We start from the raw sequence: 126,168 nt of genomic DNA, 5'->3' as shown, positions 1-126,168 counted from the left end.
GTTTTTAATGAAGAGAAAGTGTGACCCGTTAGTGATTTCTATGTTTTTAGTTAACTTAAAACACCTTAGAGTCACCTGGGCCAACACTTGGTAAGGCAAGTGATTTCCAACCATGGAAATGCACTAGTTTACCCCTTGCGAGCCTTTGGGAGGTGACTTGAAGGTAGGATTTTCTAGAATAGCCAACACTTAGTAAGCTTTTGGACTCCAAGGAGACATCCATTAGTTATCTCTTGCGAGCTTTTGACGGGTAATCCAAGGTTAAAGATCACCTTGAATGGCAAGTGCTAGGTGAGAGGTATGAGCCATTGCAAAGTGCATCAGTGAGAGGGATTTAGTGTTTGAACCCATTAATGGGAAGCATCTGTACAACACCGGTTGGAGAAAGAACTATATGTTAATTCTCTAATGCGAGGAAAAGAAACAAGTGACCGGAACTCTCCATTTTGTATGAGGAACGAGCCTAGTGATCTGAACTCCAAGAAACACTTTTCTTTATAAGTAAAATCAGTTACTATTTTTGGTTAGTTTAAAACCAAATTCTTTTCTTTCAAACATCTTTATGTTTTCTTTTAAAGCTAACCTTGAAATGAAAAGGCACCAATTCAGCTTTGAATTGATATCATTTGTGAAGTGAAAACCCATCCCAGTGAACGATCCTAGAGCCACTATACTATAGTAACTTTTTCTTTGCTACCCTAGTATATGGTGTTATAGGTTATAAATTTTGTTGATCACTCCCTCAATCAAGGAGCACCAGCTGGACACGAATCAGCTGAGACACCAATTGGGCATGAATCAAATGGCGCCGTTGCCGGGGATCAAACCTCGAATCAAATGGTGCATTTGCCACTGCCACTGCTAGGGACGAATCAATGGACATGGTTGGTGAGACGTTGTCCTTCCGACTACATGAAATCCCTCGCAAGGTGTTTTCAAAATATTTTCTAACATTTATTTTTTATCTAAGGATCAAGTTGATTCTATAAAACGATACTTAAATTTTTTTTATTATTTAAATATTAAAAAATATTTTTTTAAATAGCTCATAAATACATTCTTAGAATGCATTTTATAATAACTTTAAAAAATATTTTTAACCTTTTTTATACTTAAAAGATAAAAAAATTGAAGTGTTCAACGAAAAAAAAAAATTTTAATTATTATCAAATACATTTTTAAAGTATATTTGATAATAATATTGATTTTAGGAAGGTTTTTAACTTTTTTTAATACTTATAAAATAAAATTTTTGAAGTCTTAAAAAATTTATAAACACTTTATAAAATCATTATTAAACACGTTTAAGTGAAAATTAAAAACACTTTTAAAAATATTGGATTCTAAAAAGCACTTTTAAATTTTCCATAAAGTAAAAAAAATTCACCTTTTCACTTTTTAAATTTTTTTTAAAAAGTACAAGGGATTTCACTCAAAAAAAAAAAAAAAGTAGTTTCGTACTAATGCATTCGGTGGTTCCATGGGAGCAAATGCTTGACATTTTGTAGCACCTGGTTTTCTGAGCTCATTCAAACTTTTTAATTTATTCCCACTTTAGAATAGGTTTTTAAAAACATAAGATAAAGTCTAGTTTTTAAATAAGAGTTACTCCATTTTATATAGGAGTTTTTAGTTCTACAAAAAAAAAAAAAAAAAAAAAGAAAGCTAAGAAGTTTATCTAAACCCCACCTTAATAAATTCTTCTAATTATATCAAGAAAACTATGATACTTTTTTAAGTGTTTTTAATAGAATTGTTTTCTTTGAAAATATTTTAAAAAAAAAATTATTTATCAAGTGTTTCTTTATAAAACACTACAAATATTTTTTCAATACTACAAGATATTTTTAAAATTTTTAAAAATATTTCCTAAATTTTGTTAAATATTTATTTTTTTTAAATATTTTTAAAATTAAAAATATTTTTTAAAATCACTATTGAACAAAAATTTAGTCCACTCGTGGCTCTCTATATAGTATTACTACCCTACCTTTTCTTGCAAAAAATTATCAAAGATGGCATGGAGTAAATTTTTTTTTTCTTTCATTTTTTTGAAAAACGGATAAAAAAATTGTCAATATTGGCTGGCCACCAAAACCTTTCACAAAATTGACCCACTTTTGTATCACGAGAGATTATTATTGAAAGGACATGTGAATTAATTTCATGTAACATAAGTCTAGGTTAATTTGGTAACATGTTTTGACGAGAGGTTAATTAAGACCAAAACTTTTTCAAAAAATGAAGTCGTTTTCACAAATAGCTTGCAAATAATTTGAATAAATAAATAAATAAAAATATGCCACATGGAAAAAGTTGCTTTTGCAAGGCCCATAATTCCACCCCTTGATGCTTTGGAGAGGGTGTGGTTTTAGAGAAAATGTCAAAATTATTACTTAAAAATATATTATTTTTGTATTATTTCTTTAGACATTAGTGTCTTCTCAAATCCCTGATTTTTATTAGTTGAAAGTATCAATTCAAGTGAGTAGTAAATTTTTAAAATTTATTTTAAAGTTTTGCCAAATATTTAGGTCTTGTTTGTCCATCTTTTCCGAAACTTATTTTTAAGAATTCTTTCTAAGTTAAAGATGATCAAGTGAATCCATGCTTTTCTTTTATTTTTTAAAAATTGATGAAAACAAGTTTTATTTATTCTCTAAAAATTGATCTATATTTCATTTTTTTTTTTTAAAATAACAATCAAATTGTGTTAGAAATTTTTAAAAATAATTTTTTGTTTTTAAAAATAAAAAATTATTTTTAAATCGTACAGGGAAACGGGCTCTAAATTTTTTTATTTTTTTTTTAAATATATACTTCCAATATTACATAATGCTTCTAATACCTCCAAAAATGACTCAAAAAAGAAACTAAGGTACATATGTTATCATACTTCATATGGAGACTTATTATATGTGGGAAGTGTTTTGGGAATATCTAGTTAGATCATTCTAACTATAAAATAATGAAGATTTTGAACTTAAATGCTATTAAGTAAAACTAAAATTTTAATATTTAATGAATTGAATTATAAATGTTCTTGAATGGACTTAAATTAATTATTTTAAAGCTAATTAAATATGACATATTTATCATTATTATATTAAGAGTTTGTTTGAAAGTAATTTTAAAAAATATTTTTAGTTTAAAAAGTGTTTTTGAAGAAAATTAAGTGTTCGACAAAATTTAAGAAATATTTTTAAAATTTTCAAAAATCATTTATAATTAAGTGTTAAAAATATTTTTTTAAGAAAATACTTTCATTAAAAATATTTTGAGTAAAAATATTACTAAACGTAATCTAAATAACATTTTAACAAAACTAAAATAAAATGAAAAAAAGTTGAGAATCACAGTAAAGAATAATAAAAAGTCGAGAATTTTGGACTATAAAGCATCCAAATGATTAAATGATACTTGAATGAAGCAAAATGACTCCTTTTTACTTATTTTAAAAATAAATTTTAATATCAAATGATTTATTAATTATCGGATATTACTTCTTATTTTTAAAAAATAACACAAAAAGAAGGAAGTATATCAAATTAGACACTATGTTTTTAACAAACATAGGTAATAACTAAACATCCTTAATATTGATTAAATCATTAATTGCACTTTCTAAATGATCCATTAAAAACTATCTTTTTTTAAATTAAAAAAAAAGTTAAATATGTTTAACATTTAGTGATTATGTTTATGCATATTTGGTTTTAGCGAAGGATGAAAACATCTATGATATTTTCAATGTTTTCATCAAAACATTTGTAATTTAGGGACATCAATATTGAAAGAGCAAGTACTAATATTTATCGATATTTAACTATTTTTCTTTATCGAAATTATATAGAATTTTGAATATAGTACAATGAAAAACTTTAAAAAAAGAAATTCCTATTCATTATAAGTCATAAGAAGAAATCAAAATACTTATAGAGAGTTCATTTTGTAATATCGATATCAATGTTAGTTTTTTTTATTGTCCAATATTTTTATATCATACTTATATTAATTTCTTAAAAACCATTTATCCAATATATCACACTTATATCTTACATTTGCTTAATTTGATAAATTTGTCATGAATGAAGAATGAAGAGGTTTTGGGGTTTTGGATCCAATTACATTTTTACCCTTTTTATTAAGAGATTTTGAATGTAGGGAATAAAGTATAAAAACGTAAAAGATTGAAATGATAAAATGTATTTCACCCTTATTAAAAATATTTTTGTTTTTTTTATAATTTTAAATATATAATATAATCAGGTTATAAACGAGTTTGCCTATAGAATAATTACTTTGATATGATTAATTAAATAATTCTTAATATTATTATATTTTTTTAACATTTATATAAATGTCATCTTATAAATTTTTTAAATTCCACCCTTTCTTTGAAAAAAAATTATCAAATAACACCTAGATGTAAAGATTAGGTGTTGATTAGCCTACTAAAAAAATGTAATCAGAAGAAAAGTATAATTTTTTGTCGAGTTGTATATTTGTATATTTATTTATTTGCTAAAATAGCTTGTTTTAGAAAAAAGAAAAATAAATAAAATTGTCATTGGCTGGCCAACATAGCCTTATAGAAACTAACCTACTTTTTTTAATCTTGAAACCAACACGTGAATCTCATGTAACATAAGTCCAATTCAGCAATTTTACCAACTTGGTTTTGACTAAAGGGGAAAAAGCAAAAAATGAGGTAGTTTTCAACTTTTCACAAAGAGCTTGAAAATATGTTGAAAATAAGAAAAAAGGGAATGGCACGTGAAAGGAGAATAAAGTTGGTTTTGCAAAGGACATGGTTGATGAGACATTGTTCTAATAATTGCATGAATTCCCCCCAAATTTTGAATTAAGTGTCTGTTGTTTTAGATAAACTTTTGAAATATGTTTTCAAAAATAAATTTGAAAAATATTTCAAAATCAAATATTTAGTATTCGATAACTATTTTTAAGAATAATTTTTTAATTTTTAAAATAAAAAATTAAAATTTATGTTTTATAACCAAAAACTATTTTATGTTTTCTATTCTAAAATATATATAATTGTTTTAAATTGTTTTTAGAACTATTTTAAAATATAATTATATAAACATATATAATAATTAAAAATAAAATTATAAATATAAAAATTATTTTTAAAGCATTTTTAAAAATAAATTAAAAATATTTTAAATTCTCAAATAGATTTTTATTATATAAAATACTATAGAACAGTTTTAAAAAAAATTATTATTAAAAACTATTTTTTAGAACTTTTTTAAACAATAGTTATCAAATAGCCTTAATAATATTTTAAAAAGCTTTAATACGTAAATCTAACATTTTTTTTTAATTTATCTACCTTCGAAATAATTAATTTTAAATTTTAAAATATCAAATTTATCATTATTTTTCTATTTGGAAACATAAAATATGTAGAGGCTAAAATTACTTCCTTTACTACTTTTATTTATAATAATGATGATCAATTATAACATCCTTCAATCATCGTACCCTCCAATTATGATCATGTCTATCATAAACATCAACTTTATTCATTAATTATTTGATACACTTTATTTTTATCCTACAAGTCATGAAAATTAAAATAAATTAAATAATTGAAAGAAAATTTAAATTTTTTTACCCTAAAAAAAAAAAAAGACATAATCACATCAGCCATGAACAGAAGCAGATACATATTCAAAGTAAAGACTCAAAATTATTTGAAGACTTTTGAAAAACTTTATGTTACATCAATCACAAGCATGGTGGATGGTACGTATGGTGTGTGGATTACAAAGAACTTCCCTTTTTCTACCTAACAAGGATGAAAAGGTTGAAGAAAGTAAATAAAAAAAATGATGGAAGATTGAAAATAAATTAATTTCTGATAAATTCAGAAACTGCGATAGGCAAGAATTTGAATTTAGAATTAAGGGAATGATGGTGTTTTGTTGGAGCACTGGAATTAGGCAAGGCAAGGGAAGAAGAAGAGAGTGAGAACAAGGTGAAGGGTGAAATGGTGTAGTGCAGAGGGGGGGAGAGATGAACGTACATGGGGTATCATAAAAGGCCAGGCCAGTGTACTTTTTGTGGGGAAGGAAATTGCACTGAAATTTCCTTTTGACAGTGAGAGATGCAACAAAACCCATGCAAATGGCTTCATATTTCTGCCTTGTCACATTCTTTTACGTTCCAATGAAAGAAGAGTAAGATCCAAGAACCTTCCAATCCCAAATTTTTAATTCATTTCTCTTGTCATTTTGTGTGTCACTTTTTTTGTCCTCTCTCTATTTATTATTCCAAAGGGGGGCTGCCTTTTGATAAGCCAACACTGCACATATCACCAAGTGACCTTTGTATTATCTGATATCCTCATATGGGTCCTTGGAATCTTACACCCACTCATTAATTTTCTTGGGAAAAAAATGGGGATTTTCCAGTTGGGAAAATCTAATTGTGGGTTGGATTAGTTAACCCATTAGGGAGGTTGGATTTGGAGCTTAGCCCTAAAAGTTGTTTCCCTCTCTTGAAATCTAGAATGGGATTGGGCATGCATGCATGCCACATGATTTCACATAAAGAACACAGACCAAAAAGTGAATTCCCTCCGTCCAAACAAAATATATGACAACAACTAATTCCCTGACCGTTTCCATATTATTTGTGTAGAGCATGTTACTGATGCATTATTAAAGAAAAGAAAATCAAATTCTCATCTTTTACAAGATGTGTTTGGCTGCATATCTTGGATTGATTAACACAAAGCTTTCTTTTGAAATCCAAGAGAGATTCTTATTTTACAAAAGAAAAATTATGTTAGAAACCCATATTAAAAAAATAGAACCAAACAAGCCTTTTTTGTCTTCTGTATATTTGTTTTTTTTTTTTTTTTTGAAGAACCCCACTTGCTATTACCCATACCCATATCCTTTTTTGGTTAGGCAATATCATTTTTCCTTCAAATTTCCCATAAAAATTTGATAAAATTCACACTAATATTTCGAATAGTATCATTTGTAGATGAATATATGCACGAACACTGTCATTTTCATTTTTGTGGGTACTAGCTTTTTCTTTCTTTTTCTATTCTTTTGGTTGCTAGCAGTGGGTTTTAAACCCTAGTGATCACCTGATTAAAAAAGAAAAGAAAAGAAAAGAAAATTGACATTGACATCCACCATGTATGGCATATCTGCAATTATTTCTTACCCTAAGTTCATTTTGCCACATGCCATCATCTCCAGAAAAGATCCCATTGATTCCATGCAGCTTCCTAGAAGGAAGCTCACAATGAAAGGTGCAAGAAGCTCACAACCATCATAAATAATCTTGTTTATGTCTACAAATTTGTACCCTTTGATGTTCCCTCTTTCCCCTCATCCTCTTATTTAATCCCCACTTCTCTCGCTTCTCAGCATCTCGATCCCCTCTCAAACCAGCACTCCCAAGCTATCAAAATCTTGTTCCTCGAGCTCAAATTGTTGCAGAAATGGAAGTTGAGGGCGGAGTGCAGTTTGAGGACTACTTCCCATCCATGATCGAGCGGTTGGGGGCCGAGGGTTTCATAGTAGAGCTCTGCAATGGGTTTCACTTGCTGATGGACGTGGAAAAAGGGCTCATCACATTTGAGAGCTTGAGGAGGAACACCATTCTGCTAGGGTTGCAGGACATGGGAGATGATGAGCTTGTGTGCATGTTGAGCGAGGGAGACTTGGATGGAGATGGGGCTCTCAATCAGATGGAGTTTTGCATTCTCATGTTCAGATTGAGTCCTGGTTTGATGGACGGACCCAAGCAGTGGGTGGAGGAGATGTACATATGAAGCAGAAGATGGAAGCTCTAGGGTTTTAGCTTGGCTATGATGCTCATGGCTTCTTTCATATATCTTTACATTTTCATCCTCTTCGTCAAGATGCTGGGAGAATAAATGTGAGTCGATCGATATGGTGCTGTTACTGGATATCAGAATAATCATAGTAGAGTTCCTTGGCTTTTCCTTTCTTTTCTTTTCTTTTCTTTTCTTTTCTTCTCTAGCAATTATTTATTTTCAGTTGGATTGAAAAATTATTCTATGATATCAAACATATCTGTTGAATGCAACTTAAATCAAATTTGATGCAAATTGTGTCGATTCATTCAGAATTACAATGCATTTCAGTGGTAGTGCACGAATTTTCCCTTCTGGGTAATCTACTAATTCCCTCTCTAAGAATGTGTTTGGTTGTCTAGAATTGGGGGGAAACCACTAGTTTCAGCACTGGGGAAACAAGACTTCCCCATTTTAGTCCCAGCAGTGTCTCAATTTGCCATGGAATTTCTTTGAATATTCATTTTGGAATGATTTGGCAACTAGAAAATGGTAGAAAAGTATCATTGAATCAAATCATTCCCTCATGAAAGAACCCATTCATGCATATTCATGATGAAGTACTGAGTTAACTCGATCACCCAACTCAATTATCCAATCAATTCCTTCATGGAAGAAACTGTGGTAGAAAAGTGGAGTGGGTGAGGAAAAGTCTTTTTAGTTTTTCAGAAGAAAGACAGATGAGATTTCTCAATATTAAATCATGAACAATAATCTTACACATGGCTCAAACTTTAATTCAACTAATTATTTGAGATGACATGGACCATCAGCCAGCCATGGAATTTTTCTGTGGTCCAAAATAGAAAAAGAATTAGAAACAGAAAGAAAGAACAAACCCTAGTGATGACTGATGAGTACTGGGTCATGACATTCAGTAGTTGTTAATTGGGGTATGGGTATAAAGCTGACACCAATCTCCTTTAAAGCTGAGGAAAAAACAACCCATGTGCATTCATTCTTCAAGTTCCATCCACTGGTTAATACAGTTAGGGTTCTTGGAGTAACATAAACGATGAAGATTCTTTTGACAGAAGGATCTTCTGGTGTGAAGACTAAAAAGTACTTCCAAAAAGTTCTTTTATGAAAGCACTTCACTTCTGACTTTAGTAAAGATGGGTTTTAGGCTTGTGATAGAATGTAAATGCTACATAGAAAACAGTTTCTTAAAATTAGAAAGTTCTAAGCAGTCAAGGAAGCTGTGAGTTAAAGTGTTACAATTCAGAAACTTTGCAATGGGGTCACAAATGAGCCCAACCCAGGCTGGGGCTCTGTGGGCCCATTGTCAAGAAACCATAATGGAGCCAATGTACTGGACTGGACTGGACTGGACTGGACTGGGCTGCTTGCAGTACTGCAAGCCCACTTTGGAAAAGTTCCTCTAGTCTTACGACTCTTATCCAATTTTTACTTTTATTTTTTCAGAATTTTGACCATTTTTTGTCAAACATGTGAGAGAAAAATGCCAAAACTTGTCTATCCAAATATGAAAGTAAGCAGGCAATGCACTCACCCTGCAGTCCTCTTTGACCCACTGCAGCTTCCTTTTTATTTATTTATTTATTTATTTATTTAATTTGCCTTTTCTCTTCAAAGTTCAAACTCATGCTCCCTAGGCCCCAAAAAGGAAAGGAAAAAAAAAAGTAGTAATTAATTAATAACCCACTTGACATAATTTTGATATTATGATATCATTTGATTTTTTTCTCTATTTTTAAAAATAGAAAAGTATAAGTTTTTGGAGACTTACTTTAAAAATATTTCAAATTTAAAAATTGTTTTTAAAAAATTTACTATTTCAAATTTTAAAATATTTTTTTTTAATTGCATAAGATAAGTTCATGTTTTTATATAAAAATTATTATTATTATTTAAGACAGCAAAATGGAAAAGGTCTCCAAACATAGCTTCATGTTCGGGCTTCTTGGCCTACTTTTACTTAAAACCAATTTAAATATGTGATATTTGAAGCAACAACTCACCGTGAAACATTTTAATTAACATTTGTTTGGATTATATTCTGATAAAAGAACTTTGAGCTTCTACCACTTTTATTGATAAACCTTCCACCCAAAATACTTTTAGAATGTTTTTTTAATTATAAAATATTTTTATAATACTTTTGGTAATATGTCCCATAAAAATTATTTATCAAATGTTAATTAATGAAATTCTCTATATTTTTAAATATCTAGGCCTTATTTAGTAACAGTTTTCAAAACCAATTTTTGAAAACTATTATTTGATGTTTCGTTGAATAAATATCGAACTTGAAATGTCTTTTAACCTATTTTCTATATTTTTAAATATATTTTAGTGTTTTATTTTTAATCATTTTTCATATTTATATAATTATTTTTTAAAATAGTGATAAAAGAACAAGTAAAAACAATTACAAGATATTGTAAAAAAATATTTTTTATTTTTTATTTTTTATTTTTCAAACATAATTTTTTTTGTTTTTTTTCTAGATAACTAAAAATGGTTTTAAAAAATAGTTATTAAACGGATACTAATTATTTTTAAATAAAAATATTTCCAATATTATCAAAATCATTTTTAAATATCTTATAAAATTATTGTTGCAAGTGAAATATTTCAATTACCACCCATATTTAGAGGTGGATAACGATTAAAATGTAATATAATTATATGAGTAGGTATCATAGAATAGAAATTTCATGAAAATAATAATAATAATAAGAAATTGGATAATGATGGATATATATATATATATATATAATAAATAAAATAATAATAAGAAATTAGAATGTGGAGAATGGAAAATGGAGAGTGGAGATTAGGTGTGGGGCACACACCACACCAGTGTGGACATCAACTTTGAGTAGTCCCATCTTTGGAATTTGAAACCTGCCATGCCATGCACCTGTCTGGGTGCATGGAACCTAACATCTCTCCCCCTCCACACAATCCCCTCTGCCTCTCCATCTCCCACACCCACACATTCTTCATTTATTTCTCTCCCTCTCTCTCTCACGTAACCTTCCAGTTCCACCTCACCACTCCTCATGCCTACTCTCAATCACCTCCTCCCACGTAGGACTCCTTCACGTGCTTTCGCCACGTGGCTAAATTTCGCAATCCCTGGAAGATGCCCTGAACGTGGCGGTGCTGCTGCCACGACTGTCTGCCCAGCCCGCCAGCCCATGCCTGTGGAGTTTTTTATTTTTTATGGAAGGGGATAGAGTATAAAATTTGGAAAAAGGAAATGAAGATTTGAATAAAGGAATTATTGACGGCCGAAAGACGAGGTGTGGTGTGGATAACAGTAAGGGTGGGGGCCACGGGTACACGTCGGATGCTGAGTGGAGGCTCAGGTGGGTTTCACGTGGGTATCCCCCACGGTCCACCTGCTTAATTAGTAATTGGAATTTATAATAAAGTTTTTATGGGCAGGCAAAGCAGATATTGGATTGATAAAATATCAAGAGAGGAGGATTATGAGTAAAAACATGATGGAATAGTAATAATAAGGTTGTGGGAAAATGGTCATGTGCCTGGCACATGGCGTGCCCAAAATCAGGCTATTGACCCCTTTGAACAAGTAACTGACTCTGAAACAGCCGCTGAGATTTTTATTCCCAAATGGCCAGGCCATTTAATCCCTTGCATACCGCGTAATTAACCCATGTAAAATTTGGGAGAATCTAGGATATTTCTGTGAATTGAGGAAAGCCTCTTCTTTCATCTTGGAGTTACAGACGAAAGCGGATTGAGAGAGATGAAGGAGATGAAGGAGTGCGAGCTGTGTAGCTTTCCGGCGAGGATGTTCTGCGAGTCGGATCAGGCGAGGCTGTGCTGGGACTGCGACGAGAAGGTTCATGGGGCCAACTTCCTAGTGGCCAGACACTCCAGGAGCCTCCTCTGCCACGCTTGTCAAGCTCCCACTCCCTGGAAAGCCTCCGGCACCCGCCTCGCCCCCACCGTCTCTGTCTGCGAAGCCTGCGTTCTCCGTTGCGACAAAGACCGACATCGGAGCTCCGGTGAAGACCGGGAGAGTGAAGGAGGTAATACCGATGACGAGGAGGATGATGATGATGACCACGATGACGATGATGAGAACGATGGCGATGAAGGTGATGAAGATGATGATGTTGAAGAAGAGGAAGATGGAGAAAATCAAGTGGTTCCTTTGTCATCATCTGCGGCGTCTCTGCTTCTCCCTCCCGATGCCAGTTCTTCGAGCAGCGAAGATGGGGAGGCCTCGAGCAGGTTCTCTGCCAGAGGCCGCGGAGGTGTTTCGGCGCTGAAGAGGACGCGTCAGAATGCAGATCTTGATCTCGATTCCGATGTATGCTTCTCGTTTTCATCCTCTAACCAACGTTACTGCTTCTTAGATCTGTTTTAATTTTCCGATTCCAAAATGCATTTGTGGTGTTGAAGACCTTTTCCTGTCACCCCGACCCTTGGTGTCTCTTGTTTGACTCTGTTTGGTGTGCGAGAAAATACTGGCACCTGAAAGAAAATGAATTTCTGTATCTTAAGACTTCATTTTCTAGAATATGACTAGAGAAAACGAAAGCTGTTAGGCTCAGCTGAGTTGGCTATTTCTTTAATTTTGTAGAGACGGAGACAAAATTTTCTTCTCTTTTCTCAAGCTTTCTCGGGAACCAAACTGAGTACTCTTCAACACCTAACAGTCAGTTTGTTCTTTGACTAAAGCAGGATGACATTGGCTGCTGCTCCTGGCAACACAACCACAAAGCTTCGAGAACAGCGTACGACGAAGAAGATACTTCTTTGAGCTCCCGGAGGCCATGTTACGAACGGCAACCTACAGAGCTGAACCGATCGCTAAAGCTCGAAGACCAAGGCGAAACAGAGTCAACATCGACGGCGATCGTAGGCTCGATCAAGAGGTTCCAGAAGAGCATTATCTCCGGCGACGAAGCGCCGGCCATGATTCTCGGAATCTGCAAGTTGAGCAAAGATCCCAGGGCCGTTGATCTTCGTCCTACCGCTAACCCGACAATTCCTTCCCGTACAGTTTGAGGTTGCTTTTTTTCTTTTTCTTTTTCTTTTCTTTTTTTTTATAAAAAAAATAGGCTAATTTATCTGTTAATTTTTATCCCTAATTAAAGTTGATATACCTCTGTAACACTTTCTAAATCATTTGTTTGTTCTGAAATGGTTAATGTCTGTAATCGTTTGCCTTGTATCCAAAATTTCTCCCTTCTAAACCCCTAATAAATTTTTATTTAAATTAAAAAATTCCACCCAGCTTTCGCCTACAACAACCCTCTGACAGACTTATTAACTTCCGTGTTATGATGTGTAATGAGTAATTCCAAGAAAATTGATTGCAAAATAGGAAAAAGGAGGGTAGGCATCTGACATGGGCCACAACGCAAGGTGGCAAAACCTGGGCCGTCTATGCAGAACAAAAATGGGGTCAGGCGCAGGAGTGGTGGGGTGGGTGCAGTGGTGGGTGTGCCAAACGTCGCACAAGGGCTGGAACCCGGGATCTCTCTCCTAATCTCCCACGCAGCAAGAGAGGCCCACAATCCCCACAACCCAAGCAGCAAATTGCAATGTCGTTTTGAATTTTAAGCGTCATCATTATTGCACTTGCACCCAAGCTTCCTGGTTGGTTCATGGCTGGGAACTGCAGGATGGTGTCTGGTGTCCACCCTACGCTACTGGTAATGTGAGGTTCAGGAAAAGGGGAAAATAAAAACCCAAAATTGTGTGGCTCACACTCCTCCACTTGAATATGAATAAACAATGAGTAGAAATCAATTTAATTAAGTTTAATCATGGGTCCTTGTGAATCTTGTGATCAGGCTTTTTTTTGGCTTAGTCGCGAGATATTTTATGGGTTTTTTTAATAAGGTAAATATCTCGGGATTGGGTTGATCGTCTCCATCCCAATACGCAGGCTAGATAAGATTGAGCAACAGTTCGGTGTTGTCTACCATGGGTTTTATGCTTTTATTCTAATAAGAATATTATATTAAAGGGGTTTGGTTGTGTGGTCAGCAATCACATCAGGTGGAATTCACAAAGGTCCATGTTCCTCCCCCCTTTTTTTATGACTCTCCACCGTCCTATCTTAACCGACCATTACATTTAGTACCAAGGACATCTCAGTAGCTTAATGCAATGAGTATAATTAGTACTCCAATTTCCTTAAATTTGGTTGTACGACTGAATGCTGAGTTCAGAGCTTGAAAGGGATTAGAAATTGATCTGAAGTAGATGTGAGGGAGTGCGTGGTAATTGTCTTTGAATAGGGAAGGACAGTGGCGATGGGTCCAAAGAGAAGTTGGCGGAGGCGTCTACAAGAAGTCCATGGGGGAACAAACTTTGCCCAAATGCCTCATGAGCGGTGGGCAGGTTCAAAAAATGGTAGATTCTCATTCATTTGGGAAATGTTTTCCACATTTCGCCCTCTTTAATCAGAAGACCCATTCGCGTTGAAATTTATGGCAATGCCTCACATGGTGGTCCCTTCCATAACCTACTCTTTGCAACTCCATGTCCTGTTTTAAAAAAAAAAAAATTCATTCGAATCTATACCAAGTACTGCAAGAATGTGGATTGGGAAAGATATTTGTTGACCCATTTCATTCCAATGTATAATCTCAGGAACCTTCTCAGAACAAGCAGCCCCATTATTTGTCACATTTCTTTACGTTTGGAAGCGAACACGTTTTGAATCAAGTGGGGGAAAACACTAAACATCATCATTGGGCCATGACGCGTACATAGAAAAGAAGACAATGAAGCTTTTGGATTAGCATGGACAAATAATTGTACAATTTTGAATTAAGCATCTAAAACACGTTCTCTTCTCTGACAGTTCTCCTCGTACCAAAATGGAAGCCATCCCTCCAATGGGTCGAACTTAAAACATGGGCGACCTCAGTTCTCAGAAGAGACCAAGGAACAGTAACTGAACAGTGTAGCATGAAGCAGAGGAAACCAAAAGACAATTCAAATCTTTAGATATTAGCATCTTTCATTGGACTATTTAGACGGTGGGGCACAGCCAATGCGGTGAAGCCACTACCTAGGTCTCATTGTCGACCAATTAAGAGAAGTCACATGTACATTGAAGGCAGGTCTCATTGTTGTGTACTAAGTCGTGCATCTAGGTCTCATTATTGTACAACCAATTACGTGAAGTCACATGTGCATTTAAGTCTCATTGTTGTGTGTCGAGTTTGATCTTATCGGTTTTAGCTAATTCCGTTCTTTTCTACCTTGGTCCCATTATTTATATGAAGAACATAAAACAACTTGATTTATGAGTTCAAAAATGTGATGAAGAGAAGCATGATTCTACAAGATAAATGACTAGAGTGATGATCTTTCAAGTTTTCATCCTTTCTTCCATTGACCCTCTCGAGTAACATCAATGGGAAAAAGCTTGAGCTTGGGACACACTTGAACCTTCATCAGTTTCAAAAAGGGCATTGCCCCTTTTATCATAGGCCATTCCTCATCCAGTTCATCCAGATCATCCATTTCACATTCTGGGTGTCCCAGAAAATGGGGTTCAAGTGCACAAGTCTCTCCGAGAAAACAATTGAAAGATGTCGCAAGTTGGGAAGGGAAGTTGGATTGAGCCATGTTGGAGTGGTAACTCCTTGTAAACCATAAAGCCTCAATTTTTCCAGCTGTTGGAGGGAAGAAAACCAACCATTAATCTTACCAGCCAATCCACTGCTTCCATTACTGGCTCTAATCTTCAAGTCTTGCAGTTGTGATAATACGTTCAACTCGCCTTCTACAATTTGATCCTCTGACTTTATTTCAATGAAAAGAGTTTTGAGTTGATTGAGATGCCTCAGCTCTGCAACCCGGCATCCATCTTTGTGTCTCCAACTTGCAGGTGTAAATCCCCACAGAGTTTGAAGGTTATGGAGGTTACTGAACCCCTTTGGCATGCATTCCAATGAATCACAACCAAATATCTGCATTATGTTCAGTTGTTCCAAAGTAGTAACGCTCGGTGGGAGTCTTCTCAAATTAGGCCAATTGTACAGGTGTAGAATTTGAAGCTTGCGAAGATTTGTGATTGAATTTGGGAGCTTTTTCATTCTATTTTGAGACTTGTAACGACCCGCACCCAACCATGTAGATATTGTCCGCTTTGGGTCCAAGGGGGCCCTCACGGCTTTAAAACGCGTCTACTTGGTTAAGAGGAGTCTCTACATATATAGCGCCAGGAACTTCCTCCCCTATCCGATGTGGGACATTACAAACACCCCCCCATGCAGACACAACGTCCTCGTTGTGTCCCATGAGATTGCGGGGCCAAACAAACGAACACCCCTTACGAGGCCAAACAAACCCCCACACCGGGGTCGGGGATCGGCTCTGATACCATTTGTAACGACCCGCACCCAACCATGTAGATATTGTCCGCTTTGGGTCCAAGGGGGCCCTCACGGCTTTAAAAAATCAGATGCTGCAGCAACCCAATCCTGCTTAAAACATTCTCATCAATAAGATCAGCATCAGATGTTGCTGAGAGTAAAAGGTCTAAAACCCTCAACCTCTTCAGTTGGGACATGTTTTGACCCATAGTTTTGAGGACAGAGGGCTCTATGTGCATTCCAACCGAAGTCCTGAGCGACTTGGAATTGACCTCAAAGCTCTCCAAATTTATGCTCCTCAATATGCCTCCTCGGTGTGATTGAACACATAACGAAGGTCGTCCTTTGTCATCCAGGCACATGAAATTTTCTTCTCTTGCAATTTTTATGACCATGTCTCTTACCATGTCATGCAATCTGCAGTTAAAGAAATTAGTTTCAAATATAGTTTTGGATGAGCCTAGTAATAGACATCTGCAGAACAGTTCATTAATGCATTCTTCTCCAATCTCATATGCTGTCTTTCCATCCCTTTCCCTAATGAAGCCCTCACCAATGTATCATTGTATGCACAAAAATTTCAGTGTCCTCAGGAAACATGGCAAAGGACAGAAAGCAAGGTTTCAAATGTGTAGGCAACTCCTCATAGCTCAAACTAAGTGTGGAGAAAATCACCTTATTTTTATTATGAGTAGCCAACTCTTGTTTTAGATGCTTTGATATTTGACTCCATTTGTGGGCACTTTTTTCTTTACCCACCATCATTCCCCCAGCAATCTTAATTGCCAGGGGAAGACCCCTGCATTGGGAAACTATCTCCTTTCCAATAACCTCCAAATCCATATTTGGGCATTGACCCCCATCTCTTTCAAAGACCACTTTAGAGAACAGTGACCAGCCATTCTCCTCTGAGAGGAGTCTGAGATGATGTATGCATCTGTGGGTGGCACCCATTGATCTAGCTACTTCCTCATCCCTTGTCGTGACAATGACACAGCTACCAGCTCTGTGAGGAAAACCTGACTTCAAGCTTTCCCACCACAACCCTTCATCGGCTCCCCAAACATCGTCCAATATAATCAAGTATTTCTTGTCCAGCTTGCTATTCAATGTCCTTAACAGATCAGCAGTATCTCCTCTCATTCAATTTTCTTAGCACAGTCCTGATGAGCTCTTTTAGTTCAAAACTTTGGGAGACAGTAAGGAAGATTATGTATCCATATTGTTCTTTCAAGCTCCTATCATTGTAAATTTGTTGTGCAAGGGTGGTTTTCCCTATTCCACCCATTCCAGCAATTCCAATCACTATCAAATGGCCACTTGCTTCCAGCAAACACTCTCTAATCTTCCATTGGTCCTCTGCTAGCCCAACTGTTCCAGCTTCATCAACTAGTATTGGGTTTCTTAACGATTGCCTTCCCCATTCTGGCCATTGACTTGGGAGGGCTAGAGCCGTCCCCAAGTATGGGGTCATTCTTCCTCTAGCTTTGGTCATTCTTTCTCTCACCATCCGCAACCTCTTTCCTATTTCAAAAATAGAACTTCATTGAGGACAATGAAGAATAGCCCATGCAGTGCAGCTTATATCCTCCATGGCATTTTAAGCGGTGAAGCTCAAAGTCTTCCATTATGTCTTCAACATCATACACCATCTCCCTCAAGTCTTGCATAATGGTTCTCAGCATTTCCATCTGATTCACCTGCTTGACCTTCTCAGCATCTTCGAGAAAGCTGTTGATGTATAGAAGCTCAGTCCTCACTTCCTCAAACTCCCTATCAAATTTGATGAACTGAAGGCCTTGGCTTGTGAGCACTTGCAGTAAACGATCCAAAGCTACTGCAACAACAGCATCCACCATTCTCTGCACAACTCAAATCATGAGATCATTCCAGAAGAAATGAAAGAGTGGAAAATCAAAATCCATTTTCATAATCTGAAAGTCCACACTATTTTCAAACAACAATCTAAGAGAAGCAAGAAAAATGGTGTTGAAACATACTGTTCTGAGTATTTCCAAAATTTTCCAAAGGATCAAATACCTTCCCAATATATGATTCACTGAATCACTAGGCTCAAAACATTTTCATGAAATTAAGGGGAATATCTACTTGAAAATCTATCACATCTCCTCAGATAGCTTCAGCAACAATAATAAACATTTTCATATCTACAATTTAACTTTCCCCCATTACAAAATTTTCCTGGAAAAACTTGTCATTTGATGTATGTATACACATATATGCTGTGGAATTCAATTACAGCAAGCACTTAAAACAGACATTAAAGGGCAACACCATCAGATAAGTTCTCAAAATCAAGTAAAATGAAGCAGAAATCACCAAACTGTACAAGAAAATATACCCAGAAAACTACATAGGAAAAACAACTTGCTCTTCACTCACCTTCAAATAAGCCAATCATATGAAGTTTATGCTTGTACGTAACCCATCAAATGACCAATCTGCAACGACCCAAATCCTCAAGTCGTTTGAGAGAATGGTATGATATTAAAAGAATAGAAGAAAGAAGGGAAAAAATGGGTAAAGTGAATTTTAATTTGAATAGGAGATAAAGGTTGACTTCTGTATTTTTGTTGAGGCAGTCTACGTTTCACTTCATATAGTAATGGTAGCTCAGTCCTTCTTTGCAGTTTCGAAGAAATTACGGAATATGTAAATATCTTTAAATTTTGAATATATATATATATATATATATATATATATATATATATATATATATGATATTTTTAATTTTTATTAGTATTATTTTTCTTTTTTATCTTTCTTTTCTCTCCCCTCTCTCTTTCCCACTTACCCCCACCTACTCCCATTCTCTCCCCTCCCATACCTCACCCAAAATCCCCAAGACCACCTCCCAACTCCTTTCCCCAACTTTTCTATTTTTACTTTATTTTATTTTTTCTTCTTGAAGCTACCTACTTCTCTTCTTTTTTTGCCCACAGATTTTCTTCCCTTTCCTTCCTCACCCATACTTCCTCCACCCACACGACCTCTTCCTTCTCTCCCCGATTTTCTCCCATTCTCCATCCACCCACTTGCAGAGAGACACCTCACAGGGACACCACCCTTCCTTTTTCTCCACCCCTCTTCTCCCATTTTCCTCCTCCCATTTTTTCATTATTTTTTTTATTTTGTTTTTTGTTTTTTCAAAAAGCGATCAACTCTTACTATACAGAACCATCAACCAGTCATTGTCGACGAGTCATTGTTGGCGAGCGATCCCTTTCTCTCTTCTCGCATTCTCTCCTCCCCTCACTTTCCCATTTCACCCATTTTCCATTAGTATTATTATTATTATCATTATTTTATTCATCTTTCTTTTTCCAATTCTACTGGCAATTTTTCTCACCGATGCATTCATGGTCTCAAAAAACGTGTGGATTTATTTTATGTATTTTTTTATTTTATTTCATTTTTTATTTAGATTTAACAATAATTGTTGTGTTTATGATTTAGATTATTAAATTAATATGAAATTTATGTTTTGGAATTTTGGTTAATTTATATGGAATTTTGATTAATTTATTATTGGTAAATTAATATGAAATTTTAGCTCAGTTATTGTTAGTGAATTAATTTAGAATTTATTCATTTGGACTAGATTAGTTGATAATTTATACGATCGATGGAATTATTTAATTTGAATATGACATAACATTGTAGTATATTTTTGTTACATTTGAGTTATATACGTTAAATTGGGTTGATTTTTATTATAGATTTGAGTTTGTTTATTAAATTGGGCTTGAATGATGAAATATTAAGTTTAAGCTTAATGGAATTTATTTTAGTTTATCATATTTTAGGTTTAATTAATTAAGTTTATATTTTGGTTATTAATTAGGACTCATTTTGATTGATGAAATTTATTGCACTAATTTAAAATTTGAATTTGAGCTTGAATATTTGTTTTACATTTTGTATATTCACACTTGGACTATTTTTGTTTTGACATGAACTCATTCTATAATTTTGAAGCACGAAATTTTATAAAAGAAAGTAAAACTCGAAAAGTTGTAGGAAGATATTAAACTTGTTGTTAACTTATTGGTAAATACGTTTTATTTCCCAATACTATTTGGTTTATTTTTATTACTTTCTGTAAAGGACTGAATAAGTAGTCAAGTATTCATTTATTATTATCATGTAATAATAAGATTATTTTTAAATGGTTAAATAAGTAGTTCAAGCGGAATATCCCCAAATATTTAATTTTTTTATAAGGGTTTTAATTATTTTAATAATTATAATGATTGTGATTACAAGTTGATACTCTCATATAAAAATAAAATTAATCACATAAATGAACTTTGGATTTAATATGAAAAAATTATCTGTTGGACTTCTCATAAACTCCGTAAATGTAAAAAACCATACAAACTTAAACCATCGCAAGTAAATCCACTAAATATGTACAATTTTATTTGATTTGTTGCACTTACTCCTTGAGATCTTATACCAAACAAAACTTTCATTAATCTTTCACATTCTTGATGCAGCACCTCCACTCCATGTTGAAGCTAGTCGACAGAACACCTTATTTTCATCACTCAAGAGTTCTTTCGAAATCTTTTTTGAAATGTTAAGAGAGGGAATACTATAAAGACCAAGAAATAGCTAGCTATGCTAGTTTTCTTTTTATTTTGACTAGAAAACAATCATATTTATACTAAAAACCTATGTTATAGTTTTTACAGAGCAATTCTAATTTAAATTTTACAAAAATACACTTGAAAATATGAAAAACAAGCTTAAAACGCATAACATAGGCTCAATTATATGAATTTGGAGGGTCAAGCATTTGAACGAGGAAATGTCCAAATGCTAGGGAAAACATTTAGATATTCTTTTATAAGAAATTGCCCAACCAATCGAGATTGCCAACACTGCTACTAGAATTCATGTATCAACCTAATAAACCATAGATCGAGCCCAACCATCTAGCGTAGGGGTAGAGTTAGTGGCCTGGGTCTTGAGGGGCAAGTGCCCCCCTGAAATTTAAAAAAGAAAAAAAAATCTCCACTTCTTAAAATGGGGGACTCACCTAACTCTTGAAAAGGGAAAATTCCACTCCTTATGATAAGGACTTGAATCCAAGACAACTTCTAAGGCAATCGTTGGAGAGGTATAGTTACACCTTGGAATAGGTAGTTAGAGGCAATCCACCTTGGTACGGGTACTTAGACGTAGGGATGACAACGAGACGGGTTTGGGATGGGTCACCTCCATCCCAATCCCGCCCATTTATTCAAAATAATTCACATTTACGACCTATTTTAAAAATTAAATGGGACGGGGTGGGATGGGTATGATAAATTCTCATACCTGCCCCGTCCCATCCCGTTTAACTTTTTTTTGAATTTTAATTTTTTTAAAAAAAATTACTTTTAAAATTTTAAATTACATTAAAATAAATATATTTTATAAATAATTAAATTATTATATTTTTATAACTTATTTTATTAAAAATATTTTTTTATTATCTATATATTAAAAATAGTAAAATAAAAATTAAATTAAATTAATTTTGAAATTTATATTAAATTAATTTTATATATAATCGGGACGGGACAAAGCGGGATAGGGGCAATACCTGAACCCATCCTGGGTTTTAAAAAAAATTTCAAACCCGTCCCAAACTCATTTATTAAAATTGAATCTCGTCCCATTAGAGGCAGGGCGGGGCGGATACCAGAAAAAACCCCATTGTCATCCCTACTTTGACGCAATAGAAGTATCAATTAGTCCCTATGCAAGGCTATACACCTTAGTATGGGCACTTAGAGGTAATAGGAGTAGCAACCAATCACCATCCAATATTGTTGGATCAAATTAGAAAAGGACATTGTCGACGAGTCCTTGCACCAACAATAATAAAGAGATATATTTTCTCTTTTATTTTTTTCATCATTCTCTTAATTGAAATAATTAAGCTAAAAGCTCATGAAGAATTTATGTTGAATTTTAAGCTTCTATTCATTACGTGTAGGGTTCTTTGGAATAAAATAATTTCGAAACTTATAAAAACAAAAAATAAAAAAAATTATGCCACAAAAATATGTATCGAAATTTTGTATCCTAGTCATGGTGATCTTATTCTTACCCTAATCACTTTATGCTTATCATTTGAATCAATGCTCAAAAAACCAAAGCGTAGCTCTTTCATTCAGTTAAAAAGAGGAAGCTCAATGACTTTTGAAAACAAATTAGAATGAGTACAGCATTCGGTTTGGACATTTCCTTTTTAAAAACTTTTAGATTAATAATCTCTGAGAAGCCCCCCAACACAAAAGTGGACGTGCCGGAGTGGTTATCGGGCATGACTAGAAATCATGTGGGCTCTGCCCGCGCAGGTTCGAATCCTGCCGTCCACGTCTTTTTGACGCTGTATTCCCACAGTTCCACGAACTTATGAGCCTGTTCCAAAACAGGCTTCCTATATTAGCTTTTTTGCATGATGAACAGATTTTTCATGGCTCAGTCTGTTGATCACTTTTTTCTTGACAATCAGGCTTCAGCATTTTCAAGGCTGATTCTGTTGATCACATTTTCCTTGTCACTATGAATAATGAGTTTGAATCTGCATTTTTCTCGGTAATATTAATTTTGTTTGCATGATAAACAGGCTTTTCATGGCTGATTCTGTTTTCACTTTTTTCTTGACAAACAAGCTTCATAAATTAACTTTTTGCATGATAAACAGCATTTTCATGGCTGATTCTGCAGCTCGCTTTTTTCTTAGCGCTATGAATAATGAGGTTGAATCTGCATTCATCACCCAAAACGGCTGAAGGAGCAACACCCACATGAAAATGCCATAGCCATGTCTGTAAAAGAAATGGAGGAATGAAAAAGCTGATCACTGGTGTGCTGGTCATGAGTCTGGTGACTGAACCTCCAATCAGAAGGGAATACAAAAGGGGCTTCCAAACACCGGCCATACTTCCACTGAGAGATTACAGACTAGCAGTCTCATGCATATTCACATACCCGATCCAGAATGTGCTGTTGGGGTTTGTGCTGGTGTGCCCGGAATCAGCCTCATCCACTGACTCATCATATAAACACCACCCTAAGAAGGTTATAACTTATAACCCACTCTCCTCCTCTTCTACTTTTCTCCTTGTTTTTCCTCTCTATCTGCTTTCACTTTTTTCAAAGCATTCCAGAAGGATTTATTCACTCCCATAAACAGAAATGTAGAGATGGGCTCCTTGCGTTTCAGAACTTAGAAAGATTAAAATCAAACTCTAAAACAGCAAACCCTACCAATCCCAGAAACAGCAAGACAGTGTTTCTTACTAGGGTTTTGAACTTTGTAGTAAAAGTTTCTTTCTTCTATCTAAACCATGGAAGTCAGCTGTGGGTTTATTGACATATCTCAAAGAAAAACTTCTTACTAATCTCCATTAGAAATCACTTCAAAGAGCTGAATTTACTCCAGGGTGGTCTTCTGTCCAATCTGCATAACAGTTTATCAGTTCTAGCTAGGCTTGACCTCTTTTCCAAATTGGGATTTATCAAACTTAACCCACCCATCTTTGTTTATAAACACATAAATTTAATGGACATATAAGAATCTAAAAAACTGTTTCCATCTCTGAAGAAACCTGCAGGCTCCTTGCTTTATATTAATTAAGTACAGAGGTTCCGCCTAAGTGACTGCAGACAGATAATGAAGCACCCAAGAAAGGGAAACTGAAGCAAGGGGGAAAATCATAATGAGGTTTGCTAACTCATTCAACATCAGTTGGTATCATACAATGATGAATGTTATGCCATGAAAATACTGCCTACTTCATGGAGACAAGCCATTAAGGTTATTACTAAAAGCAAGTATAAGCAATCAACAAACAAATGATCAAACAACATTAACACATTAATTTTATGTGACATAAAAGTGGTTGGAATTATGGTACATACCTATCCAGAGCCATAACAGATTCAAAAGAACAATATGGATTAAATGAGAAATAAAGGCAAGATCATAAAAGGCCTACTCACTGACACAATCAGAGAGAGAGAGAGAGAGAGAGAGAGAGAGAGAGAGAGAGAGAGAGAGATTTTGCCAAGAATCAGAATATGTATTGGTCAATTTGGGTAGGGGTATTAGCTTTTCACAAGAAAAGGGTAATGAGAAAGCTGTGAGGTTGGGTTCTGGATCACATGCATTACACACAAAAATGAAAACATGATAAAACACAAAAGCAAAAACAACAAAAACAGATCCTTCTTTTGGCTTCTAATATGAAAGCTTGAGGGACAAATCAACAACATTAGAAGCATTCCTACTACTAGTGGTAGTAGCAGCTTCAGCAGTTGGTATTGCAAGAGAAGCTTCACCACCACCACCAACCACTGAAGTTGAAGCTTCTCCTTTCCCCGGAAAAAACTCATACTCCATAAAAATTCTTCCATTCACAGAGTTTCCCTTCCTATGAACTGCAACAACCTCCGCATCCTACAGCACCAATCACACATACCCTATTCAAAATTCATGATAAACAGATGAAGCAATCAAGAAGGAATTACCCATAAAAGATAAGCAATCAAATTCTTGAAAACTTTCTAAACAAGCTTCAATGAAAGCCATTCAATGATTCACCTCGCTGTGGTTGTAACAAGCGTAAGTAGCAGTCATGGGTGATCGTCTACGGCTTAAATCTCGGTTCTCGTCATTGGCCATGTCCAATCCCAGAAAATCAAAGCTGTTGATGGGTGGTGTCTCTGCATACTTCTCTCTTCCTCCACTAAACCCTAAATTGTCAGCATTCATTCTCTTCTTCTGCAAAAGAATAACAAAACCTTAACTAAAGAAAAAATAAATATGGGAATATAAGGAAGAGGAAATGCCTTAAACCCCAATTCTCTTGCTTGGTTGCTGAGAAAATGTAGGACACTTGGGATCTTAAACTTTTGAGTATTTAGACTTAAAACCCAAGAAAAATCGAAAACTCAATTAAGCCTAGACCAACTTTTTGCCTGAGCTGTGTTTTCTCCGTTTTGCTTTTTCTCCTCAAACCCAAACAATATCATAAAATATAAGATTGAAAAGATCATTTTCCTTGCTTTTCCGCGTTTTCTCGGCAGCCAAACTTAGGTATTAACTACCAGCACTGAGAAAAGAACTCATCACCTTAAAGCAGACATCACAGCGATCAAAAACACAATCCATCTTTGGCATTGAAGAGAGCTCTCTCGAGGCCTCCGTTAAAGCCCCCACAGCTCCATCATTTCTGTACGGATCCACCACCCTGAACCCACCACCGCCACTAAACCCATGAAACCCACCACCCCCAAACCTTGGAACCCACCCCGGCGAGCCCAACCCCGGCTGCACCGGACCACTGGCCGGCGCCGGAGGCGGCTCCGCAAACTGGTAGGGAATCTGATACCGAAAATGACCGGGAAGACTCATTGGTTGGAGATGGGTGATCCCAGTCATCTTCTTCCACTCTTCTACCCTCAACCTCTCCAACTGGGCCACACCCATTCCTCTCTGGGGCTGCTTCTTCTGCGCTGAAGCGGTCTTTCTTGCCCGCGATGTTGAAGAACGGTTGGGCATGGTGGGTTCTGTAGAAGCCATGAGAAGTAATGAAGTGGCCAGTGCTTCCTGTGGGTTTTGTATAGAGAGAAAAGTAGAGTTGATTTGGTATTTATACAGGAAGATAGAGGTCCCAGTTGCCATTGATGCACACCTTTTTCTTCCCAGGTTTTTCCTTCCCTTTTTTTTTTCAAAACAAATAAATTATATTTTCGAAAAATTCCCCTTTGTCCACAACACCCCGGACACAAGTATCTTAGAAGAAAAAAGAAAAGCTGTTCATGATGAGATGTGATTCGATACTGGCGGTGATCAAGTGGTGTGATCATTGGGGGTATGATTGTTATGGTGGGGTGCGCAACATTTGAGAAAAGTCTGTTGCAATCATATATACTAAGATTTAGTCATGAAGATGTGATTCCCCCTATCCTATAGGTCTGTAATCAATAATCAGTTTCTGAATACAAGCCAAAACCTTCAACCTCATGCGCCACCTTCCATTTTCGGAATAATTTCAAAAAAAAAAAAAAAAAAAAGCTCATAAATTTTAAATTTCCTCCCTTACTCATTGGTTTTGTGTGGGAAATAATTTTAAATGTTTTGACTATTTGTGAGAGAGTTGGTACTCCATGTGTTTAAATAGAGATTTTTTTCCTAAAATATCAATGTTTGAATTTGTTTCATATTTAATTAGAAACCAAATAGCTCTAAAAAGTAAAAATAAATAAATAAATAAATAAATTCATTTTTGTATTAAGAAAAAATATCAAAAAATAAAACTTAAATATTCTTGTTGATCTGTTTCACTAAATTTTTATGATTTTGTTTCCTTTATAAATTGAATCTTTCAATAATCATATGAGATATGAACATGTGAACATAACTTATTTGTTACATAAATGATACCACATTGAGAAAAAGGGCTAAGTTGGATTATGTATGAGTTGATCAAATAACCCGTTAATATGATTCTAACCGATTAAACTCATTAGGATAATTTTAATCCATTAAACCTATTAAACAAATATAATATCTAAAAATGCTTTTTAGTTGCTTTATCAAGTTTAATTTTTATTATATTATGTTTGTAATATAAAAAGTAAATTAAAATTTTAGTTTTCATTTGTTTATTAGTTTATTTAATGTTTTAATTATAATATATATATATATATATATATATATATATATATATATATATATATATATATATATATATATATATGTAATTAGTTATGGCCAATTTCAGATGATTAATAAACAAGACTCAAAATTTAGACATTTATGAGTAATGAAATACTCGTTGAAATATTAGAATTTTGAAAAGTGGACTAGGGCATAATTAAAACATAAAAAATAAAATTCTAAATAGGAAAATAAATCAATTCAAATACCACTATAATTGCATGGCTAAAAAGCTAATTCTAAGATGGTAACAACTCCAATAAAAAACCACTACATTAGTAAGCAGAGTAGTCAAGGTCATCGAAGCCAAAAGATTTTGAGAAAAATCCAAACCACATGAACAACCAAAGTGTGGGGTCTTTGCATCCATCTACCATGGCATTTCCTATGCAATGTGCATCCTTACCCGTATAAGAAATTGGACGACGAAAAACAACCTGAGCACCATTTATTGCTATTTGGCGGATATTAAATACTGAATCTCTAAATATTATAACCATTAAATCGTGGGGCTAAATGTATGATGTTAAAGATACTGTTATGCACAATCCCATTATTGGCATTAAAAACAATTAACGCACATGGGAAATGTTACAACTTGACTAAGATAAATAGAAATTAAACATTAGAATCCAGGTATGCACCAAGTTCCCAAAAAAAAATTTGCCCGTCTCTTCCCTATACTTAACTTAAGCTTTGAAAGGTGTGCCCGAAAAAACCATCTAAGCACTCTTTGTTGTAGGTACATTTGTCATTCACTCAGAGGACACTAGTCAGACATAACATTGTTGGTCATGCACCAACACAACACATTTTGTTGATATACACCGTACAACTCAACAAGAAACAATGTCGTTTTCAGGGTTAGAAATGAATCTAAATGTAATTAAGTTTTGTGGGGCGAGTGGACTGTAATATGAACAATATGGTGGAGGTGGTTGTACGAAGAAGGTGGAGAAAGGCGGTTGGGTAAGAGTGACATTAAGCAGAATGGCAGACGAATGGTGAGAAGACACATGGGAGACAGGAGGAGTTGGTTTAGGGCACATGGTGGATTTTGGGGTTTTTTAAGAACAAGATATGTCACTACTTAGAATGATTAGGGGCGACTCTATTTTGGGCCCCACTTTACACATGCCCTTCTTTGAAATTAGAAAAATATTTTCTAATTTTACTTTTTAAAAGTTAAAACTTGAAATTTAAAAACCCTTCAAACAATGCCATTATTCTTTTAGTGCGTTTGTCAACAATTTTAGGAAATGTTTTTAATTTTTTTAACATTTAAAAATTTTTCATCTTTTAAATAATAGAAAAACTAAAAACACTTGCTAAACAAGATTCAAAATTTAGATGTTTATGAGTAATGAAATATTGGTTTTTAATATCGCTATTATTGCATGACTAAAGGCTAATTCTAAGATGGTAACAACCCCAATGAAAAATAGTCATGTTAGTAAGGAGTCCAGTCAAGGTTGTAGAAGCCAAAAGATTTTGAGAAAAATCCAAACCACATGAACAACCAAAGCATTTTGTTGATACACATTGGACAACTCAACAAGGACCGATGTCGTTATTGGTATTGGAAAGGAAACTGGATGCAATTGAGTTTTGTAAGGTGAGAGGACCATAATGAGGACGGTGTGGTGGAGGTAGTCACATGAGATAAAAACAACATTAAGGAGGATGGCAAACGAATAGTGGGAAGACACATGGAAAATAGAGGGTGTTGGTTTAAGGTAGACATGTTGGATTCTAGGGTTTTCTGAGAACAAGATATGGCCCTACTTGGAATGATTGAGAGACGGCTCTATTCCAAGCCCTACTTTACATGTGCCCTTCAAATAATGTCATTATTCTTTATCCATTTCCTTGGTTGAAACAGTTTTAACTTCGACAATTAGAGATGTTTTTTAATATATATTTTATAAAATTTAATTTAAAAATAAAATGATTGATTTTTATTTTTATTTTTTTACCAAATTCTTCAATTAGGTTAATGGATTTTTTTTTTTTTTTTTTTGTGATTTGTATATATTATGAAACCTTCTTAGAGGACTGGTTTTAGCTTGTAATAATTGACAACCCACAACCCAAACTAGTGAATCACATTGCATTTGGAGGATAACATCAATAATGAATTCCAAACTAAAGCCAAATAAATAAATAAATGAAAATTTTGGGAAGATAGTGGGGAATAGGGAATGGGTTACCGAAAGAAAAGTAGAGGATAGAGTAACCGTAAGATCTGCCTTTATGCAACTAGTGTACAACTCATTTCCAATTTGGATCAAATATATCAAGATTCCCCTACTTCATCTATTTCTTAGCCTTTTCCCATATTTCTTATAATTGAAACCAATGTTTTCAGAACCGGACCGGTCATTGAACCGGAAAAGTTACCGGTTCACGGTTCACCGGTCGAACCGGTGGTCGAACCGCGGTCGAACCGGTGACGTCATAAATATGTAATTTATATATTATTAAAATTAAAAATAATTATAAAAAATTTAAAATATATATGAATAAATTAAAAATCAATAATATTATTTTATATATTTGATATTATCAAATTAAATGAAATGTATACAATATTTAAATGTGAATATATTAAAAATGAAAAATTTAACTAATTTTATAATTTTTAAAAATATTATATTATTTTTATTTAATATTATAAAAAAAATTAAAATCCAATATATATTGTTTTGTTTGGCATATCAAATAACAAAACGTTGGTAGCCGAGTGGTGTCTTAGCTTACTTACAAAACCTAAGGTCCCAGCTTCAAATCCTCTTGTTGCATTTGTTAAACCTTTTTGGCTTTTTCATTGATATTATCATATGCAATCCCACATCGGTTTGTGAGAGAAATAAGGGTGCAAAGGATGCCTATAAAAGGTATCCTCCTCAGTGAAAGCTACACGCCCACCTTGTGGGCTCAAGATCGAGCCTCCTTAAAGGGTTTGGGTGTGGGCTTTGTCAAGCTAAGACATGGCCCAGTATGGTTTTTTGCCTGCAGCTTTTAATTTTTATACATTGGGCTTGGTTTTTGGCCTGCAGCTTTTAATTTTTATACATTGGGCTTGTAAAATTATGGGCCAATATGGACTGTTCGGTTCGTTTAGAACCGTCCGGTTCTACCGGTTCACCGGTTCGACCGCTGGTTCAGGCGGTTCGTAATCGGTTCAATGGTTAAACGGTTTAATAGGGTGGACCGGACCGGAAATGCGACCGGTCGACGGTTGAACCGGTTGGACCGGCCGGTCCGGTCCGGTTTTTAAAACATTGATTGAAACAACCAAAGAGACCTAGAATCACCCTCTGAAAGAGGCCTAATAATTAAGATATGAGTCCAAAACTCAGAGATACTCTCCAATCTCTCTATTTTTCTCTCTCATCTTTTATTTATCATTTTGCCCTCTTACCAAAACACTAGGACAACTAAATCTAAACCATCTAAAAAGGTCAAATTTGCCCAAAATCCAAATATATGCTTTTAGGTGTTTAATGAAATATTCATTGAAATATTAGAATTTAGGAAAGTGGATTGAGGTATAATTAAAACATAAAAAAAAAAAAAACAATCAATTTAAATATCGCTATAATTGCATGGCTAAAAGACCGATTCTAAGATGGTAACAACCCCAATGGAAAGTAACCACATCACTAGGGATTCCAATTCAAACCGTCGAAGCCAAATGATTTTGAGAAAAATCCAAACTGCATGAATAACCAAAGTGTGGGGTCCTTGCATCCGTCTAGCATGGTCTTTCCCGTGCAATGTGCATCCTTACCCATCTATGAAATTGGACGGAGAAACACTATTTGGGCACCATTTATTGCTATATGGTGGACAATAAATACTAAAACTCTTAATGTTGTAACCATGAAATCATGGGGCTATTCATTAGCATAAATGTCTGATCTTAAAGAAACTATTATGCACAAGCCAATTATTAGCATTAAAGATGGTTAAGGCATATGGGGAGCGTTACAACTTGACTAAGATAAATAGTCATCAGACATCAAAATCCAAGTATGTACCAAGTTCCTAAAAAATTTCTACCCATATCTTCGTTAAACTAATTTAAGCTTCAAAGGGGCATGCTCGGAAAAACCATTTGAACACTCCTTGTTGCAGGTGCATGCGTTGTTCACTCAAAAAAGGCTAGTTGAATAGAACATTGTTGGTCGTGCACCAACACAATGCATTCTATTGATATATGTCATACAACTTAGCAAGGAACGACGTCATTTTCGAGATTAGAAAAGAATCTGAATGTAATTGAGTTTTGTGAAGCGAGAAGACCGTAACAGGGACGCTATGGTGAAGTGGTCATACGAAGAAAGTGAATAGAGGCGATTGGGTAACAACAATAAGGAAAAGGATAGCAGATGAATGGTAAGGGGTGGAAAGAGAGAAGTGTTGGTTTAGGCCACACATGGTGGATTTTGGGGTTTTTTTAAAACAAGATATAGCCCCACTTTGAATGATTGGGGGTAGCTTTACTCTAGGCCCCATTTTACATGTGCTCTTATTTGAAATTACAAAAATATTTTCTAATTTTACTTTAAAAGTTAAAACTTAAAACTTAAAACTCAAAAACCTTTCAAACAATGTCATTATCCTTCGAGTGCATTTGTTAGTGATTTTAGAAAGTGTTTTTAATCTTTTTAACAATTAAAAAAATTATCTTTTAAATAATAGAAAAACTAAAAACACTTGCTAAACAAAATTCAAAATTCAGATGATTATGGGTAATGAAATATTGGTTTTTAACACACTGTTATATAACAATCCCGATGAAAAACAATCACGTCAATAGGGAGTCCGATTAAGGTCGTAGAAGCTAAAAGATTTTGAAAAAAATCCAAACGAATAACCAAAGCATTCTATTGATACACGTCGAACAACTCAATAAGGAATGACGTCGTTTTCAAGATTGGAAAGAAAACTGAATGCAATTGAGTTTTGTGGGGCAAGATGACCACAATGAGGACAATGTAATGGAGGTAACCGTACCAGGTAAAACAATATTAAGGAATATGGCAGGCAAATGGTAGGAAGACATGTGGAAGACGAGGGATGCTGGTTTAAGGCAAACATGGTGGAATTTGGGGTTTTCTGAGAACAAAATATGGCCCTACTTGGAATGATTAAAGGGTAGCTCTACTCCGAGCCCCACTTTACCTGTGCCCTTCAAATAATGTCATTATTCTTCATTTCTTTTCTTGGTTGAAACAGTTTTAACTTTTACAATTAAAGATATTTTTTTATATATTTTATAAAATTTAATTTAAAAATAAAATGATTGATTTTTTTTTTTTTTTTTTTACCAAATTCTTGAATTGGGTTAGTAGATTTTTTTTTTTTTGTGATTTTTATATATTATGAAACCTTGTCAAAAGACTAGTTTTAGCTTGTAATAGTCGACAGTCCACAACCCAAACTAGTGAATCACACAACATTTTGAGAATAACACCAACAATGAATTCCAAATTAAAGCCAAATAAAAAAAGATTGAAATTTTGGGAAGGTAATGGGAAGTCAGGAGTGAGTTACCAAAAGGAATGAAAGGACAGAGTAATTGTAAGGTCTGCCTTTATGCAACTAGTATACAACCTATTTCCAATTTGGGTCAAATATATCAAAATCCCCTTCCTCTAACCAAAACACTAGGACAACTAAATCTAAACCATCCAAAAGGGTCAAATCTGCCCAAAAGCCAAATATATGTGTTTGGGTGTTTAATGAAATACTCGTTGAAATATTAGAATTTAGAAAAGCGGATTGAAGCATAATTAAAACATAAAAAATAAAATTCAAAATAGGAAAAACAATCAATTTAAATACCACTATAATTGCATGGCTAAAAGGTTTATTCTAAGATGATAACAACCCCAATGAAAAACAACCACATCAGTAAGAAGTCTGGTCAAGATTGTCGAAGCCAAAAGATTTTGAGAAAAATCCAAAACACATGAACAACCAAAGTGTGGGGTCCTTGCATCCATCTAGCATAGACTTTCTTGTGCAATGTGCAGTCTTACCTGTCTAAGAAACTGGATGACGAAACACTATCCATGCACCATTTATTACTATCAAACATTAAATGCTAAAGCTTTGAATGTTGTAACCGTTAAATCGTGGGGCTATTCATGAGCATAAATGCCCAATCTTAAAGAAATTGCTATGCACAAGCCAATTAGTGGCATTAAAGATAGTTAAGGCATATGGGAAATGTTACAACTTGATTAAGATAAATAGCCATCAAGCATCAAAATCCAAGTACACACCAAGTTCCCAAAAAATTTATGTTCGTCTCTTCCCTAGATTAACTTAAGCTACGAATGGGCATACCTGAAAAAACCATCCGGACACTCCTTGTTGCAGGTGCATTCATCATTCACTCAGATAAGGCTAGTCAGACATAACATTGTTGGATGTGCACCAACACAATGCATTCTATTGATATACGTCGTATAGCTTAGTAAGAAACAATGTCATTTTTTGGATTATAAAGTAATTTGAATGTAATTAAGTTTTGTGGGGCGAGGGAACTATAATGAGGACGGTATGGTGGAGGTGGTCATACAAAGAATGTGGATAAAGGCGTATGGGTAAAAATGGCATTGAGAAAGATGGCAGACAAATGGTGAAAAAACACGTGGGAGACAAGGGGTGTTGCTTTAGGGCACACATGGTGGATTCTAGGGTTTTTTTAGAATAAGATATGACCCTACTTGAAATGATTGGGGGTGGCTCTACTTTGGGCCCCACTTTACACTTTCCATTCTTCGAAATTACAAAAATATTTTCTAATTTTACTTTTTAAAAGTTAAAACTTAAAATTTTAAAACCCTTCAAACAATGTCATTATTCTTCAAGTACATTTGTTAGTGATTTTAGGGAGTGGTTTAAAATTTTTAAATACTTAAAAAAATTTATCTTTTAAATAATTGAACGACTAAAAACACTTACTAAACAAGATTCAAAATTTAGATGTTTATGAGTAAGGAAATATTGGTTTTTAATACCGCTATAATTGCATGACTAAAAGGCTCATTCTAAGATGGTAACAACCCCAATGAAAAACAATCATGTCAGTAGAGAGTCTAATCAAGGCAGTAGAAGTCAAAAGATTTTTAAAAAATCCAAAATGTGTGAACAACCAAAGCATTTTGTCGATACATCGTACAACTCAACAAGGAACGATGTTAGTTTTAGGATTGGAAAGGAAACTAAATGCAATTGAGTTTTGTGGTGCGAAGGGATCGCAATGAGGATGGCATGGTGGAAGTAGTCATACGAGGTAAAAACGAGATAAGTGAGATTAAGGAGGATGGCAGACGAATGGTGGGGAGACGCATGGAAGATGGGAGGTGTTGGTTTTGGGCAAGCATGATGGATTTTGGGGGTTTATGAGAACAAGATATGACCCTGCTTGGAATGATTGAGAGGCAGCTCTACTCCAAGCCCCACTTTACACATGCCCTTCAAATAATGTCATTATTCATCTCTTTCCTTAGTTGAAAGGATTTTAACTTTTACAATTAGAAATGTTTTTTTTATATATTTTATAAAATTTAATTTAAAAATAAAATGATTGATTTTTTTCTTCTTTTTTTTACCAAATTCTTCAATTGGGTTAATGGATTTTTTTTATTTTTTTTTTGTGATTTGTATATATTATGAAACCTTAGCTTGTAATAGTTGACGGTCCACAACCCAAACTAGTGAATCATACTGCATTTGGAGAATAACACAGACAATGAAGTCCAAATTAAAGCCAAATAAAATAAATAAATAAACTAATAAAAGGAAATGAAAATTTTGGGAAGGTAGTGGGGAGTAGGGGGTGGGTTACCAAAAGGGAAGTAGGGGATAGAGTAACGGTATGGTCTTACTTTATGCAACTAGTGTACAACCCATTTCCAATTTGGATCAAATATATCAAGATTCCCTACTTCCTTTATTTCTCAGCCTTTTCCCATGTCTTACAACCAAAAGGACCTAGGACCACCCTCAGGAAGAGGCCTAATAATTAAGATATGAGTCAAGGACGCGGATACTCTCCGGTCTTTCTCTCATCTTTTATTTACCATTTTGCCCTCCTACCAAAACACTAGGACGACTAAATCTAAACCATCCAAAAGGGTCAAATCTACCCAAAAGCCAAATATGTACGTTTGGGTGTTTTATGCTTTACATAGCCATCCTGCTTCTCTCTTTCTTTTCTTTTTTTCTTTTTCCTTTTCTTTCCACTTAAAGACAAACCCAAAAAAATTTGTACAACTTTTCTGTAACTAGGCCTAATGAGGGCCTGTACATTCCCATTTGTACAACAAGCATTATTATTTAATTGTCAAGTATAAAAATAAGGAACAATAATGAAGTCAATTAATTTGATTGGCAAACCAGATTATGGAACAAAGCTCTAGTTTATGATTCCCCTAATTCTAAATCTAATCTACTTACATATATAACACTGCTTTTGCAAATACCACACTCTTGGGGAGGATGAATGATGCCCGCAACATCCATTTTCCTGGTGCAACCAGTCGAACCCTGTGCATTTCTACATCAACTGCAACCTCTGAAAGCGCAATTCTTATCCGCTGCATTAACATCATTGAAGAGAAAAGACAATGAATCATTAAGTGAAGAAAATATATAAGAAGTAAAGGTGTATTCTCCCTAGTTAACCACTGTGTGCCACAAGGTCTTCATTTTTTGTGAGACTTCTCAGAACCAAACCTGATGGAAATCAAATTCTGGATCTTGAGCTTTAGAGAACCCATAAACATGGATCATTGGTAATTTCAGTTGTTTATCCCTGGACTTCTTTCTGAATATTCCCCTGAAGGCATCTGGCAAGTGATAAGAGAGTCAAAATTTAGAAGATTGCAATAGTTCTGACAATATTGAGTGAAACCTGGGCAGTTCTGCACTTTCTATTTCAAATAGAAGTGAAGAACAAGTTGTCCCGGAGAGTAACAACCCACCTAGAAACTCGGCAGCATCATTAGGCAAATTCATAACAACTTGTGTGATAGACTCAGCCTTATCACTAGTAAACATGGCATTGATGAACCTCCTTCCATCCATGTTAAATACCTAGAAAGCAACAGAGAAAAGTGATTTTCCATCAAGAAGGAAACTCTCTAAAACCCTAATATTACAACTTTAAGTTCACAGTTTGATGTACATGCATATTAAGAACTCAAGAATATTCCACCACATTCCAGTGACACAACTATTCCTTTTTCATATTTTTGTCCATGATGCTTGAACTCAAACAAACTCATGATGCACAATGCTTCTCAGTTATCAAAATTTTAAAAATTAGCATTTCGGTAGAAGCCAATCCCCACTAGTGTTGAATGTTCCAGAGGACTTATGCCGATTAAAAAAATGTTTTGAAAAAGGAGTTATGTTCATGCCACCATCTCCATTATTCAGGCACCACAAGAACTTCGCCCTACTAAAAATTTGATGATGGTAATCACGGAAAAATAAATGGACTTAGTTTGTTCTTATTATTCTTCTTTCAACTAACAGAATAGAAAATAGATACTAGGGAATGGCCCTTGCAAGAAAATGAACATATTCATACCTTGATCTTCCTCTCAAGTTTGTTGAGAACACTATTGCTTTCCAGGTATTCAATTGCATAAGGGTTTAAGTCATTAGCATACACACGCTTTACTTTCTTTGCTGCTGAGATAGCTATTGGGCCAACCCCAGAGAAGACGTCACCTGTTGATTGCACAAAACAAACGACCACACATGTAAAAGCACCTCAATATTGATATTATTTAACATTCTTGGCCACAGAAATCAAATATTTTGAAAAATTAGAAGCTGGCAAAAGTAGCTGATGAAAGATCCAATATGAAGACATTACCCCTATTAAAATAAAACCAGCTTTCAGAGTCAAGTATCTGAAATTCAAACAATTCTCAGAAACCCAACAGTTCCCACCAGCAAGTCATTATTCATGAAAACTAACATTGAGAACAAAGTAAATCACTGGGTAATAACTGAACCACCACAAGGTCCACAAAACCCCAGTTCCCAATTGAAAATGTCAATCAAAAGGAAATCCTTCCTGTAATGGAAAATCGAAAGCATAATCAATAAAGAATGGGGCTGCAACTTGATTCAGGCCCATCTCTCAACACTCATATCCACTTGTCAGCATGCACCTCTTTTGAGTATTTTTTAAATGCGACCGATACCTCAGATTTCTCTCAACTTTTTGTGTGGGTTACTGCATAAGTTTATGGAAATTACCCTTGAACTTTAATTAAATAATCATAAATGATGCCATCAACAAATAAAAAAATGGGGGATACGCAACTTTGATCAAAATCCAAAAGCATAAACACAATAATTATTATAGAACAGATAGAAGAGTAAAAGATTAAAAATCGGCAGACGTGATTTAACTGATGCCAAGAGAAAAGCAAACAAGCAATCATTGCACATAAAGCAATTCAGGAGCAGAGTATAAAATTGATATCTGCAGCAATATGATTGACAGAGACCAAAATCTAAACATACAAACAACATCATTGCGCGTAAAGCAGTTCAGGAGCCTTTGTCTTTCAGTTGCAAGCCTTGAATTCCAATACCTGCATAAAAGATTAAGAATATAACATTAAATCCTTGTTGACTCTATTTTTTTCCTTTTCCCTTTTTCTTAAACATTACTCTAAAGTTGAAAACTCAAATTATATGGTTCATTGTGAAGAATAAATTTTCATGTGTAGACTTGTGAGGCCTGGCTTCGGTGGCAAGGGGATGGGATGGGGATGAGGGAGGTTCTGGTTCAAATTCCATTGGGAACAAAACTATAAGAGGGGAAAAAAAGTACCAACCAAAAAAATAAATTTTATATATATCCACATAGAAGTGGTAGAAAGCTCCAACTTATGAAGCCATCTATCAGCTAAAAGAATCAAGGGAACTCATAATCAAATAGCATAAGAGGATAATTTAAAAGGGTGAAAGAGACTTAAATGTCCCTAGAAGAATAACCAAAAACAAACACAATCAACAATCTAGTAATCAGAGAGGCTAAATTGTAATGTAAATTAGCTGATATAAGTCAGAACTGCAGCATTTTCACCAGGACAGGAAATGACTTCCTCAAAGTGTTGAGAAAGGAAATGACTCCCTCAATCAAAGTGTTAAAAGTCATCCCTTTTAATGTCTTGCTGCTTGATGAACTTGGAATATGAAAATGAAGGTATGTCTTCTACACTTAACCAGACTTTTTAGCAGGCTACCCCTTAACAACAAAGTATATTCTGCTTCTGATCAATGCTTTTGAACCACTACTATGCCTTATGTGATCCAAGATGTATCTACTTTATAAATATTTCCCACCCACAAGACAACTCTGCCCTTGAATTTTGCTGCTAATAATGCTTAAGACCAACTTTGGTTTTCGGCTCCTTGATTAAGCCTGCAATGAGGCCACTCATAGATGAAATATAGCCTATGACAACTCCTCAAGGCATAGCTACTATTTGCTGCAGCCAAGAATTCCTTTACCATATGATATTGACAGAACTGCTGATATTTATTGTTTGTTCACCTAAGGCAAACTACAGTTGGTACTTAAACTTCCAAATGGCATGACCTAAGCAGATCAGGTGTATGCTGCTAACCATGCCTATCAGCAAAACTAAGATAAAGGATAAATTTCCTAGGGAAACATAAAAATATGGATGACAAGGGTTTGGATACGTCCTTGTTGTTAGGTATAAGCATCCACTTATAAATATTGTAACTCACTTGAAGAGGCCTCCTACAGGTAGAACCAGTATTATGTTGAGATCATTTTTCATTTTTTAATATACATGGGAATTAATAAAAGCAACAATTGGGGTGGAAACCATGTCAAACAGAAAATATACTTGGGACCATGCCAAGTGAGGTTGTATATAGAGAAGGCAAAAAAAAAAAAAAAAAAAAGGAAAAAGACCTTTAATCAAAAGTACAACCCAGATTGATGACAACATCCACAAGGCAATGCCTCAACTACCCACTGTCCAGGACTACTGAGAATGATACTCCTGAACTAATTTTGAGAGACAATTGAAGTTATTTGTAGGGTGTATTGATTGCTGATCAGTGAAGGTCTGGAAAATTTTCTGGGCTATAATGTTATAGACTCATGCTACCACCGCCATGGATATGCAAAATCCTCAAAAAGTCTTGCATGAGAAGTTCCTATGACACTGTCAATCCAATTCAGCAGACAGAGGCTGCAACAGGGAAAAATATGAAAATGGGAGTATCCTTGCTATACAGCTATACTAAATTAATGGAAAGAGAATGGCTTTTGGTCACTGGTCAAAAAAGAGAATGACCTTCTAAGTTATGATTTGACAATTTTCCACAATTGAGAGTAAAACTGCCACTAAGTTTAATTGAAATCTCCACTAACTTGTAACAAAGGGAGAACATACACTGTTGCTAAATCAACCTGAAAACGCATTCCATTCTCAATTACTGTAGTCACAAGGGAACGGTTTCCAGCCAAAACCTCAAGCTGCATTGTTCTGTAGTCATTGTGGATGGCATCAGTCTTATTGACAACTGTTTGTATCTTTGGCTTGTTTTTATCCAAAACTACCTGAAAGGAAAGGAACCTTTTTCTGTTACAAGTTCATTTCTGCAATAACTAATCAAAGGGTAATAACCTTTCTATAACTACACACCTTTGCAATGAGCTTCTTGTATGGTAGATGCTCATCTCTGAGGTTCAGGTGTGCAATATGCCCAACCATTTCAAAGGCTGAAGGAACAATCATACCTTCAGGCAGCAAGGCCTCTAAGATCTGCAAGAAACATACAAAACCTTTTCATTGTTTTACAAATTTCTCAAGCCAATTTTCAGAATAGCAAGTCCCTATAATCTAAGGGCATGATTGATAAATTCATTTAAAAAGCCTCGGCTATTATGAGCAATCTGTGACATTTAAATGTTTAGGATGTACTAGGAAATATAAAAAGCCGTATCCTCACTTTAGATATATTAAAACAGCCTAACAACATAAAAATAGAATGGTGCTTCACTTGAGCCTTTATCTTTTCCTTTTGGGGGTAATGCCGAGGTCCTGGGAAGGTTGGTGGTACCATAAATTTTTGAACCTCAAATGCTCATTCTCTAGCTAATTAAACAAAAAGTATTCAACTTTGACTCACTTAAAGCAAGAGGAAAAACATAAGCCCTCCTCCCTCTCCCACAACCTGCCCCATTCTCCTTTCGCCACCAGTAGTCATGCCACTATCATTTCTGATGTGCAAAACTTGAATTGATATTCTTTCATGCATAAACATCAGGAAGAAGTACCGGAAATTTAATGGCTAGATTTGTACACAAATTTCCAGCAAACTTTCTCCTTTTGCTTGTTATAATAAAAGTTGTCTTGCTTCTCCTGTGTACTTGGGTTTGCACTCCTTTTTTTTGTTAGGTGACTCCTAATACACACTCTCTCTCTTCAATTTACCTATCAAATACACACTCTTTTTTTTGTTAGGTGACTCCTAGCACTTTCATACTACTACCCAAATAATTAAATAAGTTAGGAATTATTTAGGTAGTCAATAATTTTCAAGCTAGACTCAATTATTCCAGAAATAAAATGTTTTTCCTCAATTTTATCTAACTCAAATTTTCTTCAAAATTATAACAATTTTTCATTCCAATGCCTTCTTAACTTTTTCCATGATGTTGTTCCATTAAATTTAAATTTCAAAATTATTCTAGGATCTAAATCATCCACAAATCCCAAAATTTTCAAAGTTGCGTTAAAGATGCAATACAACATAAATTTTTCAAAGTCAACTATGGTTTAGGGAGAAAATGAGAAGAAATGATCAGGGTGGATGGCAAAGAAGAAAAACCAAAAAAACTAAATTTAGAAAGTCAAGACATCTATTTAGGAACATCCCAGGTCTCACTAAGGGTTTTGGTGTTGTAGAAGCTAAAGATTGAAAAGAGAAAAAGTTGCTTTTTCCATCAAAGAAAAAGTAAAAAAATTTCACTTTTCCCATTAAGACAAAATTCTCTCACAAAAAGTAACAAGTTACAAACAAATAGCAATAAAATGTCTTAAAGTCTGAGAGCAATTTCCTTTCATACTTGAGAAAACAAACAAGGCTCAACTCTTTCTTCCAAAAGGTAGTAAAACATCATATCTGAAATCTGCTTGAATTTAAGTTCATCATCACTAATTACAAAAAACAGAAACAAAAATAGTTCATGGAAAAAGACAGCTGGAAGAATAACTTTGCAGTAAATGTGTAAAACTAGGCATGAGAACAGATAGAGAGAAGGAAGACACTTAAGAATAGCATCTTGTGCGGAGCACCTCATTCATCTGCCAGTAATTATAAAACAAGGTCAGCTTGCATTTCACAAGCTCAAAAGTTGATGTCATGCTTTGGCCAGTATCTTCTTTTAACACTGCCTGAAGAACACATTTAGCATATTAGATGTAATATCAATGACAAACTAAAAAGTAGGACAAAAACAACTCACAATAAATATATTTATAAGCAAAAGGACAACTTTTAGACAAGCATTAGAACATATGAAACTTTCATTTCAAAATAAGACAACACAGATACAAATGCAGCAACAAGCTAATGCAGTACCAATGGAGACAAGGCAACTCCATCCATGTCCTGGAGAGCTAACAAAAAGTTTTAAGCAGCAGTTCCAGTATACAGTCCAAACAAAATTCCACTTGAAGCACCAAGGAATAAATTTTCAGCTTACATGCTGCATCCCAGTGTATCAGCAAATTTCCACATGTGTATGGGCCCTATCCATGTGGAATGCCTGCAGCATTAAAGGAATATTGGACTACCAGCAAGGAACTTTTCCCATGACAAAATCCTCGTCCAGCAGTGATATAATATCATAAACAATAAAATTAATTTAAAAAATCCAAGCACACGAACATCTACCTAATAAATGGGCTAGTCAAATTCCATTACCAATACACTGCAAGAGAACTCAGAAAATTTGGTAATAGTCAATTTCTCCCTAAGAAAATGGTTCAAGCAATGATATATAAACTTAAAACTTATACTAAATGCCCATGCTAGCAAAGTAACTTTGCCCCTTCCATTTTAAATCAAATTCACAGGAGCACTCCTGTTGTCAAAAGGGCCCATCCCACTAGAATAGACTTTTAGTAACAATTGTTTACCAAAAACAAATCATTTCCAAATTAGTTCCAAATAACCTGTGCACTAGCTATTTCCAAGGATGCTTAGGCGAAAGATGTGTGGAGTGCCACTGAGGGAGGGGGGAGTTGGAGCCCGTTTTTCTCTAGACCTTTCAATGATTAGGAGGTGGATGAGGTGTATAGGTTTTTATTAAGCCTCAATGGGAAGAGCGTTCAGCGGGATGTGGAAGATAGGGAGCTTTGGATAGAGACTAAATGTGGGAAGTTTTCCATTAAGTCTCTCTACAAAGCATTGGGTTCTGGCCCTTCAGTCTCTTTCCCTTCGAATGTTATATGGAAAACTTGTGTGCAGCCTAAAGTGAGTTTTTTTTTGTGGGAAGCAACGTGGGGAAAAGCTCTTACTTTGGATCAACTCCAGAAAAAAGGATGGCATTTAGCGAATAGATGCTACCTTTGTCAAATGCATGAAGAATCAATAGATCACATCCTCCTCCATTGTGCCAAGACAAGGACTTTATAGGCATTGTTTTTTTCTCTCTTTGGGGTGCAGTGGGTGATACCAGCCATTGTTAAGGAGACGTTGTTGAGCTAGAACGGGTCTTTTGTGGGAAAAAAGAGAAAGGAAGTTCGGAGAACAGATCCCTTATGTATTTTTTGGACGGTTTGGAAGGCAATGAATAGTATTGCATTTGAAGGCTTTGGTCAGAGACAAAATTGTTTATAAAAAATGGTCCTTCAACTTTAGTTGGTTTCATTGATTGGGTGGATTCTCGTTGAGGGTGGGGTTTTTCTTGCTCCTCTATGTTTGATGGGGGAGGTGTATCTTCTTTGTATACTTTGAGTAGCTGTTTTGGCAGCTCTTTTCAATACAATTTTATCTCTCTTACCAAAAAGAAAAAAGATCAGTTTCACACCCATGGTTCAAATGTAATCAAGAACAATGCTTCCACGTTTTATATGGACATGATGCCACCGATTTGCTCATATGGTTTATTCATCCCTTATTTGTCCACTAGAAAGAGAGCATAACAGGAAAGAAATAAGTGACCAGCAGGGGTATCGTGTATCCAGAAGAACAAAATGAGAGGCACAGCTCTAGCAGTCCCAATTATCCTAAATAGCAATCAAACCTACAAACTTGAATGCAATACAAAATGAATGCAAAAATCTAACCAACTCACAGAGCATCACCAAAATATTGGAACAGCCACCTTAATTGCCTCGGGCAACTCTTCCACGCCTTTATCCGCATACCGCTCATCCAGAAGCAACAACCTTGTTGAGCCTCTCCACCTCTTCCTTTTAAATTCCTCCCCCAGCAACCCTCTCAAATCTTCCCCCTCCTCCCCGTCTTCAACCACTTCCACCATTGCAAACTCATTCTTCCCAGTGCGTTTCTTCCCCTCACTCCTCTCCTCCTCCTTCCTCCTCTTCTTCTTCTTTGGCCTAGACAACTTTGCAAGATTCCTAAAATTCGCAAAACCCTGGGAATCAAATGTCTTGGCAAGCGTATCCCTGTACAAAACTGGACTCAAGATTTCGCCATCTCCTTCCGCTTTCCCGTAAATTCTCCTATTCAGTGAATCAAAATCCCCTTCACTCTCACTCCCGTCACTACTATTCCTTTTCTCTCCCAACAATTTCACCAGCCCATCTTCCACCTCATCCCCTGGAACTCTAGCAACGTTCCGGATTCGAGGCCAGTTCAGAAGGTGCCCTCGGAGGCGGTTTTCGAGGGCGAAACAGTCCTTTGAAGGTACTCTAATGGCTGTAAGGTTGAAAACCCTAGTGAAGGCTTCTTTATCAAAAACACACTCTTCTTCTCCTGGAGTTGCTGCAATTAATTGGTGATTTTGGTGATTTAATGGTTTTGTGCCTTTGTGGAGAGACGGCCCATAGGAGAGGTTCGGGTCTAGTGTCTGGGTTAAGGTCAGGATTGGGGTGGTTGCGGTGGTGGAGAGGAGACAGAGAGTAATAGGTTTAGAGAGAGAGGTCTTCGGGAACAAGTGGATTCCAGAGAGAAGTGTGAAGGAGAGAGAGTGAGGTCTGAGGAAGAGCTTGGTGACCATGGTGACCGAGATTCCCAACTCTCGGAAATGGTAGGGTTTTAGCTGGTTAACAGCGAATGTTAATTTTGCCGCGAAAATGCATCTCTTGATAACTGAAACTCATTTTCCAGAGGGTTATTTGGATAAAGGGTGAAAATAACCCCCATATTTGCCAGAATAACCCATCCTTTAAAATATAAAAAAAAGTTAAAAACATATATATATATATATATATATATATCGATTTACACAAAAATACCCTTTTTTTTTTTCTTACAATAAACTTTTACTTTTCCCTCTATTTTATAAATTAAATTTTTATTTTTTTATTTGATCATCCAGTTACTCTTTCTCTTTATTTTCTTATAAAAAAACTTTAAATTCTTATCATTATTTCATCTATTTTTTATTCTTGATCACTTAAAAATATAAATAATTAATCATTTTTTAATATTATTATATTATTTTTTTCTGTTTCCTAAAAATTTAAAACCTCACTTCATAATAATTGGACGAACAATGGTAATTATTTGACATTATAATGTCCTAAAATCAATGATTTTGTATCCATTATGATGCTGCCAGCCTGCCACTCTTTTCCAAAAACCTTCAAATTTAGGAATCTTGGAATAGACGCTACAAAGTTTTTTTGAAATAAAATATTGACTAGTCGTAAATCATTAGTTGAAGAGTATATAGTTGTATTAACTTAAAAAAAATATACTAATGTATGAACAAAAATTATATGAGATGAGTCAGCTCAAAAGGGCATCACACATTGTTCCCATCGTGCCATCTCCCTCAAACACAACAAAATTTTGTAAGATTTCATTTTCATTTCTTCAAAGAAACACGTGGATGAAAGGAGAATCTCTTTCATCTCCTCCCAAATGCGACAAGGAATCAGCCATGTAGTAGCCAATTGAACCTCTCACCCGGTAAGAAAAAGGAAAACTAAAATAACCACCCGACTGCTTACAAACAAAAACATGATAAAATAAATATGTACACGATAATTTGAGAAAAAATCACATCAAAATTTGGTGGGCCAAAACGACGCCGTATGAGTGTTCCGCGTTACGGTTCCACTCCAGCAATCCTCCCATGACCACCTTATTCTTATGCCTCACAGAGTCAACATCCGGCGACTCGTAGTGCTCCGGCAACTCGCAGATCCGGCGACTCGCAGTGATCCGGGGCCTCGCAGTGATCCGGGGCCTCGTAGTGATCCGGCAACCAGATTCCGCGATTATAATGCGGTACCAAGAACAGCCACGTTGACGCACAGAAGATAGCGCAAATCTTACCCCAAAATACCAAAGCGAAGAGACTCACTAGAATCAAACACAAACAAGTGTACGAAGCGCGTTTTTGAGTCAACTCGGCCGTGTTATGTCGAACCGACGCACTCTTCAGAGACGGAGCGCTTTTCCGAGGCAAAGCGCTCGGCTTTGATGTTAGAGACAAGGAACAGTTCGGGCGCATTGATGCTGAGGACAGATGGTCCGCACTTGCGGAACGCCGAGGTGTATGCGAGGTGGACTTCGTTCTCCGATCATCGGTTCCGTACTGAAATTCCAACGGTTCTCGCTCCGACAAATTATCGCGAACGAGGTTAGAAAAATTCTCGTTTTTTGCAGAGTTAACTGACCGGAATGAGCATTTTCGTGATTTCCGGCTTCGGATCCTCTTCACCTGCTAACAAAACAGAGCATCGATCAAAACAAAACGAAAAGAATGAGATTGAAACCGAATATTCGAGTGTAATCGACCATCAGATGAGATGAAAATGACCAGCGATGTATCGAACAAAACGGCCTTGAGAACCCTAGAAAAGTGACGAGTGAAGCCTCGTTTATTCCGGCGAGTAGTGTTGAACTCTCGGCCGGAGGCCTTGTAATTGTCATCGGGCAAGGTTGAGATGATGGCCGGAACAACGACGCCGCGGTGGTCCTTATCGCTGACGGCTATATAAGCCAGAACCTGATCAGTGGAATGGTGCTGAGATTGGTCGGGCTTGAGAGAACCGGCCATGGGGAGCGGTCTGAAACATAGCAGGAACCTGTTGCTTCGGCCGCGGTGGTGAAGAGACTCCATTCAGGCACGCAGGCTAGGGTTTTGTAAGGGCGGTTGGTGGCCTGCGGTTTCCGTGAATTTAGGTGTGATGTTAGTTAATATCTAGGAAAACGAAGGTCTGGTTTTGTTTTTTGGGTGGCGCTTCGGATTTGCAGGCCGGCAATGCCGGACTTAGTCTGTTATACCATTATTTAATATAAAAAAAGTGGGGTATTTCCTCGGGTGACTTTTGTTGTCTCAAGGCCAATCACTATTCAGGGGCACGCATGCGAGAAAAGCAAAAAGTAATAAATAAGAGGGCAATTTTTAGGTTTTACATTTTCAAAATGCATAATTTCAGGAGCCTGATATTACAAAAAAAATTTATTGATAAAAAATGTATTCAATAAATTTATTTTATTTATTTAAATAAATAAATAAATAAATAAAATTGATGTTACTAATATTCCAAATACGTATTTTGAGATGAACAAATGGGAGAGAGGCCGCAGTTAGACAGGCGGTGAAAATACGGGTGGTGATTGCGTAATGGAAGACGTTAATGAGGGAGGCTGGCAGTGGTGATGACGCCCGTGACAGTCAGTTGAGACGCCTTTAATATCTGTGAGAACTGAGAAGAAGAAGCCCTTTTCGCTTTACGTGTACGCCCGGAGACTGGATAGTCTACAAATTGAAGATTGTTTTAATTTTTTGTTGACGCTTTTTTATTTTTATTTTTGACTTTTGACTCCGACGAAGACTTGGACCTGTGCTCGTCACGTAGCCCACACGCCACTCGGGAGCACCCCTTTGCCGGTTTTTTTCGGGGGAAAAAAAAACCGTTAATAGGGAATCCGCATGGGGCAGAGTAAGAAGCAAGAAGCACTCATTTTCTAAAATATGTCGAATAAAAAAAAGAAAAAAAATATGTATTAATAATAATGAATTAATCGTATTAGATTTTTCTATGAAAAATATGAAAAAAAAAAAATCAAACATAATTAAAATTTATTATAAACTTACACATTTTTAAATTTTTTAATTTTTATATAGAAAAATTTAAGTATTATATAAAAATAATTTATCGACTTTTATTCTAAATACTTTTGAAATATCTTTGACACTTCGTATGTAGAACACTTATCTAAGATATGAGAAATGTCAAGTTCTTGGTGATAATTATGATAAATAATTATGTAAAATATTATATTTTTTAGTAGTGTAAATAGAGGAAAAAAGAATGCTACAACAATTTTTTCAACCTTCAAATTTTTCCATGTTTTTCTCTTTGAAATATTCTTTTATTTATTTCGATTATTATTTTTCATTTTTCTTTAAATTTTAGTCATGGTATCAAAACCACATGAGACTAGCGTCACGACTCCCATCATATCCATCGTTGTAATTTCTACTACAATCAGGGATCTAACAATTACTTCATCCTCTTTTGTTAGCCTTGTTCTAACTATTCCAATTTTACTTCCCCAATCAAGTTGGAGAGAGGTAATTACTTGGATCACAAATCCTTCATGCTCTCAAAGATGATGGTATTGATGGTTTTGCCAGTGAAGTGAAACCTTGCCTAAATAAGTTCATCAATGTTAATGGTATTGATGCTCGATATTAATAAAATGCTAAATCCATAATAACCTTATTTTCAAAGACTAAAAATACATTTAGAAGTGATTCTATAAAACATTTATAAGAGTCTGTTTGACAGTGATTTTAGGAAGTGTTTCTAACATTTTTAACTCTTAATAATTTATATCATTCAAATGTTAAAAATACTAGAAACGTTTTTTAAAATCACTACTAAACGCACTCTAATATTTTTAACACTTGTATAATAAAAAATTTAAAGTATTAAAAATATTAAAAATGTTTTCTAAAGTCACTATCAAATGGGTTTTAAATCAATTAATCTTTCGTTGAATGATTGTCTCAATGCTTAAATGTGGTGTTGGTCATATCATAGTATGTGCCACTTCAAGAAAAGTTTGGAAGCAAATAAATGGTAAAATTTGTTTGGAAAATAAATTTAATTTGTTGTAATCATATTTTAATTATAAATTAAAGTTATTTTTGGTTTTAAGTTTTTTAATTTAATTATCTTTTAAAGGAAGAAACAACATACTTACTTGTCTAATTTGCTTTAATTAATAAAATCAAAAATTATTTTGAAATAATAATAAATAGGTTAATGAATTCGGGATGGGCTTATTTGTGCACTTTGAGCACACTAATTGATTAGACTTTAGAAGAATAAGAATAATTAGAGCATGCTAATTAATTGAAGTATATAAGTGTGCATTGGGAATAATGTTTAGTCACTTTAATTTTGACTTCAAACTTGCTAGTGATTATAAAAAACAAAAATTACAACAAAATTACAATGCATGTTGTTGTATAGTTATCAACCCGACATATCATTTCTTTCTTAGATGCATGTAAGTGAATTAAATTTATGTGTTATTTTAAACTCGTTTCATTTTTTAAATTATTTCATATAAACATTAAATAATTTAAAAATGCATAAGGTTCTTATTAATTTTAATTTGTATTTTCATAGTAAAACCAAATATACCAAAATCAATTTTTTTAATATTTTGTATTTCCTTGATATTTTTATGGAACCAAATATAATAAATAATTATCTATTTCAAAAAATTTTAACATTACAAACAGTGACCCATGAATTTTCACAATAACTTCTCAAATTTTGAATATATCTTTTTATTTTCATTCATTTTAGCCCTTATTTTGCATTTCTCTAAAACCATAAAATATTAAATTGTAGCCTTGTTATTATTGTGGTATTTTTGTTTTTATTTTTTTACATTTAGACTTGGTTTGGTTCTTGGAAAATGCATGGGAAAATATGAAAGAAAGGAAAAGTATAAGAAAAGAAAAAGTGAACGAAAATAGAAAATAAATTTAAAGTTAATATATTATTATTATATATTGTTTTTAACTCATTTTACTTATTTTATTTTATTTATATAAATATTAAATAATTTAAAAATATAAAATTTCTAAATGATTTTAATTTTATTTGGTTTTAATGACATTTTCTTTAATAAAATTAAATATGCGAAATCATTTTTCTTAATATTTTTTTTCTTTGTTATTTTTGGGGAATCAAATACCACCTTAGTAATTTATAAGCTTTATATTCACATTTTCTCCTTTAAAAAAATTATCACATTTTCAAATGATACACGTGGAATAATTTAAAGAGAGAATTACCCTTAAAGGTAGGTTGAAAAAAAAATTATTGAAAAGGGCGGGTAGATTTGATAATTCTTATGAAGGCTTAACATTTTTATTAGACCAATTTATCCTGAATTTCTTATGTCCATTTACCAATTGAGAAGTACATATTTTTTACTGACAATTAATACAAATGCAATATAGTTACAATTAAAAAATATTAACATTATGATACATTACAATATACAAAAATGACAAAATATTGAATTCATTTTTTTACTGAATTAGTATTTCTAGACTATTATGTTGTATTCCTATCATAAAACATCATTACAAGCCAAAATTATAAAAAGACAACAAAAATACACTATTATAATTTCAATACATGAAGTTGTTGATGGTAATTCAATGATGTATTAAAATATATATATATAAAATTAATTTTTTTATATAAAAATATAAATGTACAATAAAAATACACTACAATTACAATATAAATTACAATAACATTACGATACATTACGATAAGGTAAAATTTTGAAACTTTCAAATTTCTTATAAAACTGGGCAATTGTGGGGGGTTTTTTTTATATAAAAATATAAACGTACAATAAAAATACACTACAATTACAGATACAATAACATTACGATAAGGTAAAATTTTGAAAATTTCAAATTTCTTATGAAATCGGGGAGTTGTGGGTTTTTTTATATAAAAATATAAATGTACAATAAAAATATACTATAATTACAATATAAATATATTAACATTACGATACATTATGATAAAGTAAAATTTTGAAAATTTCAAATTTCTTATGAAACTGGGCAGTTGTGGGTTTTTTGACATATACATGTCTAATATACAACAAATATTATTTTTTATTATATAAAATATGTCTCAATTGATTATAATTTTTAGTTTTCAATGAAAATCCAAATATGTTCATAAATACCCAAACAAAGTGGTTCCAAACAAGCATGAAACAACTGAATTTTTTTTTTCTACCATGTCAAGAAATTGGGCAGTTGTGGGTTTTTTGACATATACATGTCTAATATACAACAAATATTATTTTTTATTATATAAAATATGTCTCAATTGATTATAATTTTTAGTTTTCAATGAAAATCCAAATATGTTCATAAATACCCAAACAAAGTGGTTCCAAACAAGCATGAAACAACTGATTTTTTTTTTTCTTTCTACCATGTCAAACAAATCTCAATAAAAAAAACTAAAGAACAAACATTTTCAATGGAAATCAATAATAATCATATCAAACAACCCACCCAAATAAACACACATCTTCAATATGACCAAAATAATATAAAAAAAAAATTCAAAAATAAAAAAATAAATAACATTTTACACAAAAAAAAGTGTAATTTCTTTCTTAAAACCCCCTTCAATATTTCAAATCTACATTGTTAAAATTATTTACATTTCGTTCCTTCAATCCAAAATTTAAATTATTTATTTATTTATTTGCATAAACTAACTTTTTTTTTTATTATTTTAAAAATCTTACCTTTAATGGATTTCTTGCTAGATTCACATAAAAATACAAGCTTTGTGGAGACCGTTTCAGATCATAACCTGAAGTGCTGGAGTTTTTTCCTCTTTCCTTTTTTTTTTCTTTAATATTGACATAAGGAAACCAATGATACTAGAAGGCATTTTAATGTTTACCAAATGAACAAAAAATTTAGAGATGTGGTCTGCAAATTTTGCACAGGAGCTTTAGCCATCTAGGCTAAGTTGTGGTTGGTTTAGGGGTCCTGCGACGAGGGTTGTGGTCGGTGGGATCATTCAAAACGTGCCAGCTGCGACAACATTGGGTGGGATCATCATTTCGGCGTTTCCGACGGCCATATGGGTACAAGTCCTTGTGAGGCCAAGTTGCAGCTGGGTTAGAGAATATTTTTGTTTTCTTTTTTTTTTGCTGTTACTTTTCACTTATTAAGGGTAGTCTTGACATTTAAACAAAATAAGACATTTAGAAGAATTATTATAATTTCACCTTACTCTTCAGAATAATTATTATATATACCCACTCTTTAGAATAATTATTATATATACCCATCATTCTCGGTCATATGTTTCTCTAGCCTACCCTAAAGGGTAATTCTCCCTAATTTAAATGTATAAATGAACTAAGTTGCTTGAATTTAAAAAACTTTATAAGATTGAAAAAAATGTGAGTTTGAAATATTAGTTTTAAAGGGACCAGAGAAGGGTAATTATGTCTTTTTGTAAATTTAATTATGTGTTAACAAATCACAAATATAAAAATGTCTCATTTTTTTTTCATGTCTTGAAATATGAGCAATTTAAGCATGAAAAATAATGGAAGTGTAAATTTATTAGCTCTTCTGAATTATAAAATAAGCATTCAATATATTTGTTAATTTTCAATTACAAATTTTAAAAATAAAAACTTTTAATTTAATGAAGGGTACAATATTTTTAGAATCAAATTCATCATTGAATCAATCGGTTCACAGTTTATTGATCGAACTATGATGAAATTGATGATATCATAAATATATAATTTAATATATTATATATAATTAAATTAAATTATAAGAAATTAGGAATATAAGAAATTAGGCTCGCTTCTCACTGACCCGCCCGGTTCTAACTGTGAACCGCCCGGTTCAGGCCAGTTCACATCCGGTCTGACTTGTGATCGGGTTAATAACGTGAATTGAACCGAAAAACTCTTCGATCGACCGGTTGAATCGATGGGCCTGATCCGATATTCAAAACAGTGAAAACACTGAAAGGGTTACGCAGAAAAGATTGGGTACCGTACAAGTATAAAAAGGGCTAAGGGACCTTCGTTGGGACACCCAGGCTTCTTTGAAACACACCGAAAGCACACCAAAAGCGTGACTTGCTATTCACTCTCACTCTCCAAACATTTTCTCGCACTTTCTTTCGGCGCAAACACACTTTGCTATAGCTTAGGGCAAAGAACCTATTCTCCTCCCCTCCTCTTTATCTCTTTGAAACGCGGCGTCTTGTCCAGAGAATGTTGGACCCCATGGACCTCCTTCGATCCAACCTCTCTCGTGTCCGAATTCCTGAGCCCACTAATCGCATCTACAAGCAAGAATGCTGCGTTTCGTTTGCTACTCCGGTAATTCTTCTGTTTTTTTTTTTTGGTCATTCGTTTCCTCTGTTCGGTTGCTGAAAAAGTGCGGGGAAATAGGAAGTATCGCAATTGTTTGGATAGTTGGATGGTCGTAAATCGTGAGATTCGGGATTTTTATTTTTGTTTAGTTTATTTTTTATTTTTATTTTTTATTTTAATTTTTATTTTGAGCTGGAAAACATAGAGGGAAAATGTTTTTGCCCTGGAGTTGTGTTTATTGGAGATTTTTTGTTCTTGTCTTGTTATTTTGATGGTTTTCTATAATTTGTTATCCGATTGACTGCCGACGAAGTGTGGGAAAATGAAATTTGTTGCAATTATTTGGTTTAGTTAAACAGTTTGTGACTCAGTCTGGATTTTGGTTTTATTTTATTTTCCGTTGCTTTTCTCAGCTGCCAAACTTAGAGGATCGCTGAAAGAACTGTGTTCTCGTAGATTTTGTGTTTGTTTTAAATTTGTTATCTATTTGGCTCCTGAGAATTCTCCAAGTCCTGATAGTAATGATATTATTATCTTTTTGATATTTCTGTTCAGTTCTTGAGAAAACATAGCGTAATAGACGAAAATAATAAGAACATTTGATATAGATAAGGAGAGATTTCCATTGTTTTCTTTTTCTTTTCGTATTTAGGAAATTAGAACGGCATCAAACATAAGATTTAGCCTATTCTTTTCTACTTCTTCTAGTAAGTTTTCCCCTAACCAAGAGCAAATATTTTGCGCGTGGAAGCTCTTATCATTTGAACGTTATGTGTTATGATAGTGTTATGCTGCTTTTACCAGGCTTGGCTGATTAGGCAATTTCATTTTCTTGTGATCCAAATAATGAAAAATCTGAGATTCAGGATTCTATTTTCTCTATGTTTTCTTAAGATTTTTAGCTAAATTAACAGAGGGTTAATGCTATCAATTGGGTAAGTCTTCATTTTTCAAAGACTTTGTTTGTTGCTAGTGTTACTAATCAATAGGGTTGCTGATTATTTGTTTGTTGAACAGATAAATGCTGTCAATGGTTTAACTCAGCATTTCTCAAAGATTTTGTTTGTTGATTGTGTTGCTGATTATTTCAGAAATCCGAAGGTGGATTGTTCATTGACATGAGTACGTTTCTTGCGTTTGGGAAGGACTGTGTGGACTGGAACTATGAGAAGACTGGAAATCCTGTTTATTTGCATATAAAGCAGACCAAGAAATTAGTTCCTGAAGATCGGCCTTTGAAGAAACCGACACTTTTGGCTATAGGTATGTAATCGTTGATGGTTTATACTCATGTTGTGAATGAGCTTATCTACTATTGTTTTAGCTGTTTAATACCTACTCGTGGAGCTTGAAGTGTGTTACATTGTGAGGTATTTTCAATTTCTGCCACTGGGACCTCTATTAGAGATTTTCGATAACAGGAACCTTTCCACTTTGTGGTTTTCTTCTCTTCCCTCTGTTACTTGGTTGTGCTGCTGCCATGTAAATTGAATCATTTATTCCTTTTGCAACACATCTTGACAACATTTTTTTATGGTGTTTATGATGAGTTTAGTTCATTTTATATTTTATGTTCTTTTCTAGGTCACTTCTGGATGTCCAGTGGAAAGTGAATGGCTTCACTGTGTTTTACATAGAATTTGAAGCGTAATCCACTATCTAGAATTGGCCCATGTAAAAATTGGGGTCTTGCACCAGAACCGATAGCCCAGGAATTAATGTTAGAATTCCATAAATAACACAATTTTACTTTTGCACTATCATTTGGAATCTTGGATGATGGCTGCCTTGTATAATTGCAATGATCGGTTTGTACAACACATAATATGGAAATTGTAAGACAGAAATCCAGTTTTCAATGTATCTTCTGTGCCTTTATGATCGCAGGAAAGAGTATTTTTGGTGGTGATTTCAATGTTGTGCCAACACTTATCTTTTTAGTAATTGCTTGATTCTAAAGGATATATTTGTGTTGTTAAATAGAAAACTAATGGAATGCAATGTTTTCATAGTTCAAATCAAGTGTTCACACAAGCTTCTTGCTTCAGTTCACATATGTTCACCATACTGTTACAGATGTGCATTTTGATTTTGCATTGTTTACATTTATCTCAAATCTGTAACTACTATCATGGCAAATTATTGTCATGATAGCCACTCAGATTTTTAGATTCTCGATTGTTAATTTGTGGGAATTCTGTAGTGGAGAAGCATATTTATAGCTACCTGGTTTGAGTTCCAGGTGTTGACGGGGGATTTGACAATAATGAACCTGAATATGAAGAAGCTCATAATATAGTCATATTGCCTAGTTACGTATCTCTTCCATTTCCATCTGTGGAGTTGCCGGAGAAGGTTTGTGTAGTTTATTTCTTAAGTGATGATATAGTAATAGATCCACTGTTTCTAATAGAATTTAGTTTGATGCAAGCTTTGATTTCACATTGATCAAACCTGCAGGTAAGGTTGGCAGTTGATGCCATCTTAATGGCTGAGGGTGCTGAGAGAAAAGAGCAACTTGCCTTGTGGACAGCTGATAAGAAGGAAATCAGTGCTTATGCCATGAGTCTGCAGCAGATTGACAATGGTGTCATTATTCCTCGATCAGGGTGGAAATGTTCCAAGTGTGATAAAACTGAGAATCTTTGGTTAAATTTGACTGATGGAATGATCCTTTGTGGGAGGAAAAATTGGGATGGAACTGGTGGCAACAACCATGCCATTGAGCATTACAAGGAGACAGGCTACCCTCTTGCTGTGAAGCTTGGTACGATAACTGCTGATCTGGAAGGAGCAGGTAATGCTGTCTTTCATCTGTAGGAGGGGGCATTTAGTTCAAAATATTACACATCATTATTAATAATGTGTTTTCTAGTGGTTATGACTAAAGCTATTTCATAATTGAATGGACATGAATATTTTTTTAACAAAATAGTTTTGTTCAGTGTTGTAATAATCAATTATGCCGGACTGTTGATTGCCTCTTTGCTTTAAAGAATATATAGGAGAGGAAATAATGTTTCTCCAAAAAATCTTGCATAAAGTCTAATGAGCTAACTGTTCATAGTGAGGAGGCTAAAGAAGTTTAAAATAATATAGATTTTTTCATGAAGATTGCATTTTAAGTGGCTGAGAAGTGTAAGTGGTTGAACCTTCAAGACTGTCTGTGGAGATGGAACCAATTGAAGAGCTGTTTTTACACTTTGTTTCTAACGAGTGCAAAGAGCCATTTTTGTCTTTACTTTTTTTTGCTTATCTCTAATTTCCGACATGGCTGTTGGGCGTCAAAAAGTCACTAAAGAAACAATTATTGGGGCGGCCTAGACAGCATGAATCAACCATATGAGTCCTTTTCTTGAAACTCAAATTCTTTTTGTTTGGCTAAGAAAAAAAATCTTATTTGGTTGGTCCAAAAGATTTATATATTTTTGTATCTATTAAATGTAAAGAGCCATGTTTGTCTTATAAAAATTATCTCTCATTTTTCCTATATTTTTTTAAGTAAGCAAGGAAATAATAAATACAGTACAGGAAAAAGAAGTTGTGCACCAAGGTACAAAGGCTGCATACAATCAGGACCAAAAGACTTAGCCAAAGAGTGAGAGGGAGAGCACAAAAATAATTAATCCCTCCGTTAGCTAGATCCCATCCAATCTACAAAGATTTGACAGAGAAGACGTCATTCCTAGAATCCATCTATACCACTCTGTCAATCTCTTCCCTCTTCATGGACCTTCCTTATAGCCTTGAGAGAAAAGCTTCTATGTTATCTAGCTTTCAATCATTCAAGTGTCTAGTGAAACAAGCATTCTAATGGCACCCCTCCCCCCTCCCCCCTCCCCCACCTGGATCATCCTTGACATCTACCACCCAAGCCTCTTTTGATGATGCTAAGGCATACAAGGAGGGGAAAGACATATATGAGGGTTGGTCCCTGCACACCTATCCTTCTAAAACTTTAACCTCCTCCATTTCCCACCTCAAAGGATATTCTAGTGTCAATTAGATCCCATCCTTTTTTGATGTTTTTTCATATCCAAACCCCATATCCTTCCCTCACTTTGCAAGGTGCCAAGGACACCAACCCCCGTTATCCTCTCCATACTTTCCTCGAATGACCTTTTTCTAATAGGGCTTCTTCATTTGAAGCATATCTCCAACACCATTTTCCCTTCATGAAATTGGATTGTACACCCCAAAGAAAACCCAAACAAAGCCATCTTTGATACTCCCGAAATGTTGAAATCGAAACCTCCTCCCACCTCCATGCCTTTAGGCTCCAAAAGCCTCTTATCCTAGAAGACTACCACTCCTCTGACTGCACCTCTAGCTTCTAAATTCCCAATCTTAAAAACTTCCCACACCTAAGCTCCTCAATATCTCCATTGACATATTCTGAATTTCTATTTCTTGTAAACACACCAAAGTCTGTCCTCTGTGATCGAATGGGAACTTTGTAACGTTCCTTTGTCTTTGTCGTTTGCCCCTCCAACATTCCAAGAAAGAATTCTTAACTTCATTGGCAAATTATAGCCAGTTCCCACCCTTTCTTTCCATTCTCACTCCCTTCAGCTTTTCCTGTCTTGTAAGTCATGGAAAATTCCAACCTCCTACTTCCCTTTCAAATCAGAAAGAACAGTTTTTCTTCTTCCGCTTCTCACTGATATGGGCCTTTAATTCCTTTCTCTCCTTCATCTTTTTAAGAAGAGCCAAAATTTCTGGTTCAAATGCTTTTGTCTACAAGCCCAAGAAATTGTTGAAATGCTTTTCCATCACCTGAATGAAATATTACCTCCCCTTATCCTTCCACCATCTAGAAGAACCGGAGGAAGTTACTGTGAATTTAGATGAAAAACGATGGAGATGAGGAAGAAAATATTTGATTCTTCTGCTATCTAGCAAATGAAGTCTTTGAAATTGATAATGAATTCTATTAATCTGACTTGGTCCTATTGTGAATATCCAAAAAGCTTTTGATGGAACAAGATTGTGTTTTTACTGATAAAATGAGATATAGGAAAGAGGAATGGGAGGTCCCTGCTTTATAGTGGGGAATGGGAGGAAGGTCAAATTTTGGAAGGATTTGTGGTGTGAGGACCAAGCTTTGAAGGATGCCTTCCCTAACTTATTTAGATTGGCGGTCAATAAGGATCAATGGGTATGCGATGCTTGGGAGGAGGAAGGAGAGGTGGGAAGCTAGAATCCTATGTTCTCAAGACGCTTTAATGATTGGGAAATGGAAGAGGTGGAGGGCTTGCTCCGAAAAATACACCCTTTGGTTTTGCATAGTGATGTGGAGGATGTTTTAAGCTGGAAGATTAGTAAGAATGACTCCTTCTCTGTTAGATCTCTCTACCGATCCCTCACATTTACTTCTAGTGAACCTTTTCCTTGAAGCATTATTTGGAGATCTTGGGCTCCTATGAGAGTTAGTTTTTTTGCTTGGGAAGCGTCTTGGAATAGAATTTTGACCACTGATCAGCTTAAAAGAAGGGGCTGGATTCTACCAAATAGATGTTACTTGTGTAAAATGGAAGAGGAAACTAGTGACCACTTGCTCCTTTTCTGTAAGAAGGCTACAATGTTATGGAGCTTGCTTTTCTCCCTTTTTGATGTGCAGTGGGTCCTGCACTCCTCAATCAAAAGGAATTTGATAGCTTGGCATGGTGCTTCTGTGAGTAAGAGAAAGGAAAAAGCTTGGAGGGCTGCTTCCCTTTGTTTAATGTGGACATTATGGAAGGAAAGAAATGAAAGAGTGTTCAATGACAATGAACGTACCGACCAAGCTCTAAAACTCTCTTTTTTGTACACTTTTGTGAATTGGGGTAGGGTATATTTAGAGATTCATTCTTTGTCCTTGTTTGACTTTATAGAATGGCTTTTGTCTAGATAGAAGAAAGGTTTTTCTTTTTGGCCTAGCTCCTTGGGCGTTGCTTGTATACTTCGTGTGTACTCTTTTCGCCTTTTCTAGGCTTTTCTAATACATTCTATTATTTGCCTATAAAAAAAAAATAGGAAAGAGGAAAACCTATAAACTGATGAAAATACTAAGTCGTGGAGGACTGGTTGTTTGAGAAAAGAGCCAAGGAGACATGGAAGTTTGATGTCTTTCATAACAAGTGATTCTCTTTATGCATCATGGGAACTTGGGTTGGAGGGAAGCTGGCTTGAATCAACATTTGACTGCAACATAAGAATAATATTTTAAATTTGGAGGAAGGAGTTTGAGAGAGAGAGGCTGGTTTAGGGATGGTTGGTTATAGGGTAGGGTTAAGTTAAGGACACCATAAGATTTGGGAGGAAATTTGTTAGGAGATATGCCACCTTCAGTTGACTACTTGATGTCCTTGGTTGGGCATTATGAAAACTCTGCAGCTGAACCAAGTCATAGAAGATTCAGTTGAGGTTGTATAGAACCATATCTGTAGATACAGTGATTTCATTGAAAAGGTAATGTACGTGTTTATTGTTTGGAGCTTCCTGATAACTGTTGAGTTATGATTAGTTATTGGATGTGAGGTCTTTGGTTTGGAGTATATTCCTTGTACTGATATTTTGATAAGCTTGCTACTTAGAAGATGAGTTTTTTGGGATAAATTGTGGGGAGGCTGGTCCTTGTGAAGTATATTGACTTGTTTGATGGTTCTTCACAAGATTTTGATTGTCAATTTGTAGGATAGATGTTAGGGCTGGATGTTTGTAGGTCTCTTCTCCTGACTTTGTTGAGGAGCGAGGAGTTGAGTGGTTGAATTGTTTTTTATTTTTGTTTTGATTAGAGTTGAATTCCTTTTTGTTTGTTTCAGGTTGTTCCAACAGTTTTTGTGTATAAATGATTTAATGAGCATTTATCCTTAAAAGCTCTTATTTTTTTCAAAAGAAGTGTTTCTAATCTTTACCCAGCTATCACAACTGATTTTTAGGATCTTGCTATTTAAAAGTGCCTCCTAGAGCTGAATAAGTGCTCTGATAATCTGAAGTAATTGATGCCTAGTGTAGTCTTCGAAGTTTGATCAAGCATGCAATTGATTTTGAAAATTTTATTTTATTTCTGTGGTAATCTGAATGGTATATTGTGGCAGCTCAGATGTTTTCTCTTATCCGGAGGATGATAGTGTTTTGGACCCCCTTCTAGCACAGCATTTGGCATTTTTTGGTATTGATTTTTCATCATTACAGAAGGTTAGTCTTTCTTTTGATCTGCATTTATCCTTACAACTTTTATATACATGGAGTTGCCTTCGTCAATACATATTTAAAATTCAATTGTGACCTCTTTGTAACAAAATATTCTTAAGAGCCTGGAAAAACTAGATGTGAGAAATATACCAAACATACCCTAAGAAAAAATCTTGCATGCAAAAAACCATCCAAGTACTATTGGATATGAGAAGCTCAAAAAAAAAAAAAAAAAAATCTTTTATATCATACGCCCAACCATTTAAGCATTGTTAATCACTATGTTAAAGGAGCCTATGAAAAAATTGTTAGTCCATGGGCCCATGCTAAAAGAAGAAATTTCTGAACATGGTTGCCCTCACTTAAGAGGATTGCCTTTCAGAGGCTTAACAAACAACCTCTGTTAAAGTGGCCAAAAGGGGCAACCCTGGCAGATAAGAGAAGTATACATAGGATCACTAAAAATCATCAACCAACACTTAGAAGGATCCCTCACTCAAACTTATCAACAAAATAAAGAGGAGACATTCCTCCTTCTCCCAATGCATCCAAAGGTCATGTTACTATGACTAGCAAACAATTATATCTTTAAGCTTTAAGGCAGAGAGCTCAATCTCTTAAAGAACTCTTTGATTCCTCTCTTTCTCTGAACATCGGAAAATGCACTAAGGAGACATCCTCCAAACTTTATTCCCTTTTCCTTGATAGCTGAACATAAAAATGAATTTCTAATTCTCATTACTGCAATGTACACATGATCTACTATCATATTTATATATACAATGGTCTACATTTATTTAAGGGAATGACCTATTTACAAGAATATGGATAATAGTTTCCAATTTTCAGCTGTGAATCCCCTAATTCTCAGCAGTGAATCTAAACCGATCCACACCCCCTCAAGTTGGCTCGAAAATATCATTCATACCTAGCTTGAAAGTTATGCTATTGAACTGGCCCTTGCGTAGCCCCTTAGTAAAAACATCTACCAATTGCTAGATTGTAGGAATATAAGGCATGCAGATAAGTCCACCATCTAAATTCTCTTTGATAAAGTGTCGGTCAACTTCTAGGTGTTTGGTTTTATCATGTTGAACCGGATTATGTGCTATATTGTCACAATAGAGCTTTATAAGCATAGGACTTGTCACTTTGAGGTCTTCAAGTAACTTTTTCAGCCATAAAAGTTTGCAAATCCCATGAGATGTTGCTTTAAATTAAGCCTTCGCACTACTTCTAGCTACCATAGTTTGCTTCTTACTTCTTCAAGTCACTAGGTTGCATCCAATCTATGTATAGTAGCCTGATGTAGATTGTCAATTTGTTATGCTTCCTTCCTAATAACATCTGTTTAAGCTTTGATTCGTGAGTGGCCATGATTCTCGAACATTAAACCCCTTCCAAGTTTCCCTTTTAAATACTTGAGAATTCAATTGGCTGCTTCAAAACGTTTTTCACTTGGTGAGTGCATAAATTGACTCACTAAAGTTCAAAGTTCTCCAGATTTCTCCAGAGTGGGTGAAAATCTCTGGAGTCAATGATGGCTGCCTTCTCGGAGGGAGAAGGAGCTCCGAAGGGGGGCAAGTGCTGGTTTGCTGTGGAATCAAAGACTTTTGAGATCTCTATTGAAGAGACTCGAGGCAAACTGAGGGGGATTATTCTGGAGAGAAGCAAAGGCTTATCTTCCTGGATAAAATTTGGAGAAAAGAGCCTCAGTTCTCTGTTGGAAGGAGTGGAAGAGTGGTGCAGAGAAGAATCAAGTTCAAGGAGCCTTAGAGCTTGGGAAGAAGGAGGAAGGAAATATAGGTTGGAGTGTCGTTCAAATGCTGCAGGTAGGTATCTGCTATGTTCAGTGAGGGACTCGGAGGCAAAGAGGTTTTGTCTGGTTTTCCCAGAAGGTAAGGGCTTAGTAGGTGGTTGGTTCATGCTGGCTCAGAAGCTAAGAGCCCTTGGAATAACTTCTCAACCCATGAAGAAGTTTGATCTGGGTAATTCCACCTCTGTAAAGGAAGATTATAGAGGTAAAGGAAAAGAGAAAGGGAAAGGAGTTATTCCAGATGCTGAAAGAGTGGAGAAAGGAGATTTAGGGGAAGCTTTATGGGTGGATGTTGGTGAGCGAGACTTGACCAGAAGGGAAGTGCAGCTTAGCCGCTGTTTGGTAGGATGTTTTGGTGATAGTGTGGAGGATGTTCCGCCTTTGTCCTTTTTGGAAGAATGGGCGTATGATAGCTGGTCTCTCAAGGGAGGTTTAAAAATCTCCCGGTTGGGAGGAGCCTTAGTGTTGTTCGAATTTGAAGACAAAGTGGATGCGGAATGGGTGCTATTAAGGGGTAGTAGAAGGCTCCAGAGGAGAGAGTTTTTCTTGCAGAAATGGGGACCTGAAGTGGGTTGTTGCAGAAATGGAAGCCACCCAAAGGATGTGTGGGTGAAAGTAGTCGGACTACCACTTCATCTTTGGAGTAGAGAAGTGTTCAAGAGTATAGGAGAGAGATGCGGGGGATTCATAGCTGTGGATGAGGATACAACCTTTTTCTCCGAGCTACAGTGGGCTCGCATTTTGGTGAAAGCTCCGGGAAAGATCAAACAGGGTACACTACAGGTGATAGCCGGAAAATGCTGCTGGACGGTGAGTCTTTGGTGGGAAAATCCCCCATGGTTCTCGGAGGTGGTAGAGAGGCGGGAGGTCAGGGATGAGGGTAGGGGAGAATCACGCGCCAGTGGTAGCGTGAGAGGTTTTCAAAATGGCAAAAGTGGTCTGCAGGTTCAGGCGTCAGGGATTCAGGTTGAGTGTGGCAGAGGGCAAGGTGAGGCGGCAGTTGCAGGGGTGGATGAGGGAAGGAGGCCCTTCGCAGGTGATCTGGGCCATTTAAACAACGGGTTTGGGCCCAGTAAAGAGAAGGGACAGGCATATAAAGGCATGAGTGTCTTGGGCTTAAGTGAGGACAGGTTTTGGGCCAAAAGCCCACTACCCGCTAGTTTTAAAAAGAAGGGCTGGGGGTGGGCTTCTAAGCCCACTTCTGGAATGGAGTTGGAGGTGCGGTCCTCCTCGGCTAGGGCTTCCTCTGTTCCCGCGGAGACTGAAGAGGGGTTGGATCCAGAGCTCAGGGTGTTCCAAGCTGAAAATGCCGTCGGGTCGACGCCGCGTGGATGGAGAGGCACCGACGAGGCTCTAATGGAGGAGGCCTCCAGGTACGATGCTGGTCCTTCTCCTCTTTCTCAGCTGGGGCATCGGGGACACTCCCACCTTTCTTCTTCTTCTTTTGGGGGCATCGCCGAGGCCGTCGGGACTTCGGAGGGGGTGATTGTTGGTGCGGAAGGGGAGTTGGACTGTTATGAGATAAGTTTGGGGAGAATCAATGCCGCGTCGGCTTGCGGGGATGGGAGTGGACTTTTTCGGGACTCGGGTGATGCCGAAAAAGAAAATGAGCTAGCTCTGGTACCAGTTGGGGAGTTTGTTATGAGTCTTTGTGAGGAAGAGGAAGCATGTCACAGAGAAGAAGGGGAAAGTGGGGAAGGATGGAGTACTAGTAGCCTTGCGAGATTCAGCCACTGTTTGGGGATGCCAACGGAAGGCTTCGAAGAGGAAATCTTATATCTCTTAAGAAGAATGAAGGGGAGAATGGAGCAAAAGGGCAGGGAAGGGGTGACTAGGAAGAAGAGCCTAAAATCTTCAAAATCCAGTAGGGAACTCAAGAAGCTGGAGTGGACGGTTAGTTACAAAAAGGCGAAAATGGGATCTAGCACGGGGTTTTCTGGAGGGGCTTCAGGATCAGGGTGTAAATGAAGATAAGAATTCTGTCATGGAATGTTAGAGGGGCTAATGATAGGGATAAAAGGAGGATCATCAAGTCAGTTATTAAATCCCAGAGAGTGGACGTGGTGTGTTTACAGGAAACTAAAATTAAAGAAATGTCTACGGGGCTTGTTCGAAGTTTGGGGGTGGGAAGAAATATAGAGTGGAGAGCAGTCAACTCTAGGGGAGCAGCTGGGGGTATTTTGGTGTTCTGGGACAACAGGGTGGTGGAGCTGGTGGGATGGGAACAAGGAGTGTTCTCAATTTCGTGCCGGTTCAAAAATTGTGTGGATGGTGTTGTATGGGTGTTCACTGGGGTGTATGGGCCGGTTTGCAGTGGTGATAGAGAGGAGTTTTGGGAGGAACTTGGTTCAGTTAAAGGACTATGGAGGGACCCTTGGTGTGTGGGAGGGGATTTCAACTTGGTAAGGTTTCCAGAGGAGCGTAGCAGACGAGGTGGTCTTACAGCTTCTATGAGGAGATTCTCAGAAGTGGTTGAGGATCTGGAGCTCAGGGACTATCCATTGCGGGGGGGTCCGTTTACTTGGAGAGGGGGTTTGAACAACCGGGTCCAGTCTAGGCTGGATAGGTTCTTAGTGACGGATAATTGGGATAACATGTTTAATGGTGCTGTACAGGGCATTCTCCCGAGACCTGTCTCGGATCACTTCCCCATTCTCTTGGAAGGAGGAGGTTTGAAGAGGGGTCCTTCCCCTTTCAGGTTTGAGAACATGTGGTTGGAGGAGGGGGGTTTTAAAGACAAGTTGAAGACGTGGTGGGGGAGTTTAAAGTTTACTGGGTCAGCCAGCTACATTTTAGATGCTAAATTGAGGGCCCTTAAAAACATTTTGAAGATTTGGAATAAGGAGGAGTTTGGGTTAGTTGAGGATAAAAAGGGTGAAGCTCTTAAACAAGTTGAGTACTGGGATGAAAAGGAGAAATATGATGTTTTAAATATGGAAGATTGTGAAGCAAGAAATGGAGCAAGGGAGGCCTACAAGTCTTGGGTGATAAAAGAAGAGATTTTCTGGAGACAGAAGTCTAGGGAGTTGTGGTTGAAGGAGGGGGATAATAATACCAGATTCTTTCATAGGATGGCGAATGCTCATTGTAGAAGAAACTGGCTGTCCAAGTTGAAAGTTAATGGTTGTTGGCATTCAGAGGAAAATAACTTAAGAAACAGTGTGGTGGGGGCGTTTCAAGAGCTGTACCAGGAAGAAGAGGGGTGGCGTCCTAGTGTTGACGGGATCTCTTTTATGAGGTTAGATATCAGTGAGGCTGAGGGGTTGGAGATCCCTTTCGTGGAGGAAGAGGTGTTAGCAGCTCTTACGGACCTAGGCAAAGACAAAGCCCCGGGGCCGGATGGCTTTACAATGGCGTTCTGGCTTTATGGGTGGGATGTGGTGAAGTTTGAAATTATGGGATTTTTTAGAGAATTCCATGAAAGGGGCAGATTTGTAAAATCCCTAAATGCAACCTTCTTGGTTTTAGTCCCTAAGAAGGGAGGGGCAGAAGATTTGAAAGATTTTAGACCGATTAGCCTTGTGGGAAGCCTGTACAAGTTGTTGGCCAAGGTATTGGCAAATAGACTCAAGAAGGTTATGGGAAAAGTGATTTCGGAACCCCAAAATGCCTTTGTGGAGGGTAGGCAAATTCTTGATGCAGTTTTGATTGCTAATGAGGCTGTGGACTCCAGATTGAAAAGCAATCAAGGGGGCGTAATGTGCAAATTGGATATAGAGAAGGCTTTTGATCATGTTGGCTGGAAGTTCTTGTTGACTGTGTTAAAGCAAATGGGATTTGGGCAGAGATGGATTATGTGGATAGAGTGGTGTATCTCAACTGTTAGATACTCCGTTCTGATAAATGGCTCTCCTTCCGGATTCTTCCAAAGCTCAAGGGGTCTGAGGCAAGGGGACCCCCTATCCCCTTACCTGTTCGTGATAGCTATGGAGGTGTTTAGTTGCTTAATGAGAAGGGCCATCAGTGGGGGCTTTCTATCTGGATGGAGGATTAGAGGCAGGGGTGGAGAAGGGATTATGATATCCCATTTGCTCTTTGCGGACGACACCTTGGTGTTTTGTGAGGAGTCCCAGGATCAGTTGACGTATCTAAGTTGGCTTCTCATGTGGTTTGAGGCTTGCTCAGGTTTGAAAGTTAACTTGGAGAAGAGTGAGCTTATTCCGGTGGGGAGGGTGACTGATATAGAGGATTTGGCTCTGGAGTTGGGTTGTAAGGTGGGGGGTCTGCCTTCCAGGTATTTGGGTTTGCCTTTGGGGGCACCTTTCAAATCAGAGGTGGTATGGGATTGTGTTGAAGAGAGGTTTAGGAAAAGGTTGGCTATGTGGAAGAGACAGTATATTTCCAAGGGGGGAAGGCTCACCCTTATTCGGAGCACTCTTTCCAGTTTGCCGGTTTACTTCATGTCTCTTTTCCTTTTGCCCAGAAAAGTTAGGATGCGGTTGGAGAAGATTCAGAGGGACTTCCTGTGGGGGGGAGGTGCTCTTGAACAGAGGCCTCATCTGGTTAGGTGGACTCTGGTTTGCTTGGAAAAGAAGAAAGGTGGTTTGGGGGTAAGAAACTTAGCGTTGATGAATAAAGCTCTCTTAGGCAAGTGGAATTGGCGTTTTGCCACTGAAAGAGAGGTGCTGTGGAAGAAAGTGATCAGTCACAAACATGGTGTAGAGGAGGGGGGTTGGTGTACTCGGGCCGAAAGAGGGAGGCATGGTGTTGGGCTGTGGAAAGCTATTAGAAAGGAATGGTTGGGTATGTATAGCAGTTTAGCCTTCCGTGTGGGCAATGGTCGAAGAGTGAGATTCTGGAAGGATAAGTGGTGCGGAGATGAGCCTCTCTACGAATCCTTCCCCTCTCTTTTTGCCATTTCTCAGGCTAAAGACGCGTGGGTTTCGGAAGTGTGGAACCCAGATGGTGTAGGCGATGGTTGGACCCCTTTGTTCTCAAGGGCGCTTAATGATTGGGAAATTGAGATGATGGAACAGTTTATGCTTAAAATCCAAGCTTTTAGGGTGCAAAGGGTGAACGAGGACAAGATAGTGTGGACAACATCTAAAAGTGGTGTTTTCTCAGTCAAGTCGCTCTACGCTATTTTGGAGCCTGGTGGTTCAGCTATGTTCCCTTATGTTGGTATTTGGAAAGCGAGTGTGCCGCCAAAGGTTGCTTTTTTCGCGTGGGAAGCATCTTGGGGCAAAATCTTAACTCTAGACCAACTTCAGAGGAGGGGCTATTCTTTGGCAAATAGGTGTTTTCTTTGTCTTGCTGAAGCAGAAACGGTGGATCATCTTTTACTCCATTGTGTTATGACGAGGACATTGTGGAATCTTCTTTTTTCTCTCTTTGGTGTGGAGTGGGTTCTCTCTGGTACAGTTAAGGATACTCTCCTGGGGTGGCATGGAGCGTTTGTGGGGAAAATCCGTAAAAAGGCGTGGCAAATGGCCCCCTTATGTATATTTTGGTCAGTGTGGAAGGAAAGAAATTCGTTGGCTTTTGGGAACGAGGTGTTGTCAATCCAAAGGTTGAAACATTCTTTTGTATGTAATTTGTGGTCATGGGTGAGGATGTTTATAGTTTTGAGCCCGCGGTCTCTGGTTAGCTTTATTGAGTGGCTAGGCTTTTGTTATAGGTAGGGGTTTTGGCTCGCTTCCTTGGTGTAGTGTCGAGGGGCTGCTTTTGTATACTCTTTGTATACCTAGAGGACACTAGTTTGGTGTTTCCTCTTTCATTTTAATATACTTCACTTTACTTATCAAAAAAAATAAATTGACTCACTACTACACTCATTGCAAACGCTATGTCTAGTCGGGTATGAGATGGATAAATGAGTCTTCCAACTAACCTTTGAAATTGCTCCCGATTTACCATCTTATTTGCACTTTGTGGTTGTAGCCTAAGATTGGGCTCCATTAGGGTTTCTACTTGTCTGCAACCAAATAAATTGGTCTCCTCAAGTAAGTCAAGTACATGCTTTCTTTATGATACAATATTCATTCTTAGACCTTGCAAACTCCATGCCTAAAAAGTATCTTAGAGCCACAAGGTCTTTAATCTCAAATTCTCTTTCAAGGAACTTCTTTATGACCTCTAGCTCCATTATGTCATCATCGGTAAGGATAATGTCATCCACATATACAATGAATATGACTATCTTACAAGTAGTTGAGTGTTTGTAGAACAACGTGTGATTGACTTGACTTTGTTGATGTCCATACCTTTTGACAACCTTGGTGAATCAATCAAACTTACTGAGGTGACTAGGTCTATAATGTTTACTATGGGGGTTCCAAAGTACTTTTGGGATGAGGTTTTTCCCACAACATTTTACTTAATTAATATGATGCCCACCAAAGTCTTGAAATTTGCCATCCTCTAAATAGATTACTAGCCATTTTCCCACATATTTGCATTTTTACTTCTCTACATCTGAAAATCTTTGGTTGCACTACATTTGTCCACATCCACAAACAAAACTGTTCTAAACTCGATCCTCAATCAGAAAAGTGTGTATTTGTTGATTATTCTACTTGAACAAAAAAGGTACAAGTGCTATAATCCTATTTCAAAAAAGGTACACATTACTTGTGACTTCTTTAACTTACATACTTTTCTAGCTCCAAGCATGCTTTTAAAACCTGGTGGTAGGTCCATGAAGACCTCCTCCTCTAGCTCTCCATTTAGAAAAGTATTCTTCACATCGAGTTGAGGCATCGATTGACTCAAATTTGCAGCAAGGATAGTAGTACGCATATCGAATCAGCTTCTGCAATAGGGGCAAAAGTCTCCTGATAGTCAATTTCATAAGTTTAGGTGAATCCTTTGGCTATAAGCGTTGCCTTGTACTTATCAATGCTTCTATCTGCTTGCTATTTAATCACAAATACCCATTTACAACCCACAATTCTTTTATCTCTTGGTAGTTCAACAATTGTCTAGGTACCATTCTTCTTAAGAGCATTCATCTCTTCCATGATTGTCATCCTTCATTAGTGTGACCCAAGGCTTCCTATATAGTTTTAGGTAGTGAAACACTAGAGAGATTAGAAGTAAAGGCTCTATATAGTTCTGAGAAAGTTTATAGGATGAGACATACTTTGTGATAGGATGCATAGTGCAAGAACATGTGTCCTTTCTAAGTGCAATGGGAACATTGAATTCATGTGAAGCAATGTCTAGATGACTAGATTTAGGAGTTGAACATAGGTTTGGCAAAGAGATACCTGTTTCGTTCAAAGGGCCACCATTTGGAGGAGTTGTTTGGCTTCTATTCAACTGTGACTCTCCATTTTGATTATTTTTCCTTTGAGAGTAGACACATAACTCAGTTTGAGTTTGTTTTTGTAGTGGTTCTCCCCTTGGATTTGAATCCATAATGCTTGGTCCATTAGGGAAAGGTTGGATAATGGGTAAAGGTTCGGTGGGTAATGTTTCTGAGTGGTATTTTTGTGGGTCACTCGATAATGACATGGGTAAGGTCCCATCACTTCGCAAAAAGGATCTTCTCTCTCAATGCTCCCCCTCTGAAGATGATTTTTGGTGAAGTAGGGTTGGTTTTCAAAAAATATCACATCCATAGTTACAACAAGTTTATTTTTTTTTTTGATAAGTAAAGGATATGCATAAAAAGGCAAAACGCCACAAAGTATACAGGGAGTATACAAGGCAGCTAAGGCCTCAAAAAACAAAGACAAAAAGAATTACCTCCCTTTAGGTGGATGCTATCCACTCTAGGAAGCCTATAAGGGAGAACGCCTCCTCACCTACATACAATTTGGCCCAACTCCACAAATTACAGATAAAAAAATTCTTTAACTTCTGAACGTTCAACCACCCCCCCCCTCCCCTAAAAGCTAATCTATTCCTCTCATTCCACACCGTCCAAAAAATACACAACGGAATGGCGTCCCAGATCTTTTTCCTTTTCTTTCCCACAAACGAGCCCCTCCAGCTAGCTAAAACCTCCTTTACAGTTTCTGGAAAAACCCATTTCACATCAACTAAACCAAAAACAATATCCCATAAAGCTCTAACCACTGTACAATGTATAAGGATATGATTTACATTTTCTTCTTCACATCCACACAAGAAACAACAATTTGGAAGTTGCAGTCCTCTTCTTTGAAGTCTATCCAAAGTAAGCACCTTCCCCCACGTCGCCTCTCACGAGAAAAATGCAACTTTAGTTGGCATCCTTGCCACCCAAATGCTTCTTGAGGGAAAGCCTGTGTCATCAGACTTTGCCAACAAACTATAAGCTTCCTTGACCTTGAACTGACCACTTCTTCCTTTCCTCCACAGGACTGAGTCTTCCTCCAATGAGGGTTTGTGACCCCTCAATATATGGAGAAAATCCCCAACCAAATCCAACTCCCAATCATTGAAATCCCTCAAAAAATTTAGGTTCCAATTTCCTTGACCCGAACTTTGATCTTCCTTTGAACAGCCATACCAAAGAGGTGAGGAAAAACAGTGGGACAACGCTGACTCTGAACACCACACATTTGTCCAAAATTTGATCGTGTTGCCCTTTCCTACTCGGAATATCATGTTGCCCCAACACCACTCTGATTCTTTCCAAATCTCCTTCCAAACCCCTACTCCAACCGCCCCATTAGCCTTCTTTGGCCTCCAACCAAGACCCTCCTGCCCATACTTCACCTTGATCACTTGTTTCCAAAGATTATCTTTGTCACAAGCATACCTCCATATCCACTTGCCAAGTAAAGCTTTGTTCAACATAGCTAGCTTCCTAAGACCTAGCCCACCTTTATCCTTGTCTGTACATACCACCTCCCATTTAACCAGGTGAATTTTCCCCTCCATATTTCCCCCTCCCCACAAAAAGTCCCTTTGCACTTTCTCAAGCCTTCTAGCAACGACCTTGGGCATTCTGAAAATAGACATTTGGTAGATTGACATGCTAGCCAAAGTACTTTTTATTAAAGTGACTCTTCCCCTTTTAGAAATATATTGCCGTTTCCAAAGAGCTAGTCTCCTCCTAACCCTCTCTTCCACCCCATCCCACGTTTATGGCGCTCTATTGGGGGCCCCTAAAGGAAGACCCAAGTACTGAGAAGGTAAAGACCCCACCCTGCAGCTTAGCTCAACAGCCAACACCTCCATCTCCACCACCTCTCCAACTGGAATGATCTCACTCTTGGCTAAATTGATCCTTAGGCCTGAAGCCGCTTCAAACCAGAATAAAATCCAACTTAAGTGAGTTAGATGATCCTTTCTGGCTTCACAGAATATAATTGTGTCGTCAGCAAAGAACAAATGAGAGATGTTCAAAGGGAGTCCACTACCACCCCTTATGTTACACCCTGATAAAAAACCCCCCTCCACAGCTCTCCTAATAAGAACATCTAACACTTCCATTCCCATAGCAAAGAGATAAGGAGACAAGGGATCTCCTTGTCTAAGGCCTTTAGTGCTAGGGAAGAAGCTTGCAGGCACTCCATTAACTAACACTGAAAATTTAGCCGAGGATAGGTAGCTCCACATCCACCCCACCCACTTAGACCCAAAACCCATATTTTGCACACCTTCAGCAAAAACTTCCAATTGATACTGTCATAAGCTTTTTCTATATCTAATTTGCAAATAAGGCCCTTTTCTTTTCGTTTCTGCCACAAGTCTATCACTTCATTTGCAATTAAGGAAGCGTCAAAAATTTGTCTTCCCCTCACAAAGGCATTCTGAGAAGTAGAGACCACCTTTCCAACTACTTTCTTTAGTCTGTTAGCTAGCACTTTAGCCAATAACTTGTAAAGCTCCCCTACCTTTTTTTGTTTTAGAGAATAATCAACAAATACACACTTTTTTGATTGAGGATCGAGTTTAGAACTGTTTTGTTTGTAGATGTGGAAAAATGTAGTCTAACCAAAGATTTTTAGATGTAGAGAAGTAAAAATGCAATTATGTGGGAAGATGGGTAGTAATCTATTTAGAGGATGCCAAATTTCAAGATTCTGGAGGGCATCATATTGATTAAGTAAGATGTCGTGGGGAAAACCTCACCCCACAAGTATTTTGGGATCCCCATAGTGAAGATTATAGGCCTAGTCACCTCAAGTAAATGACGGTTTTTTCTCTTAGTTGTACCATTTTGTTGTGGAGTATCAAAGCATGTGGATTAGTGGATCATTCCCTTTTCTTTAAAGTATCTACTAAGAATAGAGTGGAAGTATTCCTTTCCACTGTCAATTCAAAAGACTAGTATTCGAATGCAGAACTGGGTTTCAATCACGGAATAAAACTCTTTAAACACTTCCTCGACATCGGATTTTTCTTTTAAGAGCTATGCCAAATAGGCGTTGGTATGATCATCAATGAATTTAGTAAACCACTTGGTTTTGGTTATGCTTGTGACTCAAGAAGGTCCCCATACATCACTGTGAATTAGGTAAAATGTTTTGGATTCTTGGATAAGGATGAGGCAAAGAATGAACATGGTGACGTTTAGATAACTGGCAAACTTCTCATTGAAATATTAAAGGATTCAAATTTTTGAATAGAGTTGGAAATAATTGTTTCAAATAAGAAAAATTAGGATGACGTAACCTATTCTGCCATACCATTATTTTGTCTTTAACAGGAATAGAAGTCACACTATTACTTGCAGCTTGAGCTTGTCCACCTTTGAGAAAGATGTTATCAAAATAATTTTTTTGATCAATAAGTATATAATTGTATTGCAAAGAGGTGCTAAAATAGCGACCCACCAAATTACAGTATAAAGGAACTTACCCCCTTACAAAAGGGCCCATACAACAAGGGAAAAAACAAAAAAAAAATCCTCTCCCTTAACGCATACACACCTACTCTATAAAATCTATTAAGGTCGAAGGACCATCTTTTATCCACAATTTGGTTTCCGACTACAATAAATACACAAAAGATACTTTCAGCTTTTGAATGGACAGCCCGCAATCCTCGAAAGCAATTGAATTTCTGGCCTTCCATATAACCCAAAACAAACATAACGGTCCCAATTGCCACGCCACCTTCCTCTTCTTTCCTACAAAAGAGCCCCTCCAACCTAAAAGGGTTTCCTTGACTGAAAGAGGAAAAACCCAAGAAACTCCAAAAAAAGAAAGGAACAACATCCACACTTCCCTTGTTTTTTCACAATGAATGAGAAGGTGGTCAATTGACTCTTCACACGTATGACATAAAAAACATCTATTTGCCATAACCCAACCTCTCTTTTGCAGACAATCCAAGGTTAGAACTCTCCCCCAAGAAGCCTCCCATGCAAAAAAGCTTAGTTTGGGCTGCACACAAGAGTTCCAAATAATCTTCGAAGGGAAAGAAGCAAGAGACCTCGACTACATAGTCCTATACAAGGATTTTACCGAGAAAACCCCATCCTTTGTTTCCATCCACTTCACCCTATCCTCCTCATCCACCCTAACCTTCTTCCCCTCCAAGCAACAAAACAGCCTTTCCACTTCTTCCAACTCCCAATCGTTGAAAGGTCTATTGAAACAAGGGTTCCAACTTCCCCCCCTTTCTCCCTTGGCTGTCCACACTTCATTTACCCAAGCCTCTTTGTTCGAAGCTAAAGCATATAAAGAAAGAAAAGCCTCGCACAAAGAGATGGTTTCGCACCACTTGTCTTTCCAAAACCTCACCTTCTCACCATCCCCCACCACAAAGCCAAAAAAAGGGGTTACTAGATGTCCCATTTTACTTATTGCCTTCCACAACTCGCTTCCCTAGTCTCACAAGATCTCCACCCTCCTCTTTCCTCCCCGTATTTCCCTCTAATCACTTGGTTCCAAAGTGCTTTTCTTTCATTTGCAAAGTGCCACACCCATTTGCCAAGGAGAGCCCTATTGAAAGCCCCAAGACTCTTGACCCCCAACCCTCCACTTCTTTTGTCTAAACACACAATTGGCCACCTTACTAAGTACGGTTTTTGCTCAAGAGCCCCACCACCCCACAAAAAGTCCCTTTGGATCTTCTCCAATCCGATTCTAACCACCCTAGGCATCTGGAAAATAGACATAAAATAAATCGGCAGATTGGACAAGGTACTTCACACTAAAGTAATCTTCCCCCCTTTTGAAATGTACTGACGTTTCCACATAGCCAATTTCTTTCTGAATCTTTCTTCTATTCCATCCCACGTTGCAACACATTTAAACGGAGCACCTAACAGCATTCCTAGGTAAGTGGAAGGCAATTTTCCCACCTTATAACCGAACTCATCGGCCAACTCATCCACATTCTCAACTCTATCAACCGGAATCAGCTCACTTTTCTCCAAATTTGCTTTTAACCTTGAAATTGCCTCAAACCACATTAACAACCAGCACAAGTACAACAACCGATCCTCCTTTGCTTCACAAAATATCAACGTATCATCAACAAACAACAAATGTGATACCTGGACCCCTTCGCCTCTTCTTCCCCGAATCAAACAAGGCGACGAAAAACCCCTAGCCACTGCTCTCTTTAGCAAACAACTAAAGGCCTCCATCACAACTACAAATAAGTAAGGCGACAGGGGGTCTCCTTGCCTTAACCCCCTTGAGCTTTGGAAAAAACCAATAGGGTTTCCATTCACCATAACTGAATACCTAACAGTGGATAAGCATCACTTTATCCACCTGCACCATCTTTCCCCAAACCCCATCTTTCCCCAAACCCCATCTTCTCCAACACCGCTAAAAGAAACGCCCAGTCCACATGATCATAGGCTTTCTCAATGTCTAATTTGCAGAGAATCGCCCCTCTATTGCTTTTCACAATGGAGTCAATTGCTTCATTAGCATCCAACACTGCATCCATGATTTGCCGCCCCTCCACAAAAGCATTTTGGGACATTGAGATAATCTTAGCTGTTATCAAAATAATAGAGTCCATCAGTCATCCTAGACTTGCCAATCATCCTCCTTGCATTTTTACAAAACAGTTAGAATCTTTGTTTAATTTGCTAATTGACAAAAGATTGCTAGAAAGATTGGGAACATGGAGGATGTATTTGAGAATTAGATTTTCACAAATAATTATAGAACATAGGGAATAAGTGGTAAATAATTATGATTGATTGGTCATGTGATCAGATGCACTAGAATCAATGATCCATGGTATTTGAATTTAGGGAACTAGTAAATGCATTACTTGTTGGAGCCAAAGAGCCAGAGGGTACACTTGAAAGTTGGACATGATTCATCATTTTGGAGAAATACTCTAGTTGTTCTTTGCTAAAAGAATCTCGATTTCTGCTATAGCTTGCATTTCACTGCCAATCTTTTCTCTAGGTTTTCTTTCCTTTTAATTTTTTGGTTTTCCATTCAATTTCCAACACTTCTCTCTAGTGTGCCAAGGCTTGTTGCAATAATCATACCAAACCATGGGCTTTTCATCAGGATTCTTTGATATCTGGGTTGCAGGTCTTTGATTGTATGTTGCTGTAGCAGTTTTATTGGCTAGTGTAGTAGGTATTAAGTAATGAATTCTCACTGTTGAACAAATTTTTTCCCATCATCACTCCCCTGTGACTTTCTTCTCATCTAACCTCAGAGAATGCTTTACTGATTGAGGGCAGTGACTCTTTTCCCAGAACACGACCTCTCACTTCATCCAAATCCATGTTCAGGCTGACTAAAAATTCCATAACATGGTCCTTCTCTACAGTCCTTTGATATTGAGCACTGTCTTTAGCACATGCCCATTCAGGGCCATAAAACTAGTCAAGTTCTTGCCATAAACTTTTCAACATATAATAAAACTTGTTACAGACATATTCCCTGACATTGCATTCCTGATCTTCGCTTTCAACTCATAAACTTGTGAGGAATTGCCCAAATCTGAGCATGTCTCACTTACTGCATCCCATAGTTGTTTGGCAGTGTCAAGATGCATATATGTTTGGCCGATCTCTGGTTCCATAGGGCTAACGAGCCATTATAAAATCATAAAATTCTTTGCATCTCAGACATGGTATGTAGGATCACTAGATTTTGGGGCATGTTTTATACCAGTCAAATAATTGATCTTACCCCTTCCTCTCATGAATGACTTCACGGATTGTGACCACTGCAAGAAATTATGATCATTCGGTCAAGGTGTAGTGATATGTAGGATTGGGCTTTTAGTAGCCCAAATTAATGAAATCTGACCATTCTAAGAAGTCTAAATGTTAGAGGAATCTACAAGGTTTCATCAGAAGATACCCCAGATATTGTAGAGAAATAGTTTAAGGAAGAGAAGAACTAAAGATGAATATATTGCTTCTGCAAATCTGGTTAATGAACCAGATTGAGAAATAAACGAGAAATCTGGAATATAAACCATATCAAGAAAATAGAAAAAAATCTGGTAGAGGATCCGGATAAATGCTGATTTTTTTTGTGAGTGGTTAGCTTGATGCTCAAAAGCCTGTCCTAGGGTTTAGGGCGGATTTGATACCATGAACACAAAGATGAATTGAGAATTAATTTCTGATTCTTATTACTGCAGTGTACACAGGATCTACAATCATATTTATAGATACAATGATCAAAATCTATTCAAGGGAGCAACCTATTCACAGGAAATAATTAAAATTCAAATTTAAAGAATAAAATATACTAAAATATTCTAAATATGGATAATATTTCCTAATTTTCAGCGGTGGATCTCCTAATTTTTAGCAATGAATCTGAACCAATCTTTCAGCAATAACCTCTTCATGACACCATAGACCTTTAATAGAGCCAAACATAGTAAAAAAACTAAAGCCCAAATGCATCTTGCTATTTCACAGTCAAGGAGAATGTGATTTGCTGATTTTACCTCCTGCTCTGTTTTTTAATTTTTCTTTTTTTTGGCTGTGGGGGGTGGTGTTGGGTGGTTTATAAAGTACAACAGTTCACCGTAATGAAGCCCCTACTTCTCAATTGTTCTAATATAAAGTGTCTTTCTTAAACTGTTTTGCATAAAAAAAACTTTACCTTGGATGATGTACAAGAACACTATATGGTTGACACTGGAAACCTTACTAAGATCAAAGGTAAAAGGGCTTTAAAGAAAGAGGAGAGTGAAAACTCTTCTTTGGTGGGTTCCAAACATGTGTATCAGTCTTCTCCTTACTAGCATGCTTCATGTAAATGAGCATGGGAGAACTCTCCATCTCATTTAGTGCCAATCTGGAAACTTGTGATAAAAAACTTGTATTTCAATGACCGATGTTGCCTTCCTCACACAAGTAATTACTTACTCAAGCCTCTTTGTTAATTCTCTGAAGATATTTCCTCTTTCTGATTGTAAAATACTAGCATATCTCAATCATATTTGTGCCAGAGTAGTACCTGTATTGCACACTTTTTTGATGTTTTTAAATAAATTTTTCATTTGCTTATATATAAATTAATATTTAAGGAGGTTTATCTGATTTAAAAAAATATATTTAAGGAGGTTTGCATGATAGATTTGATAGCAAGAGTATAAGAGGTGTATGGAAGTTAGTTTCCTTATATTTTATGTGAATTATTGGGAATGAGGAGAAATGGAGGATGTTCTATTTTTATTTTTATTTTTTATTATTTCTTTATTTATTTATAAATATTAATAAAACAATAGGTTATGAGTTGAGGACTTCCTTAAAGGGGGTGCTGGACAGCATGGAGCTTAAGCTCTTGTTCCTGGACACTATGCTGTCTTTGGACTTCTGTTTCATTATGTCAGTGAATCATGTAGTGGTTCTTAATGCGGTTCTCTCAAAGTTCAAATTAAGCATATTCTGAGTTGTAGCATGTTTTTGATTGATTGCACCCATGCTGTTCATGACTTCCCTTTTTTATTTTATATTTTATTCTATTTTTAATTTTTGAATTTTTTAACAAATATAGATTGTAAGTCTAACCTACACAGTTTGTATTATTTCATTTGGTTGTGATAGTTTTTTTTTTTTTTTTGATAAATGATAGTTGTTGCTTGAGAATCAACATTGTTTACTTACATTTCATTAAACCTTAAGCTCAATATACATTTTCTTGTTTCCAGACTGAAATGACTACTGCTGAAAGGGAACTTGACCAGAATACCAATTTTGATTGGAACCGAATTCAAGAAAGTGGACAAGAAGTTGAACCACTATTTGGACCTGGCTATACAGGACTTGTCAATCTTGGAAACAGGTAATAGGTCCTTGGGATGTTGCTGGGCCCAATATTGTCATTTCTTGTTTCTTGCTCCTGAGGCCCAGCTTAGGTGGCAAGAAATTGGATGGGGATGTTGAGGCGCAAGGTTTAACTCAATGTTAACAAAAATACCTATAAAAATATTGTTCTTCTTTGCTCATTTAATTTCTTGCAGTTGTTACTTGGCATCAACCATGCAAGTTGTGTTCTCAACACAGTCCTTCCATTCACGGTCAGTTTATTTTATATAACCCATACGAATTAATCTTATGCTTTTGGTTTTGGAGTTATTAATATTATTATTATTATTATTTTTAAGTTTTTATGTCCTGTTTCTTATTTTTGATTTTTTCTGGTGTATTCATTTTATTAGATATTACTTGAGCCAAAGTTTGAAAGCAGCTTTTGAGACTGCTCCTGCTGATCCAACTGTAGATCTGAACATGCAATTGTAAGTAACCTGCATGTCTTTTTTATCAATAGAAAATTTCTATACTTTGTCAAGTTCACTACTCATTGAAAGGTGTTAAAGATGGGCTTGCTTCTTAATCAATTCATTTGTTTATCTATGATATTGTTTATTATTATTCTGATAGAACACTTTAATATTTTCTTTTTTGGTTTGTTAAATGTTTGCTAATTGGCCTTTCATGACGGAACATCTAACAAATGGAGGAAAAAAAGAATTGTTTATTATTATACTGATAATAATGAACAATTCTGTTTTTAATAGAGGTTGAGAAAGTAGAACGCCACATGATTATTTTATTATACTCTTTAGGCTAGATTAAATAGGATCGAATCTTCCAATTATGTTTTGCTTTAAAAGCTACTCTTTTGCATGTTATTGCTGTCTGTCATTACCTTCCAATATTCCAGTTATGTTTTGCTTTAAAAACTACTCTTTTGCATGTTATGGCTGTCTGTTGTTACTTTCCCTCTTGGATGTTACAGTTGCCTGAATTCAACAGCTTTTTTTTTTTTTTGATCAGAAACAAAGAAGAATATATTAATAGAAGAAAAGATACAGGAGAAAGAAAAGTTACAAAAGAAAGAGAAGAAACCAAGGGAAGGATGAGAGGTCCTTCCTACACAAACTGAACAAAGGAGAAAACTCCCAACAATAGAACTCTAAAAACAAAGAGAAACCCCAACAATCTTCAAACTTTTGAAGCGCAAACCGCAATCCAACAATAGAATTCAACAGCTTTTTGCAGCATTTCTTTGATGGAAACAAAAAAAATGCTTTCCCAGCTTTTGATTGCTTAATCTATGTTTCTCACTTTCCTGCAATTCATTTGTTCTGTCATATGGTCGAACATCCAACTGCTTGTAAAGAAGTAAATACGATGGATTTCAAAATAGTAACTATGTGACATGCTATAATCTTTATTTGAGTGAGATGGAAATTTTGACAGGGTCATCAGGTCCAGACCGGTCATTGTTGTGTTTTGATGGCTGGGTTACTTTCAACCAGTTGGACTGTAAGTTACATGGTGGACATGGTCCAGGTTGCAAAATAGATAAACAGTAAAAGCCTGAAAATTTATACACAATCTCATGCTAGCCTATCACCTGGAAATTCAATTTAATTGTTAAAGACACAAGTTTTGATTTTCATTATGCGCATCATCATTATGTACAAAAAAATATGTAATTCCCATCTTATGATATGACCTGGACCAGTTGTCAGGCCAGATTGCTGGCTTGCTGCTCAGCCTAGTTTACTCATCTGGGTTTGACAACAATCCTTTTAACACTTTTAAGTTGTATGGCAGGACAAAATTGGCTCATGGTATGCTATCTGGTAAATACTCATTTCCAGCATCAGAGGTATGTGGACTATAGAAATACACCGTCTTTGTTATTTTGTTTCTTCATTTGGTGAAATAATGTCTTCTTATTTGTCATCCAGAAAATTGATATTGCAAATGCTGCAGCCCCCATGTCAAGTTCTGTAAGCTTTCTTGCAACCTTTGCCTATTTTATGAGTTGGTTTGATCATGGCATTTTTCAATTTATACCATAATACCTGCTAATGCCCGTTGGTACAAGTTTGCTTTGCATGATTCTGTCATCACCTTGATGATACTACAAGTAAAATGCTCTCTGATGCAACTTATCTGTGTTCTGTTTTGCTTCCTCAACCTGTAACTCACCAACTCTCGAGCAAGTGATGGGCCGTTCTGCCAGTTGTTCATATTTTTACTTAGTTGTTTAGTTATACATGGTCTAAAGTTACAAAAAATTTGTAGTCATCATAGCCATATAATTTGGTCCTATTGATTTGATCCTGCATCTCTTTGTCATTGCTGATGATTTTATCTTCTGACACATCTCCTTTGAATTTTCCTTTGTTAATCCTATTCTCTCCATCTTTCAGAAACAAGAAGGCATACCCCCTCGTATGTTCAAGGCAGTTATTGCTGCCAGCCATCCTGAATTTTCTAGTATGAGACAGCAGGTATGTACACCTTGCTTCTAGTTATATCTTGATAAAACACGCTTTTGACTTGCTTCATTGTGGTCGAGACTTATTTTGATGACCTCATTTACTCTCCTTCCTTTGATGGATGTGCCACCAATCTAGAGTTGGATTGGTGGCTTCTGAGAGCTGGGTTAATATTGCATTTAAACCTCAAAATTTAATTTAATGTATGTGGATCTGGTTTTTCTCCCATCTTTAAGGGAAGAAACATCTGGTTTCAATGAGAAATATTTCCTTTCTTTTTCTAGATAAATTGCAAATAAGAATGGTACCCCTTTTTTCTGACATTTACATGGTATCCATTTTGGATATGCACCCATGTTTTTGTTGCCAGTTATATTGTAAACTTTTTGAATTCATATGCCATGCTGTTACCCCCCTTTTTTTTTTTTTTTGATAAATAAGAAGACAAATATTATAAATAAAAAAAAAGAGCCATGTCTTCATTAACATTGACATGTTAGAAACCCCATTTCCATTTTGGATACTAGTACCCTTAGTTACCTGGACTCATCAATTTACTTGTGTTGACATGATATCATATGGTATGAATATGGGTATGGGATCTTGCATAGATACACTATTTTTCTTCATTTATGGTATTTGATTTTTAATTGATTTCTTTTTAACTTTCAACTTCCTTAATGGGTGGTAATATTGAAGATAGAGAAGAGTTTGTTGGAATGTGCACTTCTATGTTTGTATTTAGGGATGGGAGAGAAAAGATAGATATAGAGAAAAAAAAGGGGGAAAAGGTGGAGACTAACTAAGATTGACAATTTTTCAATCAAATCCTTATATAGTTTGGTTGAGCTAGGGTGAGCAAGCTTTTTTTTTTTTTCCTTGCTCAGGATGTTTGGGTCTCACTGGCACCTTGTAGAGTCAATTTCTATGCTTGGGAAGTGGTGTGGGAGAAAATTCGTTAGGTGAACTTATGAAAAGAGTTTTCAGTCATTAGTGATTTGGGTTTTCCTTTGCAAGAAAGGTTTAGAGTTGGCTAATCATATTTTAATTCATTGTAGGGTAATTCACAATTTATGGTTTTTACCCATTAAAAATTCACAATTTATGGTTCTTGTGTTTTCTTTATTTTGGTCTCATGAGTGCTTCCTTGTTCACTTAAGGAGTTATTTTTTGGATGGCACAAGCACCATGCCAGGAAGGGGAGAAATAGGTTTTGTCAGATGGCTTTTCTGGTTCATTTAAAGGGAATGTAATAGGCGGTGTTTTGACAACATGGAGTGCTTGGAAGTGTTATTGGAGAATCTCTTTGCAAATGCTTTGTTCTCTTGGTCTACTGTAGAGTCAGATGTTAATGTTGGTTCCATTCTTGACTTCTTTGATTGTGTTGGTAGCTCCTAAGATATGGTTAGTTGCATGGGTTGTGCCCCACTTTCTTAGGTGCTTTTTTTTTTATGTATTTAATCTTTGCCTAAAATAGAGAGAGCAAGAATGAGAGAGATAGAGTTCTTATCAAGGATATCTTTGCTTTTTGGTTGATTTCTAACTGATTATTCGTTCTCTCTGTTTTAGCATATTAGTCTACACGTCGAGACGAGTTATTAAGAACGCAATCCTATGCAACGTAGCTTGCATCCATGTCCTTGTGACATAGTTGATTTTAGCACATTATCAAATCTAAACGTTGGAAACCAACAATACAAAGCCTTTGTTCCACAGTGAAGTGTCTTCCCAGAAGAAATTAGGGTCATCATCATCATCCAATACCACCCCCTACTAAATGTCTTTTTTATAAGCACAATAATATAAAAGGGTCCAAGCCCAAAGCGAGGACAACATGCCCGGGAAAGCTAATCAATCTATTTGGTGAAATTAATGTATCATCAAATGATTGTTCATCTTCCAATTGCCAGTTCCATTGGATTCTTGAAATTATTTAACAATAGTGCCTGGAAAGTTCTCTGACTTAAGAATCGCAGTCCGGTCTGTGGTTGTACAATATTCTTGCTGAGAACTATCTAGTCATGAGGTTGCAGACTATTATTGTGAGGCATGTCTACACAGAGTTGTTCAGTATCCATGCTGGCTGGTGACATCTCTAGGCACATGTTTTATTGCTGATCAGCTTTTCCCTTGGTACCATTGATTTAAAATACCTACCAAAGGTCTAATGTGGGCTGCAGCTGGTCTAATTCAGGGTCCCTTTGGTACAAACTATTGGAAGGAGAGCTTTTGCCTCTGGATCTTCTGTTAGAATTTTTAAAGAAGTACTGTTATTAAAATGCTTTTTTTTTTTTATAGGTAAATGCAGATTGTATTAATATTTAAAAAGTATACACGACGTATACATAACAATAATAAAAAAAGAAGGCATGACTACACAAAAACCAGCAACCGCCTCCTACAAAGAGCCCCAGTCCACAAAATCTAACAAAGTAGATCCATCCCAATGTACAATCTGACCCAACCCCAATAGTTATACAAAAAGGAACTTTTAATTGTTTGGTGTTTGGCTAACCCAATCCCACTGTTATAAAAATGCTGTTAGGTGTTTGGCTATCAGTTAAATTAGTGCTCTTAAGATTGAATAGATCGTTTGGCAGCACATAACAATAAAAGTGCTTTTAGTAGTGCTTGATTATTAGCAAATACATGCAATAGATTTTTCATGCATAAATATTTGATGATATATTAATTGTTTCATAAATATGTTGCTTACTATGTTTAATATAAATTATTTTTAAATATAGTTTTATCTTAAAAATGTATGGCATATTTGGGACATTGTGAACAAAACAAAAATTTAGTACATAAAACAGGGAAAATACTTGTTAATTTAACAAACTAAAAAAAAAAAAATTATATAACAAAATATTGATTGTTTATTTGTTTATTCATTTATTTTTTTGATAGGTAAAACAAAGAGTATATATTATAAGGAAATGACTAAACAACATCCCAAATTATACAAGAAGTATATATTGACTGCCAAAATGCTTAACCAAGTGGGGGAGGGAGAGAACAAAAAACTTCACTTGCCTTCATTTAGAACCTTGCCAATTGATAAAGCTAATAAGAGAAGTAGGGCCCACATCTACAAACACCCTAGTCCAAGACCACAAATTACAAACAAAAGAGTTTTTTAATCTTTGGACCAATAACTCCACATTATCAAAAGCAAGCATGTTCCTTTCGATCCCAACATTCCAAAAGATACATAAAGGGGTAGCCTTTGAAGGCATTTTGTGACCTTTACTGAAAAAGGACCCATGCCATCCAAGGAGTGTCTCTTTAACTGAAGAGGAAAGAACCCAAGACTCTCCATAGAGAGTAAAAAGCAGCTGTCAAAGAATCCCTGCTTTTGCACAATGGAGAAGAATGTGATCAATGATTTCTTCTTCAGAGTGGCAAAGAAAATATCTATTTTCCAAAGAAAACCCCCTCCTCTGGACATGATCCAAAGTTAAAGGCTTTTCCTTAAGTCACCTCCCAAGCAAAAAAAGCCACCTTGGGTAGCATGCAAGAACTCCAAATGATGCTCCCCGGGAACAATAACGCTGGGCTCCAAAACTAAATAGAGGAATTTGATCGAAAACTTTCCACTCTTTGAAACCATCCGAATCGCCCTATCTTCCTCATCTTTATACACCCTTTTTGCTTGAAGGTTCAATAGAAAGTGTTCCACACTTTCCACCTCCTAATCATTAAACGACCTAGAGAAGCGAGTGCCACCCCCTTTGACTGTTGAGCTCCACATGTCCGCCAACCATGCATCCTTAGAAATGGCTAGGGCAAATCCGGCGGGAAAGGAGACAAAAAATGGCTCGTCTCTATACCACTTATCCTTCCAAAATCTCACTAATGATAGGTGAAAGGAGAGGCATGATGAACACATGCTGTATTTGGGGTTTGTTTTGAAATGCATATAAGGGATTTAAGAAATTAGTTAAAGGTGATAAATAAAAATTAAAAAATTATTAATGCACATCTAGAGTGTTCCGCTTAAGCTCAAATTTCGGACTTCTCAAAGTCTGAAATTTGAGCTTCTCAAAGAAGCTCAAAATAGCTTCTTAAATTGTACAAACACACTTATTTAACTCTGCAAACAGTTACTTCTCTTTTTAAAAAGAGGTTTGGATCCTTGAGAAGAGCTGTTTGGTAACAAAAAGCCCATACCAACCAGAGGCTTAGCTGGTGGCTGCATAGGTACAGCCGCTTACCTAGGCTTAATGCAAGGCCATATGTGGTCTGGCTTAGTGAAGGACAATCCAGGTGACACTTTTACATATAACTGTTACCAATCTACTCCAGTTCTATTATTATTATTGCCTTTGTTCTTGTTATTCATCTTTTATATCTTACATAAATACTTGACACCAACTTATCTCTAGGATGCCTTAGAATTCTTTCTGCATTTGCTTGACCAAGTTGAACGAGTTAATGCTGGGCACCCTGAATTGGATCCCTCAAGGAGCTTCAAGTTTGGTATTGAGGAGCGACTTTTTTGTCCATCCGGAAAGGTTGCTTATAATAGAAGGGGGGATTATATTCTTTCTCTAAATATTCCACTGCATGAAGCTACTAATAAAGGTAAGTTTTTGCAATTTTCAATGTTGGTTCACATGTCTAGCATTATTTTCTGATGATTCTAATGTTTGAGAATCCAGATCAGCTAGAAGCCTTTAACAAACTGAAGGCAGAAAAGAAAGCAGAGGGGAAAGAAGTGTGAGTTCAGATGGGCTCAAGTTTTTGTTTCTATTATTTACACTTCTTATTAAGCACATCTAGTTCTATTTTTTATTTTTATTTTTTGATAAATAAGCAAAAGAATTGTATTATGAAGAGGCGCTAAAATAGCGACCCAAAGAAGCACATCTAGAGGCACTAAAATAAGCACATCTAGTTCTATTACACATTTATTGCTAAGCATATCTAGTTCTAGCAGATCTGGTGATGAAATCGTTCGTCCAAGGGTGCCTCTTGAAGCTTGCCTAGCAAGCTTTTCAGCTCCAGAGGAGGTTCATGGTTTTTACAGCACTGCCTTGAAGACTAAAACAACCGCAGTCAAGTACGTTTTTATGATGTTTCTATATTTTGAATTTTAATTTCATGTTCTACACATATCTGCAACTGTTTTTCATTTTTCATTTTTTTTTATTGATAGATATATTGGTGTCTCTTCTTCTTCCTTTTTCTTCTTCTCCTTCGTTTTTATTTTTAAATTTATTAAAAAACGAACATGGACAGAACTGACTTACTTATTAGGCCTGAATAGGGATTGTTTCACCAACTTGTCTAATATCAGCTCTCAAGTTGGTGGCTCACCTGTTATGCTGGCCATTGTTGGAAAGATTTGAGAAAAATTAAGCTATAATTGAATGGATTTTTTTTTTGAGGAACTTAATAGTACTCTTAATTTCTCAATGATGGTGTTGGAAATTAAATGCTCATTTTTAACACCACTGCCCAACCCCACTCCACCCCCAGTGTGATTTTGGTTGGTTTTTCTATTATTACCAATTTTTTTTTTTTTTAAAATTTTCTCCATGCAGGACTGCTGGTCTAACTTCATTTCCTGATTATTTGGTGTTGCACATGCGGAAATTTGTTATGGAGGAAGGCTGGGTGCCAAAAAAGCTTGGTATCTTTCATGTGCCTTTATTTGCCTCCTTGCAAAGCAATTTTTTTAACATTATTACTTTTGTTTTACTTGAAATGTGCAATTATTAATTATTACTACGTTTTTATCATATTTGACTGTCCAGATGTCTACATAGATGTTCCTGATATCATTGATATTAGTCACATGCGTAGCAGGGGCATTCAGCCTGGGGAAGAGCTATTACCAGAGGCTGGTATGTCTTATTGTCTACTATTGCCAAATTCCTAACTAAATCCAGTTCACATAAAACATCATATGTGCATTTGCTTTTCCATAACATAGATTATGTATTTTTTTTAATTTTCCTAGTTGGTATGTGTAAACCTTGTAAATTGTGCCAAATTAGTAATTTTGATTGCTGAAGAACCTTATGCAATAACTGGAGTTCGAAAATGTAGTAGTTAGATGCAGGGCTTTTATTTTTTCCCATTTGATGAATACTCTTTCTTCTTTTCTGTCTTTTGTGTTTTGCTCTCTCTCTCTCTCTCTCTCTCTCTATCTTCTTTTTTTTTTGTTTTTTGTTTTTTGGGTACATGTAAACCTGGTCCTCTCTTATATGCATCACAAACTCTTTCTGCCCAAGCCATACCTCAGGCCATCTAGATAATACTGTGAATTATTGGTTATACTTGTCTATGATTAACCTTGATAAACATTTTTTATCACTCTGACCAGAGTACTGAGAGACTTGCACTTGTCTGTGACTCTTGCTTCTGGACCCAATATAAAGAAAATAATGTGGTTTTTTTAATCTTTGAAATTGATGAATTAGTTTAATTGCATCCGTAACATATGTCATCTATGAGTCTTGCTAATGGGTCTGATATAAAGCAACTAATCTGGTTTTTCTTAATCATTCAAATGATGAATGAGTTGATAGTAACAAGTGTCTAAGCCATAATTTGGATGATTCTTGAGCAACTTTTCAAAAAAAAAATTCTCGTCATAAATACTCTTCCCTGCTTTCTCTATTTTTACTTCTATATTCTCTCTGGGAAATGTGATTACTGTTCATGTTAACAGTTGACGTTTTAGGCCAGTACTTCTATGGATAAGGTAAACTGGGATTTGGTGCTAGAGGTAGTAGATATTAGATAATGGACCAAGTGCAAGGAATAGAGTGTGCCTCTTAGGAGGGAAAATCTCAATTAACATAAGCGGCCTACCAAGTTTGTCTGCATACTTTATTTCATCATACAATCCTGATGCCTTCTTAGTTTGCCCTTGGAGCAAAGTGGGATTTGGGGTTAAGACCACTGGTGAAATTGAATCAATCTCTTTTCAATGCTAAGTGTTATGGAGATTTGCAGCTGGACGAGAGTGTTTGCATATGGATGCAGTAGCTTGGAACTTGGAAACTTAGGCTGGCAAGGGGTAGGTAAAGGACTAATGAAGTGAGGAGATCTCCTCTGGGGTAGGTGTTGGGAAGGATATCGGAGGCAGGATTGACAATTTTGGCAAATGAATTGGGTTCATGGTAGGAGATGGGGGTAGAGAAGGAATTTTTCTTTCTTTTTTTAGGGATTTCTCATCCCTTATCCATTTGTACAGATCCTTACTTTTATCTAATACAAGACAAAGTATAATTTCTTTGTAATAAATACCAAATAAATAAAGTTCATGTTATGGAACTGATGTATGTGGTTAAGTTGATCCTGGAATTTTTCCGGAATACTTGCAAACTATTCTGCTTCCAGCGCAATAAAATTGTTACTTTGTCCATAAAAGATTCTAGATTTCTGAGAATTGAGGAAATGGAGTTCATTTATTTAGTGTAGAACTGCTTTATGGGACATTGGCTGATTAATATTATGTAAATTGTGCTTCATGGTCCATTTTCGATTTCATTGATTGGTTGGGTTGTAAGTAAGGGTTTTTTTGTTTTTTCTCTCCCTTTGGCCTAGTTGCCTTGTATACTCCGTGTATACTGTTAGGTGTACTTCAGGCTTTCTTTATATAATTGCTTTTACTTATCAAAAAAACAAAAAAAAAAAAAAAATATTATGTCTTTAAAATAATTGTTTTGCTACAGATATCTCAATAACTATGAGACTTGCCTCATCTGCCTCTGTTGCATCTTGATAATTCTGACACTATCCCATGGTTGTATATTGGAAAATTGTGATTGACGATTAATACTACGCTTATTATTTGGCATTTGTTATTTTTTCTGTGCAGTTGATGAGGGTAAGGTGGAGTCAGAAAAGCTCTTGGCCAATGAGGAGATAGTTGCTCAACTTGTGTCAATGGGATTTAACCATCTTCATTGCCAGAAAGCTGCTATTAACACGTCTAATGCTGGAGTGGAAGAGGCGATGAATTGGTTGCTATCACACATGGATGATCCAGGTATTGCAAATCAAACAGTTGCAACAGATATTTGCTTTAGCAGAAGGCAAATACTTAGGAAGCTCGTGCCTCGAAGATTGTGAATAACTTGATTTGTTTATGGTAGACTGAGGGGAATGATACTGACGGACACTTTTTTTTTTTCCAGATATAGATTTTCCCATTTCTCAAGAGGCAGAAAATGCTGAGGCCTTGTCATTTGTGGACCAATCAAAAGTTGATACTCTGATTTCATTTGGTTTTCAGGAAGACATTTCTCGGAGGGCATTGAGAGCATCGGTAAAATTTCAGTACCTTAGTTTCTTTTGGGGATATGAACGTCATGTGTCAATTTTCTTGTGGTAGGTTATGGGATTTGCCTGACTTTTGGGGATTGGCAGGGTGGTGATATTGAGAAAGCAACTGATTGGATATTTAGCAATCCTGATGCTGCTAGTTCATCAGATATGGATGCTACAACAAGCAGTACTCCTACTGCTGATGCTGGATTGCCTGATGGAGGAGGAAGTTAGTTTCTTATATACCCTTCTGTTATTGTTTTGTTTCATACATGTACATGCGTTTGATGATTTTACAACTACATGGTAATGCAGCTGCATTTAGCTTCTTGTTTATCGATGTGGAAGAGGTAAAAAAAGAAAAGTCAAGAATCAAATATGGTAGCAGGAACATTCTATTTTTTAGGATTTCCTTGAATCTAGCTGTTTATATCATGTGGAAATGATGTTCACCCTGGCCTGATATTAAATTTTTGGTTGTTGATTTGGTTTTTCTCAGTTTTTTGTTGTTAGTCATTGATGTGTGGTGATATGAATATAGTCATCATTGAGAGGATTAAATTTTAGTGAACCTTGGAGGATGTGATTATAGTCCTCAGAGGAGACCATTTCACTGAAACTTTTATTTGTTTTTATTTTTTCAAAATATTGTTGTGATAATATCTATTCTTCCACACTATGTTGGTAAAATTATGATAATTTCTTACTTGGATATCCACTTTAGACCCATCCATGACAAATTGGCTTATGTTGTGGCATTACTGAATTCGTCTTTTCTTTTACTTCTGATTTAATTTAATAAATTCAATTTTATATTTTGATTTGGAAGAAATAATTTATGAAGACAGTTTTAATGCATGTTTCTTCAGTTATGAATGATATAATTGCTATTATGATTCTGAAATACTGTTAATAAGGGGCTGTATGACATGATGGCATAGAGATATTTCAATATTTCATAGAAAAGAGCCTATTAAAATTATGTTCTTGTTTTCACCCAACCTATTATAATCCAATTGCTATGCTTTCCTATGCAGGATACCGACTTATTGGGCTAGTGAGCCACATTGGAACCTCAACCCAGTGTGGTCACTATGTTGCTCATATATACAAGGATGGAAGGTGGGTTATTTTCAACGATGACAAGGTTGGGGCTTCTATTAATCCCCCCAAGGATATGGGATATTTATATTTCTTTGAGAGACTGAGCAGTTGAGTGACATGAAAGATTGTCGACATTTGCAAGATGCTGTGAGTTTCTGGAATCTCAGTGGTACTTGCTTATGGTTGTTGCCTGTAGAATGACTGAAGACAGCACTGGCCGGGTGGTGTGATAAAACTCTTTACCCTTTGCTTTGCAGTACTTATGAGTTTCTTAAAATGCAGTTCTCTGGAAATAGGGTCATGGTTTTTTGGGCTTATGACTATTTCTGAATTCTTTTTTAATTAAATTGTGGGAATAACAACTTAAAAAAGGCCGGAATGTCATTCATGAAAAATTTTGTACCCATTACTTGTTTCTGTCTGACCAGATTTGATCAACATTTTGCCGGATCATCAATTGAAATGGTATATTGTAAAGTGGGAGCAAATATTGCATAAATGTTGATAACTGAGTGTCCTGGTTGGTGTCTACTCAAAGGCAGTATCTAGGTTTCAAAATCATCCGGGACTGGAATGTGCTACATGTGTTGAAAATTACTTTCCTTGGGTGACAATTTTCGTAGTTTTTTGAATCTAAAATATGAACATTAGGCCACTTATTTGTTTGGGTGCATAGAAAACGGGGACTTATGAGCTCAAGTGGTTTTCAGTTGCTTATGATTGAATGAATGTTTTCCAGACAGCACTGTGATTGAAACTCTGAATCTTTAATTTCAATTTGCAGTTCAGCCTGGTCCTAGAGTATGTATACTATTCGTGTAAACCTTGACCACGGTTTATTTCAAGATTTACTGACGCTGAATATATGGGTAATTTTTTTTATTGTATTTAGTTTCTATACATTCATGTACACAGTTATTCAAAAGAAATAAGAAGGAATTGTTTTCCTACACAAGTCTGACCATGCTATATATTCAATCATTTCATCTAAAAACAAAGTCCACTGTAAAAGGGGGTTTGAAACATTGACGAGTAACAAGCAGTCTAGAGTATGCAGCAGCCCGGCTCCTTAGGAATGGGAAAGCAGCCTTTATCTCCCTCGCTTGATGAACTCTGTGTGACAGAGCTTGATGTTCCTTCACTCCCTCCCGTTGTCTCTGAGCTTAATGCTCCTTGACTCTCTCCTTTTGTCCCTGAGCTTGATGCTCCGCCACTGTTTGGTGCAGTTGATTTTGGTGGATAATATGGTGGTGGCTTTTCCCCAATGTATAGTGTTGGTAGAGGTGTAGTCATACAAATAATAGGATAAGGTGGAGATCTAGGCGGAGGGGGAAGATGAATAGCTGGAGGTAGCGGCGGAAGATCTGGTGGTGGTGCCCCAGGACCACCAGGATTACGGGGTGGTCTAAGCGGAAGACCAAGTCGTGAGGGACCAGAACCACCACGTCTATGTGGAAAACCAAGTGGACGACCATGTGGTCTAGGCATAAGATTACCGGGTGTTGCTGCACTAGTACGACGAGGTGGTCTTGGAGGAAGACCAAGTGGTGGTGAACCGGGACTACCAGGTGGTGGTGCAGCGCTCCCAGGAGGATCAGTTGGTGGTGCGCTGCCATGGGGATCAGTTGATGGTCCGCTGACAGCAGGACTAAGTGGCGGTGTGGTTCCAGGAGGACTGGGTGGTGGTGTGCTGCCAACAGGACTAGGTGGTGGTGCACTTCCAGGAGGACCAGGTGGTGGTGCACTTCCAGGAGGACCAGGTGGTGGTGCACTGCCAGGGGGATCCGTTGCTGGTCCGATGACAGCAGGACTAGGGGGTGGTGCGCTTCCAGGAGGACCGGGTGGTGGTGCGCTGCCAGCAGGACGACTAGGTGGTGGTGTACTGCCAAGAGGACCAGGTGGTCTGTCTGGTTTTTGTGCTTCTGGGCCCATAACCACCTCCCCTTTATACTTTGCCACTAGCTCCTTCATGCATTGATGTCCACCCTCCTGCAATGTCCATTTGGTTACTGAGAAAAGAAAAGAAACCTAAAGATTATATTTTCTTGGTTTGCAACCCAGAAAGCAAAGGTTTGGGCACCACGAAGCAGTGATGGTGTTACTTTGGATGGCCTGAACATACTGAACTCCATATCTGCCACTATAATCAAACTCTTTATTGATTAAAAAATGTAGGGCACAAAAAAAAATCTCAAACCTTAAAATCTAATTAAAACCCAACTTTTCTCCATTTTCTCTGCAAGATCATGGAAAAGAAAAGTGGGAAGAAAAACTATAGACGAATAAAGAGACTAATTACTGGTTTAATTTCCGAGTAACTTATCAGAATTTGTAGAATTAATCTTACCAAAAAGGTGTTGTCCCTCATCCTTGGAAGCAATATTTTTCAGACAGCAGATAGCAAAAGGTTTGAGATTTCCTTTCACAATATTGTCCAGCTTTCTCTGTACAAAGAAGTGAAAGAACATAAAAAATCAAACAAGAATATTACTGAGAACAGAATTTTTCACCTCCTCTATTTGATTCCACAGAAAACGAAGAAAAAACAGAACCAAACAAGTAATCTTATTCTTGAGGAACCCCCAAAATTTGAGACCATGCCGTGTTCAAAGATTTTGGTTCCTTCCATTTCCCAACACTTTCTCTCCAACCAAACAAGACCCTTTAGCCTTGTGACATACTGGGTGGAGTGTCAACCGTCCACATGAAGCTATCATAGTTATTCATGGCAAGATAACGCACAAATGGACTGATTTTCTCGCAATTTGAGGGATGGATGAATAAAGCAGTATACCAAGAAACCAAGAAATGCATGCATTCATAATTAAAAAGATTATTGAAAAGGAACAGAAAAAACAGAAAAGTAAAGACTGTTCATCTTATTGGCGTAACCTTTATGATTGCATTGACGTGATGATCTGCCAGTTGGAAATTGCGATTCTCCTGGTGGTTTTCAATGGGCATGCATTCAGCTAATACCTGGTTGAAATGTTCGTGGACAGCATGAGCTTTCTGTGGGAGTGGTGATCGGTACAAAACGATCTGTAAATCTATGGCCACTTTTTGTCACTTTGAAAAGTATTTATTAAAGAGAGATTTTTTATATTTTTCATATCAATGATACATGTTAAAAAAAATAAAATTGAATTTACACTAAAAACACGTTTCAACTTATATTGCTTTTTGGCATATTGTTTTTAATAATAAAAAATAAAAAATAAAAAATGTATTTAGATAAATGAATTTTAAAATAATTTTTCTATTTTAATTTTATAAAAGGATTATCAGTTCAATTTATATAATATTAATTAAATTTAGTGCCAATATTATTAAAAATAAAAAATAGTTTTGTAATTTAAAAATAAATAATTTTTAATAAAATATGAATAATAATATTATAATAAAATAATAAATTATATATATAATAGTACTATTTAGTATATGTTAGAAATATATGAATATTAACATCTTTTGTAATTTTTTTTTCTTAAAAATGTAATAATTTAAAACATATCAATTATTAATAATATTTTATTTAAAATGAATACCAAATCAAATTCAATTTTTTTAAAGAAGTCAAAATTTCATTGTATGTACACATTTAATAATCAATTACGAACATAATATTTTAAAATATTTTGATTTAATTATAATTAAATGGATCAGTTTTTTTAATTTGAATTCTAAATTATTTTTAAAAATTAAAATATCCATTAAATAATTTAAACTATAAATTAAGTAAAACATAATTTATAATCTACTTACCTAGTGACAAAATTGAAAAAATATCATTGTGAAAGAAAAAAAATTCATAAACCAATAAATTACTACATGAAGATTAATATAAAAGTAAATTATTATAAGAAGGATGATACCTCAAAACAAATCTTCTAAAATTCTCAAATTAGAAGCTTAATCATGTTACCATTATATAAAATTTTGGTATGACATTTGATGCTATAAAATTTTTCTCTTATAAAAATCACTAACTTCTACTCCTACTAAAAGCATGAATTTTATTAAAAAAAATATTTAATTTTAATTTATTCATAATTACAAATCTATTTTTATTTTTAATAATATTTGAATTAAATTAATTAATATTATATAAATTAAATTTACAATGTTTTTATAAAATCAAAATAGAAAAATTATTTTAAAAATAATTTATCTAAATAATTTATTTATTTTTATTGTTAAAAACAACTGGTGAAATAATTTTAGATGTTGTTTAGTTGTTTTCAAGAACTTTTTTTTTTTCTTGAAAATAAAAAATACTAAAAAACACATTTGACAAAAGGAGTTATTTTTGTTATCAATATTCTTTTCAGAGAACACAAAAACTTGTTTTCCTTGTTTTTTCAATTGTTTAGAGAACAAAAACAACAATCTTGCTCTCCATGTTTTCCAGCTGTTGTTCTCCCTGTTCTCACTTTCCCTATTCTGTTCTCACTTTCCGTTCTCAGTGCTTCCCATTCCAACAGCACGAGACGAAGGTCAGCTCCACGAAATTCATATATATTGAAGTTTTCTTTTTTTGGTAGATCCGAGAAATTTGTTGGGGAAACGTGATTACCATATCTATATGAGAACTTTTGAATTTATGGAAGTAGAGCTCTCTCTCTCTCTCTCTCTATAACAAGAGAAATGGAGAAGATTCATAAATCATGCTAATGGCTTGGGGTGAAGCAATGGATGGGCAGATGGGTCTAAGTTTTGGTTGATCGACATTGAATTTATGCTCCGGCCTAAAGCATGTATGCAGTGCCTAGTTTTATTTTTGTGTGTGGTTTGTCCTTTTGTCTTTTGATTTACCTTATTCTTTTTATGTATATTTATTGCGTTAGATCCTTCATTGTCTTCTAAAGATTAGCAACGAGAGGTGATTCAAGGCCTTTGTGCAAAGGGGTTGACAAAATAACCATTTATATATCTAGGTTGCTGCATGTAAGTTGTAACACATTGCCTTAGAGAAAAGAATATCGGAGATGATGGGTGCTTGGGGTGAAGGAGAAGAGAGACTTGAATGGAGAATATAAATCAATGGCAACATACTGTACTAGTATTATGATGGGTAGATCTTTGAGCTTGTTTTTACCATCTAGGTGTAGGGTAGTGGTCATAAAATGAGATTATTGGAGAATTGAGCAATGGGTTCCAATCCATTTTGTACGGAGACATTGAGATTTAAGGAAACCCACAATGGATGAATTCACATGCAAAAGTATATGATCAGAAAATGTCATGATGCCAAAGGAATGGAGAACATAAAAAATTTGGGTGTTGATTGTGAACGAACCAAAATAATTAATACATTACATTGTTCAAACATGTTTTTTGTTTTCCTTATTCTAAAAAACTTTTTTTCTTAACTCAACCAAAAATGTTATTTATTTATTTTTTGTTTTGAAGAACAAAAACTATTTTTCAAAATTCAGTTTCTAAAGGCAATTTTATTTTTGAAAACACTAAAAACTATTCTTAAAAGTTATTTTTAAAAGCTATTTTCTAGAACAATTTTTAAAAATAGCAACCAAACTTGCCCTTATTTTTATAAAACACCAAAACATTAATGTTTTCTGTTTTTAAAATTAAAAATAGTATTTAAGAACAATGAGAAGAAAACACAGTCAAACAGCCCAAAGTTTTTTCATATATATTTTGCTAAGAAGCAGAGCTATACACTTTGATACACTTTGTGACATGTATAATTTGATCAAATAATTTGACATGTATAATTTGGTTACTCACCAGATAGAAGCCAGACTGAGGTGAATTTCCCGCCGACTTGGCCGTCTATATATTTAGAATGATTTTCAACCGTAAGTTTTCTTGAGAACCAAATACCAAGATCAAGATCACCGAAGAGATGGACTTGCGCCCATCGCCACTGACACAGAAAGATCAAGCTGTCAACTAACATTGCAACACGGTTTCAGAAGAATATATGGCCGTTGAAAACAGGTGAATCTCAAATTTCCAACTTGATGATCTTCACGTCCATTAACCTATAAGAAGAACAATCTTTACTCTTCTTGTTTTTTCTTTTCTTTTTTAATAATCTTTTTAATTCTGATCACATGCATTTACGTTTCAAACCATCTAGCTTTCCCTGTACAAAGAAGTGGAAGAACATCAAAAATCAAACAAGAACATTACTGAGAACAGCAATTTTCTCACTCCTCTATTTCGTTCCATACAAAACCAAGAAAAAACAGAACCAAACAAGTTATCTTATTCTTGAAGAACCCCAAAATTTGAGACCATGCAGTGTTCAAAGATTTTGGTTCCTTCCATTTCCCTACACTTTCTCCCCAACCAAACAAGACCCTTTAGCCTTGTAAGATACTGGGTGGAGTGTCAACCGTCCACATGAAGCTATCATAGTTATTCATGGCAAGATACCGCACAAATGGACTGTTTTTCTCGTAATTTGAGGGTTGGATGAATAAAGCAGTATGCAAAGAAACCAAGAAACCAAAAGATGCATGCCAGAATCTTTGTGATTATTAAGAACGAAAATAAAAAAGAGAAAAGTGAAGCCTTTATGATTGCATGGACGTGAAGGGAATCAAGCTGGAAACTCCGATTCTCCCGGTGGTTTTCAATGGCCATGCATTCATCTGGCACCAGGTTGAAGCACTCGTCGAGAGCTTGATCTCTTTGTGGCAGTGACTGGTGCAAGTCCCGTTGGGCATGCGGAAGCATTCGTGGTCAACATGTATTTCCAATAGGAGGACGACCTAAACCTTGAGGTCCTGCTCTATCACTGAATATATGCAATAAAGAAGAAAATTAGGTTATAGTTAGTTGAAGATAAGATAGGATAAAGAAGAATATTAGGTTATGGTTAGTTGAAGATAAGATAGGATATGATATATATATATCCATACATATCCTATTAATATAATATTTTAAAGTAGCATAGATAATGAGATATTTTATGTTATATTATACTTATATGTGATTTATAAAATAAATAAAAAATAATATGAAATATATATTTTTTGAATGTTTAAAATAAAAATTTCTATCACATTATGATATTTTCTATTTTTAAATATTAAAATTTTTGTTATATTTAACAATATTCATGATTAAAATATTTAAATTTTATAAATAAATTTTTTATATTATGCTATTCAATATATAAAAATAATTTATATATCGTATATTAATATCATTTTATAAATATTTTTTTAGTTTTTTTTTGTTTTAATCACAAATTTAATTTATAATAAATAAATTTATTTTACAAAATGAGTATATAAAAAAATAAATTTATAACTACAAGGATATGCATATACTATATCTTAGTATAAGAATAAAATATCCCATGTAAAAGAGTAGAATGGATAAAAAAAATGAGTGGAAAATTATAAATATTTTCTAATGTTTAAATACAAAGTTTTACCAAATTCTAGAACTTCAACCGTTTGTCTAGTACCTTTTGAACTTTAGTTTTACATGATTATTGTCATATCATGCACTCATCCACATTTGGAAGAGAATGACTTAAATATTAAGATAAACCCTATGTGATGATCATTTAAAAAATGTAAAAATTTGTGTTTAAGTATTGAAAGTTGATCAATTGATATATCAATTTAAAACTATTTTGGATGTAGATGATTTATCTACCCTCGATGAGAATGATAAAATATTTTGCTAATTTGATTAATTTAAAATTATTCTTAAATACCATTTTAATTAAAAAAATACAGAAATTTTAAAAAGTAGATGATCAATTTTTGCACTCATCCACAATATCAAAACTGTTATATAAAATAGAAAAAAGAAATAAAGCAAATTAAATGTTAGAACCACTTATAATACCATTTTAAATTTACTTTAATACATTTTGTCATATACAATTTTGATTAAAAAAAAGATTGTGGACGTGGCAATATTTGGTTGGTCACTGCAATCTTCAACAGAAGACTCACAAGTACAGAGAAGCCAAATTCAGGATAACTAGTGAGAGAGAGAGAAGATGAATTTCCATCCTTTGCACCAATCCCCACGAACACTTCATGGTGGTAGCGGCTGAATGCATGGCCATTAAAGACAACTTGAAGTATCGCAATTTCCAACTTCAACCTCTTCAGGCCCATGCAATCGTAAGGGTTACGCAAATAAGAAGAATCTTCAGTTCTTTCTTGATTTTTCTTTTCTTTTCTTTCTTCGTAATCTTTTTGATACTGAATGCATGCCTTTCTTGGTTTGTTGGTATACTGCTTTATTCACCCATCTCTCAAGTTGGGAGAAAATCCATCCTTTTGTACGGTATCTCACCATGAATAACAATCAACAAGTTACAAGGCTAGGGTCGTGTTTGGTTGGTAAGAAAGAGTAGGGAATCGGGGGGAACCAAATGTTTGAATACAGCTGCATGGTCTCAAATTTTGGGGTTCAAGAAAAAGAAAACTTGTTTGGTTTTGTTTTCTTTGTTTCTCAGCAACCAAATAGGGGAGGGTGAAAATTGTTGTTCTCATGAATCTTCTTGTTTGATTCTTTTTTTCCCACTTCTTTCTTCAGAGAAAGGGTTCAAGATGACTTGAAAGAACATGTCAAACCTTTTGTTAACTACTGTTGCTTCAAGGATGAGGGACGATACCTTCTTGGCCCATGGATTCTTGGTAAGATTAATCCTACAAATTGTTGTGTCAAATACCTCCTTGGACTTCTTTTGTTTTGAGGGTTGCAAACCAAGAAAATATACCCTGTAATTTTTCTTTTATTTATTTTTCGTTTCTTAGCAACCAAATGGACATCGCAGGAGGGTCGACTTCAATGCATGAAGGAGCCAACGGCAAAGTACGAAGGGGAGGTGACCATGAGCTCAAAAGCAACATAGCCAATCCGTTAGTACAAGTCCTGGTGCAACACCACCGTACCAGGTGTTCCACCAGCACCTCCATCTATTCATCCTCCTTATCCTATTATTGGTATGTCTAAACCTGCGGCAACACCATACACTGGGGGAAAGCCACAACCATATTATCCTCCTTTTGTGTGTAGGAAAACAATTTCTCATTTCGTTTAGGCTTTATCCGGTTCACATAAAGCTTGAGGGAACATGGGAAAATATATTTTATATTCTACATCAAGCTTATTTCACTTTTTTAACTCTTCTACGTAAAGACTAAATAATAAAATTATATAATTTTTTTACTAATTTTAATTATATATATATTTACTCTTTTTTATAGTAAAATCAAACCTTAAAAAATAATATTTTAAAATAGTTTTTTTCTTATTTCTTAATTTTCGGGAGCCAAATATAACTTAAAGTTATATGGAAAATAAGAAAGAAAGCGGTCTAGGATTCATCCGGATGGATGATATGGTGGTGGCATAGACTTTCCCCTAGTTTATGGTCTAGGTGGAGGTCTAGACATATGACTAGGTGGTGGTGCACCCAAACCAGTAGGTGGTGTGCTCATGGTCATGTTGCTTCTGAGTTCATAGCCTGCTCCCATTTGTATTGTTGGGAAGTTAAAGACGAATCTAGAGAATTATCTTGTACAGGTAAAAAGATTTCTTCGCAATAATAATCTCTCAATAATAGTAACAACCTTTCAACAGTAATAAAATTTCAGTAAGAACAAACAATGATAATCTAATAACATTCAACCAAAAAAGGACATCAAATATAACGTGAAAAACCCTCTTAAGCGAAAGTAAAAAGACAAGGAAAATTTTTTTTCCACTTCAATTAAATGGGGATACAAAAAATTAAGTCTTCATTAGTTTCTTTATCTTGAAACTTATATAAATATATATCAATGCTTAAAGTTAGAATCCATCACCCCATAAAACAATGAACATAAAATGGTTATAAAGAAATCATACCATATGGACTTCTTTAAAAGGTTAATGAAATGGGTTTTGTCATATGGCTTTTCTGGTTCATTTAGAGGGAATGTAATAGGCGGTGTTTTGACAATGTGGAGTGCTTGGAAGTGTTATTGGACTTCTTTGATTGTGTTGGTAGCTCCTAAGATATGGTTAGTTGCATGGGTTGTGCCCCACTTTCTTAGGTGCATTTTTTTTTATTTTATGTATTTAATCTTTGCCTAAAATAGAGAGAGCGAGAATGAGAGAGATAGAGTTCTTATCAAGGATATCTTTGCTTTTTGGTTGATTTCTAACTGATTATTCCTTCTCTCTGTTTTAGCATGTTAGTCTACATGCCGAGACCAGTTACTAAGAACGCAATCCTATGCAACGTAGCTTGTATCCGCTTCCTTGTGACAGTTGATTTTAGCACATTATCAAATCTAAACGTTGGAAACCAACAATACAAAGCCTTCGTTCCACAATGAAGTGTCTTCCCAGAAGAAATTAGGGTCATCATCATCATCCAATACCACCCCCTACTAAATGTCTTTTCTGTAAGCAAAATAATATAGAAGGGTCCAAGCCCAAAGCGAGGACAACATGCCCGGGAAAGCTAATCAATCTATTTGGTGAAATTAATGTATCATCAAATGATTGTTCATCTTCCAATTGCCAGTTCCGTTGGATTCTTGAAAGTATTTAACATTAGTGCCTGGAAAGTTCTGTGACTTAAGAATCACAGTCCGGTCTGTGCTTGTACAATATTCTTGCTGAGGACTATCAAGTCATGAGGTTGCAGACTATTATTGCGTGGCATGTCTAGACGGAGTTCAGTATCCATGCAGGCTGGTGACATCTCTAGGCACATGTTCTATTGCTGATCAGCTTTTCCCTTGGTACCATTGATTTAAATACCTAACAAAGGTCTAATGTGGGCTGCAGCTGGTCTAATTTAGGGTCCCCTTGGTACAAACTATTGGAAGGAGAGCTTTTGCCTCTGGATCTTCTGTTAGAATTTTTAAAGTACTGTTATTAAAATGGTTTTTTTTTTTTTTTTGATAGCTAAATGCCGATTGTATTAATATTTAAAAAGTATACACGAAGTATACATAACAATAATAAGAAAAAGAAGAAGGCGTGACTATACAAAAACCAGCAACCGCCTCCTACAAAGAGCCTAACCAGTCCACAAAATCTAACGATGTAGATCCATCCCAATGTACAATCCGACCCAATCCCAATAGTTATACAAAAAGGAACTTTTAATTGTTTGGTGTTTGGCTAACCCGATCCCACTCTTTTAAAAATGCTGTTAGGTGTTTGGCTATCAGTTAAATTAGTGCTCTTAAGATTGAATAGATCGTTTGGCAGCACATAACAATAAAAGTGCTTTTCGTAGTGCTTGATTATTAGCAAATACGTGTAATAGATGATAAAGGAAACTCTGATAAAGGAAACTCCAACTCAGCCAGCTGCAGCTGATAACGCAATCTGCCTCTCCATAGCCAGCTGATAACGCAATCTTCCTCTCCATATTTGTACTGTGGAAAATCAGCCAGCTGATAACGCAATCTGCCTCTCCATATTTGTAATGTGGAAAATCAAGGCTGGAAGGAAATCTTACTTACCTATTCTGTGTAATATTCCATTTTCTGTGTAAAGAAAGTATGTATTGTTTATTTATTCTTTAGAAAACAATCAATAAAGCGTGGTGAAATTCAACCTTTCAAAAATAGTTTTTGTTCTTCAATAGATTTTTCATGCATAAATATTTGATGATATATTAATTGTTTCATAAATATGTTGCTTACTATGTTTAATGTAGATTATTTTTAGATATGGTTTTATCTTAAAAATGTATGGCATATTCGGGACATTGTGAACAAAACAAAAATTTAGTACATAAAACAAGGAAAATACTTGCTAATTTTAAAAACTAAAAAAAAAATTATATAACAAAATATTGATTGTTTATTTGTTTATTCATTTATTTTTTTGATGGGAAAAACAAAGAGTATGTATTATAAGGAAATGACTAAACAGTCAACAACATCCCAAATTATACGAGAAGTATATATTGGCCACCAAAATGCTTAACCAAGTGGGGGAGGGAGAGAACAAAAACCTTCACTTGCCTTCATTTAGAACCTTGCCAATTGATAAAGCTAATAAGAGAAGTAGGGCCCACATCTACAAACACCCTAGTCCAATACCACAAATTACAAACAAAAGAGTTTTTTAATCTTTGGACCGATAACTCCACATATCAAAAGCAAGCATGTTCCTTTTTATCCCAACATTCCAAAAGATTCATAAAGGGGCAGCCTTCCAAGGCTTTTTGTGACCTTTACTAAAAAAGGACCCATGCCATCAAAGGAGTGTCTCTTTAATTGAAGATTAAAGAACCCAAGACTCTCCAAAGAGAGTAAAATGCAGCTATCAAAGAATCCCTGCTTTTGCACAATGGAGAAGAATGTGATCAATGATTTCTTCTTCAAAGTGGCAAAGAAAATATCTATTTGCCAAAGAAAACCCCCTCCTCTGGACATGATCCAAAGTTAAAGTCTTTTCCTTAAGTCGCCTCCTAAGCAAAAAAAGCCACTTTGGGTAGCATGGAAGAACTCCAAATGATGCTGCCTAGGAACAATAACGCCGGGCTCCAAAACTGAATAGAGGAATTTGATCGAAAACTTTCCACTCTTTGAAACTGTCCGAATTGCCCTATCTTCCTCATCTTTATACATGCTTCTTGCTTGAAGTTTCAATAGAAAGTGCTCCACACTTTCCACCTCCTAATCATTAAACAACCTAGAGAAGCGAGTTCCACCCCCTTTGACTGTTGAGCTCCACATGTCTGCCAACCACGCATCCTTAGAAATGGCTAGGGCAAATAAGGAGGGAAAGGAGACAAAAAAACGGATCGTTTCCATACCACTCATCCTTCCAAAATCTCACTAATGATAGGTGAAAGGAGAGGCATGCTGAACACATGTTGTATTTGGGATTTGTTTTGAAATGCATATAAGGGATTCAAGAAATTAGTTAAAGGTGATAAATAAAAATTAAAAAATTATTAATGCACATCTAGAGTGTTCCGCTTAAGCTCAAATTTCGGGCTTCTCAAAGAAGCCCAAAATAGCTTCTTAAATTGTACAAAAACACTTATTTAACTCTGCAAACAGTTACTTCTCTTTTTAAAAAGAGGTTTGGATCCTTGAGAAGAGCTGTTTGGTAACAAAAAGCCCATACCAACCAGAGGCTTAGCTGGTGGCTGCATAGGTACAGCCGCTTACCTAGGCTTAATGCAAGGCCATATGTGGTCTGGCTTGGTGAAGGACAATCCAGGTGACACTTTTACATATAACTATTACCAATCTACTCCAGTTCTATTATTATTATTGCCTTTGTTCTTGTTATTCATCTTTTATATCTTACATAAATACTTGACACCAACTTATCTCTAGGATGCCTTAGAATTCTTTCTGCATTTGCTTGACCAAGTTGAACGAGTTAATGCTGGGCACCCTGAATTGGATCCCTCAAGGAGCTTCAAGTTTGGTATTGAGGAGCGACATTTTTGTCCATCCGGAAAGGTTGCTTATAATAGAAGGGGGGATTATATTCTTTCTCTAAATATTCCACTGCATGAAGCTGCTAATAAAGTTAAGTTTTTGCAATTTTCAATGTTGGTTTACATGTCTAGCATTATTTTCTGATGATTCTAATGTTTGAGAATCCAGGTCAGCTAGAAGCCTTTAACAAACTGAAGGCAGAAAAGAAAGCAGAGGGGAAAGAAGTGTGAGTTCAGATGGGCTCAAGTTTTTGTTTCTTTTATTTACACCTCTTATTAAGCACATCAAGTTCTATTACACATTTATTGCTAAGCATATCTAGTTCTAGCAGATCTGGTGATGAAATCTTTCGTCCAAGGGTGCCTCTTGAAGCTTGCCTAGCAAGCTTTTCAGCTCCAGAGGAGGTTCATGGTTTTTACAGCACTGCCTTGAAGACTAAAACAACCGCAGTCAAGTGCGTTTTTATGACGTTTCTATTTTTTGAACTCTAATTTCATGTTCTACACATATCTGCAACTGTTTTGCATTTTTTATTTTTTTTTACTGATAGATATATTGGTGTATCTTCTTCTCCTTTGTTTTTATTTTTAAATTTATTAAAAAACGAACATGGACAGAACTGACTTACTTATCAGGCCTTATTTTTAAATTTGTCTAATATCAGCTCTCAAGTCGGTGGCTCACCTGTTATGCTGGCCATTGTTGGAAAGATTTGAGAAAATTTAAGCTATAATTGAATGTAATTTTTTTTTTGAGGAACTTAATAGTACTCTTCATTTCTCATTGATGGTGTTGGAAATTAAATGCTCATTTTTAACACCACTGCCCAACCCCACTCCACCCCCAGTGTGATTTTGGTTGGTTTTTCCATTATTACCATTTTTTTTTTTTGAATTTTCTCCATACCGGACTGCTGGTCTAACTTCATTTCCTGATTAATTGGTGTTGCGCATGCGGAAATTTGTTATGGAGAAAGGCTGGGTGCCAAAAAAAGCTTGGTATCTTTCATGTGCTTTATTTGCCTCCTTGCAAAGCAAATTTTTTAACATTATTACTTTTGTTTTACTTGAAATGTGCAATTATTAATTATTACCACGTTTTTATCATATTTGACTGTCCAGATGTCTACATAGATGTTCCTGATATCATTGATATTAGTCACATGCGTAGCAGGGGCATTCAGCCTGGGGAAGAGCTATTACCAGAGGCTGGTATGTCTTATTGTCTACTATTGCCCAATTCCTATCTAAATCCAGTTCACATAAAACATCATATGTGCATTTGCTTTTCCATAACATAATTTATGTATTTTTTATTTATTTTCCTAGTTGGTATGTGTAAACCTTGTAAATTGTGCCAAATTTGTAATTTTGACTGCTGAAGAACCTTATGCAATAACTGGAGTTCGAAAATGTAGTAGTTAGATGCAGGGCTTTTATTTTTTCCCATATGATGAATACTCTTTCTTCTTTTCTGTCTTTTGTGTTTTGCTCTCTCTCTCTCTCTCTCTCTCTCTCTCTCTCTCTCTCTCTCTCTCTATCTCCTTTTTTTTTGTTTTTTGTTTTTTGGGTACATGTAAACCTGGTCCTCTCTTATATGCATTGCAAACTCTTTCTTCCCAAGCCATGCCTCAGGCCATCTAGATAATACTGTGAATTATTGCTTATGCTTGTCTATGATTAACCAGAGTACTGAGAGACTTGCACTTGTCTGTGACTCTTGCTACTGGACCCAATATAAAGAAAATAATGTGGTTTTTTTTAATCTTTGAAATTGATGAATTAGTTTAATTGCATTCGTAACATATGTCATCTATGAGTCTTGCTAATGAGTCTGATATAAAGCAACTAATCTGGTTTTTCTTAATCATTCAAATGATGAATGAGTTGATAGTAACAAGTGTCTAAGCAATAATTTGGATTATTCTTGAGCAACTTTTCAAAAAAAATATTCTCGTCATAAATACTCTTCCCTGCTTTCTCTATTTTTACTTCCATATTCTCTCTCTGGGAGATGTGATTACTGTTCATGTTAACAGTTCACGTTTTAGGCCAGTACTTCTATGGATAAGGTAAACTGGGATTTGGTGCTAGAGGTAGTAGATAATAGATAATGGACCAAGTGCAAGGAATAGAGTGCACCTCTTAGGAGGGAGAATCTCAATTAACATAAGCGGCCTACCAAGTTTGTCTGCATACTTTATTTCATCATACAATCCTGATGCCTTCTAAGTTCTAAGTTTGCCCTTGGAGCAAAGTGGGATTTGGGCTTAAGACCACTGGTGAAATTGAATCAATCTCTTTTCAATGCTAAGTGTTATGGAGATTTGCAGCTGGACGAGAGTGTTTGCATATGGATCCAGTAGCTTGGAACTTGGAAACTTAGGCTGGCAAGGGGTAGGTAAAGGACTAATGAAGTGAGGAGATCTCCTCTGGGGTAGGTGTTGGGAAGGATATCGGGGGCAGGATTGACAATTTTGGCAAATGAATTGAGTTCATGGTAGGAGATGGGGGTAGAGAAGGAATTTTTCTTTCTTTTTTTAGGGATTTCTCATCCTTTATCCCTTTGTACAAATCCTTACTTTTAGCTAATACAAGACAAAGTATAATTTCTTTGTAATAAATACCAAATAAATAAAGTTCATGTTATGGAACTGATGTATGTGGTTAAGTTGATCTTGGAAATTTTCCAGAATACTTGCAAACTATCCTGCTTCCAGCGCAATAAAATTGTTACTTTGTCCATAAAAGATTCTAGATTTCTGAGAATTGAGGAAATGCAGTTCATTTATTTAGTGTAGAACTGCTTTATGGGACATTGGCTGATTAATATTATGTCTTATATCTCAATAACTATGAGACTTGCCTCATCTGCCTCTGTTGCATCTTGATAATTCTGACACTATCCCATGCTTGTATATTGTAAAATTGTGATTGACAATTAATACTACGCTTATTATTTGGCATTTGTTATTTTTTCTGTGCAGTTGATGAGGGTAAGGTGGAGTCAGAAAAGCTCTTGGCCAATGAGGAGATAGTTGCTCAACTTGTGTCAATGGGATTTAACCATCTTCATTGCCAGAAAGCTGCTATTAACACGTCTAATGCTGGAGTGGAAGAGGCGATAATTGGTTGCTATCACACATGGATGATCCAGGTATCGCAAATCAAACAGTCGCAACAGATATTTGCTTTAGCAGAAGGCAAATACTTAGAAAGCTCCTACCTCGAAGATTGTGAATAACTTGATGTGTTTATGGTAGACTGAGGGGAATGATATGATTACTACCAAAAAGTGCTATTTTGTAGACCTAATTATAATGGTTTTAAGCACCTTTGAGTAGTAATCATATTCATTTAACCCAATTAATTCATTAAGGTCCTTAGTAATTGGTTTTAACTATTTTGTGGCAAGTTTACATGTTTTTATCAGCTTATGAATCAATTCAAGCATGCCAAATGATGGATGAGCTATTTGGAATTCATGGCAAAGCTTTTGGAAGCTCAAATTCATGAAGAAACCAAGCTTTGGAGCTCCATATCCCTTTGCCAAAGTCGTTCAAAGTATGCAAGGAGAGAAGCAAGGAGAAAGGAAAAACAGAGTGAAGAAAACAGAGGACAAGCAGCTGCAGTCTTCATGCGCACTTTTGGAGCACTTCCCGAAGTCCATTTTCTACATTCTATATACCATTTCAAAGATCAGGAAGTCAAGAATCCAATGCTTCAAACGGTACGCGATTCGGAGTTGAAACGAAGGAGTTACAGCCATTGCAAGCAGATCACTCCAAAGTGTTGCGAAATCAGCCTTTTGTTGCGAGAATTTCGCAGCCTTTTTGTACAGTGCTATGGAATTCCTCCTGAAGCTACCCGATACATGCCGCAAGCTGGAACGCTGAGAACCTCAAGGTGGAAGCCAATTTCGCAGCCCTGCGAGGATAGCTTGTTGCTGCGAAGTGATTTCGCAGCCCTCCTTGAATGTCTGCGAAATCTCGCAGACACCATTTTCTCCTGCGAAATGGTTCCTGGAGCTTCCCGATATTTTCCACCGACTCTTTTGGATATTTTTCTTCAGATATTTTTGTATAAATTTCCATTTTCTCCTTGTATTCAGCCACTCATGTAATTCCTTAGCTAGGAAGTGTCCAAGGAAGGGTAAATTACCTTCCTATATAAACTCTCTTGCATCCACTGTAAAGGGACGCTTAATCATATATATCATATATAGAATATACAGAGCCTTGCTCTGTTTTTCCTTCTCTTTCATTTTTCATTTCTTTTTCTTTCTAGCCAACCAAACTCTGAGGATTTTTCCACAGAGGATGAGAGGCTAAGCTTTTTGTCTCTTGGAGTGAGGAAAGCCGGGTAAGTTTCCACATGCATAAATTGGAAGTTTTGTTGTTTTAGTTTTTAATGAAGAGAAAGTGTGACCCGTTAATGGTTTTTATCTTTTTAGTTAACTTAAAACGCCTTTAATTCACCTGGGCCAACACTTGGTAAGGCAAGTGATTTTCAACCATGGAGATGCACTAGTTTACCCCTTGCGAGCCTTTGGGAGGTGACTTGAAGGTAGGATTTTCTAGAATAGCCAACACTTGGTAAGCTTTTGGACTCCAAGGAGACATCCATTAGTTATCTCTTGCGAGCTTTTGAAGGGAAGTCCAAGGTTAAAGATCATCTTGAATGGTAAGTGCTCGTGAGAGGCATGAACCATTGCAAGTTGCATCAGTGAGAGGGATTTAGTGTTTGAACCCATTGATGGGAAGCATCTGTACAACACCGGTTGGAGAAGGAACTATATGTTAATTCTCTAATGCGAGGAAAAGAAACAAGTGACCGGAATTCCCATTTTGTATGAGGAACGAGCCTAGTGATCTGAACTCCAAGAAACACTTTTCTTTGTAAGTAAAATCAGTTACTATTTTTGGTTAGCTTAAAACCAATCCTTTTCCATTTAAACAAGTTTATGTTTTCTTTTAAAGCTAACCTTGAAATGAAAAGACACCAATTCAGCTTTGAATTAATATCATTTGCAAAGTGAAAACCCATCCCAGTGAACGATCCTAGAGCCACTATACTATAGTAGCTTTGTCTTTGCTACCCTAGTATATAGTGTAATAGGTTATAAATTTTGTTGATTACTCCCTCAATCAAGGAGCACCAGCTGGACACGAATCAGCTGAGACACCAATTGGGCACGAATCAAATGGCGCCGTTGCCGGGGATCGAACCCCGAATCAAATGGTGCCATTGCCACTGCCACTGCTAGGGACGAATCATGATACTGACGGACACTTTTTTTTTTTTTCCAGATATAGATGTTCCCATTTCTCAAGAGGCAGAAAATGCTGAGGCTTTGCATTTGTGGACCAATCAAAAGTGGATACTCTGATTTCATTTGGTTTTCAGGAAGACATTTCTCGGAAGGCATTGAGAGCATCGGTAAAATTTCAGTACCTTAGTTTCTTTTGGGGATATGAACGTCATGTGTCAATTTTCTTGTGGTAGGTTATGGGATTTGCCTGACTTTTGGGGATTGGCAGGGTGGTGATATTGAGAATATTAGTGATAACGATAATTATAATGATCATTCAAATATTCAAGAAAACTCAAGTTAGTGAGCTGTTTTTCCGTCAAACCAGTGAGCTGCGTTTCCGAGTTTATCTCCAATGACTCTATCCTATATTTGAATGTTTGTAATCTATGTTTAGACGTTTATCTCTTGTAACAACCTTAGATTTTTTGAGGTTTGAACTGATCCGAATGTAATTACTCTATTATAAATATATGTATAGACTCTGTATCTGGCAAGTTTTTCCAGAACAGTTTTGGTTTTTTTCATGGTATCAGAGCCTCTATAAGCTCACGTTTTGCTCGATCCTATGGATGTTTCATCTAATGCTTCTGCTACCTTTAACCTTCCAACAAAAGTTATTTCCATCAAGTTTGATGGTACTAACTTTCTTGCTTGGAGTGCCCAATTAATTCCACTTTTTCGGAGCTATGTCTTTGATGGGGACTGTTGATGGTTCCAATCCCTGCCTTCCTCAACATTCTAGTGGTGAGCTTTGCGACCAAGGTGTTCTTAACTTTGCCTATGTAGTTTGGCAATATAAGGATCAAATCGTGCTTGGTTGGATTGTCTCATCCCTTTCTCGTTCAATTGTTTCCACTATTTATGGTCTTGAAACATCTTGGCTTGCTTGGCAGGCCCTCAATTCGCGTTTTGCTGGACCTTCCACTTCTTGAATTTCTCTCATCAAGAGAAAACTTCAATCTTTTCAGCAAGGCTCCATGTTGTGCCAAAGTTTTCTGGATGAAGTCAAATCTCTCTCAGATGAATTATCAGCAGTTGGCAAACCTATAGAGGATTCTGACTTGATTTTATCCGTGCTTAATGGACTCAACCCCTTCTTTCATTCCTTTGTCACAACATACATGCTGCTTGCAAAGGAAAAATCCATGCCTTTTTTTTACTTTCATGCTGAGCTGCTCAACTATGATCTCATGCAGAAATTTCACAATCACACCATTCAACCCGAGATTGGTTTCTATGCTCTTTACTCCCATAAAAATAGTTCTAAACTAGGAGCATGCAGTAACAATATCAATCGGTCTCGCTTTTCAAGTATGTCCAAATTTCCTGGCTCAGTTCCATCTTCTTCACCATTTTGGCAGCCTCTACCCCACTTTCCATCTTCATCTTCTCCACCAGTGTCCCATGATTCTCGGTCTCGATCACCTTGTCAAATCTGTAAAAGAGAAAATCACCAGGCATTAGATTGTTACAACCGAATGAACTATGCCTTTCAAGGGAAGCATCCTCCAACAGAGTTGGCTGCTATGGTTGCTGAGGCCAATACCACCTACCTGAATCAACATCAATGGTACGCTGATAGTGGTGCGAATATTCATGTTACTTTTGATGCGGCTAATTTGGCAATTTCTTAGCCTTATGAAGGCACTAATACCGTGGGCGTACGTAATGGGGTAGGTTTGATAGCTCATTGGACAGCAGCCAAGTGTGTCCTACGTTATCTGAAAAATACTATGGACTTTGGCCTCTTTTACAAACCTGGTTCTTTTGCCATTAACGCATACTGTGACTCGGATTGGGATGGTGACCCTGATGACAGACGTTCAACGTGTGGTTATGGAATGTTTGTGGGTCCCAATCTTATCTCTTGGTCGGTAAAGAAACAACCAGTGGTCTCTAAATCAAGCACTAAGGCCGAATATAGATGTCTGGCTCTAGTTACCGTTGAAGTATATTGGTTGCGTATGCTGTTATGTGAACTGAAAATTTCTCTTGATTCTCCTCCTGTTATCTGGTGTGATAACATTAGTGCTCTTGCACTTGCCTCTAATCCTGTTTTTCATGCCCGTTCTAAGCATATCGAAGTGGATTATCATTTTGTGCATGAGAAAGTAGCACATCGAGACATCATTTTGGAGCACATTTCGACTTCTATTTAGCCTACAGATAAGATTTTGTTTCCTTCGTGACAAACTGGCTATCTACGATCTTCCCGCCAGTTTGATGATCATTCAAATATTCAAGAAAACTCAAGTCAGTGAGCTGTGTTTCCGAGTTTATCTCTAACGACTCTATCCTATATTTGAATGTTTGTAATCTATGTTTGTCTGTTTATCTCTTGTAACAACCTTAGATTTTCTGAGGTTTGATCCGATCCGAATGTAATTACTCTGTTATAAATATACGTATAGACTTTGTATCTGGCAAGTTTTTCCAGAACAGTTTTGGTTTCTTTCAAAGGAAGCAACTAATTGGATATTTAGCAATCCTGATGCTGCTAATTCATCAGATATGGATGCTACAACAAGCAGTACTCCTACTGCTGATGTTGGATTGCCTGATGGAGGAGGAAGTTAGTTTCTTATATACCCTTCTGTTATTGTTTTGTTTCATACATGTACATGCGTTTGATGATTTTACAACTACATGGTAATGCAGCTGCATTTAGCTTCTTGTTTATCGATGTGGAAGAGGTAAGAAAAGAAAAGTCAAGAATCAAATATGGTAGCAGGAACATTCTATTTTTTAGGATTTCCTTGAATCTAGCTGTTTATATCATGTGGAAATGATGTTCACCCTGGCCTGATATTAAATTTTTGGTTGTTGATTTGGTTTTTCTCAGTTTTTTGTTGTTAGTCATTGATGTGTGGTGATATGAATATAGTCATCATTCAGAGGATTAAATTTTAGTGAACCTTGGAGGATGTGATTATAGTCATCAGAGGAGAGCATTTCACTGAAACTTTTATTTGTTTTTATTTTTTCAAAATATTGTTGTGATAATATCTATTCTCCCACACTATGTTGGTAAAATTATGATAATTTCTTACTTGGATATCCACTTTAGACCCATCCATGACAAATTGGCTTATGTTGTGGCATTACTGAATTCGTCTTTTCTTTTACTTCTGATTTAATTTAATAAATTCAATTTTATATTTTGATTTGGAAGAAATAATTTATGAAGACAGTTTTAATGCATGTTTCTTCAGTTATGAATGATATAATTGCTATTATGATTCTGAAATACTGTTAATAAGGGGCTGTATGACATGATGGCATAGAGATATTTCAATATTTCATAGAAAACAGCCTATTAAAATTATGTTCTTGTTTTCACCCAACCTATTATAATCCGATTGGTATGCTTTCCTATGCAGGATACCGACTTATTGGGCTAGTGAGCCACATTGGAACCTCAACCCAGTGTGGTCACTATGTTGCTCATATATACAAGGATGGAAGGTGGGTTATTTTCAACGATGACAAGGTTGGGGCTTCTATTAATCCCCCCAAGGATATGGGATATTTATATTTCTTTGAGAGACTGAGCAGTTGAGTGACATGAAAGATTGTCGACATTTGCAAGATGCTGTGAGTTTCTGGAATCTCAGTGGTACTTGCTTATGGTTGTTGCCTGTAGAATGACTGAAGACAGCACTGGCCGGGTGGTGTGATAAAACTCTTTACCCTTTGCTTTGCAGTACTTATGAGTTTCTTCATATGCAGTTCTCTGGAAATAGGGTCATGGTTTTTTGGGCTTATGACTATTTCTGAATTCTTTTTTAATTAAATTGTGGGAATAACAACTTAAAAAAGGCCGGAATGTCATTCATGAAAAATTTTGTACCCATTACTTGTTTCTGTCTGACCAGATTTGATCAACATTTTGCCGGATCATCAATTGAAATGGTATATTGTAAAGTGGGAGCAAATATTGCATAAATGTTGATAACTGAGTGTCCTGGTTGGTGTCTACTCAAAGGCAGTATCTAGGTTTCAAAATCATCCGGGACTGGAATGTGCTACATGTGTTGAAAATTACTTTCCTTGGGTGACAATTTTCGTAGTTTTTTGAATCTAAAATATGAACATTAGGCCACTTATTTGTTTGGGTGCATAGAAAACGGGGACTTATGAGCTCAAGTGGTTTTCAGTTGCTTATGATTGAATGAATGTTTTCCAGACAGCACTGTGATTGAAACTCTGAATCTTTAATTTCAATTTGCAGTTCAGCCTGGTCCTAGAGTATGTATACTATTCGTGTAAACCTTGACCACGGTTTATTTCAAGATTTACTGACGCTGAATATATGGGTAATTTTTTTTATTGTATTTAGTTTCTATACATTCATGTGCACAGTTATTCAAAAGAAATAAGAAGGAATTGTTTTCCTACACAAGTCTGACCATGCTATATATTCAATCATTTCATCTAAAAACAAAGTCCACTGTAAAAGGGGGTTTGAAACATTGACGAGTAACAAGCAGTCTAGAGTATGCAGCAGCCCGGCTCCTTAGGAATGGGAAAGCAGCCTTTATCTCCCTCGCTTGATGAACTCTGTGTGACAGAGCTTGATGTTCCTTCACTCCCTCCCGTTGTCTCTGAGCTTAATGCTCCTTGACTCTCTCCTTTTGTCCCTGAGCTTGATGCTCCGCCACTGTTTGGTGCAGTTGATTTTGGTGGATAATATGGTGGTGGCTTTTCCCCAATGTATAGTGTTGGTAGAGGTGTAGTCATACAAATAATAGGATAAGGTGGAGATCTAGGCGGAGGGGGAAGATGAATAGCTGGAGGTAGCGGCGGAAGATCTGGTGGTGGTGCCCCAGGACCACCAGGATTACGGGGTGGTCTAAGCGGAAGACCAAGTCGTGAGGGACCAGAACCACCACGTCTATGTGGAAAACCAAGTGGACGACCATGTGGTCTAGGCATAAGATTACCGGGTGTTGCTGCACTAGTACGACGAGGTGGTCTTGGAGGAAGACCAAGTGGTGGTGAACCGGGACTACCAGGTGGTGGTGCGCCTCCAGGAGGACCAGATGGTGGTGCGCTGCCATGGGGATCAGTTGATGGTCCGCTGACAGCAGGACTAAGTGGCGGTGTGGTTCCAGGAGGACGGGGTGGTGGTGTGCTGCCAACAGGACTAGGTGATGGTGCATTTCCAGGAGGACCAGGTGGTGGTGCACTGCCAGGGGGATCCGTTGCTGGTCCGATGACAGCAGGACTAGGGGGTGGTGCGCTTCCAGGAGGACCGGGTGGTGGTGCGCTGCCAGCAGGACGACTAGGTGGTGGTGTACTGCCAAGAGGACCAGGTGGTCTGTCTGGTTTTGGTGCTTCTGGGCTCATAACCACCTCCCCTTTGTACTTTGCCAGTAGCTCCTTCATGCATTGATGTCCACCCTCCTGCAATGTCCATTTGGTTGCTGAGAAAAGAAAAGAAACCTAAAGATTATATTTTCTTGGTTTGCAACCCAAAAAGCAAAGGTTTGGGCAGCACGAAGCAGTGATGGTGTTACTTTGGATGGCCTGAACATACTGAACTCCATATCTGCCACTATAATCAAACTCTTTATTGATAAAAAAATGTAGGGGACAAAAAAAAAATCTCAAACCTTAAAATCTAATTAAAACCCAACTTTTCTCCATTTTCTCTGCAAGATCATTGGAAAAGAAAAGTGGGAAGAAAAACTATAGACGAATAAAGAGACTAATTACTGGTTTAATTTCCGAGTAACTTATCAGAATTTGTAGAATTAATCTTACCAAAAAGGTGTTGTCCCTCATCCTTGGAAGCAATATTTTTCAGACAGCAGATAGCAAAAGGTTTGAGATTTCCTTTCACAATATTGTCCAGCTTTCTCTGTACAAAGAAGTGAAAGAACATAAAAAATCAAACAAGAATGTTACTGAGAACAGAATTTTTCACCTCCTCTATTTGATTCCACAGAAAACGAAGAAAAAACAGAACCAAACAAGTTATCTTATTCTTGAGGAACCCCCAAAATTTGAGACCATGCCGTGTTCAAAGATTTTGGTTCCTTCCATTTCCCAACACTTTCTCTCCAACCAAACAAGACCCTTTAGCCTTGTGACATACTGGGTGGAGTGTCAACCGTCCACATGAAGCTATCATAGTTATTCATGGCAAGATAACGCACAAATGGACTGATTTTCTCGCAATTTGAGGGATGGATGAATAAAGCAGTATACCAAGAAACCAAGAAATGCATGCATTCATAATTAAAAAGATTATTGAAAAGGAACAGAAAAAAACAGAAAAGTAAAGACTGTTCATCTTATTGGCGTAACCTTTATGATTGCATTGACGTGATGATCTGCAAGTTGGAAATTGCGATTCTCCTGGTGGTTTTCAATGGGCATGCATTCAGCTGATACCTGGTTGAAATGTTCGTGGACAGCATGAGCTTTCTGTGGGAGTGGTGATCGGTACAAAACGATCTGTAAATCTATGGACACTTTTTGTCACTTTGAAAAGTATTTATTAAAGAGATACTTTTATATTTTTCATATCAATGTTAAAAAAATTAAAATTGAATTTACACTAAAAACACGTTTCAACTTATATTGCTTTTTGGCATATTGTTTTTAATAATAAAAAATAAAAAATTTATTTATAAATAAAATTTAAAATAATTTTTCTATTTTGATTTTATAAAAGGATTATCAGTTTAATTTATATAATATTAATTAAATTTAGTGCCAATATTATTAAAAATAAAAAATAGTTTTGTAATTTAAAAATACATAGTTTTTAATAAAATATGAATAACAATATTATAATAAAATCATAAATTATATATATATATATATATATATATATATATATATATATATATATATATATATATAATACTATTTAGTATATGTTAGAAATATATGGATATTCACATCTTTGTAATTTTTCTTTTCTTAAAAATGTAATAATATAAAACATATCAATTATTAATAATATTTTATTTAAAATGAATACCAAATCAAATTCAACTTTTTTAAACAAGTCAAATTTTCATTGTATTTACACATTTAATAATCATTTACGAACATAACATTTTAAAATATTTTGATTTAATTATAATTAAATAGGTCGGTTTTTTAATTTGAATTCTAAATTATTTTTAAAAATTAAAATATCCATTAAATAATTTAAACTATAAATTAATAAAACATAATTTATAATCTACTTATCTAGTGACAAAATTGAAAAAATATCGTTTGAAAGAAAAAAATTTCATAAACCAATAAATTACTATATGAAGATTAATATAAAAGTAAATTATTATAAGAAGGATGATACCTCAAAACAAATCTTTTAAAATTCTCAAATTAGAAGCTTAATCGTGTTACCATTATATAAAATTTTGGTATGACATTTGATGCTGTAAGATTTTTCTCGAAAAAAAACCACCATTTTCTACTCCTACTAAAAGCATGAATTTTATTAAAAATTATTTATTTTTTAATTTATTCATAATTTCAAATCTATTTTTATTTTTAATAATATTTGAATTAAATTAAATTAATATTATATAAATTGAATTTACAATGTTTTTATAAAATCAAAATAAAAAAATTATTTTAAAAATAATTTATCTAAATAATTTTTTATTTTTATTTTTTGTTGTTAAAACCAACTTGTGAAATAATCTTAGATGCTGTTTAGTTGTTTTCAAGAACTATTTTTTTTTTCTTGAAAATGAAAAATACTAAAAAACACATTTGACAAAATGAGTTATTTCTGTTATCAATATTCTTTTCAGAGAACAAAAAAACTTGTTTTCCTTGTTTTTTCAATTGTTTAGAGAACAAAAATAGCAATCTTGCTCTCCATGTTTTGCCGTTGTTGTTCTCCCTATTCTTACTTTCCCTATTCTGTTCTACTCCAACAGAACGAGACATTGAAGTTTTCTTTTTTTGCTAGATCCGATAAGATTTTTTTGGTAGATCCGAGAAATTTGTTGGGGAAACATGATTACCATTTCTATATGAGAACTTTTGAATTTGTGGAAGTAGAGGTCTCTCTCTCTGTGTATAACAAGAGAGATGGAGAAGATTCATAAATCATGCTAATGGCTTGGGGTGAAGCAATGGATGGGCAGATGGATCTAAGTTTTGGTGGATCGACATTGAATTTATGCTCTGGCCTAAAGCATGTATGCAGTGCCTAGTTTTATTTTTGTGTGGTTTGTCCTTTTGTCTTTTGATTTATCTTATTCTTTTTATGTATATTTATTGCGTTAGATCCTTCATTGTCTTCTAAAGATTAGCAACGAGAGGTGATTCAAGGCCTTTGTGTAAATGAGACGGTTGTTGATTAATTGATTAATTGCATGTCATTATACCTAATTCCTGTTTGGCTAACATACCTTGAATTTTCTTTGCATTTCTGTTGTTTATACGAGGCATGTGCCTTAATATCAATCTTGATGGCAGCCAACTCAAGAATTTACTTCCATACCATCCATCACTTTCCATTAACTGTATATGAACCATAGAACTAATTACATGGATTCTGTTAGCCTCTGACCGAATCCTCTAGACAGCAATTTCAACACCTCTGATCCTGAAATTCCTGCAAAAAGGCGTGCTCGGATATGTTTCAAGCAGACCTCTTCAAGATCAATTCAGATTATATATTTGACAGATTTTTAATTTGGGGAGAGATTTTCATACTTGTTTTCTCTATCATTGAATTTTGCAACTTTCACGTGGTTTTATGACCCCTTTAAGTCACATTTACTCCTTAGCATGACCCTAGCTATTAATGATGTGCAAGGGACCACCGGTTAAAGCTGCTTTTAAACTTCATTGGTTTGCTCCAAGAAGCTTTGCCTTAACAAGCAAACTCTACTCGGGGCAAGATACCGATCCGATAGGCTCATTGCCCTGGTGCCCACATTATCCAAAATTCAAAGTCATAATACAAGTACGTAATAATACTTCACCTGCATACATTTGTGTAATATATTAAAATTGGTAATTTTGTTTCATTAATGCACATGTAAAAGTTCATTTGAGAAGCGTACATCGGGCATTATGTAAAAGTTCATATATGATTGAAAAATTAGAATATATATCACTTGAACTACCAATTCAATGCCCCCAATATCTTTGTACGTAATTAGGATCCAACTTTCATTTTAAGAAAATTTACCTAATATGCATTGGACATGGTGTAACTCTTCACACAAAATGTATATTTGTCCGAGAAGAGAAAGTTACAACCACAAACAAAGCCTTAAAAGGAAATACTAGCTAACTAGGGCCGAACCCTAATTTATTGGTGGGGTGATGCAGCGAGTTAAGACGCTGGCTTGTTGGTTCATTTATTTATGGTCTCTGTGTGGCGTCTTTCTTCCTTATATAGGGTTGCCACGGTTGTGGTAGATGAATGATCCCTTGACCACCGCCACCTCCACGAATTTGATTTGATATCGGGCGCTAGCTACTGAGTATGGAGAACCGAGAACAGGAGCATACACTGATTGAGTTGGGGGTTGTTGAAGCCCGCCAAGAACTGTTAAATGGAGGAGGAAGACAGCTTTACTTGAACAAGCTCTCGTCGCGAGAAATGGAGTCCCTCGTTGCCATCAGTGACACCTTCTTGCCGTCTGTCGAGGCCCCTCACAACGCCGCCCATGCATACGTTGACAAGTTCTACCGGACTTCTGCTTCCATGGCTGGAACTCCACATATAGTAAGTGACACACAGATACTATTATTCAAATTAGTATCTTGATTTTGAATTTATGGTTCATTTTAATTTTGGTGGGTTGGAGGGTTGATAAGTGAGAGGCTGGAACACCCAAAGTTATGGATGATTAGAGTGGTGTTATGGCTGCTGTCGACATGGTTTGGAACCTTCATAATATGTGGGTTGGCAAGCATGTCAAGCCATTTTCCATACTTCCAAAGCTTCCCTCAGGTGTCTCCCCATAAACGCCATGAAATAGTGTTGTCCTGGTCCCTCAGCTACTTCTCCCTCATCAGGATGCTCTTCAGATCCTTGAAGCTTGTCACTCTCCTTGTATTTTTCACCCAGGTTGGTAAACCATTAATTTTGTGTGTGCATATCACTGATCATATATATCTATCTAAGAAGCAATCATCATGTAAAAGACTTTTACAACCAAAAACAAATAGAGAAAAACTGCTATAAAAAATATGCAGAAACTAAAACTGTGCCATAAATGTAGAAATAGTTGATTCATTTCTGGGTGATGAGCAGGGGGCCTTTATGATGGGGGGGGGGGGGGGGGGCGGAGGTGCGGGGGGTGTCCTTTTTGTCATTTATGTCAGCTGCCGTCTCATTTACACATTTGCAACTTGCATGCACATCCAAACAAAAACCTCACTACCACATGGAGTTCAAACCAGTTCTTGAAAACAAACAGATTTATAAATTGAATCTATATATATATCTAGATTGGTGCATGTAAGTTGTAACACATTGCCTTAGAGAAAAGAATATCGGAGATGATGGGTGCTTGGGGTGAAGGAGAAGAGAGACTTGAATGGAGAATATAAATCAATGGCAACATACTGTACTAGTATTATGATGGGTAGATCTTTGAGCTTGTTTTTACCATCTAGGTGTAGGGTAGTGGTCATAAAATGAGATTATTGGAGAATTGAGCAATGGGTTCCAATCCATTTTTGTACGGAGACATTGAGATTTCAGGAAACCCACCATGGATGAATTCACATGCAAAAGTATATTATCAGAAAATATCATGATGCCAAAGGAATGGAGAACATAAAAAATTTGGGTGTTGATTGTGAACGAACCAAAGTAATTAATACATACATTGTTCAAACATGTTTTAAACAACAATAACTTACAAACATGTTTTTCCTTGTTCTAAAAAGCTTTTTTTTTCTTAACTCAACCAAAAATGTTATTTATTTATTTATTGTTTTGAAGAACAAAAATTATTTTTCAAAATTCAGTTTCTAAACGCAATTTTATTTTTGAAAACATTAAAAATTGTTCTTAAAACCTATTTTTAAAAGCTATTTTCTAGAACAATTTTAAAAAATAACAACCAAACTTGCCCTTATTTTTATAAAACACCAAAACATTGTTTTCTGTTTCTTAAATTAAAAATAGTATTTAAAAACAATGAGAAGAAAACACAGTGAAACAGCCCAAAGTTTTTTCATATATATATTTTGCTAAGAAGCACATCTATACACTTTGATACACTTTGTGACATGTATAATTTGATTAAAAACTTATGGAATAACCAATTTTGCTTATGATTGGCAGTATTTGGTTACTCACCAGATAGAAGCCAGACTGAGGTGAATTTCCCGCCGACTTGGCCACCGTAAGTTTTCTTGAGAACCAAATACCAAGATCAAGATCACCGAAGAGAGACTTGCGCCCATCGCCACTGACACAGAAAGATCAAGCTGTCAACGAACATTGCAACATGGTTTCAGGTGAATCGCAAATTTCCAACTTGATGATCTTCACGTCCATTAACCTATAAGAAGAACAATCTTTACTCTTCTTGTTTTTCCTTTTCTTTTTTAATTATCTTTTAATTCTGATCACACGCATTTACGTTTCAAACCATCTAGCTTTCCCTGTACAAAGAAGTGGAAGAACATCAAAAATCAAAAACTATATATCCATATATAGTTAGTTGAAGATAAGATAGGATATATATCCATATATATATTTGAAATTCAAGGGCCAAGGTTGCTCTCTCTTCTCTTATCCTAATTAGGAAAAAAAATGGTTTAATAATTAAGGTAAACTCTATCTAAACTCTATCTAATGATCATTTGAAAAATGTAAATTTGTGTTTTAGCATGATTAATTCAAAATTACTCTTAAGCTTCAAATACCATTTCAATAAAAACATTATAGAAAATTTAAAACTTATATGAACAATATCAAAAACTATTATCATAATATATATATATATAGAGTAAAAATTCTTTTAAATTACAAGAGATGGTACAAAGTATCAAAATTAGAAATTTGCAATGAAAAATTTGTTTTCAGAATTACAACAATATAAAAAGTGCAATTTTTATTCAAAAATAATAATGAAAGGTTATTATTATTATTGAGAGGTTATTATTGCGAAGAAATTTTTATACCTGAACAAGATAATTCTCTAGATTTGCCTTTAACTTTCCAACAATACAAATGGGAGTAGACTATGAACTCAAAAGCAACATGACCAAGAACACACCACCTAGTGGTTTGGGTGCACCACCACCTAGTCATATGTCTAGACCTCCACCTAGACCATAAACTAGGGGAAAGTCTATGCCACCACCATACCATCCATTGATGAATCCTAGACCACTTTCTTTCTTATTTTCCATATAACTTTAAGTTATATTTGGCTCCCGAAAATTAAGAAATAGGAAAAAAAAATATTTTTTAAGGTTTGATTTTATTATAAAAAAGTAATAAATAAATAAATAAATAAAATTAAAATTAGTAAAAAAATTATATAATTTTAAATTATTTAGTGTTTATGTAGAAGACTTAAAAAAGTGAAATAAGTTTGATGTAGAATATAAAAATATATTTTCCCTTAAGCTTTATGTGAACCGGATAAGCCTAAACGAAATGAGGAATTGTTTTCCTACACAGAAAAGGAGGATAATATGGTGGTGGCTTTCCCCCAGTGTATGGTGTTGCTGCAGGTTTAGACATACCAATAATAGGATAAGGAGGATGAATAGATGGAGGTGCTGGTGGAAGACCTGGTACAGTGGCGTTGCACCAGGACTTGTACTACCGGATTGGCTATGTTTGGCTATGTTGTTTTTGAGCTCATGGCCACCTCCCTTTCGTACTTTGCCGCTAGCTCCTTCATGCATTGAAGTCGACCCTCCTGCGATGTCCATTTGGTTGCTGAGAAACGAAAAATAAATAAAAGAAAATTACAGGGTATATTTTCTTGGTTTGCAATCGTCACTGTCAAAGAAAGATCAAGCTGTCAACGAACATTGCAACACGGTTTCGGATGAATATATGGCCATTGAAAACCGGGTGAATCGCAAATTTCCAACTTGATGATCTTCACGTCCATTAACCTATAAGAAGAACAATCTTTACTCTTCTTGTTTTTTCTTTTCTTTTTTAATAATCTTTTTAATTCTGATCACATGCATTTACGTTTCAAACCATCTAGCTTTCCCTGTACAAAGAAGTGGAAGAACATCAAAAATCAAACCAGAACATTACTGAGAACAGCAATTTTCTCACTCCTCTATTTGGTTCCATACAAAACCAAGAAAAAACAGAACCAGACAAGTTATCTTATTCTTGAAGAACCCCAAAATTTGAGACCATGCAGTGTTCAAAGATTTTGGTTCCTTCCATTTCCCTACACTTTCTCCCCAACCAAACAAGATCCTTTAGCCTTGTAACATACTGGGTGGAGTGTCAACCGTCCACATGAAGCTATCATAGTTCTCATGGCAAGATACCGCACAAATGGGCTGTTTTTCTCGTAATTTGAGGGTTGGATGAATAAAGCAGTATGCAAAGAAACCAAGAAACCAAAAGATGCATGTCAGAATCTTTGTGATTATTAGGAACGAAAAGAAAAAACAAGCCGTTATGATTGCATGGACGTGAAGGGAATCAAGCTGGAAATTCCGATTCTCCCAGTGGTTTTCAATCGCCATGCATTCATCTGGCACCAGGTTGAAGCACAGAGCTTGATCTTTTTGTGGCAGTGACTGGTGCAAGTCCAGTTGGGTATGCGGAAGCATTCGTGGTCAACATGTATTTCCAATAGGAGGACGACCTAAACCTTGAGGTCCTGCTCTATCGCTGAATATATGCAATAAAGAAAGAAAATTAGGTTATAGTTAGTTGAAGATAAGATTGGATAAAGAAGAAAATTAGGTTATAGTTAGTTGAAGATAGGATAGGATATCCATACATATCCTATTAATATAATATTTTAAAGTAGCATAGATGATGAGATATTTTATGTTATATTATACTTATATTTAATTTATGAAATAAATAAAAAATAATATGAAATATATATTATTTTGAATATTTAAAATAAAAATTTCTATCACATTCTAATATTTTCTAATTTTTAAAAAATGAAAATTTTGTTATATTTAACAATATTCATTATTAAAATATTTAAATTTTATAAATAAATATTTTGTATTATGCTATTCAATATATAAAAATAATTTATATATCATATATTAATATCATTTTATAAATTTTTTTTTAGTTTTTTGGTTTTAACTATAAATTTAATTTATAATAAAAAAATTTCTTTTACAAAATTAGTATATAAAAAAATAAATTTATACTACAAGAATATGCATATACTATATCTTAGTATAAAATTAAAATATCCCATGTAGAATAGTAAAATAGATTAAAAAAAAATAGTGGAAAATATATCTTATCACTTATCTTATCCCATATTTGGTTGAACATAGGATGAGATAAGTGATGAGATAACTTATCTTATCTCATCATCAACCAAAATATAAGATAAGATATATATATATATATATATATATATATATATATATATTTTATCCTATCCCATTCTATCAAATTTGGTTGACATATATGGTACGATAGAGTATTTATATTTTAGGATATTATATCCCATTAGATAGGATATGCATATTCTATATTTGATTTCTAATGGGATAATATCCCATGGACATTTTAAAATAGTATATCAATGAGATATGCTATATTATATTATATTTATATTTAATTTATGAAATAAATAAAAAATAATAGCAAATATATATTATTTTCAATGTTTAAAATAAAAATTACGTCACATTTTTCTTAAAAGATGAAGTTTTTGTTATATTTAACAATATTCATGATTAAAATATTTAAACTCTATAAATAATTTTTTATATTATGGTATTTAATATATAAAAATAATTTATATATCATACTGTGGACTCCGCATTTCGGCTCATGCGTTTCCCACTCGATGGCGAGCTCGATTTTTTTTTTTAAATGATTTTATTTATTAGAAAATGATTTGGAGTCGCCATTTATTTTTGTTTTATTTTTAAAAGGGTAAACAAAATAAGAATTAAAACCCTAAGTGTGACTCCTTATTTGGAAAAGGTGGTATGTGAAAAACCGGATCAGGCTTGAGGGTCAGGTTACTTATCGGGAAGGTACGGTAAAGACCGTAACACCCCTCTAAGTCCCTAAAATCGGGTCTTTACTAATAAAATGAAGCTGACGTGACAATCAATAGGAAAATCAATGGATACTCAAATCAATCATGCACAAATAAGAATCAAAACATGCATAGAGAATGACCAGAATGGGAGTGGATGCGTACCTGGGCCATGAACGAGCAATGCGCATCACCAAACAGAAATTAAAACTGTTCGAGGGAAACTGGATTTTTGAAATTTATTTGAAAATTGGAGTCTTAGAGATTATTTGAAAATTGGAGTTTTAGAGATTATTTAAAAATTGGATTTTTAGAAATAAAATGTAAGAATGAGAATTTTAGAAATTAAATTTGAAAGAAATTGGAAATTTGAAAATTATTTGAGTAATTGGGATTTAAAAAAAATATTAAATTACAAAAATTGGGACTTTGGAAATTAAATTTTGAAACAAATCAGAATTGAAAATTATTTGAGAAGTAGAAACTATGAAAATTGTAAAAATTGGAAACCTTGGAAATCATTCGAAGACGGAATTTTTAGAAATGAATAAAATGATAATGATAATAATAAATGAGTAACAGAATTTTGAAGAATTATTTAAAGACGGAATTTTAAATAAATGAATGAGTGAATAAATAAATGGATGGAATAATAATAATGACGAAATAATAATGATCAGATAAATAATAGCGAAAGTTAGAATTTTGGAAATTGGAAATTGAACTTAGGGATTGGAAATTTAAAGAATTATTTAGAGATGAAATTTTAAATAAACGAACAAATGAATAGAATAACGAAATAATAACAATTGGATAAATAATTGTGAAAGTTAGAATTTTAGAAATTGGAAATTGAACTTAGGGATTGGAAATTTAAAGAATTATTTAGGGATGAAATTTTAAATAAATGAACAAGTTAATAAGTAAATGAATGGAATAATAATAATAACGAAAATAATCGTTAAACAAATGAACATGAATAGTGAAATTTTTGAGATTGGAAATTAGATTTGGAAGTAATAACGAAAATAATACTTAAACGAATGAATATGAATAGTGAAATTTTTTATATTGAAAATTAAAATTGGAAAACGGAATTTTGAAAAATTGAACTTTAATAATTGGAATTTTTAAAGGAAATAAACAAATAAATAAATGAAATAATGATAATAATAACGAAAATAATATTTAAACGAATGAACGTGAATAATGGAATTTTTTAGATTGAAAATTAAATTTGGAAGTTAGATTTTTGAAGAATTGAACTTTAATGATTGGGATTTAAAAAAAAAAAAATGGAATTATAATAATAATAAGGAAAATAATATTTAAACGAATCAACGTGAATAGTGAAATTTTTTAGATTGAAAATTAAATTTGGAAGTCAGAATTGAACTTTAGTGATTGAGATTTTTAAAATAAATAAATAAATAAATAAATATAGAATTATAATAATAATAACGAAAATAATATTTAAACGAATCAACGTGAATAGTGAAATTTTTTAGATTGAAAATTAAATTTGAAAGTCAGAATTGAACTTTAATAATTGAGATTTAAAAAATAAATAAATAAATAAATATGGAATTATAATAATAATAATGAAAATAATATTTAAATGAATCAACGTGAATAGTGAAATTTTTTAGATTGAAAATTAAATTTGAGAATCGGAATTTTAAGAATTACTTAAAAATAGAATTTTAAAAGTAAATAAATAAAATAATAATAATAACAAAAAGAATAAGGATTAAATAAATAAATACGGAAATGGGAATTCCGGAAGACTATTCTAAAATGAAAGCTTTAAAAATTATTTGAGAAGTGGAAGGAATTTTGGAGACCTAGAGTTAGGAAAATTGTTAAAATAATAAGAAGATAGATAAACAGTCAAAAGCTTACTGGGGCCATATGCCAAAGTGACCACACTTAAAGGTGGCCAAGGTGGGAATTTTCAAATGATGTTTGAACATCCTAGCAGCCCAAAGAAAAATAAAGCAAAGTCTTGCAACGTGCACATCATGAATTTACATCTGGGCCCACCATCAACCACAAGATATTTTCAATTGTAATGCCTTAGATACTTTCTAGCATGGCTGCAACTGCTCTCTTGGCCTTCCTATTATTATATTCCTCTTTTCTTTTTGAACCACGACCCCTCTTTTTTACTTTAACAATTTCACTCCCTTTCTCCTATGGAATCCAATTTTTTTTTTTTTTCAATAAAAACTCTAAGTACAGCTGGGTCTATGTTAGAAGCTCATCCAATTTAGTGAACTGGCTGTCATTCAAGTGGGGGGCCTCCTGAGATACTACTTGTTCTGCATCCTCTTCCTTCACCCGTTCTTTCATCAGCATCGCTTCTTCCTTTGACACGGTTCTGGATATAAGAGAAGAATCTCCACTTTTTGCATCGAGGGGAAGAAGTATGTCATCCTCCATCTTAACTTTAATTTTCTCCTCACAAATACCCTCATCCTCCAGGACTGAAGTCGGAGAATCTACAGAGGCGTCATCCTTTACTTCGTTACCAGGTTCCATTTTCTAACCCTAACAATCTCGAGAGTTGCGGTGTTGGTGGGATGAGTATATACATGCATGTGGCGTGCATGGAATGGGTACAATGTGGCCATGCATGGCCATGCCAAGATGGGAAGAGATGGGTTTAGC

General features: G+C 35.5%; 9 protein-coding genes, 2 long non-coding RNA genes and 1 other non-coding gene across 13 annotated transcripts; 6 read left to right on the top strand and 6 right to left on the bottom strand.

The window, feature by feature from the left end:
* Nucleotides 1–7,274: 7,274 nt before the first annotated feature.
* On the top strand, nt 7,275–8,122 carry LOC100252031 (calcium-binding protein PBP1). The gene has a single exon (XM_002284232.4). The coding sequence runs from the start codon at nt 7,490–7,492 to the stop codon at nt 7,820–7,822; it is 333 nt and encodes a 110-aa protein (XP_002284268.1). The 5' UTR covers nt 7,275–7,489; the 3' UTR covers nt 7,823–8,122.
* Nucleotides 8,123–11,283: 3,161 nt separating this feature from the next.
* Nucleotides 11,284–13,099, top strand: LOC100246896 (zinc finger protein CONSTANS-LIKE 4). Of its 2 annotated transcripts, none has more exons than XM_002284238.5 (2): nt 11,284–12,179; nt 12,554–13,099. In XM_002284238.5, the coding sequence occupies exons 1-2, from the start codon at nt 11,610–11,612 to the stop codon at nt 12,878–12,880; spliced, it is 897 nt and encodes a 298-aa protein (XP_002284274.1). In that variant the 5' UTR covers nt 11,284–11,609; the 3' UTR covers nt 12,881–13,099. The 2 variants fall into 2 exon arrangements, with proteins under 2 accessions (XP_002284274.1, XP_010644270.1); XM_010645968.3 differs by having other exon boundaries at nt 11,304–12,179; nt 12,551–13,099.
* Nucleotides 13,100–15,196: 2,097 nt separating this feature from the next.
* Nucleotides 15,197–18,815, bottom strand: LOC104877530 (uncharacterized). Its single transcript, XR_009465262.1, has 2 exons — nt 18,616–18,815; nt 15,197–18,074 (listed from the first exon to the last, which is right to left on the bottom strand). It is a non-coding gene; the product is annotated as an uncharacterized LOC104877530 (long non-coding RNA).
* Nucleotides 18,816–22,525: 3,710 nt separating this feature from the next.
* TRNAS-AGA (transfer RNA serine (anticodon AGA)) lies at nt 22,526–22,607 on the top strand. The gene has a single exon. It is a non-coding gene; the product is annotated as a tRNA-Ser (tRNA).
* Nucleotides 22,608–24,091: 1,484 nt separating this feature from the next.
* LOC100262412 (protein SPOROCYTELESS) lies at nt 24,092–26,089 on the bottom strand. Its single transcript, XM_002281374.4, has 3 exons — nt 25,370–26,089; nt 24,839–25,018; nt 24,092–24,694 (listed from the first exon to the last, which is right to left on the bottom strand). Exons 1-3 carry the CDS (start codon nt 25,919–25,921, stop codon nt 24,476–24,478), a joined length of 951 nt encoding a protein of 316 aa, XP_002281410.1. The 5' UTR covers nt 25,922–26,089; the 3' UTR covers nt 24,092–24,475.
* Nucleotides 26,090–35,316: 9,227 nt separating this feature from the next.
* On the bottom strand, nt 35,317–44,324 carry LOC100241770 (tRNA (guanine(37)-N1)-methyltransferase 1-like). The gene is made up of 9 exons (NM_001397858.1): nt 43,386–44,324; nt 41,350–41,448; nt 39,694–39,813; nt 39,442–39,608; nt 37,526–37,596; nt 36,576–36,718; nt 35,965–36,076; nt 35,717–35,829; nt 35,317–35,577 (listed from the first exon to the last, which is right to left on the bottom strand). The coding sequence occupies exons 1-9, from the start codon at nt 44,241–44,243 to the stop codon at nt 35,434–35,436; spliced, it is 1,827 nt and encodes a 608-aa protein (NP_001384787.1). The 5' UTR covers nt 44,244–44,324; the 3' UTR covers nt 35,317–35,433.
* Nucleotides 44,325–45,026: 702 nt separating this feature from the next.
* Nucleotides 45,027–46,566, bottom strand: LOC100257297 (uncharacterized protein At5g23160). Its single transcript, XM_010645967.3, has 2 exons — nt 46,017–46,566; nt 45,027–45,917 (listed from the first exon to the last, which is right to left on the bottom strand). The coding sequence occupies exons 1-2, from the start codon at nt 46,317–46,319 to the stop codon at nt 45,357–45,359; spliced, it is 864 nt and encodes a 287-aa protein (XP_010644269.1). The 5' UTR covers nt 46,320–46,566; the 3' UTR covers nt 45,027–45,356.
* A 5,724-nt stretch (nt 46,567–52,290) lies between these two features.
* On the top strand, nt 52,291–90,059 carry LOC100264052 (ubiquitin carboxyl-terminal hydrolase 14). The gene is made up of 20 exons (XM_010645966.3): nt 52,291–52,633; nt 53,719–53,890; nt 54,870–54,982; nt 55,088–55,424; nt 59,712–59,806; nt 77,604–77,737; nt 77,916–77,972; nt 78,114–78,191; nt 79,519–79,573; nt 79,656–79,697; nt 80,124–80,204; nt 84,581–84,779; nt 84,857–84,914; nt 85,135–85,257; nt 85,742–85,830; nt 85,955–86,044; nt 88,030–88,200; nt 88,349–88,479; nt 88,581–88,707; nt 89,516–90,059. The coding sequence occupies exons 1-20, from the start codon at nt 52,526–52,528 to the stop codon at nt 89,692–89,694; spliced, it is 2,439 nt and encodes an 812-aa protein (XP_010644268.1). The 5' UTR covers nt 52,291–52,525; the 3' UTR covers nt 89,695–90,059.
* Nucleotides 90,060–90,626: 567 nt separating this feature from the next.
* LOC104877569 (uncharacterized) lies at nt 90,627–97,696 on the bottom strand. Its single transcript, XM_059735532.1, has 3 exons — nt 97,529–97,696; nt 91,930–92,026; nt 90,627–91,591 (listed from the first exon to the last, which is right to left on the bottom strand). The coding sequence occupies exons 1-3, from the start codon at nt 97,694–97,696 to the stop codon at nt 90,627–90,629; spliced, it is 1,230 nt and encodes a 409-aa protein (XP_059591515.1).
* A 6,186-nt stretch (nt 97,697–103,882) lies between these two features.
* LOC104877529 (ubiquitin carboxyl-terminal hydrolase 14-like) lies at nt 103,883–108,435 on the top strand. The gene is made up of 4 exons (XM_059735673.1): nt 103,883–103,995; nt 104,119–104,208; nt 105,984–106,153; nt 108,306–108,435. The coding sequence occupies exons 2-4, from the start codon at nt 104,160–104,162 to the stop codon at nt 108,309–108,311; spliced, it is 225 nt and encodes a 74-aa protein (XP_059591656.1). The 5' UTR covers nt 103,883–103,995; nt 104,119–104,159; the 3' UTR covers nt 108,312–108,435.
* Nucleotides 108,436–110,719: 2,284 nt separating this feature from the next.
* LOC132253461 (uncharacterized) lies at nt 110,720–112,234 on the top strand. Its single transcript, XR_009465316.1, has 2 exons — nt 110,720–110,882; nt 111,691–112,234. It is a non-coding gene; the product is annotated as an uncharacterized LOC132253461 (long non-coding RNA).
* Nucleotides 112,235–112,801: 567 nt separating this feature from the next.
* Nucleotides 112,802–114,834, bottom strand: LOC109121761 (uncharacterized). Its single transcript, XM_059735531.1, has 3 exons — nt 114,623–114,834; nt 114,077–114,173; nt 112,802–113,716 (listed from the first exon to the last, which is right to left on the bottom strand). The coding sequence occupies exons 2-3, from the start codon at nt 114,095–114,097 to the stop codon at nt 112,802–112,804; spliced, it is 936 nt and encodes a 311-aa protein (XP_059591514.1). The 5' UTR covers nt 114,098–114,173; nt 114,623–114,834.
* Nucleotides 114,835–126,168: the final 11,334 nt, after the last annotated feature.

The sequence above is a fragment of the Vitis vinifera genome, chromosome 19, assembly GCF_030704535.1.
Source record: "Vitis vinifera cultivar Pinot Noir 40024 chromosome 19, ASM3070453v1".
NCBI lineage: Eukaryota > Viridiplantae > Streptophyta > Magnoliopsida > Vitales > Vitaceae > Vitis > Vitis vinifera.
The sequence above is the reverse complement of the archived record's forward strand: the minus strand, read 5'-3'. Positions and strand labels throughout refer to the sequence as shown.

What these genes read in the sequence shown, in the direction of transcription:
- LOC100246896 (XM_010645968.3), top strand. Translation starts at nt 11,610, where the DNA reads ATGAAGGAGATGAAGGAGTGCGAGCTGTGTAGCTTTCCGGCGAGGATG. An exon ending in ATCTTGATCTCGATTCCGAT is followed by an intron (nt 12,180 to 12,550) that starts GTATGCTTCTCG and finishes CTTTGACTAAAG; the next exon opens with CAGGATGACATTGGCTGCTG.
- LOC109121761 (XM_059735531.1), bottom strand. Translation starts at nt 114,097, where the DNA reads ATGAGGGACAACACCTTTTTG. An exon ending in TGAGGGACAACACCTTTTTG is followed by an intron (nt 113,717 to 114,076) that starts GTAAGATTAATT and finishes TGGACATTGCAG; the next exon opens with GAGGGTGGACATCAATGCAT.
- LOC100264052 (XM_010645966.3), top strand. Translation starts at nt 52,526, where the DNA reads ATGTTGGACCCCATGGACCTCCTTCGATCCAACCTCTCTCGTGTCCGA. An exon ending in GCGTTTCGTTTGCTACTCCG is followed by an intron (nt 52,634 to 53,718) that starts GTAATTCTTCTG and finishes TGATTATTTCAG; the next exon opens with AAATCCGAAGGTGGATTGTT. An exon ending in TTTCTAGTATGAGACAGCAG is followed by an intron (nt 80,205 to 84,580) that starts GTATGTACACCT and finishes ACTTATCTCTAG; the next exon opens with GATGCCTTAGAATTCTTTCT.
- LOC100252031 (XM_002284232.4), top strand. Translation starts at nt 7,490, where the DNA reads ATGGAAGTTGAGGGCGGAGTGCAGTTTGAGGACTACTTCCCATCCATG.
- LOC100241770 (NM_001397858.1), bottom strand. Translation starts at nt 44,243, where the DNA reads ATGGTCACCAAGCTCTTCCTCAGACCTCACTCTCTCTCCTTCACACTT. An exon ending in AGTTGCCCGAGGCAATTAAG is followed by an intron (nt 41,449 to 43,385) that starts GTGGCTGTTCCA and finishes TGTGTTCTTCAG; the next exon opens with GCAGTGTTAAAAGAAGATAC. An exon ending in ACAAGAAGCTCATTGCAAAG is followed by an intron (nt 39,609 to 39,693) that starts GTGTGTAGTTAT and finishes CTTTCCTTTCAG; the next exon opens with GTAGTTTTGGATAAAAACAA.
- LOC100262412 (XM_002281374.4), bottom strand. Translation starts at nt 25,921, where the DNA reads ATGGCAACTGGGACCTCTATCTTCCTGTATAAATACCAAATCAACTCT. An exon ending in GCTGTGATGTCTGCTTTAAG is followed by an intron (nt 25,019 to 25,369) that starts GTGATGAGTTCT and finishes ATTCTTTTGCAG; the next exon opens with AAGAAGAGAATGAATGCTGA. An exon ending in CTTGTTACAACCACAGCGAG is followed by an intron (nt 24,695 to 24,838) that starts GTGAATCATTGA and finishes TTGGTGCTGTAG; the next exon opens with GATGCGGAGGTTGTTGCAGT.
- LOC104877569 (XM_059735532.1), bottom strand. Translation starts at nt 97,696, where the DNA reads ATGGGCCTGAAGAGGTTGAAGTTGGAAATTGCGATACTTCAAGTTGTC. An exon ending in AATTTGGCTTCTCTGTACTT is followed by an intron (nt 92,027 to 97,528) that starts GTGAGTCTTCTG and finishes TTCTTTGTACAG; the next exon opens with AGAAAGCTGGACAATATTGT. An exon ending in TGAGGGACAACACCTTTTTG is followed by an intron (nt 91,592 to 91,929) that starts GTAAGATTAATT and finishes TTCTTTTCTCAG; the next exon opens with TAACCAAATGGACATTGCAG.
- LOC104877529 (XM_059735673.1), top strand. Translation starts at nt 104,160, where the DNA reads ATGCGTAGCAGGGGCATTCAGCCTGGGGAAGAGCTATTACCAGAGGCT. An exon ending in AGAGCTATTACCAGAGGCTG is followed by an intron (nt 104,209 to 105,983) that starts GTATGTCTTATT and finishes TTTTCTGTGCAG; the next exon opens with TTGATGAGGGTAAGGTGGAG.
- LOC100257297 (XM_010645967.3), bottom strand. Translation starts at nt 46,319, where the DNA reads ATGGAGTCTCTTCACCACCGCGGCCGAAGCAACAGGTTCCTGCTATGT. An exon ending in TTTTGTTCGATACATCGCTG is followed by an intron (nt 45,918 to 46,016) that starts GTCATTTTCATC and finishes TTTTGTTAGCAG; the next exon opens with GTGAAGAGGATCCGAAGCCG.